General features: G+C 68.2%; 5 protein-coding genes across 15 annotated transcripts in view; 2 read left to right on the top strand and 3 right to left on the bottom strand.

Annotated features, from left to right (window-relative positions):
- Positions 1-20,467: 20,467 nt before the first annotated feature.
- On the bottom strand, positions 20,468-49,240 carry LOC123815939 (mucin-1-like). The gene is made up of 11 exons (XM_045834668.1): positions 49,031-49,240; positions 46,761-47,174; positions 44,953-45,480; positions 42,071-42,123; positions 41,827-41,975; positions 40,919-41,164; positions 36,810-36,924; positions 24,372-24,489; positions 22,845-22,994; positions 22,102-22,305; positions 20,468-20,635 (listed from the first exon to the last, which is right to left on the bottom strand). Exons 1-11 carry the CDS (start codon positions 49,238-49,240, stop codon positions 20,468-20,470), a joined length of 2,355 nt encoding a protein of 784 aa, XP_045690624.1.
- NKX1-1 (NK1 homeobox 1) lies at positions 49,239-52,505 on the top strand. The gene is made up of 2 exons (XM_045833949.1): positions 49,239-49,701; positions 51,643-52,505. The coding sequence occupies exons 1-2, from the start codon at positions 49,239-49,241 to the stop codon at positions 52,503-52,505; spliced, it is 1,326 nt and encodes a 441-aa protein (XP_045689905.1).
- A 7,688-nt stretch (positions 52,506-60,193) lies between these two features.
- UVSSA (UV stimulated scaffold protein A) lies at positions 60,194-81,722 on the bottom strand. 4 transcript variants are annotated; one of them, XM_045834286.1, is made up of 15 exons: positions 81,155-81,604; positions 80,898-80,997; positions 79,755-79,824; positions 79,494-79,670; positions 78,205-78,325; positions 77,193-77,555; positions 76,145-76,257; positions 75,940-76,068; positions 70,292-70,397; positions 66,282-66,426; positions 65,758-65,883; positions 65,087-65,270; positions 64,548-64,659; positions 62,014-62,188; positions 60,194-60,675 (listed from the first exon to the last, which is right to left on the bottom strand). In XM_045834286.1, exons 2-15 carry the CDS (start codon positions 80,993-80,995, stop codon positions 60,582-60,584), a joined length of 2,013 nt encoding a protein of 670 aa, XP_045690242.1. In that variant the 5' UTR covers positions 80,996-80,997; positions 81,155-81,604; the 3' UTR covers positions 60,194-60,581. The 4 variants fall into 4 exon arrangements, with proteins under 4 accessions (XP_045690242.1, XP_045690241.1, XP_045690240.1 ...); XM_045834285.1 differs by lacking the exon at positions 81,155-81,604 and adding an exon at positions 81,698-81,722 and having other exon boundaries at positions 60,195-60,675; positions 79,494-79,824; XM_045834284.1 differs by having other exon boundaries at positions 60,195-60,675; positions 79,494-79,824; positions 81,155-81,603.
- A 4,360-nt stretch (positions 81,723-86,082) lies between these two features.
- MAEA (macrophage erythroblast attacher, E3 ubiquitin ligase) lies at positions 86,083-105,611 on the bottom strand. 5 transcript variants are annotated; one of them, XM_045834123.1, is made up of 10 exons: positions 105,468-105,611; positions 96,197-96,379; positions 94,164-94,367; positions 93,025-93,147; positions 92,337-92,450; positions 90,103-90,179; positions 89,245-89,353; positions 87,658-87,791; positions 86,903-87,098; positions 86,083-86,781 (listed from the first exon to the last, which is right to left on the bottom strand). In XM_045834123.1, the coding sequence occupies exons 1-10, from the start codon at positions 105,534-105,536 to the stop codon at positions 86,686-86,688; spliced, it is 1,305 nt and encodes a 434-aa protein (XP_045690079.1). In that variant the 5' UTR covers positions 105,537-105,611; the 3' UTR covers positions 86,083-86,685. The 5 variants fall into 5 exon arrangements, with proteins under 5 accessions (XP_045690079.1, XP_045690078.1, XP_045690081.1 ...); XM_045834122.1 differs by lacking the exon at positions 105,468-105,611 and adding an exon at positions 104,613-104,986; XM_045834125.1 differs by lacking the exon at positions 92,337-92,450.
- An 11,079-nt stretch (positions 105,612-116,690) lies between these two features.
- The window catches only part of CTBP1 (C-terminal binding protein 1), a 21,140-nt gene continuing 2,771 nt past the window's right edge, over positions 116,691-135,059 (top strand). Inside the window, exons 1-6 of one of the 4 annotated variants that reach the window (XM_045834189.1) lie at positions 116,691-116,708; positions 122,956-123,151; positions 125,030-125,184; positions 131,753-131,897; positions 133,417-133,623; positions 134,323-134,537. In XM_045834189.1, coding sequence (XP_045690145.1) covers positions 123,145-123,151; positions 125,030-125,184; positions 131,753-131,897; positions 133,417-133,623; positions 134,323-134,537 — 729 coding nt within the window. In that variant the 5' untranslated portion in view covers positions 116,691-116,708; positions 122,956-123,144. Of the gene's footprint in view, positions 116,709-116,960; positions 117,179-122,955; positions 123,152-125,029; positions 125,185-131,752; positions 131,898-133,416; positions 133,624-134,322; positions 134,538-135,059 lie in introns of those variants that run through there. The other 3 variants (XM_045834188.1, XM_045834187.1, XM_045834186.1) reach the window with 3 other exon arrangements.

Genomic DNA, 135,059 nt, shown 5'->3' with positions numbered 1-135,059 from the left:
GCTTTAAAACGGCGAGTTTTATGTTACATGAATTATATCTCAATTTTTTTAAAACAGGGAAAACAACATCTCCTACAACTTAATACTAAGAAGACAAACAACCCAATTAAAAATGGGCGAAAGATTTGAGTGGGCATTTTTTTTTTTTTTTACCAAAGAAGATGCAGGGATGGCAAATGAGCCCATGAGAAGATCCCCCCGCCGCCCCATCCGGCTCCCCGCCCCCCGCCGCGGTCCTCGGGGACGCGCACGTCCACCGCACGCCGGAACCGGCGCACCGGGGAGGCGGAGGAAGGTCAGAAGGCGGAGGCGCTCGGTGTGGGCAGTTCTCCCCGCCCGGGGCTCTGGCAGCAGGGGCTCACGGCTGGGCTGATCCTGCAAAAACGTGCCTGCAGACCCGGCCACTCCGCTCGGAGCCGTTTGCCCGGGAGAGGGGAGCGCTCGTCCGCACGGACACTTGTGCACGACCAGGCGTGCGCCGCCGTATCACCCGCGCCGCTGCGCCCATCTGCCTGTTCCCTGCGCACCGTGGGTGGCCCTCGGCAGGAATAAGGCACACGTGATCCTCACAGCCGCCACCGGGGTTGCTCTCAAGGTGGTGGCGCCGAGGGGAAGGGCCAGAGGGGAGATGCGTTTGTGTGAAATGCCAGAAAGGGCACTAACCTGCAGTGGCCCTCGGGCTGGGGCGGCCGGGGGCCGGGCGGGCTGCGTGGCCTCATGAGACCCGATGCGGTCACCCTGTGCAGTTTGCTGTGGGCCAGCCCGGACTCTGCCTGGGGCCATCTCTGCCCGAGTCCCTGGACAGCTGGCCTCCCCCCACCAGAGCCCCCAGACCACTAGCTGCCAGGCGCCCAGGGAAGCGCCGCACACCCTGAAGGTATGAGCGGCAGACCCCGGAGGAGGGTGGGAGGACGCAGGGAGGCGGGAGCCCGCAGGCCGGCCGGCCCCAGTGGCGTCACATCCCCACCGGACTCCTGGCTGTGGGGCTCTGACTGTCCTTCCTCCAGTGCCGGTGACTCAGTGCAGGGCTGGCTCCGAGCCTCAGCTGGAACCTGAGCAAAGCCGCTGCCACCAGAGGGCGGAGTCCTGTGGACCTCACGGTGCTCCTGGGGCCCCAGCGGTGCCCCCACGGGGTCGGAGGAAGAGGGAGACCCTGAGGCCCTGTACAGGTGTGGGGCCCTAAATGAAGCCCCTTCCTCCCCCACCCCATCTGCCCAGCACCCACCCACCAGGAAGGGGCACAGAGGTGGAACCTGGGCGAGGTCCCCGGGGTGGGCCCGCTGGGTGGGCCCGCCTGCGCCCGCCAGGCTGCCCCTCCCCAGCTGCCCACCCAGCGCGCCCCGGACGGAGAACAGAGACACAGAGTGTGGAGAATCGGACTGACAGCGCCGCACGGGGAGCTTGTTGAATGAGCGGGCGGGGAGCTCCGAGGGAAATTTACATTTATATAGAACATTTCACTGGGGCCGCAGCGGGCAGGCCCTGGCCCGCAACCACCCCACCTGGCCCGCCAGCCGCTGGAGACACCGCTCGCTCGGAGCCTGGCAGGGCCCGGGGGCAGAGCAGGGGCCACCAGCCCAGGCTGGGCCTGGGTCGGGGTGAAGTGACCCCAGCAGGCCCCCAGGCCCTCTCCCCACCCCCCCTCAGGGCAGCCTAGCCACAGCCCTGACCCCCGACTACCCGGAGGTGTGCCCTTTGCCTCGAGGCCTGGGTGCATGACACGCTGGCCTGTCCAGCCAGGGCGGGGGTCCGGCAGAGGAGGCCCTGGAGAAGCCAAGCCCACGGGCCCCCGACCTGGGACTTCAGCCTCCTGGACAGAGAGGCCAGGTTCCGGTGTTTCCGCCTCGGGTCCGTGGGGCTGGGCTCCGGGCCGAGCTGAGTGAGAGGGGTCTCCACAGTGAAGAGCAGACAAGCGACCCTCTTTTAAAATAATTTTATTTTTATTTTTTAAAAGATTTTATCTATCTACCTTTAGAGAGGGAAGGGAGGGAGAAAGAGAAACATCCATGTGCGGTTGCTGGGGCCCGTGGCCTGCAATCCAGGCCTGTGCCCTGACTGGGAATCGAACCTGCGACGCTTTGGTTCGCAGCCCGCGCTCAATCCACTGAGCTACGCCAGCCAGGGCGACAAGTGACCCTTTGACAGGTCCTGTGGCTCTGGCCTGGGAAGACTCAGTGGAAACCGGCTCAGTAATGACACGTGGCGAGGGGCTGAGGCGTGAGGGCAGGCGGGCTGGCCGGGGAAGAGCGTGGAAAGACAGCCCCCAGGGACGGGCTCCGTGGGGTGGAGGCATGGGGAGAACGACGAGACGGTGTTTCGGCTTCCCAACGAGGGGGGTGGTTCAAACTGGGCAGACTGAGCTTCAAGCTCACCAGCGCCCGGGCGTCGGGCCCAGGCAGCAGCCCCAGGTGAGGCCGAGGCGGCGGACGGTGGGAACAGCTGCAGGTGACCTGTCAGGGCAGGGTGCTGGAGGTGCCGACCCGGTGCGGGTGTGGTGCTGGTGACGGTTTCCGCCGGCTCCTCACACAGCCTGGCACAGGATCTCGGGGGGATAGAAGGCTACTGTCCACGGAGAAAAGCTCCTAAAAACAAAAAAGACCAGCCACGTCGTGGGAGACAACACAGCCGTGGAGGCTGCTTCTGAGACTCGGGGGGCTGTGTTCTGGGGCAATTCCAGCCCCCCAGCTGAGGGGCGTCTGGGGGGCAAGGCGGCCCCTCCTAGCCAGGCTTCCTGGAGGGCGGTCACGGGGCCTCTGCTTTGCGTGGGAACTCGGGGGGCCTTTGGCCAGGAAGCTGTCCCTCCCTGGGAGCCAGCCCTGCTCCTGAGGATGGCCCCAGGCATGGGGAGGCACCCCGGCCAGCTCCGCAAGCTCTGCAGATGTTTTAAACAAAACCCACTTCACTGGACCAAGAGGAGAGGGAGCCTCCGCACCTCTGGCCCTGGCGCCTGCGGGGTGTCCATCCATTTCTCCAGGACGGGGCCACTAGCGCCCCCCAGAGGGCACAGGGTACACGTGCATCACCTCCCAGAACAACTTGGGGGAGGCGCTAGCTAGCAGGCTCGCGTACTGATCCAGAAGCACCTGGCGTTCACATTCCGTACCTGGAGGGAGAGGGTGGAGGGCGGGTCCTGCCTGGACGTGTCCTCTTGAAGAGGCAGAACCTGGGGTCCTACCAGCCACCCAGGGCCCAAATGGGAGAAGTAGGGAAAAAAAAAGAGGGACTGTCCTAAAACGTGATCCTGGGACCTTCCCTCCCATGAACCCCACCAGGCCCAGCGGGGCCCTCGTCTGACCCCCCTGGATGAACAGGTGGAGCCGCAGGCACCTCGGGAAGCCCCGCCTCCCCCTCGGGCCCTGCTCGATTTTTGTGCCGCCTTCGCGTTATCAATCTCCCTGCTCCTTCCAAGACAAATGCGGCGTCAGGCCGGGCGCCCGGACCCCCATTCATCACCATTTAATGTGTATTAAAGCGCACTCACCTCTGATTGCGAAAACAAACACAAAAGCTGCGCCCATCACGGGCAGCAACAGGCGGGGCAGGCGGCTGTGGTAGGCGCGGGCTCCCCTTTCGCAGCCTCGCCGCCCACGGCCGCTGCCGCGCCAGCACGTGGGGGGTGTGCCCCATCCTCAGGCCGCCGGTCCCCGACTCTGTGCCCTAACCAGGTACAGAGAGGACACGGAGGCACAGAGGGGTGTGTGGCCAGCCAGTGAGCCCCGCAGAGACCGGCGCCCCGTGCACACCCCCGGCAGCGCTCGGCCGGACACCTGCCCCGGCCGACCAGGGCTGTCTGCTGAGGCCGTGCTGATAGGGGGGTCCGGGTTTAGGGACCTTTGTGCAGGGGAGCCACCAGCGCGGCGCAGAGCACCGCCAGCCCCGAGACGGGTGCCTCACGTTAGGGGTGGGGAAACGTAGGCACGTCGTGACGGAGCTGCGTCGGAGCCTGGGCGCTTCCGCCCGGAGAAACGCGCGGGTTCCGGGGAGACCCGGAGGCCCGGGTGTGAGTTTCAGCGGGAGACCGCGCGGCGAGCAGAGCCCTTCGGCTGGCGCAGACTTGCTGCGGCGGCCGGTAAACGGAGGGTGCTGTCAGGGTGGCCGGCGGTGGAGCCAGGAGCCTGGGACGCGGCGGGTACCGCCCCCTCCCCCCCCCCCCCCACACACACACAGGTGGAGAGACCGAGGCCTCAGGACAGCGACAGCCCGGGTCCCTGGTCCCAGGCTACCCCCACCCCCCTGTCTCTGCCACCATCTCTGCCGCCCTGTGCACTCCCCCTCCCATCCCATAATAAGCCCGGGCCCCTGGGGGTGGAGCCCTGTGGCAGCCCCGGCAGTGGGGGCTGCGGGGACGCGGTGGGAGGGGCAGGGTGCGGGCTCGGGCCACTAAATCAGTCCACGCCTGTCACCAGTCGGGGCTGCGGGAGCCGCCCGAGCGGAAATAACAAATGGCTGTCATTGTGGAGCCAAAACCTGTGATTATAATTATCACATCCTCGGTGACCTTGCGTAAACTTTAATCCCTCTCCAATGGAGCATTTAAATAGCCTTCGCCGCGCACCGCAGAGCCCCCGCTGCCCGCGCGCCCCCGGCGGCTCCCAGGGGGCAGGGCCGCCTCCGGAACTCCCGCCTGCCTCGGCTCTCACTGCTCTGGGCGGGAGCTGGGGCTGCTGCGGACCCACCCTGGCTCCCCGCTCTCACAGAGGCCAGTGGGAGGGGGTCCTCTGTGTCCTGGGGCCGTCGCTGGACACGGGAAGTCACAGGACAACCTGCCTGAGACGGGATCCCCAGGAGTGGGGACCAGCTCAGTGCGGCCAGGGGTGGCGGGGGAGGGGACAGGGCACACCCAGGAGGAAGCAGGACCAGGTCAGGAGGAAAGCCGGCGCCCCACCATCCGTGGCCTGCCCCGGAGAGGGGACGAGTGTGGGGGGCAGATGTGCGAGTGGAAGAGCTCCCGTGCACACATGCACACTAACACATGTGCACAGGCATGCGAGCACACACCGATGCACACTTGCACGGGCATGCGCGGGCACGCATGTGCGTGTGAGCGCACGTGTGCACAGATTCACCTGCATTCACACGTGTTTGTGCTCGCGTACCCGCCCGTGCACACCCATGTGCATGCACGGTCATGCTGGTCGCGCTGGCTCTTTGGGACAAACCGGATGTGGTAGCTCGGTTCTGGGTGGACAGGGGGCCGTCCAGGGGGAGCACGCGGAGACAGTGGGGAGCAGGGTTGGGGGCTGCCATCTGTGGGTGGGGAGGCAGTGAGGGGACGTGAGGGCCCGGGACTGGGCCCTGAGAAGCCCCCATGGGAGGAGGCCGGTGGCCAGGAGGGTAGCACACTCCGCATAGGGCGTGCCGGGCTGGAGGGGGTGTGTCCCAGGGGTCAGAAGTCATGAGGCAGGATGTGGGGGTGGCAGAGGAGGTCTTGCAGGACAGGGCTGAGCAGTGACCCCCTAGGGCAGGGGTTGCCACAGGAGCTGGCAGGAGGGGTCGGTGTGGGTGGAGACCACCCTTCCCAAGGGACAGCGGCAGCGGGGGAGGGGTGAGGCCCCTGCAGGAGGGTCTGACTCACCGGCACACGGAAGGACGTGGCTCTGGGAGTGGGGAGGGTGGGGAGGGCGGCTGGAAGGTGGCCTGAGAGCTGGACTCGGTGCAGACCACCAGACACCGGCCCGTCGGGATGCTGAGGGGGCCGTGTGGGCGCTGGAGGGCCTCGGGAGCCTGGGTGAGTGAGAGTGGCCCAGGCGCACAGGGGTGATGCTCCTGGGGGGGGGGCGGTCTCGCCGGCCCCTCCCTCCTCAGCCAGGCCTCAGTTTCCCCACCAGCCCCCGTGGGGTGGGGCCTCGGAGTCCCGGCTGTGACGAGCAGGGACACGCCTCCGGTTCGAGGGCCAGGACCTCAATTACCACCGCAGACGCGGAAATGTCAGCGGTGTCTGCCACGCCAGCCACTGAGCTCGGGCGGCCGCCCGGCCCGGAACGAGTCTCTCGGAAATCCCATAATTGCCGCTGCCACCCGGTCACCCTTGACCGGCGTCTCCACTCCCAGGTGCCGCGCGGCCCTCCCCCTCCACGCCCTCCCCTGCCCCTCCGGACCTCGTGCAGCGGCTCTGGGGCAGCAGGTCCACGGGGCCGACACCCCCTCCCCGCAGGGGTGCGGTGGGGCTGACCTGCACACAGTAGGGTGCCATGCCAGTCAGTTCTCCCCACTGACCCCATATGGTTCTGGAGCCTCTGAAACTTCCCTGGAGAAACCAAGGGGCGAGGTGACAGGAGGGGTCACCACAGGGGCGGTGACCCCAGAGGGCAGAGGTGCCGGCACCCAGGGCTGGAAGGTGAGCATGTAGGGCACCGGGGACCCTGGAGAGCGGCCGTCACGGGCATGTGCATGACAGCCGCACAGCCAGGCTGTGTCCCCTCCCTCTCGGCCTGCCCTCGCCCCCGGGCGCCACATGGATGCCTGCACCCCAGGGCCGGGGGTGGGCAGGGGGCTGTGCAGCAGCGGCTGGGGGTGGAGAGGCCCTGACAGGAGATGGAACACCCACGTCGTAGGCTTGGGGGACAGGGACAGGGGCAACCCAGCAGGCCCAGGCAGGGGTCTCCCACCCTTCCTTCTCCCAACCCACCCGCGGTCGCCCGCCCTCCCCTCATGCACCATGGACTCGCTTTCCATCCACTCATCCCTCCTCCACTCACCCATTCCAGGAGGTGTACCCACCCACCCCTTCAGAGTCCCTCCCTCCCATGCACCCCCACCCCCACACCCCACTCATCTTGGTCCATCTGTGTGGCCATCCCCCAGCCACCATCGACGCGTCAACTGCCCACCCATCTGGTTCGTCTGTCAGTCCGCCAGCCCCTCTGTGTGACAGCCTGGCACCTGAGAGCTGGCGCGGCCCTCCCCGGGCGCCCCTGCCACCCTGGGCCATCTGCATGCTCTTGGGAGCAGGTGTGCAGGTGGTTGCAGAGGTGGGGGTGGTGACACAGGGGAGCTCTCTGTAGGTCACCCCATTTCTCAGTGAGTGAAGAGGTACGGACGGCAGCTGGGATTCAGGCGTGCAGGCGGCTTAGGGAGAGAAGAGGCTGCGGGGAGGGGAGTGATCCTGAAGCAACAGTTTTGACTGAGAGAGAAAGGAAGCAGGTTTGCTAGGCAGCGCAGAGAAGCCCTCGAAGTTGTGGTCCTTGGAGTTGCGATCACAGGTTTATCCATCCAAGTGGTCGGCCCGGCCGTGTGTTTGTGAGTGGCTACGTTCACTGCTGGAGTGCGTCCACACATGGCCTGTTTATCGTCCACCCACCACCCACCCACCATCCACCCATCCATCTGTCCACCCACCACCCACCCACCATCCATCCATCTGTCCATCCATCCACCCACCACCCACCCACCATCCATCCATCCATCTGTCCACCCACCATCCATCCATCCACCCATCATCCATCCATCTGTCCATCTCCCCTAACCCTGTGCATCCTCACATCCACCTCATGTCCATCCATCTGTCCATCCACTTGCCCTCCCTTCTACCCCCCCTCCCTCCCTCCCAGTCACAGCTGCCTCACCCACTGTCCCTCCTTGGGAATGGTCTGAGAAACAGGACGCTGTTCTCAGCCTCGAAGGGGGTGGAAGTCCAGGGTGGAGAGCGGGAGAAGCCAGGGAGCAGGGTGGGCGGCCTCTCTGCCCCCCTGCAGCGGCTGGAGCTCGAAGCCCCCCTCCCCGCCTGCACCACTCCCCGCATGCTCGCTCAGGTGGAGTCCCGGCGGGCCCTGAGCGGGGCAGCGAGTGGGCCCCTCCCCTCTCCCCAACCCCCTCTGGGGTCTCCCCCGTTCCAGACCAGACCCCACGGCACACACGCCTCACGATCGGTGGAAACGAAAGACAAGGTGAGAGCCGCCTGGTCTTGACGGTGCGGTGCCGCGAGGCTCGGGCAGGCCCGGGGCCCCCGGCAGCTCACGCGCGGCTCACGTGCACCCACACGTTCACCCGTTTGTCATCCAGCCAACTGTCCGGCCGTCAGTGGCCCTTGGGAGGCCGGGCCGCCTCTGGCCACCCTCGGAGGAGGAAGCCGGGCTGGGCCTTTCCCCTGGGACCCATCCCTGGAAGGTCGGGTGGGGGGCCAGGACCAGGCGCACACAGTCACGCAGCCCGTGGCTGGTGACGGAACACGCCGGCCAGGTGGGTGCGGCTCCGCGGGTGGGGGTCCTGCTGTGGGGGCTCCCGGGGCCCGGCACCCAGGGCAGGGCCCATGTGACAGCCCCCCTCCCATCACACCTGGGGATGTGGGGTGCTTCTCCCCTCCCCCTGGCACCACGCCGTCGGGGCCCTGGGGTTGCCTGGTCAGGCTGCAGGGGTGGGACGAAAGCAGGTGGTCAGAAGGCAGGGGTGCCGAGCCTCCTTCCCGGGGTCTGCCCCAACCCACTCCCGCCTTCTGGAAAGCCCACCCCACCTCTGGGGGGGAGGGAGGGAGGCAGGCGTGTGCCCGGAAGAGCCCCTGGCCGGCCATCCAGGCCTCAGCACGGTCAACACTGACGTGTGCACACCACATACACACAACATATCACATGTGCACACACATCACATACATGCCCACACCACACACGTGCACACAGACACGCACACACCAGCCAGGAGAAAGCAGCCCAGGGTTCCTGGGAGCCCCCCGCCTCTGCCAGGTGGAGCCTTCTGGGGGCCCCCGGCCCCAGCACGGGCCTGCTCTCCAGCAGGTGCCCCCCAAGGACGCAGTGCCCAGCTCCCAAGGAGCTGGCGGCGGCCCTCAGGCTGCCCTCCGGCTCGTACGGCACACGGTGTGGGTGCCTCCGCAGGGGACAATGTGGACAGTGAGGGGGGCAGAACCCAGCGGCCTGGCCCGTGGGAGCCGTGCTGCCTCCGACCAAGCACGGGGCGTCTGTCTTCACACGCGGGACCAGGGCCGGCACCCCGGGCTCTCCCCTCCCCAGTCTGCTCCGAGCTCTGCGCCCGCTCGACAGCCTCCCGGAGGCCCAGCGACCGTGGCCGTGCGGGTCCGGGCCCTCCCCTCAGTGGCCCCTGCTGCCCCTTCCGGGTGTGAGCACCACACAAGGTGAGCCCAGGTGAGCTGGGGGCTCCGGTGGTCCTCTCGCTGTCCTGGGGGGGTGGCCACCCGCTGACCACCACATCCTGCCCCAGGCCCAGGCTCCGAGGAGAGGGTGGTCAGAGGCTTGTGGACAGGGGGGCTCCATCAGCAGGGCCCCGTCCCCGCCCCATCCCCGGAGACACCCAGCCCCCCTCAGCCAGCCCGGGAGACACCGTGCGCTGTGCTCCAAGGACGGGTCTCCCTGGGACCGAGAGCCCCAGGCGGGCCATCGTCCAAAGCCTCAGGGTGGCCCGGGTGGGATCCCTGCAGCCGGGACGGCAGGTGCCTCGCTCCCGTAGGGGCCTGGCCCTTGGTCGGTGGCGCCATTCCATCTCCCAGGCCTCCGGCTCTGGTGTCCCGACAGTCCCCGTCCAGTTGTTCACTCCCCTCGCCCACACCTAGGGGGGCCTGCCGTCAGCGCAGTCCCCTGGGCTGGCACTCCCCGTGTGGCTGTGCCCCCGTGGGGGGTCCACAGGGCACCCCAGCACCCAGAGAGGCCATTCTGAGCAAACCACTGTGTGGGGGGGGGTGTCATGGGCAGGGTCCCCCTGCTGGACACGGAAGCAGGACAGCCCCTGACCCCCACTGCCCCTCGCTGCGGCTGACCCTGCAGGGCCCCCCACTGGCTCCCATCACAGTCCCTGCGGGAGAAGACCCGCCTCCTGGCAACAGGAACAGAGGTTCTGGTCCTGGCCAAACAGCACCCAGCAGCACCCTCCCTGCGCCCGCCCTGGAAGGAGAGGGAGAAGCCGAGAGGCAGCCTTGTGGCAGCTTGGGGGCGCTGGGGCCCATGGAGTGGAGCTTTCTGAGGCCATGGGTGGGGTCAGGGGAGACTTCCTGGAAGGAGCAACCTCCTGGGGCGCAAGCAGCCCTGGGTCAGGAGAAGGCAGAGTGGCCGTTCAGTGCACCGTGTGCCCCTCCCCCATGTCCCCGCGGGACTCCCTGCTCCTGCAGAGTCCAGACCTTCCTGGGAGTCAGGCGGGGCCTCCCCCTGTCCACCAGGCACCAGCTGGCCTCCACCCCTGGAGCCCTCCGGGTAGGCCGCCACCTTTAGGTGGAGAAAGGACCTGCCCCCCCACCCGTACCCACCCCCCCACCTTGAACAGGGCAGGGTGGAGGGCAGAGTCCAGGAGAACCAGCACCCACAGGGTCCCTGGCGTGATGCCTCAGTGCCCCTGCCCCGAGCAGAAGTCCCGCCTCCAGGGCTCCTTGGGGACCCCCGACAGGCCCCAGCGTGGGGGGGCAGGAGCCCTCGGGGAAGGCAGGCTGGGGCGCACGCCAGCCCAGGCACGGGGCTCGGTGGGCAGAAGCCCGCTGCAGGCCCAGGGTCCTCCTTACAGTCCAGTCGCGCTCGGCTGCCACGGGGAGGGCGACGCAGCCACGCGAGGAGGCAGTGCGGGACACAGAATAAATCTCGTAATAAAATTACTCTCCCAGCCCGACACCCTCTGCATGTGCAATGCAGCTCCCGCTTGCCAGTGAGACAAGGGAGGGCCCGTTGGAGAGCCCGGCCCCGCGGGCGCCCCCTGCAGGGCCCCCTCTGGAAGTGCGGATGAGCAATGGGGACAGTGTGGAGCCTGCCCCAAGGCCGGTTCTGCTGCAGCCTCCCCGCGGCCACAGGTGGGGGGGGTGCGGGGGGGGGGGACCTGTAGGACAAGGACAGGCCAAGGCCCCGTGCCCAGCAGATCAGGCGTCTCGGGGGCTGGGCCCCAGACCCCAGCCGTGAGTGACGGAGCCGGGGCTGCTGTGGCGTGGAGGACCCCGTTGGAGAGGGAGGTAGAGAGAAGAAAGGGAGGAGGTGGGTTCAGTTCTTCACTCCGACGGGACCCTCCCTAGTTGCTCCATTTGACTTCATCCCCCTCTGCCTGAATTCCAGTGCCGCCTCTACAGCCCGCCCCTAACTCCCAAGGGCTGGGCCAATCCCATTCCTGATCCTGGAAGAAGGGGCGGGGCCTTGAGCAGAGGAGCCTGCTTCCAGGGGGGACAGTGAGTGGTCAGCAAGGCCCAGAGACAGAGAATGTGGCCCAGGCTTCTGTCGCTGCAAGTGACGGGGACCCCAACTCACAAAACAGCAAGGGGAATGCTCGCTCCGTAGCCAAAGGGGCCAAGGGTTCCTGCTTCAGGCACGGTTTGATCCAGCAGCTCAAAGGGCATCAGCAAAGAGCAGGTTTCCCCTGCCCTCTGGGCTGCCTCCAGGGGCCTTTCAGAGGGAGAGCTGAAGTGGGGAGGCCCGGCTTCACCCCCATTGCTGGGTTGCTGGGGCCTGCAAGGGGCCCCCCAGGGCACAGAGGGCTGGGCAGAGGGCAAGTCCAGCCTGAGTTGTGCAGCAGCACTGCTGACGGGCCGAACCTCTCTGCTCCCAGCTCCGTGGGGCCAGAAGGAGGGAGAGAGGCTGCCCTTTGAGACCACAAGGTCACGGGAGGCCTGGGTCCTACGGCCAAACCTCTGGGAGGTCAGGGGTCGTGTGGCACCGTGGACGACGGGCCCCGTCCCTGGCAGCGGCTTGCTGCTGGTGCCCGCAGGCCACTCAGCCTCGCTGGGCCTCAGTTTCCCCTCAGCAGAGCACACCCCTGTCAGGGTGTAAGATGAAGGGCATGGGCCAGCTCCCGGGAACCAGCAGGGGTCCCGGGTGAGCCGTGGGGGTGGGTTGTGGTGGCCCAGCACCCGGCCGAACTTGGGCTGGGGGCACTCTGAGCCGGACCCTCCTCAGGCCCTCCGCATCCCCATGCAGCCGGGACACAGCCTCCAGCAGCTGGACGAAGCTCGCTTGGGCCCTGCGTGGCCACGTGGGCCAGAGCCACGGGCTGACCTGTCCATTAAGGGAGACCCCTGGGCTCGCTGGTGGCTTGGGGAGACCCCCAGTCTGCTCCCCCATGCCAGCTCCCAGCTGCCCGCGGCGGAGCCGTGCGCCCAGACCCTCGCTCGGGAACTCCTGCGTAAGTTCATTACCTCCTGCGACACGATAAGCCCGCCTTGCGGCAGGAAGGGACAGGCCTGCGCGATTATGAATCACGGGGTGTGCTCGCGCAGCCGTCTCCCCAGAGCGGGGCGGGAGAAGTTAATTATTCCTGTGGGCCCAGATAGGGCACGGCGCCATCCGCGCGCCCGGCCCGGGGTCCGGGGTCCGGGGTCCGAGCCCCTGGCACGGAGCGGAGCGGGGACCCGAGCCCCGGGCGCCCCCAGGCCCGGCCCCCAGGGACCGCCCCGCCCCGCCCCGCCCCCCGGCACCCCGCTGGGGGAACCGGTTAGTGGGAATCGGCCCAGAGAGAGGGGAGTGGGCGGGGCTCGGCTCTCTGAGTGGCCGGCGGGGCCATCAGTAACCTGAAGGGTGCTCAGCAATCTTTTTCTCCCCCAATTGCCCACCGCAGCCTATATTACAAATACATAAATCATAATGTTTCAACAAAAGCAAAATTTAATTTTCTCCTTTCAGCTGTTATCTGGGCCGGGTGGTATATGGCAGGCTCCGCCGGGCCCATTCATTACCGCCGCCGAATGGATAATGGCAGCCCCGGCGGTTGCAGCCAGCTTTGTTCGGGCCCTGAATGTGCGCGCGGCCCGCGGCGGCCCAATCTCCCCGCATCTGTAATAGATACACAGGACTCTATTATTCCTTGCCAGAGCAAAATTAAATAGTTGCGTGTGTGCGCGCGGGCGGGGGCCCGGGCTGCCGGAGGTGGGAGGGAGTCTCCGAGGAGGCCTGCGGGCTGCCGCCGCGCCTCCCCCGCCCCACAAAGGGCCCTCGCCTGCCGCGCGCGGGCAGCCGGGGTGCAGGCCGGGGGGGCTGCCCTCTCGAACTGCAGGCACGGCCGGCCGGGAGCAGTTTTGGCTCCAAAGTCGGGACCCAGCCCCCATCTCCCGGCCTGGCGCCCGCCCACACCCACCCGGACGGGCCCATTTCGCAGACCCGGGTCCCAGGGCCGGGGAGGCCTGTCAGTGCTGACGTCCGGTCGGGGCCTCTCTTTGGCCTCTGGGAGCGCAGCCTGACGGGGTGGCTCTGGGGCTCAGGGTCCCTGAGACCAGAGCGGGCCTCTCACTCCCCTGCCCACCTACCATCGGCCACACCCCTTCCTGACGTGGAAGCCGCCCCCACCATGCAGCTGGCACACACACACCCAGCTCTCCAGGCTCATGTTCCCCCACCATGTCAGCACCGTGGGGTTCCTAGGGGCCGCTCTGGCCCCCCTGTCCTGGGGAGCCAGCGGGTCACTGGCCTGAAGTCCCTGGTGAGGAGCCCACTCCTTGCCCCAGGAGCCAGAGTGCTGACTACACCCATGCCCAGCAGGGCTCCAGGGCCCCCCTGGGAGTCCCAGCACCCAGCAGCCAGCTCCTTCCTGCAAGTGCCCAGGTGGGTGGGGAGCAGGGGTGGGAAGACCTGCTGAGAGCCCTCAGAAGGGGATTCCTGAGACCCTTTCTGAACAGATTAGATGGCTGTGTCCCTGGGGACTGTGACTTCCCAGTCCCTCCTCCCGCAGGCAGCCACACCCCCAGGGCAGCCGCTGGGGCGGGGGTGGGGTCCTGGGGGAGCCCCCTCTGCCCTGCAGGGCCTCCTGCCCACCCTGCCCAGGGAGGGGGGTGCCGGCCGCCTGAAGCCACCGGAGGAAGGGTGCAGGTGGAGGGGCTCCCACTCGTGCAGCGGGCACTCCCCGCCATGTTTCCCGCGGGGACCTGCAGCGCCCCTGGCAGAGTGGGAATGGGGCAAAGGTCAGGCAGCAGCCGGCTTCCCATTTAACCTCCGTGAGGGGTCTCCCTCCAGCCCACCACGGCGTCCAGAGAAGGGGCCCTGGCCAGTGTCTGAGCTGCAGCCGTGGGTGCCGAGGAGGCGGCACCCACAGACCCTGGAGCTGAGAACCCCCTCCCCCCCCCCGGGCAGGACCACCCTGCCCGACGTCCAGAGCTGAGGCCCTGACCATCAGGGCGGGGCCCGGCCTCCCCTGTCACTGGGTTGCCCTCACTGTAGGGCCCTGGCTGACCATCGGCTCTGGCCACAGGGAGGGGGGAGTGCAGGGCCCTCACCACCCCCCTCGGCCAGCCGCACAGCCCCAGGAGAGGGAGAAGCCCCGGGGGGTGGAGCCTGTTTCCAGTCACGTCCCTCCAACCTTCCCACTTTGCCCCTGAACGACCCCTGAGCCTGTTGATTATCTGGTCACATTTGGCTGTTAGAGCTCAGTCCGGCTCAGGCCTCAGTCACAAACCCGATTTCTGGTTTGTCCCCGCTGCCCAGGGCAGAGCTGACTGGGTTCTCCCCTCCCCCATCTCCCTTGTCAGTCACCCCCACTTCCTCACTGAGCACCTACTGTGCGCCCAGCACTTCACCAGGCACGGAAGGGGCAGCAGGGGGCGGGGGCGAGCAGCCCACCCACACGGGGCTGGCGTCCCAGGCACGGGATGACCGACGCCCGTGGCCACGGGGGAACCTTGAAGTGAGAAGGTGAGGCCGGCGGGGGGAGGCAGCAGGGAGGGGACTGCAAGGAGGAGAGGGAGGGAGCAGCACTCCCAGCAGAGGGAGCAGCCAGTGCAAAGGCCCTGAGGCCGGCGCTGCCTGCTTGGCTTGGGACCTCGAGGAGACGAAGTGTCAGACGGGCGAGGGGGCCGAGGCCGTGGGAGGGCTCTGGCCTGCCTGCCGTGGAAGGAAGCTCCTGGGAGGTCTGGGGCGGGGGGGGGGGGCGAGAGGGCCTGCTGTGTGTGTTGAAGGGGCAACCAGCATGGGGGGCGGGCTTCCAGAGCCCGGGTGCAGAGGACAGCCCCCCTGGTGAGCGGCTGAGAGGTGATGGGCCGTGGGCGGGGGGGGAGGGGGCATGGTCGGCTCCTGAGTGGGCTGTGGGTGGAGCAGGAGAGAGGCATCGGGATGGCTCAAGGTCGAGACCGGAGTGGCTGGGAGGGGCGGGACAGCAGCTGCTGGACTCCTCGATGATGACGTTCTCTCGGGCGCCCAGGCAGAGACGGAGCGGCCGTGGCAGAGACGGAAGGAAGTGAGGGCGTCACCGTGTGCGGGTGGGGTCGAGGCACGTGACCTGAGAGCTCACCGGGGGCCTGAGGGGGTGAGAGTGGAGTAGCCTGGACCCAGCAGGTGGCCACCAAAGGTGAGAGGAAGCTGCTGAGGGGTGAGGAGTGTCCCCCAAGGAAGGAGGGGTGCTGGAGGAACCTCGGTTGTAACACACGGAGGCCCCTGGGGACTTAAGGAGAGTGATTTCAGGGGCACAGGGGGGAAGGAAACCTGAGTGAGTGGATTTAAAAGGAATAGGGGTCCCAGCTGGTGTGGTTCAGTGAATCAAGCACCAGCCTGTGAGTGGAGAGGTCCACGGTTTGATTCCCAGTCAGGGCACATGCCTGGGTCCCCTGTAGGGGGCGCACGAGAGGCAGCTGATCAACGTTTCTCTCCCCCTGTCTCCGTCCCTTCCCCTCTCTCTAAAAGTAAATAAATACACAAATAAATAAAGCGACGTTGGAGCGGAACACAGATGATGGGACCGTCCGGTGGCCTGCCTCTGTCCACGGGCGCGCCTTAGGAAGTCTCCTGGCCGAGGGGCGCGGGGCAGGGGGCACAGAGCTCTCGAGGGGTGGGGAAAGGACCAGGATTTCAAGCAATAAGGACCAAACGTCCCCAGATTTGGAGGAAACTATACACCCACAGGTCCGAAAAGCTCAGCCCCTAGCGCACGTCATCGAAAGTGGCGCTAAGGGGAAAGTCGAGCCTCAGCCCGCGGGAAAACGCACTGGGAGCGAAGGCACGAAGCGGCGGCTCCTCCCGAAAAGAGTGGCCTGAAGATTGGGAGCCACGTCTCCACGGAGGGGAAGAGGAGACGCCGCCCCGGAGCCCCCCCACGGTGCAGAGGGCTCTCGGACCGGAGCGGAGCGGGCGGATCGGGCGGATCGGGCGGATCGGCGCTGCCAAGCGCTGGGGAGGCTGGCCGACTCCCGCCGCCGGGGAGCCGCATGGGACCCGCGAATGGACGGCGCCTCCCGGGCGGAAGGAGGGCGAGGCCGGGTCTGCGAAGGAACCGGGGGCACCGGAAGCGGTGGCCGTGGCCGCGCCCGTGACGGCTCCCAGCGAAGCTCCAGAAATGCCCCCGCCGGCGACTTTTGCGACATGTCTCCGTAGGGCGCGTGGCGCCGACTGCGCACAGCGCAGGAAAGCAGATGCCCGGGCCGGGGCCGGGGGTTGGGGGGGGCGGGCGGGGTCCTTGCTGGCCGGGAAGCTGGCGCTGGCGCTGGAGCAAGACCGCGAGGAACGCTCGCTAATAAACAAGACGCGGGGACGACGGAGTCTTAGCGATATCCCGGGACAGGCGGAAGGCAGCAGAGGAGGGGCGGCGACGGACCCCGCGCAGCCGCCTTGCGTCACAGTCGGCGCGCGGGAAACGCAGAGGCTGCTGGGCCCGCAAAACCACCGAGTCCCGGCGCTCCCGACACGGACCCACCGTGAACAGAACAACGCAGATGGAATGTCGCGGGTGGGAAGGATAAGGAGACCACACGAGAGCCGGAGGGGCTGCGGCAGCGCCTGGCAAAGCGGCTCCCGGAGCCGGGTGTCGCCAGGGCGAAGCGGCCGTTGCCTGCCATGAAAGTCGGTCGGGGAGAGCACGGCCGGCCGCTCCCGCCTGTGCAGCACCTGACTTCACGGCTGCAGGACGCCGGGAGCAGGCCCTGCGGCGCCCCGGGCACGCGCGGGCCGATCCGCCGGCGGCCGGACAGGCAGAGGGGAGGCAGCCCGGCTGCGGGAGGCTGGGCGGCCAGCGGCGAAGTGGCCGGTGGCACAATCCAGCGTCCTCCAGTGCACGGGACTGTGTCCCGAAAGTCCGCGTTCTGGGCTGTAAAAACGTCTCGGTAAATGTGAAAGTATTTGGGTCGTGCAAAGGATGTCACCTGACCACCGTGGAATTAAACTGAGGACAATGCCAGAAAGATGTCCAGAGAATTCCCAAGTATTTGGAAACCAGAAAACGAGCTTCTGAATAGCCTCTGAGCCACAGGACCAGTCAAAATGGGAACAGTCAAGTGTCTTTAATTGCGTGAAGACAAAAAGGTGACGTGTCAGAAAGGCCGGATGGAGCGATAGGGCGCCCAGCACCCCCCGGCCGAGCGAAACAAAACAGAGGCCCTGCCTCAGCGCCCCCAGCTGCCCCGGAGGAGCAGGGGGGGCGAGGAATAGAGCTTAAAGTGGAAAGAAGAAAGAGCAACACTCGCGGGAGCTCAGCGGGCTGGCAGGACGCTGGCTCGGGAGACAAGGTTCAGCTGTGTCTCCGCAAACCAGCAACAGGAAGCGAAATCACGGCGTTTCCGCCGCCTTCGCCCCTGGGCCTCCCAGCGGTGACCGTGCCCAGCTCTGCGGCAGCGACGCCTGCGGCCTCCCTCCCGTCCCGGCCTGGTTCCGCGTGGTGGGTGTGCCCTGGCCGCACGGAGTGACCTTCCCACCGGAACTCGGAGCGTGGGGGTGGGGCCGAGGATGGAGGGGTGCCGGCGTGCCGGCCCAGACCCCTGGACCCGGTGAGGCGAGGCTGCCCGAGGGCTTTGTCCTGGGGGCACTAGGAGTCGCTGGAGGGGCCTCAGAGGGGCAGCAAGGTGGGTTGCCTTTCCGGCAGGAGTCTGTGTCCCGGCCGAGGGAGGACGGGCCCGAGGAGCGGGGGCAGGGGGAGACCCTGACACCCGGGAGGCAGGAAGGACCCCAGTGGCAGGTCTGAACCTGGGCCAGGCTCCCCAGAGGAGGGAGGGGGAGGGGAGGGCCCACGTCAGTGCTGGGCTTGCGTTTGGTGCGTCTGGGAGGCCACAGGTGGAGGCCCCAGGTGGACGGTGGGTCTCGGCCAGGGGTGACGTCACCTTGGCTTGTGGCAGGGCCCAGCCGGCCCAGAGAGCACTGGGAGAGGAGAGGCCAGCCGGGCACCCGTGGGTGGCAGTCCTTGAGCCCCGGGAGGACAGTGAGGGTGTCCCTGGACGTCTCCACCTTCCCCTCCCCCGCAGGGCTGGCCACCGCCCTGATGAAGCTTCGGTCCCATCTCCACGGCGGTTTGAGCCCCTCGGAGCCGGGTCCAGAGCAGGCAGGTCAGGTAGGGCCGAGCTGGAATTTCTGGGGCATGTGACCTGAGCTGGGTGGGGGGCTTCCTCGCTTGGCTCGCCTGCCCGACGCCCAGCCGGGACCCCGGGGCATTTCTGGAGGACACAGCAGGTGCCCCCTCAGCGGTCCCACGGGCCCGGGAGACGGTCCAGGGGGTGGCCGGGTGGGGAGGCCGCCGGAGCAGGAGGGTCGCCGAGTGGTATCGGGAGGCAGCCTGGCGCCGCACTTTTAATTTGTGACTAATTTGTTGCACAATGAGGTTGCAATTTTCTAATTGTGATTGCCATTTTAATTTTACTCATGGTTGTGCAGCCAACAGTGTATAGTCCAGTAATTAAAATTAATTGTACCTTCACCTGCATATTTCTATTAGGCTGCTAAATTTACTCTGAAAGCTCAATGGCTTTGTTCCCTGAAAGGTGCCACGCTCATTTCTGCCACACTTGGCGAGTGCCTGCCGCAGGGGCCCGGCCGGCCGGGCGGCCGAGACCGGAGGGCTTGCCGGGGCTTAGGGACCTAACAGTCACCGAGCCGCTGGTGACTAGCTGGGTCCCCAGTTGCATGTGGGGATTCCATGGGAAGTTTTGGAAAACCACGTGGGCTTTCTGCGCCACGTGAAGCCCACAGGTGACTCTCACGGTGCGTGCCGGACACCCGGTCCCCAGCCTGGGCGTCCTGGTGGCCTCGGGGCCAGGGCAGGGAGACCCCTCTGGACTCCAGGTGCCAGACCTCGGCATCGGGTGTCACCAGGCAGGCCCCCTTCCCAGCAGCCTCTAGGGGTCTCCTGTGCCCGTCGGGGGCGACCCCGCCCTGGCTGCACCCTGACAGCACAGGCTCAGCCCATCAGACGCACCCTCCCGGGGCCCCAGGCCCATGTCCCTCTGGAAAGGGCAGCCGGGGTGGAGCCGAGAGTCTTCAGCCTGACTGAGCGGCAGAGCCTTGCCTCGCTGTCCCCCCCCCGGAGGCCACACTCCGTCCCCGGAGGGTCAGCTGCCCTCCCTCTCCTGTGAGGAGCACATGCACCCTGCCTGGGCAGGGAGGAAAGGGGAATGCTTTGTCGGCACCTGCTCGGTGGTCCCGTGAAGGAGTGCCTCTCTGTCCCCCACCCACTCTCCCGCCCATCCCTCCCTCCCGCTGTCTGTCTGTCCACCCACCACCCACCATCTCCCCACCCCTCCCTCCGGTGCTCCCCCCCGTGGGCAGGAGGCCCCCAGGCTGTTTGCATCCTCGGGGAGCACAGCGGGGGTTGGGTCACAGACCAGTGTTAGTTGGCAGGTCCTGCTGGCTGGTGGCACTGGGGGCAGACAGCACGGGGGAGGGGCTGCGCCGGGGTCTGGGAGAGCCCCTCGGAGCAGAGGCCGGGGGTGGGCCGGGGCGGCTGGCCTCTCTGGCGGGCGGGACAGGCCCCGGCCGCCCCCACTCGCTCCCGACACCGACTGCCAGGGGGTGTCCTAACTGACGACGTGACCAGTCCCCCTGCTCCACACGCGACGTGGCTCCCGTCCCCCGTGGTCCAAGGCCAGCCCTCAGCGAGGGCCTTGGGGCCCCAGCAGCTCTGGCCTCCCCTGTCCTTGCCCCAGTTCTCACCCACAGGTCTTCTCCCCCAGGAAGCCCCCCGGCAGCTCCGCAGGGTAGCAGTGCCCGCGGCCCAGGCCTCCGAGAGGGAGCAGCTGGCAGGACCTCCCCGCCCCCCCCCCACCCGGAAGCCCTGCCCCAGGGACCTGTCCCGGCAGCGTGGACAGGTCCTTCCGTGGCCCCTTCCGTGGCCCGGCGCTGCCCCCCAAGGGCCCACCTCAGCTGCACATGTGCTGCCCCCACGGCCGGCCCCCTCTCCCCACGGCCCAGACCCGCACCCCAGCCGGCCCCTCCGTGCCCCTGGCGCTCAGGCCACAAGGCAGGGGGCCCCTGACCCTGTCCCTCCGCCCTGTGCCTCCAAGGCCGGCGCAGGGGCCTCCGGTCCGCACACCTGGTGGGGCCCCGGCGCTCTCGCTGGGTCGGCGGAGGGCTCCCTCTGCACGGTCTCCTGCCGCCCAGCCCCGCCGCCCCGCCGCGCCATGCTGCAGCCAGAGGGGTCTCAGCAGGAGCCAGCTAGGCCTGTCCCCCACTCCCCGTCCCCATCCCGCCACTCTGAGGTCCCGCCTCCCCCCACCGGCCCACTCTGGGGCAGGACCTCTGGGGCAGCCCCTTCTGTGGGGCCAGTGCCCCGGGGCAGGAGTGGGGGGCCCCGGGGGACACACACAGAGCACCTTACGTGACCCCCACTGCTCTGGGCGCTGGGGGCCTGGAGGGGCAGGGCTGGTCTACTGGGGAGACCCAGTGGCTGCTGGGGACGGAGAGCCGGGGTGGGGGTCTCCGGGCAGGGGGGCCTCCTGCCCATGAAGTGGGGGAGGAGCCAGGATATGGGGGGTGGGGGGGGCTGGAGACCTGGTCTGGGGCGTCTGCAGGGGGTCCATCTGGGCAGCTGGGGCCTGGGCCGGAGGAACAGCATGAGAGGCAGCCGGTGGCGGAGCCCCGGCTCAGGGAGGCCGAGCCCTGGCAGGCGCTGGCCGGGAGAGGGCGTAGGCTGACCAGGCCCCTGGCTTGTGTGTGGGAATGGGGGGGGCGAAGGGCAACTCGGGGTTAAATGGGTTAAACAGGCTGCTGACCAGAGAGCAGCCCCAGAGAGACCCTGGGTGGAGCCAGGAGGTGCTGCTGGCAACAGCTGGGGCCTGGTGGGCAGGGCCCCCGCGCTGGGACTGCGGGGAGGGGGAGGCCGAGCCGGGGAGCCCTGAGGACAGGAGGTGCCACGGGCCTTGGGGGCTGGAGTCCACAGCTCCAGGAGGGGCCGGGCCCAGGTGCGAACACTCCCGCACCCAGGGCTGAGAGGTCACCGTCTGGGCCTGAGGTGGGGAGGGTGGACCAGCAGGGGCCCCGGAACCCGCCCCGGCGCCCCAACACCTGGAGTTCATGCCTTGGACTCTGGCCAGGGGCAGGCTGGCCGCCCGTCACCGTCACCACCGAGGTTCCCAGAGCAGCTCCGGGGCCTCATCCCGCACCCCTCCCTCCCTCCCCCCCCACCCCACCCCCCAGGGCACAGCCAGCCCGGGGGGGCCCAGTGGCACGCGGGGACCGCTGACGCCCGTCAGGCCCGATAAGGGCACGGGCCCCGCCGACCCTGCGAGTGCATTAATCTTCCCCAAATTGAAATCTGCAGCGCGGCGCTTAAGACCGAGGCCACCACGGTTCAGCGCGGTGTGACCGCCGGTTCTGATGGCCGCGCCGTGGGAGGGGCCGACGGAGATGGATGGCCAGGGCCGTGCGGACACAGGTCGCCCTCGCTGCCCCTTCCCACAGCCGGTCTGGCGGCCTCGCACCTGGGGGGACCCTGCCGGGGTCCGGGGTGGCAGAGGGCTTCCCCCACCCGCGTGGCTCAGCGCCCCGGTGCATCCGGACACGCTGGTGACCGAGTCAGGAAGGAGGCTGTGGCTGTCCCCTTCGCCGGGAGGCCTCTCCCAGCAGCGCGGCCTGAGCACTTGTCCTGAGCGCAGGCGGCTCTGGGTTGGGGCCCCTCAGGGGTCTCTCCCCCCAGACCCAGGACCTGGAAAGGGGGGGCTGGCTCAGCATCCCAGGCCCAGGCCCAGGCCCAGGTACACACCCGCCCTGCGGCCCCCAGCACAGCTCAACAGCCTCCCGTCTGGGTGAGGTGGGCCGGGTGCTGGTCCCAGGGGGCTGGGGCCTGGCAGGGCCCCCGGCGGGCAGCCTGCTGGGAAACCCCCAGGCTTTCCCTGCCCCTGGTCCCGGGGACCCACCCGCCTCTCCTCCCAGCTGGCCCCGCCCTTACCTCATGGTCAGGTCAGAGCCCCTCCTCCACGGAGCCCTCCCCCCGGCCCCTGCAGCCCGGCACCCACCGACCCATCATGGCTCTTCCCCACTGCCCCTGCTGTCCTCCACCCACAGCGGCCTTGGCCTCGGCCTTGGCCAGACCCTCCAGGTGCGGCGTCAGCCCCTTCAGCATCAAGGCCGGGCTGGTGGGAGCTCCTTCAAGTGCAGGGCGAGGCCCGGGGGCAGGGGGCAGGTGGCGCACCCCACCTCCAGAGGAGGCGGAAGCCCTGGCCCGGAGTCTGGCCACGGGTCTGAGAGAACCGTCCCTGAGGGCTTCCTGGGGGAGGGGGCTGGGAGGGGCTGGCCTGGGCAAGGTGCAGAGGCACGAGCCCTGAGTAGGGCTGGAGAGGGGAGGCGGTGCCGGTGCCGGGCCGGGATGGGGCCCCGGGGCGGGGACCCAGGACACGGGTGGACCTGGCAAGGCCCCCGGAGGCAGCCGGCGTCCGGCCAGCAGGCGTGTCCTGGGCGGCTCCCCGCTTTCCTGACCGAGTTCAGGCCAGCGAGGTGCACAGCCCGCAGCGGCATCGCCCGCCTGCCGCCGCCTCCCCGAGCAGCCGTGAAATTGATATTTAAAACTAATTGTACGGCGCCCTCCGGCCAGCCGGACAGCGGCCACGTGCATCCCATCTCGCCTTGGGCTCCGGCCGTGACCCCGGCTGGGAGATTAGGGGGCTGAGGCATCGGGGCTTATCTCCAGTGGACAGTGGTGCCCCACCCCCGCTGGCCGGCTGCAGGCCCCTCTCCCGGCCGCCCGCCCGCGGCACCGCGCTGCCCCTTCCTCGGAGAGTGGCCCTCGATCTCATAACATCCAATTACCAGCCGACCGCGGTCCGGCGCTCGGATCAAATCGCTCAGCCGCCGTGAGGAGCCCGAGCAGGTCAATCTCAGCCGGTTAGACACGGTGTCCGCCGCCAGGCCGCCCGCCGCCCGCCCCACAGGGGCGCTGGCTCTGGCTGCAGACGAGGCCTGGGCTCAGGGTGCGGGGCGTGGGCTCAGGGCCGGGGCCTCCAGGAGGGTCCCTGGAGCTGCCCAGCGGCTCCCCGGCCGCTCCGCCATCCAGCCACAGCGGCCTCCCCCCGGGGTCCCCGTCCACCCAGAGCCCGGGGCCGCGGCTCACGTGCCGAGGGTCTGCGGGTGCGGTCAGTCAGGACGGGGCCGCGCGTGAGCCGGCCTGGCCCTCCATCCAGGGACGGCGTCATCGTGAGGAGAGAGGAGGCACCTGCAGGGAGAAGACAGCCGTGCGAAGACCAGATGTCGGCCAGAAGGAGCACCACGGGTGACCGTTGGCCCCCAGGCAGCTGAGGGGGCAGGCGGGGTGTCCCCAGGGCCACCAGAGTGACCGTGACCCGGCCAGCGCCCGAGTCCAGACCCTGCAAGAGCCGTCTGTCGTCACCCCGCCGGGTGCTGGCTCTCGTCACAGCGGCCTCGGGAGTCAGATGGTGCATGGGCCGGGGGAGCTCAGGTCCTGCGCCTCCCCTGGCCCGCCTGTTCCCCACACCCTGCTGTTCTGCGGCCCCCGGCAGCGCCCCACCTCCTGGCACAGCCACCTCCTCTGCCCACCCTTGGTCCCAGCCAGGTCACCGAGCACATGCTGTGCCCCGAGGTCCCCACCCCCATGCCGGGGGTCTCTGCAGAACCAGGCAGTGGGGCTCCCTGACGCCCTTCCCACCTGCCGCTGCACCTCAGGGACCTGGGGCCCCACACCTGCCCCCCAGCAGCTGCCCCTGTCTGGAGAGGACACGGGGCAGAGGGCACAGTGCTAAGGGCCAGACGCAGACCGGCCACACCTCAGCCTCTCGGAGCCTCAGGGTCTGCAGCTGTGCAGTGGGCGGCCTGCAGTTTACCGCCCAAGTGAGAGCGGGGCAGGAGGGTGGACTAACTGCCCCTGGCTGCCAGACACCTGGCCACCCAAAATGCCCACCCCACGGGCTGCTGGGAGTATTAAGTGGGGAGACGGGAGGAAGCCCCCTCAGCACGCCCCCGCTCCCAGCCTCGGCCAGCACTCAGCAGACACCCTCCCCAGACCCTGGGGTGGCTGCCCCCCCGGGCTTCCTGCGGGGCCTTGCAGCCTCAGCCTGTGGTGGACAGCGCCACCGGCACCTGTGTGCTGCTGTCCCCTGCCCCTGGGCCCCACGTGGGAGGTCGTGCACTGCCCTGGCCCAAAGGCCTTGGTGTCCACCCAGACAGCGAGTGACTCACGTCTGATCATGCCACCAGGTTATTAAAGCTCCGCAGCCGTTTAGCTGAGTGGCAACCGTGTGAGGGCAGCAAGGCGGGCATCACCGCCGTCACCACCGTCACCACCATCACCACCACCATCCTCACTATCATCATCGTCATCACCACCATCACCATCTTCACCATCAGCTCCTTAACTATCTCTTCATCGTCCTCACTGTCGCCACCACCGCCGCTGCCTGCATCAGCACTGTCCCCACCATCGTCCAGAATCTGTTTCCAGCTGCAAAGTCCAAGGTTAGCAGCGTCAGACGACTTGCCCAAAGCCACCCCCGCCCCACCCCGTGTGCAGAGGAGCCTCACACCAGCCCGGCTTCCAACGTGCCGGGTGCCCCCGTCCCGGGCGGAGCACCCCCACAGCCCCCTGCTGCCCTCCCGGGGGCCGGCTTGCTGACCCCTGGCCAGCTCCACTTGGGATACCCAGTCCCTGCTCACACCCTCAGCCGTGCCCTGCGAGGCCAGAGGACCCCGTCCCATAATGCCCAATAAATAACCTGGATTTAATTGAATTAATATCGACAGCGTGTAATTGCTCCCTCCTGCTCCAGCCCGCCGCGGAGGGGCGGCGGGGGGGGCGGTGCGGGGAGGTTATTGCTTTAAAAAAATGCCCTCAGCCCCAAGCAGCGACTCGGCCGTATTATTATAGGAGTAATGAGGGCGGCTGATTTGATCTCTCCTTCCACAATAGGGCAGCACGGCCGCTCCATAAACAGCCAAAGTCCTTTGTCCCTGTGGGCTGTTTGCGGGTAATTAAAATCAATAGGGTCTTCCTCCCAGACCTCCTTGGCTGCTGCCGGGCGTCAGGCAGGCGCATGGGTGCTCCAGCGAGAGCCCTCCTGGTCCGGGCCCTTCCCGCGAGCCCCGCCCGGGAGCCCTGCAGCGGGGGCGGCAGGTGGGCCCCAGGAACTGGCGGCGAGGCCAGTGTTGATGGCACGGCCCCGAAACCGAGGGTCCCCCAGCTGGGAGGCTTCCCTGGGCTCAGGAGGGTGCTCAGCGCGCTGGCCCAGACACCTGCCTCCCCCCGTGCCGCCGGCCCTTTACAGGCCCACGAGCGCTCGCGGGGCCTCCGTCCCCCTCCGGGCACCTGCCCGGCGGCCCCCGTGTACCCTGTGCCCGTCCCACACACCCATGCCCAGGGCTCACACGTCTGTGGCTTGAGGCTGAGGGGCAGCCACCCCGTGGCTCGCCCGTGGCCCCGCCCCCGCCCCCATTCTGCAGTCCTGCCCCGGGCAGCGGCCTGGTCGCTGGGCGGAGAGCGGCGCTGCCCCTGGGCGCCTGTGCTGCATGAGAGTGGCCGTGGCTCCCCGGGGCCGAGCTGGCACGTCAGAAGAAGCGACTGCCCAGTCCAGCGTGGGGGCAACTCGGCTGCTCGGACAGGGTGGGAGTGAGGAGCTCACTGGCGGCCGTGGTGGTGGAGGCCAGGCACCCCGGCCCCGCTCCGGACGGAGGCTCTGATAGGTCCTGGAGGTTGAGGAGGGTGTGTGGGCGGGCAAGGGTGGGCCGATGCCCCAGGGTGGGGGTATGCAGAGTAGGGGTCACCCCAGGGTTAGGGGTGCACAGGCTGCCTGCCACTTGGATGGGAGCTGGCTCTGTGCTGTCCATCTCATCTCCCTGACTCAGGGGAGCCTTCAGGTCAGGCTGGCTCCAGGGCACTGCCTTTGTGCTGGCTGCCTGGGAGCTCACTGTGGGGGGCTCCTCAGGCATCTGTCCACCAAGCACAGCTGCTGTTGCAGGGAGGGACTCAGACACAGAGGGAGCCTGCTCTCTGCAGAGAACCCCCTGGGGTTCTAGAAACTTCCTCCCGCAAAGCCCATCCAAACTGAACCCGGGCCCACGCCGGCAGCCCCTCACCCAGGCTGTGCAGCCCAGTCCCTGCCCTGCGGGAGCTGGAAGTCCACTGGGGAGAAGGGCCGCGGGCAGAGACAGCGCCTGTGGAGGCGGACAGCGGCCCGGGACCAGCGGGCAGGGGGAGTGGGGTGCCAGAGGTGACGCTGAGCTGCGGCCGGAAGGCCCAGAGGCCAGAGTGCCGCTGAGGTCCGCGCGGCCAGAGCAGGAGGAGCCGCGGGGGAGGAGGCGGCGGAGAGGAGGGGGCGGGTCCAGCCCGGGAGGGTCCCCTGGGCCCATCTCCGGGCCGATGCCTGAACCCACCGGCCCCGTGGAAGTCGGGGTCCCATAGCATGGGGCTCGGGCAGACACAGTGGCCCCGCAGGGCTGTCCTCGGGGCCCCCCGGGAATCACTGCCCGGCCCCCCGGCCGGCTCCCAGGCCTCTCTGCGGCAAGCCGGCTCGGGCCCCACACAAGTGTTTGGAACAAGGACAGAGACACGTGTGGGACAGCGACGAGAACACGGCTCACGATCGCCAGACACGGCCAAGAAAACCAGCACGAACACGGCCCCTGACACACAACCCCCGGCACCCCCACACACTCGGGCACAACCAGCGCGTCCCGGCCACCGGCGCACGGACGGCCCCCGCCCGGCACCGCAGCTCCCAGTGCACAGACAAACACTCATACACACACAATGAGCACACGCGTGCCCTCACACACACATGCACACACCCGAGTGCACGCACACGAGCACACACTTGCTCACGCTCACGCTCAGCCCGCTGCCACCGCGTCCTGTGCAGGAGCCGCACTCACACCCCCCCACCCCCGACGCCGGCCGGCACACAGATGGTGGGGGCCGCCGGGCTAGCCGGCCACCCTGGGCGGGAGACGTGGGCGGTGCCGAGTCGTGCACGGTGGCTCATCCCCCTGACCACCCAGACGGCCCTCCCTAAAGCTGGGGGCCCACACGCGGGGGGCCAGGGGCGGGGGGCGGGGCCGGGGGTCCTGGGCCCAGCTATGTCCCTCTGTCTGCACAGGCCGCTCTGAGGCACAGTCACCTGCCCCCCCCCGCCCCGTGCAGGCCAAGACCACGCCTCCCCCACGGGGATTAGCCGCACGGCGGACGCACCCTCCTCCCCTCTCCTGGCTCAGGCCTCGCGCCAGGTGTGGGCCGGGTGGCTGCTCGCACACCGCCGCCCCTGGGGGGCCACCCGTCCCTGCCTCTGAGGCCCCTCCCTCCATGCCCAGGGCTGGGACCACCCTGGTCCCCTCGCTCCCAGGACTGGAGCCTCCAGAGCATTCCGTCCTCCTGACACCAGTTAGGGGGCTGCCCCCCCAGGGCGGCTCCCCCGGGCTGCAGGGGTCTTGAGCACCGGGGGGCCCCCAGAGCCAGCAGGTGCCCAGGCCTGTCCAGCAGGTGCCGGCCCGGGTGCCGGGCCGGCCTGGGTGCAGCCTCCCGGGAGCAGATGTCCTTGTTCCCCCATCCTCGAACTCCAGGATGGTTGCGGGCAAAGCCCGGTGGGCCCGGGGGCAGCCACTGAGGTGTCTGCTGGGCGCGCCCCAGATCAGCCGCCCCAGATCAGCCGTCCCATGCGTGTTCTCCGGGGCCCGGGGCACACGGGCCGGACAGGGGCGGCACGCCTGGGGGCAGCTGACCCTGCCGGCCAGCAGCCCCGGAGGTTTCCCGAGCCGGGTCCCCCACCCCGGGGAGCAGAGCCCCGCCCGGCCGGGCCAGCGCGGCGAGGAGGGCGGCCGCCCTCATGCTTTATCCCCTGACAGTATCCATCTTCCCAAATTGATTTTTGATATCCATAGTGACCTGGAAGGGAGACGCGGCGATCACTCTCGGAAAGTGGAAAACAATATTATCGCCACAAATATGAATTACTGGCCGCCAGGTTAAATCTGCTGTGCGGTGAATTATGTGACCCCGGCGCTCCTATAATTCCTGGGAGTTTTATGGAGTCGGGAGAGGCCTGCGGACGCTGACAAGCACTTAACCGCCAGAGCCGGCCCCCAACAACTCGCGGGGCACTTGATTTAGCCGCGGGGGGCGGCTCCGTTCTGCCTGGGGAGCCGGGATGACGGGCGGGCGCCGCTGGGGTCACAGACCTCATTTGTCGGCGCTCTTGTCGCTCTCGGGGCTGCGGACGCGCGGGCCCTGCCGGGAGCCGGCTCTGTGCTCCGGGCCTCGGCGGGCACCTGCCCCGTGGAGCGGCCGGTGGGGAGCGCGTGGGGCCGCCGAGTGGCTGCAGGCCCCGGAGGGGGGGGGGCGGGGGGAGGGCCCAGGGAGGGTCACAGCGCGAGGCCAGCGGCGTGTCCCCCGGACCCGGAGTGTGAGGGCGGGGGGTGGGGCGGAGGCTCGGGGTTGCACCCCTGTTCTCAGGCACCTCTGGGGGCGGGGTGGGGGCACAGAGGGTCAGCCCGGGAACTGGTTTGGGGGAAGTCCTTGGCGGCACCCTGCTCCTCCACCCGGGCGCCTCGGGCCGGCCCGGCCCTGCCCTGGACCGGGGTCTGGGCACAGGGCACCGAGGAACCCCCGGGCCGAGCTGCCAGGGCCCTGGCCTGTGGGAGGTGCCCCTCCACGGGAAGGCCTCGGCCACTCCCCAGGGACCTGCTGGCCCGGGTCCCTGCACGGAAGGGCCTGGAAGGCGGCTTCCAGTGGGATGTCAGCCTTTGCCCCTGGGGCCCCGGGCAGTCCCCAGCCTTCGACGGCCCTGGGGGACACGCTGGAAGCAGCCGGCTGCGGTCTCTGCAGTCCCCAGAACTCGGTGCCTCGGTCCCAGGACACCGGGGGGGGGGGGGCACCCTCGGTCCTGGGCCCCCTCCAGCCGCCCACAGGGCGTGGGGAACTCAGCGGCCGTTGCAGCTGCAGGTGTCAGCCCCAGGAGGCCACGGCAGGGTCAGGGGTCTGGCTGGGAGCTGCCGCTGCCCTCCCCCTGCATCGGAGGGAGGGCCCCCTCCCAGCCGGCCTCACAGTGGGGGGGCCTGAGGCTGCAGAGCAGGACAGGACGGGGTGCCTATCTCCCACTGAGCGGGACCAACAACACAAATGTCATTTAATTTACATGACAAAGTGGCACCATTATTGCGAGCTGACAGAATGCCGCTGGGGCAATTTCCGAAAATTATTTAAACAATGTAATGAGTTAAATGTCAGTGCTGGCTAATTATGTTTATGCTAATTGTTAATTAGCGCTATAATGGAGACAGTCTTAATTAACAATAGTTACGAGTGCGGGGGGTGGGCTCCCGGAGCGTCGCCCGCCCACTCCAGACCCCGGCCTGTCAGCTGCCTCTGGCGGGAGACCAGGCGGCCCTGGCCCTGGCCCTGGGCCGGCCTGCCTGCCGCCCGCCTCCCCGCCTCCGCCCCTTCCCGCCACCTCTGCAGGTCGCACCCACCGCCTGCTGGGAGGAATCCAGTCCCCCCACCCCCATCAGGCTCTGTCCACTGCCCTCGGGACAGCCAGGAAGGCCCCTGCTCACCCCCCTCAGGGAGCCTCCCCTCCAGAGTGTGCATGTCGGAGGGTCTCTTGGCTGGAGGGCCAGGCGGCAGGGGGTCCTGCGGGACCCCCTTCTGGGGAGCGAGGAGAAGCCCCAGCCCTGCCCAGGCTTCTGCTGGGACGTCTGGGCAACCAGGCGGGAAGGGGGCTCAGCCACTCCCATGGCCGTGGGGGCAGGGCCGCTGGGCTGCCCCCCCCACCGGGATCAGCGGGGCCCCTGGGGCTGGCACTGGGCCAGGGCATGTGGTGGGCCGCCGGGGGTTGCTGTTCTGACTGTGGGACCAACCCTGAGGCTGGCATTGTCACCTGTGCCTTGTGACCTCCGCCAGGTCACCCTGTCCCTGAGCCCGAGAAGGCCGACGTCCTGCATGCGGACGCGCCCCGGCCCTGGACTAGGGACCGGGGCTGAAGACAGCAGCCAGAAGGCGAGGGAACCCCCAGACGGAGCCGTGTCCCCACCCGTCTGGCTGCAGGGCGGACACCGGGGTTGGGGGGTCAGCAGCCTCTGGTTTGACTGGATGGGGCCAGGTCCGCGGTGGCCGGGGCCTCGGTGGGGGCAGCAGAGCGGCAGGAGGCAGCGTCTCCTCTGGCCACCCCCCCCGCTTCCCTCCCCAGACCTCGCCCCGCACGTCCCACACACACACGGGCGCTCACTCTGCCCGAGCGAGCGGGGCTGCACTCCGGTCGCCAGGCCTGGCGCCCCGGCTCGGCAGGGGGCTCGGTGCTCCGCAGACGACACCCCGACCAGGGCTCACTGGCCCCTGGAGGGTGCGGGGCTCCCCCTCAAAGATGAGGCGAGCAACACGAGGGGCAGCCAGACCAGGACACAGCCAGCCCTGACAACGTGAGGCCGAGACGGAGGCTCTGAGAGACGGACGGACGGAGACTGAGGGACGGAACAAACAGAGGCAGAGGGACCCTGGCCAGGAAGACGTTGCCACAGAAGAGAGAAACATGTGAGCACACGGTTCTCTATAAAAAGCCACGGATTGCCCTGGCTGGTGTGGCACAGTGGATTGAGCACCGGTCTGCGAACCAGAATCACCAGTTCGATTCCCAGTCAGGGCACAGGCCTGGGCTGTAGGTCAGGTCCCCAGTAGGGGGCGCATGAGAGGCAACCACACACTGATGTTTCTCTCCCTTTCTCCCTCCTTTCTTCTCTCTAAAAATAAATAAATACCTCTCTAGGGACTTCTGGAGGTGTAGGTAGACACACTGTGCCTCCTCACATGACCAAAAGAAGGACAACGACAAATTTAGAAACAAAAAACAACCAGAACTGACAGAAAATCCAACTATGGGAGTCCGACAACCAAGGAGTTAGAGAAGGAGCATTCATTCAGACCGGCAGGAGGGGCGGAGACGGGCAGCCGGGTGGAGAGGACGTGCGGCGAGGCAGAGGCTGGAGGACCGGGGGAGGACCTGGTGAGGCAGCAGCTGGAGGACCCGGCGGTCCCACGTTCACACGCAGATAAACCGGGAGGAACGACTGGGGAGCAAGACAGACCCACAGCCCAGGACTCCAGCACCGGGAAATAAAGCCTCAAACCTCCGACTGAAAACACCTGTGGGGGTTGCAGCAGGAGAAACTCCCAGCCTCACAGGAGAGGTCGTTGGAGAGACCCACAGGGTCCTAGAATGCACGCAAGCCCACCCACCCGGGAACCGGCACCAGGAGGGCCAGATTTGCTTGTGGGGGAAGTCACTGAAAACTGGCCGAGAGCAGAGCAAGCACCACTGTTCCCTCTTGGACCCTTGTCCCACATACGGCGTCACAACACAGAAACGTGGGTTGCCCCACCTGGCGAACACCTAAGGCTCTGCCCCTTACTACATAACAGGTGGGCTGAGACAAAAAAAAAAAAGTCCCAAATGACAGAACAGATCAAAGCTCCAGAAAAAACACAACTAAGCAATGTAGAGATAGCCAACCTACCAGATGCAGAGTTCAAAACACGAGTAATCAGGATGCTCACAGAATTGGCTGAGTGTGGTCCCACAAAACAGAGGAAAAGTGAAGGCTATGAAAAGTGAAATAAAGGAAAATGTACAGGGAACCAACAGTGACGGGAAGGAAACTGGGACTCAAATCAACGGTGTGGACCAGAAGGAAGAAATAAACATTCAATCAGAGCAGAATGAAGAAACAAGAATTTAAAAATATGAGGAGAGGCTCAGGAACCTCCAGAACAACTTTAAACATTCCAACATCCAAATCGCAGGGGTGCCAGAGGAAGAAGAGGAAGAGCAAGAAATTGAAAACTTATTTGAACAAATAATGAAGGAGAACTTCCCCAATCTGGCAAAGGAGATAGACTTCCAGGAAGTCCAGGAAGCTCAGAGAGTCCCAAAGAAGTTGGACCCAAGGAGGAACACACCAAGGCACATCATCATTACATTACCCAGGATGAAAGCCAGGGAGAGAATCCTAGAAGCAGCAAGAGATAAGGGGACAGTTACCTACAAAGGAGTTCCCATCAGACTGTCAGCTGATTTCTCAAAAGAAACCTTGCAGGCAAGGAGGGGCTGGAAAGAAGTATTCCAAGTCATGAAAGGCAAGGGCCTACATCCAAGAGCACTCTCTCCAGCAAAGCTGTCATTTAGAATGGAAGGGCAGATCAAGTGCTTCCCAGATAAGGTCAAGTTAAAGGAGTTCATTATCACCCAGCCTTTATTACATGAAATGCTAAAAAGACTTATCTGAGAAAAAGAAGATAAAAAATATGAATAGTAAAGTGACAACACACACAACTACCAACAATTGCACAAAAAAAAACAAAACAAAAACGAACTAAGCAAACAACTAGAACAGGAACAGAATCACAGAAATGGAGATCACCTGGAGGGTTGTTGGGGGGGAGGCACAGGGAAGAAGGAGCACAAATAATAGGTAGAAAATAGACGGGGGGAGGGTAAGAACAGGGTGGGAAATGGAGAAGCCAAAGAAGTTACATGTACGACCCGTGGACATGAACTAAAGGGGGGGAATGTGGGTGGGAGGGGGTATACAGGGTGGAGGGGAGTGAAGGGGGGAAATGGGACAAATTTAATAGCACAACCAATAAAATGTATTTAAAAAATAAATGTAACACAATAGGAAAACTGAAAATAAAATGATGGGAAAAAAAAACAAAAAATAAATAAATAAAATTTTAGAATAAGCAATGGATTTGCAGATAAAATGGCCTTCGGGAGGGTGACTGGAGAATTCAAAATGGAAATACAGAAGTCAAGAAATAAGCCCTGGCTGCTGTGGCTCAGTGGACTGAGCACCGGCCTGTGAACCAAAGGGTTGCCGGTTCGATTCCCAGTCAGGGCACATACCTGGGTTGTGGGCCAGGTCCCCAGCAGGGGGTGTGCGAGAGGCAACCACACACTGATGTTTCTCTCCCTCTCTTTGTCCCTCCCTTCCCCTCTCTCTGACAGTAAAATAAATAAACTCTTTTTAAAAAAGTCAAGAAGTAAACGAGACCCTGAAAGGGATGACAGGAGCTGTCGGGTCTCAGGAAAGACGGGAGGGACAAGGCTGCGAGCGTCCCGGGTGCTGCCTGGCAGGTCCGGGCAGCGAGGGGTGTGTCGGGGGCGGCGAGGGGGCCGGCCACGCGCAGATGCGGCCGGGGCATGGGGGCTGCTTCTGCGAAAACCCACGGAGTGAATGGGGGGAGCGCGAGAGCCGAGGGCGGGAAAGAGGAGCGGAGGGCACCCACCACACGCCCAGCGGGCGCCGCCGAGGCCCAGCTAAACCCACGCGACAAGACAAAAATTCCAAGAAGTTTTCACGCTTCAAGAAACTGCTGCTGGAGAAACCGGCCTTTGAAAGCCCACCCTGATTCCTAGAAAAAGCTGACACCGGTCAGTCAGCACCGAGAAACTGGACTTGAAAAGTAAGGCCCGTGGCTTCTAAGGCAAAAAAGAAAAACAAACAACCAGGTCGCCTCCCGGGGAGAAAAAGCCGCCAAGGCCAGAGCCACCATCCGTCGTCGCCGTGGCCGTGCAGGCATCGCCCCAGACGCCCCGGGAAGACAGCGCGGCCAGAAACGGCCGCTCTGAAGTGCCGATGCCCTTTCGGGGGCAGCAAGCGCCCCCAGGCGAGGTCCCCTGAGCCCGGGAGGGGCCGACCGAATCCCACCCCAAACCTCGGAGAGAGGCTCCGAGCACGTGGGGAAGGACCGGAGGACCTTCCACAGCCTCTGCCCCTCCCCAAGGAAGGTGGGGAGGGTGTCTACCCACGGGGACGGGGACGGCACCTCAGTCCGGCTGGGCGGGGTCACGGTGGGGAACAAACACGAGGACCATCCCAGGGACGGGTGTGACAAAGGGGATGATGGTGGTGAAGGTGGTGGTGCTGGTGACGATGATGATGGTGGTGATGGTGGTGGTGGTGAGGAAGGTGGTGGTGAAGGTGATGATGGTGGTGATGATGGTGACAGTGATGATGATGATGATGATGGTGGTGGTGACGATGATGAAGGGGGTACAGTCACCAGGCAAGAAGCAGACGAAGAACCAAGCCCGCAGCTGCGGGGGCTGTGACGAGTGTGAGTCTCACACGCAGCGTGAGGACGTCATCGGTGCTCAAACGCTGTTCATTCGGTGATTCTTCCTCCGACAGAGGTGGCGCGCATCGCCCCTTCCTGCGCCCCTGGGGGTGCAATGATGGGGGTGCACCCCGCCCCCACCTCCCTGGGCTCGGGCTCCCCCCACACGGTGGGCCGGGCTGTGTTGAGGGTGAGGGTGGTCGGGTTTCCTGGGGACACGCAGGAGGGCTGGGTGGTGGGTGTGGAGAGCGGAGGGCCAGGTGGGGCGGTCCCCTCCACAGGGCTCTCAGCCTGGGTCCCTCCCCACCGGCGCGGGCCCGGCTCCGAGGGCGGGCGGCTGCGTCGGACAAACGCACTCACACCGTCTGGGGTGGGCAGGGCCGTCCACCCTGGTGCCTGGAGAGGAACCGGGGATGCGGTCGCCCTGGTGAGAACACCCAGGGCTCCAGTGGCCCCTCTGCCCCCACCCGAGGCCCCCGGGAGCTGTGGGGTGCCTCTGCGGAGGCCGGTGACCCGGCCCACCTGCACCAGTCGGGTGGGGCCGGGGGGACCCCGGGCCAGGCAGGGCCATCAGGTCCTCAGTCCAGCTGTGGGAGGCCTGCGACCCCACCTCAGCCAGCCAGAGCGGAACGTGAGCAGCGTCCGGGAGGACACGGCTTGTGAGCCGCACCGTGAGAGCAGGCCCATGTGTGCCAGGGCCAGGCCTGCCCTCAGTGCCGCTGCGGCAGGTTCCGGCGGGGACCAGATCCTGGCCACCGCGCCCGGGGTCCCCCTCGGGCCAAGCCCCCACTTCGGTTCGCTCGTTCTTCTTCAGGGCGGTGCCCAGCCCACACCGAGGGGTTGGGGGGCTGTCCCCGCCTCGCAGGAGCCCCTGGAGCTCTCATCCGCCCCTCGGGCCCCCCGGACACACTGGAGCCCCTGCAGGCGGCTGGGACTGGCTCCCGGGTGCGAGGTCCCCGCCCCTCCCACACGGTGCTCTGGCCTCCCCGCCCCCTCCAAGCCCCAGCCCAGGAGGCAGGTTTGGGACAAGTGTGCCTCAGCTCTGAGACCCCACTGGGCCCAGGAAGCTTCTAGAGCTGAGCGTCCCTGGGTCCCCCTCCCTCCTGCCAGGGTGGGCTGGGTCTTGGACTCAGCCCTGCCCCCAGACTGCGGGCTGCGTGTCCACAGGCGGCTCCGTGACCCTCGCAGTGACGGGTTCTGAGCTCGTGCGGCAGGTCGGGTGCGCCCAGCCCACGGCGGCGGGACTCGGAGCAGGAGACCAGCAGCCCACGGGGCCTGCCCCGGACCTCGGGGGGTACGACACCCCCAGCCGGGCTTCCCGCCGCCCCTGCCCTCTGAGCAGAGCCCCTCCCCACCACGTGCCCCCCCTGCGTCTGCGGCAGCACAGCCACCCTGAGCCCCCACCCCTGCCTCCCGCATCCAGGCTGCGGTGTGGGCGGTGGGCTCGCCCACAGGGAGCCGGCTCCCGGTGGGGCCCCGGGTCTTTGGTGAGCCCCACCCCCACCCCATCCCCGCAAAGCCCTAAGTCCCACTCGCGGCTCTGACCCAGCTCCCTGCAGCCAGCGGGCCCCCGGCCCCTCCAGGGGACACCCCCCCGCCCGTGCGTGCACACACACACACACACACACACACACAGCCCTCCCAGGCTTCCAGAAGGCACCGGGACCCAGGCCGCCGCCCGCCCCCACCTGGTGATCTGTGCACAAGGTGCTCCCCTCGCCGGGCAGCCCTCCTGGGGGGCCCTCCCCAGCCCCAGCACAGCCGTCGGGAGGGGCATCACGGCCACCCCCCTGGCCACCATCTGTGGAGGACCCAGCTCTCTGGGCCCCTGCTTGGGCGCCCGGACTGACCCCGGGCTGGCCCGACAGGAGGGCGGGAGGCCGGACGCAGGCCCAGAGGCCTGGGGAGCTGCTGGCCGGCTCAGCGGGCAGGAGGTGGTGGGAGGGCCGTGTGTCCCCCTCGCCCTGGCAGTCACTTGCAGCTGCGAAGGGGACTCAGGGCCCCCGTAGAGCCGCGGCCCTGTCCCCCGGGCCTTGTCTGACCCTGGGGCCTGTGACGAAAATGCCACATGGGGGGGGCCTCCCACTTCCGCCTCCCGGCTGGACAGAGACACCCCACACAGGCAGCCAGGCAGCTCACCCGTGGGCGCTGGTTCCCGGGGGTGCGTGCCCTGCCCTCTGCCCCCGGTGGGCGGAGCCGATCCCAGGGCCGCAGACACGCAGAGGCGGTGGTCGGAGGCCGCAGCAGTGGCCCTGCGGCCCAGGGAGTCCCTGGTGCCGGCAGCCGGAGCGGCCGGGCTCTCTGGGGCCGCAGGGAGCCGCCGTCTGCCCAGACCGCGCAGGGGCACGCCCGGCGGGCGGCAGGGAGGCCCCTGGGTGCCGTCCCACCGACTGAAGGACAGGAGGGCCGAGTTGTCCCTCCCCCTCAGCGGGCCGTTTGTTCTGCACGGCAACCGTGATGGGGCGCCCGAGCCGGCCCGACGCACCCCGCGGGCAGGTGGTGGTGCAAGGGGCCCCATCTTTCACGGGTGGCGGGTGCCCAGGCCTCCGGGAAGGGCAGAGTCTAGCAGGAGGTCAGGCTGTCCCCCAGAGGGAGGAGCCGAGTGGCCACTGGGGATGTGGGGGGACAGTGAGGCCACAGAGGGGCAGGGTGGGAGGGGCCTGACTCACCTGCATTCCAGCAGGAGAGGAGGCCGGCTGGGCTGGGACTCGGGGGGCAGGGGCAGGGGCACCCAGGGACACTCGGGCACCATCTGCAGCTCGGAGCAGGACCAGGGCGTCAGGCCTGGAGGTGACGTGGTGGGGGGGCGGACGGCTGTCAGGGGACCCAGGAGTCTGTCTGGGTGGGCAGCTGGGAGGAGGCTCTGGGCTGCAGGGCGCCCAGGGGGCCTGATCCGTGGGGGGGGGGGGGGCTGCGTAGACCCGGAGCCCCGGGAAGTGGTCGGCCCCGGGAAGTCGGCAGGTGGAGGGCGGAGACGGGCAGGAGTGGGGGCCCCGGACGCTGGGGCTGGAGGAGGAACGGCCCACCCACAGCCCGAGTCGCCACAAAGGGGCCGGCAGCGCCCGGGGGCAGGAAGACCAGGGGCAGGAAGACAGCCCCAGGCCCCAGGCTCAGACCCTCCTGGAGCGCAGTCCCTGAGCGGGGCCCACCCCAACCCCGGGTCACCCCTGAGCACCGGGGCTGCCACCCCAGGCCTCCCTGAACCGCCCCGAGGGTCCCGGCCACCCCGGCTGGAGGCTGCCCAGGCCCGGCCGAGACCCGGAGAGAGCAGACCCAGAGCCACAGGGGCTGCTCGGGGCCCCAGGCCTTGGCCGGGAGCCCAGCGGAAGCCCAGCCACGGCAGGGGGTGACCACGCCGCCCACAGACCGCTGGCCGCACGGGACTGACCTGTCCCCATCGACTCCACGTGGCCTCCCCATCAGTCAGGCCTTCGTCCTGACCTCCATCCACTTACTGTCCCTCCTGTAGCTGTGAAACCAGAGCCGCGCGCCCCCACCTCGCTGTGGGCTCAGGACCCCGTGGGCCCCTTCTCTGTCCCGCAGCCCCCAAGGCCCCGAGGCACAGACCCCGTGTGCGGCGGGAGCACGGGCGAGAGTCTGGCTGGGAGCCGGCGGCAGGCTCTGGGAGACCCCCCCAAACGAAGACCCTGGGGGAGCCGGCGCGGGGTCCTTGGGGGGCCGCAGGGAACGACACCTTTGCCCTGAACAGAGGGCCCGGGAGGACCCCGAGTCCCTTGGCCCCGCCCTGCACACCCGCGGGTTCCCTCCGTCCCCACCCGGAACGGGGTCCGTCAGCAGAACAGACCCGCGGCCCGGACAGCGCAGGGCCGGCTGTGCGGGGCCTGGCCCAGGGCTGTGTCCAGGTGCCTGCGGTCCCGGCGCCCCGGCAGGTCACGCCTGGTGGTTCAGGGGCAGCTCTGCCTGGGGACGCGGGCGGCCGGCGGCTGCAGCTACACTGGGCTCCCTGCTGCGCCAGGCCGGCGCCCTCGCCGCCACGTCCCCCTGGGGTCGCCTGTGCACGGAGAGACTCGTTCCCAGGGTTTCCCTCCCGCCTGCGGGGTGCCCTGCTCCCCGTCGGGGCCCCTCAGGGGACGGGACTCACCCCCGCCCAGCCCCCGCAGGGCCGCACCTGGGCGCCGGATCCCAATCACAGGTGTCTGGGTGGAGTCCCTCTTTTCCTGCTCGTTTCTTCACACCGCCTGCCCTGCGAGGGCGGGGAGGGAACGCTCCAGCGCATGCCCAGGGGCTCGGGGACGGACGAGGGTGCGATCGGGACACCGGCGCCGTCCAGGCAGCGGGAGGAGCCCCGAGGGCACAGGGCTGCCGCGCTGCCCGAGGAGCCGCCATGAAGCGCCGTCTGGGTCGGGGGGAGACCGCACAACCCCAGAGGGAAGCAGGGAGGGGGGCAGAGGGACAGGCCGGAGTGAGACCGCGGGAGATGGGAGCCCAGACACACAGATGATGTGTCAAGTGCCAAGGTCCCAACCGCCAGTTAAAAAGCAGAAACTCGCCCTGGCTGGCGTAGCTCAGTGGATTGAGCGAGGGCTGCGAACCACAGTGTCGCAGGTTTGATTCCCAGTCAGGGCACATGCCTGGGTTGCAGGCCATGGCCCCCAGCAACCGCACATTGATGTTTCTCTCTCTCTCTCCCCCATCCCTTCCCTCTCTGAAAATGAATAAATTAATTAATTTTAAAAACAGAAAACCCAACAGCGTGCGGCCCACACAAACCCACTGCACCCATAACCACACAGGTGCATGCCAAGGTGAGGGGGCGAGGGGACGCCATGGGAACAGCCCTCGCGGGGCAGCTGGGGGGGGAGACGGCGCTGGACGGAGGGGCTCCCGGGCAAGGAAACCGCCGGGGGAAGCGGAGACGCTCCGCAGGCAGGAGAGGGGCCGGAGAACTGGCTGTGGGGCGCGTTCACCCCACAACAGATCCCCCGACGCACAGGGAGCAAAAGCACAAGCACACGGAAGCCCACGGAGCGAGGACTGGAAGCTGGGACATCCAACCACAGCCCGGCCGGGGCCTCAAGGCCTGTCTCAGCTTCCGAAGGATGGACGGACAGAGGGACAGAGGGGCGGCCAGGAGGCAGGGCTGAGGTGCCCGGGGCCTTCCGGGCGCCGCAGGAGCAGAGCTCGGGGCGCCTCCCGGAGAGCCCAGACCCCGGACCCTTGGGCTGACCGGACGGACGTAAAAGAATTCAGCGATGTCAAGTGCGTCCTTGGCCGTGGCGGACCCGGGCTGGAAACCAGCACCGCGGGGGCTCTTGCACACCCGGGGCCCGGGGGTCGGCACGCTGCCAGCAGAGCCGCGGATCCCAGGGGGGTCGCGGGGACCTGGGAAATGCTCTGGACCCCGAGTCCAGACAGAACCTCGGCGACTGAAAGCACGTGTGTGGGGGGCCTGGTCACGCAGTGCGATGGAGGGCCGCAGAGCACTGCCTGGCCGGCTGGGAGAGAAGAAAGGTCGCAGCAACACCTGAGCTTCCCTCTCAGGGGGCAGGGGCGACCGGGCCCGAGGGCGGGGGGTGACAGAGCCGCGGCCCAGTCGGCGAGATCAAAATCCAACCCCCAGAGGAAGTCGGCGACGCCTGGAGCTGGCTCTTCAGAAAAGGCCCGGTGACTCTCCGGTCAGACGGACAAAGAAGAAAGGCGAGGTTTCCCGAGAAGACAGGAACCCCATCAACGGGGTTTGGGGTGGGGGGGTCTGTCGGCGCAGCCCACGGGCCGGGGAGGGCGGCTCCGGGCCCAGGCCGGCCACCGCGCGGGGCGGGCCAGCTCCCGGGCTGCGAGGAGCACCCGAACCCACCCGTGGCGGGGGAGCTGGAGGCCGGCTGCCCCTCTGGCTCCTGAGGCGGCGGCGTCCACACTCGTCACCTTCCAAAGGGAAGCTCCGACCCAGGAGTTCCGCAGGCAAACTCCACGAGACAGTCACAGATGAAACCACGCCAGCTCCACGCCAGCTCCGAGAAGGTGGGAGAGCTCACCCCTTCCAGCTCCTTTCCCGAGGCCGCCCTGCCCTCCCCGGGCCGCAGACGGGCAGAACGGGGTGCGCGGTGCTGGCCGGGCCCTGGTGGAGCCCGTCACACGCAGAACGGAGATGCCGTGACCGAGCGGGGTCCGCTCAGGCTGGGAGCGCTCAGCGTGGCCACGCCGCGGCCGCCCCACCCGCAGGGGCACTCGGACAGCACGCTGCCCTCAGGGGAGGACCAGACGCAACGTCCGTCCGTGTGTGACAAAAACTCCCCCCAAAAAACCAACCAGAAACAGGAGGTGACATCCTGAGCCCCGAGCCCCGGGCCGAGCTGTGGGGGACAGTCCCTTGGTCTGCACACGGAGTCAGCCCACCTGTTTCCGTCCCGGACTGTGCCCCCATCCCCGCCCCCCCCCCGCCTGTTCTTTAACCCCAAACACTTGCAGGAGGGCCCGGGAGGACGGGCGGGTCCCCGGACACGTCGCCGAGGGCGACGGCAGACTCGGAGCGCCTGGGCCTGGAGCCGACCTCGCCCTGCCCGCGTCCGGGTGCGTTCGAAACCGCTCGTAAGAGAGGGGGTTTCCGCTCCCTCACAGCTGAGCAGCCCGGAGCCGGGCAAGGGACAAGGGCCACGGGCGGGCCCTAAAAAATAAAAACCACATGGCCGGGGTTCATGTGGGAGCATTTTTGTCGGCAGACGCCCGCAGGACCCCAGCGACCCCCCACCCGGGACCCCGCGCCTCCTTCAGCCCACGGAGGTGGGGGGGGCGGGAGCATGGGGCGTGGACGAGGCCCCACGCGGCCGTGACCGCTGGGGGCCGTCTGCCTCGTCGCGGGACAGCCTCCGACGGGACGGGACGGGGCGGGGCGGCGGCGCGGCAGAAAACCGGGTGAGGGGCCGGGCGGCCGGGCAGCCCGCGCCGTGCTGTGGGATGCAGGCGTGTTCTGGCTTCTTCACACTTTGCTCGGGCACGGGCTGCCTCACCGTCAGGAAGACGCAGCCCAGGGCACCGATGGGGGTCCGTCCCGTGAGCCGCTGCGGGGCTGGGCCGGGGGGGGGGTGCGGGAGCCCAGGGTCCCCCCGCCGACGCCAGGCCCCCCCCAGGCTTCCCCACGCGCGGTGCCCTGAGCTGTGCCCAGACCCGAGTCACGGCCGCCAGGTGGGCGGTGACCCCACGCCCACCTGGGAAGGGCCCGGGGGCCTCGGGGGCGGCTGGTCGGTGAGGCGGCACCGAGTGCCCCCCCGAGCGTCACGCCCACGAGCGCATCAGCACCGCGGCGTCCAGCAGTCCCCCGGAAACGGCCGTCACCGCCGGCCTGTGCCAGCGGCGACACTTCCCTTCACGGACATTTTCTGTCCTCGGTGGAGGAAACCGCCAGCACCCGCAGGGCAGGCGGGAGGCAACGGCTGGTGTCGTCCGACCGCACCAGCGCGTTTTACCCGCTCTCCGCCCCGGGGCGACTTCAGACCGGGGGCCCCCGCCTGCACCCACGCCCCACCAGCGCGGCACACGCACCCCCAGCACCCGTGCGACCGGCAAGTGCACGAACCACCAGGAACACTCCGCGTGGTCTCGCCAGTGGTCCTGGGGCCCCGTCCTGGCCGCGGTCTGGGGTCCACACGCCCCGTCGGGGTCCCCGTTAATGCATTTTTAACGGGGGTCCTCTCCGGGAGGAGAGGCAGAGGGGAGGGCCCGCGTCCCCACGCGGGGTCGGCGACAGCGGAGGGGGCCCCGCCCAGAGCCCCGGTCCGGCGCGGCGTCGGGGGCAGCGCGTGCTCGCCGAGGAGAAGCGGCCGGTGAGCAGTCGGAAGTTTCCGTCCGGCTCCGTGACCCGGCTGGAGCGCAGCCGCTGCCTGGGACACAGACCCAGCGCACGGGTCTCCCCCTCACCCCCCTGGGAACACTGTCGCTGACGCCCACAGCGCCGTGGCCGCAGGGAGGGGCCCACCACGAGCTGGTTCGATGCGTGTTCATCTCCCTCCGGGGCAGGGGGGCCACGCCCTGGGGACACGGGGACCAGAGGGGGCCACCTGGGCGAAGGCCTGGGAGCTGGCTTGCAGGGAAGGGGGGGCACCCGGGCTGGAGAGGCCTCAGGACATCTGGAGAGGCCGAGGTCCCCCAGTGTCGAGGGCCCCAAGGCCACTAGGCAGGCAGACTTAGCCCGCAGCCACCGCCGGCCAGCTCCAGGCCACCCTGAGCACCGAGCCCCGCCTGCCGGCCCTCTGTCCCCGGTGGTGGGGGAGGGGCTGCCTCCCGCAGCAGGACCTGGGGGCGGCGTGCCCACCCACGCCCAGGCGGCCCTCACCCCAGGCCACGCTGGCGTCGAGTGCTGGCTGACAGCCGCCCCGGCAGCCACCAGCAGGTGAGCCAGCCGTGCGCCTGGGGACAGTCCCAGGGGGGCCGCTGGAGCAGAGCAAGGGGCGTCTGTGGGGGGGGGTGCCCAGGACATGGGGGCGGCCGGGGCGGGGGCCGCGGGCAGGAGCCGGCCGGACTGACGTCACAGCAGCGGGCAGGCCGCCTGGCTGGGGTGCGGCTGGCCCAGGGGGTGGGGGGACTCTCAGACCCGAGCCATGGGCTTGGGTTTCGTCCTCTGGGTGGGGGGATGCTGGAGGGGTGTGAGGGGGGTCCTGGGACGCCCGGGGAGCGGGGACCCCCACTTCAGACAGAGGAGGGGAAGCAGGTCGGGTGGGCCGGGAACGGGTGCCTGGTGCCCAGAGGGACGGGCACACTCCCCGCCGCCCCCAGCTGCACAGCAGGCCCCGCCCGGACCCACGGGCCCCGCTCCCTCCCAGGCGGCCGCCGAGCGGGGCCGGGCCGGGGCCCAGGAGGTCGGCGGGCGGGTCCCGGGCCTGCTCGCCAGGCCTCTCGGCACCTGTCCCCAGATTAGATTTCTCCTTTCTCATTACCGCCGTAATAGGTCCTTCAGACCTCATTCCAGCCCGAGATACTATCTGACCCGTATAATTAATTAATTATAGCCCAAATATTATAGATTATTAAAAATAGCATAACTAATAGTGTAATATCTCAAGCTGTCGACTTTAATAGTCAACATTGTCTTCGCCGTGCTTATCAGCCCGGGACACCCGGTGAGAATATTGATTCCGGGTAATTTTAGCCGTCATCTGCCATCCTGACGGGGCCTGTCAGGTCCTCACCCGAGCCGGGGCTCATTTGAAATCGTTAAACCGCCGCGTGGCTCTCAGTGGGTCTTAATGTTTCCTTTTCTCTCCCTCCAATATGTTCCGCCAACAGAAAGGGGGGTAAATACAGACGGGGAAGGGGAGGGGGGGGCGCTCGCTCTCGGGGCCTGGGGACGGCTGACTGATGTGTCTCTTGCCCTGGGGACCCCAGGCTGGGCGCCCCCCTCCCCAAGCCGCCTTTCCCGGGAAGGTGCCCCGCACAGCAGTGCCGGGGGAGGGGCTGAGGGACCGGCGGGGGGCTCAGCATCACACGCAGAGAGGACGCAGGCAGGCTGCACCCCGATGTCCCCCGAAACCCTCCCGGAGGCCTGAGGGGCACAGGCTGCCCAGATGGAGGGTTGGACCCCTGCTCGGTGCCCGGCCCCACACCCTAGTACACCCAGACACGCTCCCACACGCAGGGACACGCGTCACACACACGCATGGACGGAAACAGCGGACGCTGGGACACGCGAGAAAACACACGTGGACACAGACACACACAGGAGCCCACACCGGCCGCGTGTCAGCGCGCTGTCACACCCACGGGCGCCAACACGCCCCGGCCTGCGCGCGGAGGGGCAGCGCGCACCCCCTGAGTGTCTGGGCTCCTGCCGGGGCCTTAGGAGCCGGGCGGGGGGGGGGGGGGTGCGGTCACAACCACTCCCCCCACAGGGGGAGCTTCGGGCAGGTGCGGGGGGGGGGGGGTAGGGGTGTTGCCCTTCTGACCCGAGAGGAGGGGGTGTGAAACCACGGGTCCCCCCACATCGCAGCTCACGTGAGCGCGCAGCGGCCCTAAGCTTTCGCCCCGCCCCGCCCCCCCAGCAAGGCCCCGCGGACACGCCCCCCGCCCCTCGCCCCCCGCACGCGCTCCGCCGCGGGCGCGCGCTGTCCGCCGCCCCAGGGACATGCCCTGCACCCACCGCCCTCCCCGCTCGGTCCCCACCCCGCGCAGGACACCCCTCGGGGGCACACGTTTCCCCGATCCCCCCGGGGGCGGTCAGGGCGGCGAGGCAGCCGCGCGCGCCAGAATCGCCCCTGCGAGGCGCCCCCGGGGCTCCGCTCAGCCTTCTAATTATGATTCATGCGGGCGATAGTAATAATTTAATAATCAGGGAGCTGCGGAAGAGGCATTAACCTCAATTAAGCTCATTACGCGGCACGACCCAGCCCCCCACCAGGCGCCCTCCCGACCCCCAGCGGGCCCTGCGGGCGCGCTTGGGACTGCGGCCTGCGCGGCGCGGGGAGGACCGCTTCCTCGACCGAGCACCATCGTGTGCCCGCTCTGGGCCGCCTGCACCCTCGGGGGCTCCACTCTCAGCCCCCCTACTCCCCACCTCCCACCCCACCTCCTCCCGGCCGCCGGGGCCCCCTCTCGCCTCCCCACACGCCCACACCCCTCGCCTCCTCTCCCTCCCCGCCTGGCTCAGGTCTCCTGTCCCCCCTCTCTCTGGGGGCGAGTAGCTGCCCTTCCCCTGCGGGCACACCCGCCCCGCACGGGGCCCCCTGCCAGGGAGGCACCCCGAGGCGGACGCGCTGGCTCCTGAGTCTGCGCGACAGTCTGTGTGGACACCCAGAACGGGGCGTGGGGCGCGGGGTGGGCGGGCCGGCACCCGGCTGGACGGCCTCCCCGCCTCAGTTTACCCACCCGGGAGGCGCTGATTCCGCTGCGCCCTGGCCTCCGGTCAGGGACCCCTCTGGAACCAGCGCGCCCCGGGCAGCCCCGAGGCGGGGGTCGGGGCCCTGTGCGCGCGGCGCCCTCGGCCTCGCTCCGGCGGTGCGGGCTGTTGGGTTTTGTTTTCAGTTTAAAGGGTTTAAACGCCTCGCCCTGAGCCGGGCGCCGCGCTCCGTGCTTGTGGTCTCTGAACCGCGACGCTTTCAAACAGGAGAATTTTAAAACCCGGGCGGCGAAACCTCGTACAAATCCGCGTGCGGGCGCGGGCGCGGTCCCGGGCGGCCGCGGGGAGCCAGGGCTGCGCCTGGCGCGCTGGGCCTCGTCCTCCTCCGCGGCGACCCGGGGTTCGGGGAAGGGAGCGGGGACGCGCGCAGGGGTCGGGGGCGGCGGGTAGAGCTGGGTCGCTGTCCGCGGTGCTGGCGGGGCGCCGTCCCGGGCGCTGTCCGCGGTCCTGCAGGCGCCCGCCGCGGCCGGGCATCGCTTTCCCGCGGCCGCGGGGCTCTGTGGCAGTCCGCAGCCCGCGTTCCCTCTCTTATCTGGGATTCTGAGTGCGGGGCGCCCTTTCTCAGGGGGTCAGGTGCCCCCGGGGGGGGCGCGCCTTTCAGAAGGTGAACGAAGAAACCACTGAGCAGAGAAGTCACTTTCCAAACGGTGCGCAGCGGGGCGGAGGGGAGGGGGGAGGGGGCACAGGGGCCTTCGGTCCCCTTCTCCACCTGCGTCCTGCCCACGGGGGCGCCTGCCCGCTCACGGACGCCCGGTGTCAGCAGCGCCGCCCAGGCCGGGCCGGGGTGGGGCCCTGACTTTCGGGTGCGGATGAGGCCTCTTCCCTGCGCCTGTCACAGCGCTGTTGGGGGGCTCCGGGGGGTCTGGGTGGGGTGCAGCTTGCGTGGAGCAAAAGTATACAGATACTCCGGGGGTATTTATCCACGTGCCCCCGGAGACCCCTGAACTCTGCTGCCCCTGCAGCTTGTGCGGGGACGCCCTCCGGCATCAAGAGAAAAGGGAGACGCCCGCCCACAGGGCCTCAGAAGTCCCGCGGAACCCCGCCCCCAGCTGACAGACGCCAGGCGGGGGGGGGGCCCTACACACGCGGCGAGTCAGGGGCGGGGCAGGGCGGTGCCCCCCCATCTCCTCTCCTCGAACTTCCCGCAGCCCCGACCCTGGGGAGGGGACGCGGCCCAGCGCGCAGGCCGCCCAGCCTCCCCAGCCGCTCTCCTCCCCGGCTCCGCTTGGAGGCCAGTTACCGCCAGTCCCCGCCCCAGATTCCTGGGCTCGTCCCAGGCCGGTTCCTGCCCCCCCAGCCCTCCAGCGACCTCGGCTCGCCCTGGCGCACGTGCAGTGGGCGGGGCTTAGCCGTGAAGGGGCCTTGCTGTCCCCGGCGGGCAGGGGCCTCGCACCCCTGCCCGCACTGATCTCACCTGGCAGGCCCACCTGGGGCCTGCGGGGACGCCGGCGGCCGGGCCACAACCCGGTGTGGCAGACGGACAACGTTCGCACAGACGAGGGCTAAGGGGCAATCAATCAGCCGTGATTGGGGGCGAAGGACGCCTTCTCGGCCCGAGACACTCCGGCGGAAGTTTGCGGGAGGGAGGGGCGGTCTCCGGGCGGCTGGGAGGAGGGAGGCTGCGCCCTGTCTGACTCGGGCTGCTCCTTAGAGGGGGCCTGGGGGGGTCGTTGGGATCTCCCTGAGCCCCCTCCCCACCGGAAACCGACCCGAGGTCCCCTCTGCAGCTCTGGGGTCCCGCCCCACGCCTCCCTGCGCCCACAGCAGACTTGGGTACCGCGCCGCAGGGCGGGGAGGAGAGGCGGGAGGCCAAGCAGGGGCCTCTGGGCACCTCCAGACGCCGGGCGGACGCGGCGCTCTCCGCGCCGCACTGGGCCCTGAGGCCGCAGCCGCCCTCCCCCGGGTGCGCGGTCTGCCTGCAGCGCGCGTGTGTCCGGGGTGGGGGGGGTCGAGTGGCCAGGGCCTGTCCCTTCATCCTACACATCGGGCTCAGTGTTCCGGGCGCCGTCCGCTGCGTTTCAGCGACGCGCGCCACACAGGGCACCGCCTCGGCGTGATGCCGAGCGTGCGATCCGTTCCGGGTCAGTGAGAGTCGTGCCCGGCAGGCCGGTTTCTCTTCCTCCCGCGCAGGCAGGCACCCAGCGCGCACGTGGGCGCGAGGGGCGGCTGGCGTGGGGGCCGTGGCGGCAGCCTGCAGTTTGAGGGCACGTCTGAGAGACGGGGTGCTGGGCCACACGGAGGCCACCCAGGGCCAGGCCCAGGCCCGGGGTCCGCACTGGGGCCTGCCCCCAGGGCGCCGGGCAGCTCCGCCTTCGTGGGGCAGCGGAGCGGCACCTCCGGACCCGGCGGCACAGAGCGGGCGGCGGCTGCAGGGTGCGAGTGCGGCTGGGCCGCCCGCCCGCCCGGCGCGCCGGGGCGATCCTGAATGAACGCGTGCTTGCGTGAGGCGGTGCCGGTGAATGAGGGTGCGCGAGTGTGTGTGAACGGCGAGCACGACATCTCTATTCGAACTTGGCTGGGGGAGGGGCGGAGAGAGCGCGGGAGCCCTCCGGGAAGGTGGGGGCGGGAAGGAGATAATTACCTCCCCGAGATGAGAGATTACCCACCCTCCTTCCCCCAGAGGTGATTTATAATTTAAAGATAAAGAATAATCAAGTCCTGGTGAGGAAGGACACAGTGTTGTGGGTCTGATTAGAATCTCGGACGGACCGGCACGCGGGGGAGGGGCCGGGCTGGGGGAGGGGCGCCCGGCCTCCCCCCCCCCCCAGTCCCAGCCTCCCTGAGGCTCAGCATGTCCGAGCGTGGCCCAAATTACAGCCCGTCGGCCCCCCATTATTCCTCCCAACTTTTAATTTCTGCTTCCAAAGGATCATTGCCCGCGGTAATTGCAAAGGACCCGTCCTTGTGCGCCGAGCAGGCTCCGGGGACCGCAGTGCGAGGCGGCGCGCACATCGCTCGTGCGCGCGCCCGCGCACATCGCCGCCGTCACACACAGCCGCACACGCTCTGGACACTGGTGCGCGGCTCCCACCTGGGTCCCCGCGGCGGCCGGGGCGCTCCTGGGGCTGCAGGAGGGGGGTCGGGTGCCCGCCGTCCCCCGAGGGCGCAGGGCCTGCGGCGCGGCCCTGGCGGCTGTGGATAAACGTGCACTAATAAAGGCCCGGGCCGCGGGCGTCCTGCCTCCACCGCCCGGGGAAGGGAGTTCGCCGCCACGCTCCCCCTTACTTGAAGGGCACGGACGTCTGTGCGGGGCGTCCGCTGCGCGTCCGACGCTTCGGTCCCCCTTTTGGGGGCGGGGCGGGGCGGGGGCGGGAGGCCCGTCCTACCTTCCCGATTGTCGACGTCGCTTCCAAAGGGGGACCCCGGGGGCCGTCGGCCCCGCCCCCTCGGAGACGCCAGGCCGGGCCCTAATCTGACGCCGCGAAGGGGGAGGCAGAGGGAGGAGGTGGAGGGGCAAGACCCTGGTCAAGGGAGACCCCGAGACGGGAGAAGAGCGACCGAGAGAGGCGGGACCGACCTCTGATGGCACAACTGGGCCGGGGCTGAGGACGCGGCGAGGACCCCACTCCTCGCCCCAGCCGCCGAGGGGCGCCGGAGCCTCGGGCGCCCACCGAGCGCAGGGGCCCCGCGCGCCGGCATGTCCCAGGCAACTCCGCGCGCTCGCCCGACCGCGCGCCCCGGGGCCTCCGCAGCCCCTTCGCCGCCGATTGATCCCGCAATTATTTGAAAGCCCCGCTGTCTCCTCCCCCTGAGCCCGGGGGGCGGGAGTGCCGTTTCCGGACGAGCGGAGGCGCAGAAACACGCCGCTGACCGCGACTGCCGCTCGCGGACCGCACTCCTGCTCCAGGCTGCGCGTCTGTCTGTCCGGCAGGGACTCCGTCCGTGTGTCCCGCGAGAGGCCCGCCTCCTCTGCCCGGGACCGTTCGCAGCCAATTAGGCGCGCGCGCTAACGAGGGCGGCGGAGCCCCGCGGCCGCCTGCGAGCGCACGTGTGTGCGGCGTGTGGGCGCGTAGGCGCCGCCGGCGGGGCCGCCATAAATGCGCGGACCGGGCACGGCAGGCGCCTGAGGCGGCGGCGGCAGCGCCGGGCAGCACTGGCCAGGCTCCGGCCGAGCGCGGAGCGCAGGGCGCGTCGCGGACATCTAGCTGAGCGGCGGCGGCGGCCTGCGCGAGACCGTGCGGCCGCGCACGGGCCGCCAGGGATGGGAGCCCAGTAGCCAGCGGGTCCCGAGCGGCCGGATTGGCGGGAGGCCGGCATGAGCGCGAGCGGCGCGGCGGCTCCCGGGGACGGCCCCGCTCTGCCGCCGGCACCGCCGCCCGCACCCGGCCCGGGGCCCGCACCGCCTGCACCCGCCGCCGCCGCCCGGGACGCCATGGACGGGCGCGCCGAGCTGCCTGCCTTCCCCCGGGCCGGAGCCCCGCCGCTGGCTGCCGGTGACACGGCGCCCGCGGCGCCCGAGGGAGCTGGGGTGGCCCGCCCTGCCCCACCGCCGCGCCCCACCTCTTTCTCGGTGCTGGACATCCTGGACCCCAACAAGTTCAACAGCAGAAGACGCCGCTGTGTGCTGCTGGGCCCTGTGGCGCCCACCGCGTGCGCCCCGGCCCCGTGCGCCCCGGTCCCCGCCGCCACGGGGCGTCCGCCGCGCGCAGAGGAGCTGGAGCGCCGCGCCCTCGCCGCCGCGGGAGGAGCTGGAACCGCCACCGGAGCCGAGCCAGCGCGTGAGTAGGACACGGCCGACGCCGGGTGGCGGGGGCAGGGGACACGGCGGTGCTCTGCGTTTACGTCCCGGGACCCCCTCCTCAAGCCTGGCGGGCCGGGGCCAAAGCGCAGCGTAAAGTTCGCAGCGCGCGGGGCCGCCCCAGCCGGCCCTCGGCCTCCGTCCGACCCGGACTCTGGGGCCCGCACGCGACAGAGCCTCCCGGTTGGCTCTGCGGGGCTGGCCCGGGGCCGTGGGGCTGCAAGGCTGGCCGGGGTTTGGCCACCGCGCGTGCCCACAGTGGAGGGTCGGTGGTGCTGGAGGAATCGAGGGCGCGCTGGGGCTGGCTGGTGACCTCCCTGCCCCCACCGCAGCCGCCTGAGGCCTCCTTCCCTCCTTTTTTTTTTTTTTAAACAAATCAGACTAATTGTGACAAAACGCTGGTTATCTCTGGAAAAACAATTAAATCCCTTCGATTACAGTTAAGGGGAAATGTGCTTAGCGGCGGAAAGCGGCTGGTAATGGGGCGGCCCGCGCCCCGGCCGGGTCGATATCCCATTACGGCAGCGTGCATATCTCTTTCAAGCACCTTGCGGAGCCTCCCCCCGAACATCTAAATTATAGGGTCAAAATTCGGATAATTACTCGATTAAAACCTATTACACTTATTAGGGGCCGCTATTGATCGGGAATTGCATTCGACCAGCTCCTGATTGCTTTTGTGCCCCCTCCCCAGGCCCTCCCTCCTCCCGACTTCCTGGCCCCTCGGCTGCCCGGGACCAGGGCTCGGGGAGGGTCTCGGGGCAGGGGGGCCTCCGGCACCGGCACTCGGCCCCTCCAGGTGCTGGCCTTCCTGGAGAGGCTCCGTCTTGCCGTCCACCTGGCCGGGGCTCTGAGTGTCTCCGCTCGGACGCAGTGCCTGTCCCAGGCGGAAGGCCAGGCTCTGGCTGGTTCGGAGAGGGAGCCGGTGGGGACCCCTCCTCCTCGTCCCACTTGGGGACAGGGCAGGGGCTGGACGCACAGGGGCTCTTGGGGTGCCCTGCTTCTGCCAGCGGGGTGGGGGGTGCCGGGCACCTGCTCTGCTGCCTCCACAGCTTCTCCGGTTACCCTGCAGGAACCCGCCAGGGCTGAATTAATTTGTGGTTTATTCCCTGGCCTCCGGGTGCCCACCCGACCCCACAGCAGACTGGGTGCCCGGCAGAAGGGCACCACGAAGGGCCCCTGCCCTGGTTTCTCTCCTGGTTGCAGAACCACTTGTGGGGGTGGGGGCTGCACAGACCACTCCCAGGCGCTGCCCAGGACTGACGCCCTCTCCCAAATGCCCGGGGCTCCAAAGGCAGCCGCCGAGGGTCCTCTGCTCAGAGCACCCCGCTGCGGCTCCGCCTGGGCCTCTGAGGACCCCCACCCCGGCCCCGGCCAGGGTGTCAGTGGACGGCAGCCGCGTTCCGGGGCTGGAGGCTGACCTGGGGCCTGGGCAGGCGGCTCTGGTCCACGGCCCTGCCCTCCCTGCGGCCTGCTCCGACTCGCGCCCGCGGTGGGCCCCGCGGCTCTTAAATGCCAGGTAATTGCCTGGCCCCGCGCCCTGCGTAATTAGAGGGTGATATAGGCTGGAATAAATTAAATGGCCCTTAACTAGTTTGTACATTACACAAAACGAGTTTAATTAAGTTTGTATCTGCCCGACGGTTCGATCTGAGCTTCGGCTCCGCCGAAAAGTCCGCGGGTCCCGCTCGGGCAAAGGCGCGGGGCTGCGGGGCGCGGCGGGAGCGCGGGCGGACGGGAGGAGCGAGGGGAAGGCGGGCGAAGGCTCAGGGGGCGGGGGGGGGGAGGCGAACAGACGAAAGAGGCAACGAAACGGGGAAGGGGGAGCACCGGGGGGCCCGCGGGGACGGCCCGGGCGGCGGGGGAGCGAGCAGGGAAGGAGGGCGCGAGTCTAACTGTCCTGTGCGGTCCCCGCCCGCAGACGCCGGCGACCCCTACCAGGCGGACGAGGCCGAGGCCAACGGCTACAGCAGCGGCGGCCGCAGCCCGAGCGCGGACAGCGGGGAGGAGGCTCCGGACGACGAGGACCAGGCGCCCGAGGCGGGGGCGGCGCGCAGCGCGGAGGAGGCGCGAGGAGGCGGGGGCGGCCTCGCGGCCCGCGGGTCGGGCTGCCCAGGTGCGGTGGAGGCCGAGGAGGCGCCCGGCACCGTGGACGAGGCCGCGGCGCCCGGCCCCCGGGGAAACTCACCCGGAGCCCAGGCCCCGCCGGGGGCCTCAGCGGGGGCAGCGGCGCCAGGGGGCGCGGGGACGGCCCCGCAGGGCACGGCCGGGTCCACCAAGCCCAAGCGCAAGCGCACGGGCTCCGACTCCAAGTCCGGGAAGCCGCGGCGCGCGCGCACCGCCTTCACCTACGAGCAGCTCGTGGCGCTGGAGAACAAGTTCAAGGCGACGCGCTACCTGTCCGTGTGCGAGCGCCTCAACCTGGCGCTGTCGCTCAGCCTCACCGAGACGCAGGTGAAGATCTGGTTCCAGAACCGCCGCACCAAGTGGAAGAAGCAGAACCCGGGCGCCGACACCAGCGCCCCGACCGGCGGCGGCGGGGGCCCGGGTCCCGGCGCAGGGCCGGGGGCAGGGCTGCCCGGCGGCCTCAGCCCCCTCAGCCCGTCGCCGCCCATGGGCGCGCCGCTCGCCATGCACGGCCCCGCGGGGTACCCAGCGCACGGCCCCGGCGGCCTGGTGTGCGCGGCGCAGCTGCCCTTCCTGTCGAGCCCGGCGGTGCTGTCGCCCTTCGTGCTGGGCTCGCAGACCTACGGCGCACCCGCCTTCTACGCCCCGCACCTCTGAGCGCGGCCGGGCGGCCGCTCGGTGAGGCGCGGCCGCTGACTGTGCAGCCGGTTGCCACGGAAGAGTTTTAAATTTATAAACGACTGTCCGCGTCGGGCCGCCCCGCTTGGAAGCACTTTGCCGAACTTGTTCAATCAATAAACCGCCGGAGGCCGCGCCCGCGTCCCTCCGGCTCCGGCGCCGCCCGCGCCCGGTCCTCCTGGCTGCCCTTCCTTGGGGACTTCGGTGCGACCCAGACGCCCGCGGGGTGTTCGCTCGGGCGTGGGGCTCGTGCCCCAGGTTCCCCGCGGGTCGGCGTCCCGCAGCCAAACTCGCCCGCCGACCGCGTGCGCTCGGGGCGGGCGTGGAGGTTCACCGGCTGCGCGAGCTCAGGCTCCCGGCCGGGACCCTCCCCCACGGCCCCGGAGCCCCGGGAAGGCCCCTGCCCCGCTCTGCGCAGCCTCAGGGCACTCTCGGGGGCGAGTCGGGTCGCCCAGGGAGACGGAGCCGCGCAGGGTCCGGCGCTGAGCCCCTCACCCCCGCGGCGCCTGAGCACCGGCCGCGTCAGGGTGGCTCCGCCGGGCGCCTCCGCCTGCCGGCCCTGAAGCGGGAGCTCCAGACGCCCCCAGTGGAGGAAAACTGGGGCCGGCAGGGGTGCGGACCCCCAGCCGGACTCCCAGTCCGCGGGTAGCAGTCCGGGGCTCCAGTGGGGTCGCTCTCCTGAAAGCTCCGAGTGGCTTCTGGGGCACGGGCGCCCGGGCTGAGGGGAGCCAAGTGCGCGGGCTGGAGAGGGCACTGCGCGCGGGGTGTGCGCCTGCCCTGGCCTCAGGCCGTGGAGGGACCGTGGAGGGACCCCGCCGCGCTGGTCTGCTCGTCCTCCCCAGCAGGGGGGGCCTGGCCCAGGAGAGGATGACCCTGGGGCGGGGGTGGGGTCCCCGGGGCGGGGGAGTGGCAGAGAGCACCTCCACCCTTCCTTCTCCTGGGGGTGGCCAGTGAGGGGCAGCCCTGGTCACGGGGCGACGCCCTGCCTTGGTGCCACCACCAGCACAGCCAGGGCCACTGGCCCCTCAGTCCCGGCCCCTCCCAGAGCCGCCGGCACCCCTGACCTCCAGGTCCACGGCGCTGGGTGCTGCAGGGTCGAAGGCCCAGAGGCCTGACTTGCCCAGCTTCCCAGAGCCTGGCACCACCCCACTGGTGGGGGGCAGGAGGGGGTGCAGACAGGTCAGGACGCCCCCAGACCCACACTGAGACCGGGCTCCCAGGGTGTAGGCCGTTGACGGAGGAGCCCCAGGGAACTCCAGAACTCTCCAGAAGGCCCGCGGCCGCGTGGAACATCGTCAGTGTGCTGAGCACTCTGCCTGGGTGGGGCGCGAGGGGCGCAGAGCGGCAAGCCGGCACCCACCTCCAGGGGCTGAGGGCAAGGCCAGGGTGGGGTGCCCGTCAGCGCCCAGAAGGGGCCAGTCTGCTCCCAAGGGGCCCTGGCCCCCCGGAGCCGCCCCTGGCGGAGCCCAGCTGGGGGTGCACAGGGTGCCAGCCCAGCCCCTGCGTGGTCTCGGGTCTCAGTGGAGCGGCAGCGCCCCAGCCTCTCCGCTGCCCCACCTGCACCCACCACACCTGCACCCACCACACCTGCACCCACCACACCTGCACCCACCACACCTGCCCGGTCCCTCAACACTCCCCAGCAGAGAGGCCAGCAAGGGGGGGTCTCAGACACAGGTACTCGCTCTGGCCTTCTCCCTGTCCCCTGCACCCGCCAACCCCGGGGAGCTGCCAAGGCCACCCAGAACACAGCAGCCACACCTGTGGACCCTCCGGCGTCAGCCCTGGCTGTGGAACAGGTGCAGGGCGGCCTGGAGGCCACGAAGCCAGGGCTGCAACGCTCCTCCCCAGCCCCCCCGCCAGCCGTGCGCCCTGCCCCACCTCCAGGCTCTCCCCACGCCCCGAGCAGGCCCCTGTCCAGGCCCCGAAGGCCCTGCCGCAGGAGGCTCTGGGGCCAGCTGGCTCCTGCCGGCCCTCGCAGGGACAGGCCCGCATCAGCCCACCAGAGTCCCCCGGTGACCCCCGGGTTCCGAGCTGTGGTTATGGGCACGATGCTCGGGGAGAACCGGTCTGGGAGGCCGTGGGGCTCCGTGCAAGCCGCCCCCACCCTGTGCTGTCCGGGCTCCGCCCTGGCTCTCCAGCTCACCATCCTGCTGGGCACCCACCGTCCACAGGGCAGCCGTGGGGGGCGGCTCTGGCTGCTTCCCCAGCCTCAGGCTGGGCCCACCTCTCATGCACCCACTGGGCTTCGTGCCACCCCCACCCCCACCAGCCTGGGGCCCAGGGGTTCCTGCGTCTGACTCGGGGTCATGGCCCCCCAGGGCCTGAGCTGGGCGCCGAGACAGAGGTGGCCTCGGTTACTCCTGAGCCCTCCACATGGTCCCACTTTGGTGTCGGCATCTGGAGGGGCCTCCCAAAGCTCCTAGGGCTCGTCCTGACCCAGCGACCACCCCACCGTCCCAGTCTTACTCGTGCAGGTCCCCCAGCAGAGACCCAGCGCGGAGGGCGCCTCCTGCTGACCAGCGAGGCCGGCGCCTGAACAAGGCCTCCTGGGGCGCCCACCCCGCGGGGACCCACCGCCAGCCCACAGCCCCCTGCCCCATGTTGGTTAGCACTGGCTGGGGCTGCAGGGAGAGAGACTCCAAATGAAGTGTTGGACGGAGTTTATTTTCTCTCGTGTGAGCTCAATCTGGTCGCTGGCGGCTCTGCACAACGGCGACACCTTCACAGAGTCCTTGGGGACCCAGCTGGGTCCTGCTGTGTCCCCCCCGCCCCCACGGGCTGGGCCTCATCCTCAGAGACCCAGCGGAAGGGCCCGGCTCCAGCCATCACGTCCCCCTTCCAGGCAGCACCCCAGAAGGGGGAGAGGAACCTGCCCTTTTCCTGACACAGCCAGCTGTTCACACGTCATTGGCCACTTTGGTCACATGGCCACTGCCAGCCTGAGGAGGCTGGGAAACGTAGTCTTTCAGCTGCTGAAGTGTCGTTCCCAGTCAAAAGGGGAGAAGGGGCGTGGGACCTGCCACCCCTGCAAGGAGCCCTTGCCGCTTGCCCCAGTCCCCTGCCCACCCTCCTGGCATCGGTTTCACCAGCCTTGTCCTGCCCCTGCCCCTGCCCCACTGGCACGCAGGGACCCTGGGGCCAATCCAGCCACGGCCGCACCCTCAGGTGGGCCCCCACCCAGCACCCCACGCCCTTGTGGGGCTCCTCTGTGCCCCCCCACTTCTCCTCCTCCAAACCACGGGGACCCCGGGGTCACAGCCCCTCCTGCCCTACCGTGGCCAGGGTGAGCCGAGGGCCAGCCTGCTGTCGCCCAGTGGGGGCCACGGCCACCACCACCGGGTCCTGGGCCCGGCCCCGCCCCAGCAGGAGGCCCTCCGGGCTGCCCTCCCCACACGCAGCAGTGCCCTGCTGTCCCTCTGCCATCACCTGCCCTGGCCACTTGTCACGTGTCCCCTGCTGCCGGGCAGCTGGCCTGAACTGTCACACCCGGCACCCCAGGGTGGCACCCAGGACCGGTGCGGAGTCCCCAGGTCCCCGTCTTGGGAGCCCTGAGAGTCACGTGCCGCCAGGAAAGGCCCCGCAGTGCAGAGAAGCCCCCCAGCCCTGGAGGGAGAGGAGACCCCAGAGTAGGGGGCGCCCGCTCCCAGTGGGGCACCCGCCGTGGGGCGGGCAGAGGGCAGCGAGGGGCTGGGCGCTGGCCGGGCAGGCCCGTCTCCGGGGTGCAGGGAGCGGCACGAGGGGAGGACGGGGTCCTAGGGGTCTCCCTCCAGGACCCCCCGCCACAGGCGGGCAGCACTCCAGGTGCGTGTGCTACCCCCCTGCGGTCCTGTGTGGCAGCCCCTCTGCAGCAGCCGTGTCCCCGCACCCCAGCCCACCCTCCGGGGCTGAGGACAGGCTGGGTCCCGGGGGTGGGGCTGCACCAAACTCGTCCGCTGGCCAGGACCCCCAGGCCGCCTCGCCCCTCCCTGGCTCACGGGGACCCAGACCACAGCTGGACAAGTACGGGTGGGGAAGGGAAGGGAAGGGGTGCTGAGGACACCCCCGGTGTGGGTGCAGCCTCCCGCACGTCACCTGGGCCTGAGGGAAGGGGTCCCCCAGCGCCCGTCACCTGACACCCTGCACCCACATGCCGGCCACGCAGGCCAGCCCCACACCTGCCCTCCACAAGGGCCCCCCCCACCCCCCGCCGGCCAGAAACCCCCAGACCCACAAGCTGGTCTCGAACAGACGCCCACGGAGACTCACTGGAAGACGCAGCACGAAGAGCACCGGCAACAAACCCTCCCCGATCCCCGAATCAGGCTTCGCAGACACCCCCCCCCGGCTCGCCGGTGCCCCGGCTGCGCCTCCCGGCGCACAGAAAGGAAGAGGTCGCTGGCACGGACACAGGGCCCACGGCCACCGCGGCTCAGACGGCGCGGTGACACACAGCAGGCAGAGCGGGGGGCCGCTCGGACGCAGAAGCGTGTCCAGGGGACCCGGGCGGGAGGTCGAGGGGAGCTCAAACCTGCAGAAGCATGCAGTCCCGAACAAACGGTGGGGACAGACCATCGGAAGTGAAAAACTAGATTCCCCAGGTAACATTTTATGTCAAAACAAAGGAGACGTAGATCAGTGATTTAAACGTAGGGATGAAAACTGTGCAAGTACAGAAAAAATATGGGAGAATTTTTAATAGAATCTTAGGGGAGAAACACAGGCCTCAGAAGGCGTGGGAGACCGACTAGAGTAACTGCACGGAAGGTCTGCAGAGCCAACAGCAACACGAGGGAAACCGGAACACAAAGCGAGGAAATACTTGCAATGCACCTTGGGGAGCCAGTTTTCTTTCTTTTTTTTTTTTTTAATATTTTATTTATTTTTAGAGAGGGGAAGAGAGGGAGAAAGAGAGGGAGAGAAACATCAGCATGTGGTTGCCTCTCGCACGCCCCCTGCTGGGGACCTGGCCCACAACCCAGGCATGTGCCTTGACTGGGAATCAAACCTGCGACACTTTGGTTTGCAGGCCGGCACTCAGTCCACTGAGCCACACCAGCCAGGGTTAGTTTTCTTAATAATAAAGAGCTGCTACAATTTAATAAGAAATAAACAAGACAACAGAAAATAAACACAGGAAAAGAAAAACAACAAATTTCACTTTGAGAGATATTTTAGTTACCCACTAAACTATGAGACTGCGCTTTTTGTCACACCGCTTAGCGAATGTGCAACGCGGTGAATCCGCGGGGTGAGGGGGGGCGGCGAGCACACTGGCGGGCGGCGGGTGGGAGAGCGGGCCGCCACCACCCCGGAGAGCGCCTCTGGAGCCCCCCCCCCCCGATGCACACGCACAGCCCCCCGGGCTCCACGGTCCCAGGGAGAGGTCTCTGCGGGAGAGGACACATGGCCACAGACGCCCCGCGGCGGAACCGCTGGGCACGGCGGTGGGCGGGGCGAGTCCCCGCGGGGCCCCACCCACACAGCGGACGGGCGTTGCGCAGCCACAGGAGCGGCTCCTCCAGCGGGGAGGGCCGGGCCTCAGGGACCCGTCTCCGGACGCACAGCAAACCCGACCCCGGCCACTGCACCCCGGGAGGGGTGTGTGTGTCCGGGAAGGTCGCCGCGCCCAGCCAGCGCGGGCTCTCCGTCCGCCCGCAGGGCCAGCAGCTCCCGGCCGCTGGGGGGTGCCAGGGCGGGGCGCCCCCAGAAGCCTCGTCGTCAGAGAGCTGCCGCTACATGGCCTGTCTGGCTGCCGCCAGGAAAACCCCACTCGCGAGGCTCGTGTTCGTTTGGCTCCACGTGGCCGGCTCCGTTGAAGACGGACGATGCGGCCGCCAGCGGAGGTCCCAGCCAGGGCGAAGGAGAGGCTGGCCAGGGTCCTCCCAGCACCGCGGAGAGGCCGAGTGCTCCGCCCCGGCTGCCCTGCGGGCTGCACGCAGGCCCGGGGGCCGGGCTGAGGCTGAAGGTGCCCCCCCTCCCCGAACGCGCGCACACACACGACTCGTTGGCACAGCACTGGGAGGCTCCGGGGGCCAGGGCCTGCGAGGACCGCTCCGGCCAGCGTCAGCCGGCCACCAGGCCCACCAAGCGGACCTCGGGGTGCGAGTGACAGAGGACACAGGCCTCACACAACGCACCCGGACCCTGCACAGGCGGACAGCAGCCGCAGCAAGTTCTGGGCAGCAGTGGGTCCGACCTCCAGAGTCGCTGCCTCCGGTATTTAAAACGTCCCATGGACTAGAGACACTGTGAGACACACGAGGGGAGAGGGGAGCAGGGCCCGTCCACAGGGAACCAGGGGCCCACAGCAGCTGCGGGGCCCGGTCAGCAGGGCCTCGTGCCCGGTCCCTGGTAAGACGTGCGGAGAAGTGCAAGACACCGCGTCTGGGGAGTTCGAGTGTGAGAACGGCGTTCCGTCACATGGGGAGAACCAGCAGAGGGACGAGCTGGGGGAGAGAACCCAGCGGAAGGTCTGCGCTGAGAAGCACGAGACCCGAGGTGACGACTGCCCGGAGGGCCGAGGGGCCTGCAGCGGGCAGGAGGAAGAACCTGGGCCTTGGAGACGGGCTGCCAGGCCCAGTCTGGGGCACCAGGGAAAGACCACAGAAAGCGGAGAGGGTCTCGGAGACCAGGGGATGCCGCCGACCATACCGATGCCCACCACGGCAGCACCCAGCGGGGGCGGGGGGGGGCGGGCGGACCCCTTCGGGAAGTAACGGCCAGGGACCCTCCACACTCTGCCCTCGAGAGGCTGACACACCCTCAGGGCACGCGGGAGAGGACCAGCCCTGGACGCTTCCCAGCGGCCCGTCCAGGGGCAGCCGGCACCCCCACCCCCACCCCCACCGAGAAGAGCCCGCATGGCTCTGGCCTGGGGCGGCCCGAGGCCGAGGCAGATGCTTCTCCGAAGACTCGCCCTGGCCCGGGGCTCAGAGGGCCAGAGCACCGTCCTGTGCACCCGAAGCCTGTGGGTTCGAGTCCCGGTCCGGGCGCGTACGAGAGGCGACCGACTGATGTTTCTTGCTCACGTCGACGCTCTCTCGCTCGCTCTCTCTCGGCCCCGTCCTCTCCCCCTAAATCGACAAACGTGTCCTTGGGGGAGGAGTTAAGACACAGGAAGACGCTCAGCACCCGTAGTCCTCAGGACATGCAAATCGAAGCCCCGAGGAGACAGCACCTCGCGCCGCCGGGGCGGCGGCAGTGGGAGGACGGGCGCTCACAGGCACCCAGAGGGGCCGAGCCGGGCGTGGCCGGGAGGGGGACGGGGCGCGGCCACTGCGGGGAGCAGGGCAGCGGCTCCCGAGGTGAGACAGAGCTGCCACGTGACCCAGCCACTCCGCTCCTCGTTACACGCCCACACGAAGTGCAAACACGTCCACGCAGAAACGGGCACACGGATGTTCCGGCCACGTCGCCCCCGACAGCCAGGACGTGCCGACCACTGCGAGCAGCTGGGGGGGGGGCGGAGCGGGCCCCCGCGTGGTGGGGCGCACAGGGCGACGAGGGGGATGGCGTCCCGGCCCACGCTGCCCCTCGGAAGGGCCCCAGGGCCGGGGCGCCGTCAAGGAGCCAGACTCGAAGGCCGGCACGGCTCCACACAGCGCCGCGACCCGCACGGGGAGCTCAGACGCAGACGGGCTCAGGGGGCCTGGGCGGGGCCGGGCAGCGTGCGGGCCGGGGGGGGGGGGGCCCGCACCAGACACGTGCCTGCCCCCCCCCACAGCTGCCCGCCGCGTGCCCCACGGCTCCCCTGGGCTGCTTCCTGAGCGGAGTGGGGGAGTCGGCGCCGGGGCGGTCTGAGCAGGAAGCAGGACGGGGCACAGCGGGCGGTCCGCGTCCCTTGGCGTTGGCGTTGAGAGAGCATTCACACAACGGTGTGGGTTTCCCTCGGTTTCCTGAGCCGTCAGCCCGCAAGGCTGGGGGATGAGGGTCGGGGCCACACGCACACCCTGCATCTCGACCACGCACAGGGCATAGAGGCCACCCAGGCCCACATGCGTGGCGCCCCCTGGTGCACTGGCGGGGCACAGGGGGGCTGGCGGGCCTGGGGACCGCGACGCAGCGGCCCCGCCTCTAGCTCAGAGCATAGTTGAACTGGTTTGCGAACTTCCTGTGCTTCCTCTGGTCCATCTGGTCCAGGGCTGCGCTCACCCGCCGCACGGCCGCCCTGCAGGGAGAGCAGAGCAGGGCGTGACCGGGGGCCGGGGCTCGGGCTCCGGGACCACGGCCCGGCGCCAGTCCTGGGCAGCCACGGCCCCCGGCCCTTCGCAGGCTCCCAGTGAGGGGCGACGGTGCTCAGGCCCCGCCAGAGCCGGGACCCACAGGGGGCAGCGCGAGCCCGAGGTGGCCCAGCCGGGGCCGGCCCCACCGTCCACGGGCACCCCCGCCCAGCTGGGGGTGGGGGTGGGCGCAGGCGGTGACGTGAGGGCACGGCACTCGGACTCTGCCCGACTCTGCGGGCCACACACGGTGCCCCGGGTCCGGGCCGCGGGGAGACACGTGGGGACGCACAGCACAAACGGGGGCGCAGAGCCCGCGGGCGCCCGGCCACGTTGACGGTGGCGTCTGGACTTGGCGGGGCCTGTGCCCAGTAGGCAGCCCCCGCTCCCCCCCCGCCGCCCTGGGAGAGCTCCAGGCCACACAGCGGCTTTAGGGCAACACAGGGAAGCCACTCCCCAGGCGCGGCGCCCAGGGTGTCCTGCGGCGGGGGTCCAGCGTCCTCCGGACCCCAAAGGCCAGGCCGGGCGGCAGAGACCAGTGGGGGGCTCCGCATGGGCACCAAGAGCTGCCCACCCGCCCAGCTGCACTCAGGCCGCCGGCACAGAGCAGCGCCGGCCGGGAGGCAGGGAGGGCCCCCCTGCCCGGCATGCCGAGCCGAGCACCTCCCAGGGGCCCAGGGGACGGCCTGCCGCTCAGGCCTGCGAGGTCCTGGGGCGATCCGGCCTCCTGCGGCTTCCAGGCACGAACGCCCTTGGCGCTCCCTGGCAGCACCTGGAATGTGGCGGGAGCCGCGGGCCGACCACAGCCGCAGGGCGGGCGCAGGGCTGCTGGCCCGTCTACTCGGACCCTGCCCAGGCCCCGCCCGCCGGGCCGGCCCAGCTGGGCCGGGAGATGCCCACCGGCCCCGGGAGCAGCACGCAGAGGGCCCGCCGTCCCGGTGGCACTGGCAGAGCGCTCTGGGCTGAGACCCGTGCAGTGACCCTTGTCCTGCCGGCCTGCAGGGCAGCTGGCCTCCCTGAAGTCTCCATGTGGACACCCCTGGGCCTGACCACGAGGGCCCTGCCCCTGGAGCCCCAGCTGGAGCCCCGGGGCCCCTCCTGCCCGGACGCCGTGCGCCAGGCCCTGCTCCTGAGGGCCCGCTGTCCCTCCACTGACCGGGACACCTGTCCGTGCGGTGGGGGCGGGGGGTCACGGGGCAGGGTGCAGCAGGGGGCGCTCCGGAGGCCTTGGGACGCTGGAGGTCTGGCCGGCACCCCCAGACCCGGGGCTCGGCGAGGGCTCTCACTTGGCGAAGACCTTCTTGGCGATGCGCGTGCGGGCGGTGTCAGCCTGCTGCTTCAGGTCGGTGAGGCCGGGGCGCCCCCTCCTCCTGCCTCGGCCCCTCCCGCGGGGCCCGGATGAGCCGAGGTCCACGCCCAGGGCCGCCTCCACGTCCCTCGTCAGCTCGGGGTCGCGCCAGTCTGCAGAGAGACCCCGAGACTCCAGGAAACGCCTGGTGCCCGCAACGGCGCCCCCCCCGCCCCCCGCCCCCGTCCTGACGAGGGCCACCCGGCCCACCCACCACGGCAGCGGGGGCGGGGAGGCCTGCTGGCCAGCTCTCCCCGCCGCCGCCCCAGCGCTGCCCACGCAGGCCGGACTGGGCCCCACCAGACCCCCGGCTGTGACCTCTCGACCCCCCTGCTGCCCAGGGGTGCGGCCCCAGCCGGGGGTCAGGGTGGGCGGGGCTCGGTTCCTCTGGGTCCCGCGGTGACCTGGCCCAGGTCTCAGCAACGAGCGCCCATTCGCCCGGAGGCCCCGCTGCCCCTGCGTGCGTCCCGCCCGGCCAGGCCACGAGGGGCAGTGAGGCGGCTCGGGGGAGAGAACATCCCCAGCCGCAGGCCGGGCCATGTGCTCACGCGCAGGACCGACGAGAACTCCGTCGGAGGGGTCTCCGGCCCAGGGCAGGGGTGGCGAGGGGGGGGGGTGGGGGCCAGAGGCCGAGGCCCCAGCCCGCCAGGCCCTGCTCTGCGTCCCCAGGGGAGGCTGGTGCGCTCCAGAAGGCCCCGGGGTCCCCGAGACACAGCCTCGGGCCACCAGGCCCCCAGAGACCCAGGCTCCGGGGGGGTGCCGGACACCCGCAGAGCACACGGAGCCCCACGGGCCGTGCACACGGAGCCCCACGGGCCGCGCGCAGGGCACGCCGGGCGGGCAGGAGCCGCGCGCCTCCTGCAGACAGATGGCGCGGCCTCCCCGAGCCGATTTTTTGGAGTGAGGGAGAGCCGGGCGGCCCTGCACAGATACAGAGACGATTAATCCAAGATTAAGGAAAACTGTCTGCACAGTTTATCTCCCGGTAATAAGAAGGCGTCACAGTTTAGGGGCCCAGTGAATGGAGCGATTGTTTAAACACAACGGGAAGACGCGGCGGCCGCGCGGGACGGGATGAGCATCTCAGGAAAATGAAGGAGCAATTTAAAAGCCTCTGAGGAAAATCAATAGGTGCCAGGGCCCGCGGCCTGCCTGCTGCCGGCCGGGCTCCGCAGCATTGTCGCCGAGGGGGGCGCCGGGAGGGAAGATCGCCCCGCGGGCGAGGGGGGCGCGATCGATACGCAGTTAGTGGGGAGATCCCATTTCACATCTGACTGGCCAGCGCGGCTGCGGCCGCACCTGTTGTTAACAAGTCACCGCGGGCTGGGACCAGACGCTCCTCGGGGCTGACAGGAAGAGCAGGCACTTAATTTGCTCCTGCGCTCGCGGCAGCAGGGGGGCCGCGGCCCCCGGATCAGCCCGCGCATCAGCCCGCGGATCAGCCGGTCAGCCTCCGGCCCCAGGCAGGGCCGCCCGGTGCCCACCCCGGGGGGTCAGGCTGAAGGCTCACCTTCGCCTCCGAAGACGGAGAGAAAGGCCCCACCGCTGACGGCCGCACGCTGCCGCCGGCCTCGGGGCTCTGCGGGGAGGACCCCGGCCCCCAGGGCTCCCACGTGCTGCCCAGCCGGTGCCGCCGCTCCTGCAGGGCACCCCTCGGCCCCACCATCCGAGCACCCCAGGGCGGGGAGGGGGCGCTGCTAGTCCCCCGGGCACAGGCGCTGTGAGGAGGCCAAGCCCCCAGCTGCCCGCAGGACGACACGGAGGGGCTGCAGCCCACCGGCCATCGGACGCGGCACTGGCCAGGAAACGGGGACCCTGGCTGGCAGGAGCCCCAGGGAGCCCCTGGAGACCCAGCGGCCCCTGCCTGCCTCCCAGGCACACACGCACCACACGCGTCACACACACTCGCTGCCCGTGCACAGAACACGCCCGCGCACACCATGCACGCACGGCACAGCTCTGGGAGGGGGCAGGGCTTGGCGAGGGCCCGAACCCGGGCAGAAATAAGTGGGTTTCCTCTAAGACTCAGCCAATTAGCTTTTCTTGCCTCAATTTCTTTTTTTAACTTATTTACTTATTGAGAGAAGAGGAGACAGAAAGAAACATCAATGTGTGGTTGTCTCTTGCACGCCCCCTACTGGGACCTGGCCCCCAACCCAGGCATGTGCCCTGACCAGGAACCGAACCGGCGACCCTTTGGTTCTCAGGCTGGCGCTCAATCCACTGAGCCACACCAGCCAGGGGTCTTGCCTCGATTTCTTCATCTGCTTAAGAACACGGCTCAGCACCCAGAATCCCACCAAACCAACCGTGACAGGGGTTCCGGTGGTGGCCGTGCCCACACCTCCCACCGGGAGCACCCAAGAGACCCCACAGGCAATGTGACCCCTGGGCGACCCTGCGGGAGCGGCAGGAACTCAGACAGACACACGGAGCCCCCTGGGGGCTGCCCTCGCTGGCCCCGGTGCCTACCTGGGCGCTGGGCCTGCCTCTGCAGCTGCTGCCTCTGCTCCCGCGCCCTGTCCTCCGGGCAGAGGGGCCGTCCCGCATCATCTCTGGGGACGATCTTGCCGTGGAACGGGCACTACGGCAAAGCCAAGTGGCTGTCATTGTCCGCGTCTCTGCCACCTCGTGCTGCCCCCCGCCCCCCCCCCCCGCCGCAGAAGAAGGGCCCTGGGCGTCGCCCTCACAGAGTTGGCGGGGAGGGGCCCCTGGTGCCTGAGTCCGTTTGGCCAAAGTGACCGCCCTCCCCGGCCCAGTGCCCAGCGCAGAGCAGGCAGGGTGTGTGTGGGGGAGGGTCCTGCCTGGAGAGCTCCTGGCTGGGGCGGGGCCCCTCCAGCCCAGCAGCCAAAGGGCTGCTGCAGCCAGGACAGGCACACCCAGGGTGGCGCCACCCCGCCCCCGTGGCCTGGAGCCCAGCCCACCCTCAGGCGACCGGGCCCTGCCCAGCGGCCAAGGCAGCTGCCCCCTCCAGCCCTGCCAGGCCTGCAGCCCCGCCCGGGGCCCCGCACCTTCAGCCGGTCCTGGCGCTCGCAGAGCTGGCCGTTGGGCTTAGGGGCACGGCACCGGTGCTGCACGGGCTCGAACCGCCCCGCGAAGGTGATGCGGCGGCTGCGCAGCCCCTCGGAGACCTCGGCGCTGGTCACCTCCTCGTCCACCTCGCTGGGCTTCCAGAAGCGGTGCTGGGACTCGGCTCTGCAGCACAGCCCGGCCGTCAGGGGCTGGCACCGGGGTGCGCCGGGCGCTGCCGGGGGGCCAGGCCCGGACCGGACCGGCAGCCAGAGGCCAGGTGCCACCCGTCCTGCGCCTGGTCACAGCTCTGTGCGACGGGGTGAGGGGGCCCCATCGGCCGGGCCCGCGAGGACACCCGCCCCCTGGGCTGCGGTGCCTCGGAGAGCGCAGGCCAGCACGCCGGGGGCCGTGCTCCAGAAACCCCTGACAGAGCCCGGGCCCAGCCCCGGGGACCGGGGACAGCCGGGGCACGGACAGGGGCGGCGAGGGCTGAATGGGCCCCAAGGGGGGGCACCCTGGGCCCTGGCCGCCTGGGAGGAGGCCCAGGACGTCTCCCCAGGGAGCGGCAGAGCTGGGCCCGCGCCCGGCCGCGCGTCCGCCGGGCGGAGGCGAGCAGCAGGGTGGCCCCGCGCCCACTGAGCACACGCCCACCGGGCACGCCCACACTCACTTGACGACCTTCCCGGCTGCCGGCGGCTCCTGGCCCCAGTTGCACAGGTCCACCCCGAAGGGCAGGATGGGCGCCCGGGCCCGCTCTGCGGCCAGCTTTCCGGCCTCCTCGGGCCCCAGCGGTGCCCTGCAGGGGCCAGGGGGACAGAGCAGGACACGCTGACCGTGCACGCCCAGGCCGGCCACAACCACCCACCTCTCCCTCTCCCAAACCCCGGGCCAGCGTGTCAGCATGTGGGACCGACGACCTCCCTGTCCCCAGTCGGGCTCTGGGGCAGCCCTGAGGCCCCGTGGGGAGTCGGACGCCACTGCCCCCAGGGAGTGGCACGGGGAGCTGGCCCGGGTGCTCCGCCATCCACCCCTCCCACCCCAGAGCCTCCGGCCCTCCCCTGCCTGGGCACGGGAGCCGGCAGGGTTAGCCCGGCCCGGGGGCACCTCCAGGGCTGCCTTTAAGGAGCCACGCGGCCTTGGGAGACCGGGGAGGCAGGCCGTGCCCTGGGCAGAGGTGAGGGGGCCGGGAGTCACCTGGGGCTCGGGCACGGGGCTGGGCTCGCGGGGCCCCGGAGCCAGTGAGGCTGGGCGGCCGCAGACGTGGGGTCGCTTGCCTCCTCGTCCAGCCTCGCCCTCTTCCTCGCCTGCAAGTCCTGCGCGGCCGGGTCCGTCTCCAGCCCTGAAACACAGCCGTCTCCTCCTGGGCACTGCCCCCCAGACAGACCCTGGGGGCTCTGTGCTCTGAGCCCCGGAGGGAGGGAGGGAAGGGGGCGACCAAAGGGTGGGGTGCGGCCCTGACGTCTGTGAGCCCCTCCCCTCAGCCACTCCCCACGGCTGCAGTCGGCCGAGAGCCTGCCCCCACCCGCCAGCCCGCCGGCAGCAGCGCGCCCACCCCCACAGACGCGGCTGGAGCCCCCCGCGGGCCAGGGTCCGCCCTCCTGTCCCGGGAAGACAAGGGCGGCGCCTCCTGGCCCACTGGCCGGTGGTGCCGCACCAGCACCCGCGTGGGCGCCCAGCCTGTGCCCAGGAGCCAGGCCCCCGTCTGGTGCGGGGAGCCTGCACGCGCTGACACGCCACGGGGGTCAAGGGCGGGCGGCAAACACGTGGAGCCGCCTGGAGAAAGCCCAGCCCCTGGGAACGTGACGAGAGCCGTTTGTGTGACGTCGATGTCACCCGGCGGCCGAGGACAGTGGGCTGGAGGGCGCGCGAGTGAACAGTGACGACCTCACTGTTCTGGTCGGTGGGGGCGGCCAGCACCACCGAGTGCACAGTGTGGCCGTCGCACTCGAAACGGCTGAGTGAGCAGAGCAACGAATCTGCATCGGATTTTGCACGAAGCTTGAACGTTCCTCCGCGGAAACCATTCGGATGACCCAGAGGCTGCAGCTCTGGGCAGCTGGTGACCGGCAGCTTCACCACGACCACACGTCCGCTCACGCCTCACGTCCCGTGTGGAGTTCTCTGGTGGAACGTCACATCGCCCAGGGGACTCGGCCCCCTACAGCCCTGACCGGGCGCCCTGGGACTTGTGGCTTTTCCCAAAACCGAAATCACCTTCGGAAGGGCAGAGACTTCAGACCGCCGATGAGATTCAGGGGATTACATACGACGGGGCGGCTGACGGCGGCGGGGAGGACCGTGTGAGGTCCCCCTCCGACGGGGACGGGGGCGTCGCCGCCCCGTGCGCAGCGTTCCTGGCGTCTGAGCGTCTTCCTCAGTCAGCGCCGCCTTGTCCCAGCACGCGGCGTGGCCGGGTGCTTTCGGGACAGGCCTCGTGAGTGTGACTCTTTAATCAGCAAGGACACCATCAGAACAAAAGCCTCTATTTTCTTATTCTACTGAATGACCCTTTTTAAAACCAGCAGAAGAGAAGTTAATCTAGCAAATAAGGGATGGACACCGTAAAAAACAAGACAGCAAATCAACAAGTATGGAGAACCACCGACCCCCTGCGGGCCAACCTGAAACCTGGGGACCGGTGACCAGGGGGACGAACACGGGGGACAAGACGGGCTCCCGCGCTCAAAGCCCCTGCACCCGGTGGCCTGCGCGAGGCCCTCCACTCCGTGGACCGTGGGCCGGCGGGGTGGGGACGCAGGCTGAGGAGAGGTTCCCCTCTGCAGACGGGACCGGAGGAGCGGAGGTCGGCGCCGCCGCCAGCACGAGCGCCTGCCCGGTCACAGGGAGGGACGAGGGGACAGCGGGGGGGTGCCCGGCCCTCGGGTGCGATCCCGGCCTCAGAGCCCACCGGGGCCCCACCCCAGCAGCTGCGCCGAGAAACCCCCGACGGGCACCCACAGGGGTCACCTCTGCCTCGGGCCCGTGCCGCCCCCAGGACGAGCCCCCGGGGGCGGAGGGGCGGCAGGGAGGACACTGTGCCAGCCCAGGCTGCTGAAGGGTCACCTCTGCCCCGGGCCGCAGCTCCCGGCAGGGCCAGCCGGGCAGGCTCACGGACCAGGCGGGGACGGCAGACCGCAGCGGCGCTCCGCCTGCAGGACACCCACGGGCTCGGGCCGCCGGGCCTGCCGCAGAGGCGAGCACAGGGCGCACGTGGCCCAGGAGCCTCTCACGGCAGCCGGCAGCCCCCCGCCCGGTCCCCAGAGCCCTCCCGGCCCTGTCCTCTGCTGTGGGAGCGTGGGGTCCACCCCCACTGCTTGGGGTCTCACGCTGAAAGCAGGGGACACAGGGCAGAGCCACGTGGAGGTGACCAGGCCCACCTCTAGCCGCCGGAGGGCCTGGCTGCGAGCCCCAGGGTGCTGTGAGCCCCGGGGTGCCCTGGGCAGGAGGCTGGGGTCCCCACCCGGCTCTGTCGTCAACACAGCATCCCAGGCCCCCCGGCAAGAGCGGGCACACGCCCGCCCGGGACGCTCAGGAGGGAGCGGCTGGCCAGCACACGCCGTGTCCGGTGTTTGGACGGACACGCGAGAGCCCGAGATCAACGTGAGGGTTCCCGAGCTACGAGGACGAAACGCACTCTCCATCGTCTGTCGTTTCCGACCACTGGAGAGGCGGGCGGGCGGGCGCGTTAGGGCGGGGTGAACGCTCGGGCACTGAGCACGCACCACGGCTCCCGCGTCGTGGTGGGAGCCCATCCCGCCGGCACCCGGGCCGAGGGGGGGCCAGGGAGCAGACGCGGCCCTCAGGGAGGACTCGGCTCTGAGAGTGGGGGCCGCGGGCCCACCGGGCGTCTGCTCAGGCCCAGGTCTCGGTGCGAACTGACTCCCACGGCCGGACCACAGGGTCACAGGAGCCCCCGTTCCTGCTCCCACGGACCGGGGGGCCATGGCCGCGGGGAGCACGGGCCGGTGGGGCAGGGCGGGGCGATCGATGGCGGGAAATGGAGCGGCTGGGGCTGGCGCGGAGTTAGCCTCCCGCCTGACACCATCGATCGCCGAGCGAGCCGCCTTGTAATTAAAATGTAAATTTGAGAAAGAGCCGCGCCTGACAGACGCCAGGGTTCGGGGGGATAGAAGCCCCTCTGAAAACTCAGAGGTGAGAGCGCTCAGCCCTGGCCGCTGGCACGGCGGGGCAGGCCCCTCGGTGAGAACGGCCTGGGGCCGCGGCCCCCGGAGGCCCCAAGAGAGGAGACGGACCCCAGAGCCCCTCGGTGACCGGGCCTCAGAGCGCCCCAGGGCGGGGGGACGGGGGGATGGGGCACGGTGCCTCTGGACCAGGACCCCCACCAGGCCCTCCGCACGGGGCCCGGGAACCCCGCTCTGGACCCCGGCTGCCGGTGCTCTCCAGCCCGCCTGCCCGCAGCTGGTCAGAGGACACTGGTGACCGGCACAGGGCCCGGACCATCCCCACCTCCCGCCCCCCCAGGCACAGATGGACCGCAGTGAGCTGCCCAGAGCAGAGGGCCGACTCCTGCCCAAGGGCCGCGGGGTCTCTGCTGCCCGAGTGAGGCGTCGCCCACTGCAGGAGAGTGGACAGCAGGTGACGGCCACAGGCCGTGGCCCAGCCAGAGCCCAGCACCGGGGAAGCACGGAGGGAGGCCCGCCCTCCGCAGGGGCCCAGCTGGGAGGAGGGGCCGCTGGGCCCGGTGCTGCAGAGACTCAGCGGCGTGGCCAGGGGCCCAGTGGGCTGTCCCTCGCCGTCCCGCCCTCGGCCTGTGGGTGCCCCCCATCCCGGGAGGCAGTGCCCACGGCAGGCCCCCGTGCTGCCCCAGGGCCCACGGCCCAGCCCTGCACTCACCCCCCAGGGCCGGGACCCCAGGCTCCCCAGCAGGGCGGCCCCGCGCCACAGCGGGCGGTCAGCGCAGGGGCCCTCTGCGGTCCCCCGTGGCCATCCGGTGGCCCTCGCACTAACTGGCGGCAGGAAACCGCTGGGGCGGCCTCAGCAGGCCCCGGGCATGACCGCAGAGTGCCAGGTGCCAGGGAGAGCAGCGCCCGCACCACCAGCGGGCACCGCGACCTGCAGGGCCTCCTGGGCCGAGCACGGCCACCCCCCCACCCCTGATCGGGGGCTGTAGGTCCCACCCCTGAGGACACAGCCCAGGGACCCTGGCTGGGGACCTCCCCCCCAGTGCCCCTCCCCGCACTCACCGCCCTTGGGCCACAGGTGCTCGGGGACACAGGCCTCGTAGCCCTCCTTCTCGGGGACTTCCACAAAGTCGTCGTCATCCTCATCCTCGTCCTCCGGGGCAGCCACCTGCGGGGACACCCCAGAACCTGCGTGGGCACAGCCGCCAGAGGCTGGAGGTTCCTGCACCCCAGTGGGGCTGGTCCTCCAGGCCGGGGTGTCGGCGTCGCCGGCTGAGCGCGCTGGCCTGTCCCCCAGCCGACCCCCGCGTCCCCGAATCCAGCAGCTCCGTGTGTCCCCCCTCGGCACCCAGAGCCCGGCCCCGACCTGCGCCCTCCCGGCTGCCCAGAGTCTCGCCCTGCGTGGGGCCCGCGCCGCCTCAAAGCCTCACAGAGCACGGTTCACGCCAAAAAGTCCGGGCCCCTGACGTGCCCCCTTCCAGGCCCCGCCTCAGCTCAGCCCGCTGGGCCACACCCCACTCTGGCCTCGGGGGTGCTGACCTGACCACAGCTCTTGTGGAGCGTCCTGTCCCTTGGACAAGGTCACCCCCCAGCCCAGGTCGGTGTGGGGGGTCGCCGCCGCTGCCCTGGAGGTGGTGCCCTCTGCCCTCCGCACGGGGGAGACCCGGGCCCCCCACCCTCTCTCTGGGCAGCACTGGCTCAGTGGGAGCAACAGCGCCCCTCGGGGGGGTCCACGGCCCTCCCAGAGGAGGTCACCAACTGGGTGGCTGATGGCCACTCACACACGCCAGTGTGCCACAGACACCAGGACCGGGCGTCCACGGCCAGCCCCGCTCGGAAAACCCTTCAGGGCCGGCTCAGCCTCCGCCTGGTCCTGCCCCTCCCCACACAGGAGCAACCCCCCCGGGGACTGGTCCTTCCCGAGAGGGTGGCAGCAGGGGGCACCCAGAAGGCCCTGCCCGGCCAGCCGGTGCTGTTTCCCGCTTCCAGCTTTCGTGGGCCAGGCGAGTGGCACACCCACCTCGCAGACGCCGCCGCCGACTGCAGCCCACCTGACGGAAGGGCCTGGAGCGGAGGCCCTGTCTGAGGAGGGCCAGCAACGGGGCGTCGGGGTGTCAGAGGCAAACTCGGAGACCCACCCTCCGACACGGGCCCCGAAACCCCCGACAGCCGCGGGGACCGCAGTGGGGCGCCCGCACGGCTGCCCCCGGCCAGGGCGTCTCACCAACCAGCCGTCTGGGGCGTGGGGGCACCTGCGGGGTCAGTGCCGCACCCCCCCCTGCCAGGCCTAATCAGATGCAAATGCACTTTGTTTGGGTTCAGCCCGCAGCCCCGCGTCTGGAGGCGCGGGGACATTAATCACGGGAAACTGTAATTTTTGTTATCAGTCTAACACTGATCAAAAGGGAAGCCTGTCTCCGCCGCTGACCTGTGAAACGTCCCAATTATACTCTTTGGAAATGACAGGGGCACTTAACTCCCGGGCCGAGCAAATGACGACAATCAATCACGTTTGAATAACAATGAGCCGCGGACCTGAAAATTATTTTTGTGCAGAGTCTCCCCAGGAATTTATGGAAGGTGGAGAGCGGCCCAAGGCTTCCGGCCGTGCGGCCCGGCCTGCGCGGCGTGCACGCATCCGGGGCCGGGCAGAATTTATGCGTTTTCATTTTCTGAGAGGGGGCGAGGGCCGGCCGGTGCTGCAGTGCAGAACAGGGACGCAGGCTTTAAACACGGGGTCGTCTCCACGAAACACCACGCGCGCCGCGCCCACCGCTGAACCTCACTGGGGACTCCCATCCAATTTTCATTTCCTAAAACACACCGGCTGCTGAGGCAACTGCGGGGACCACGCCCTCCTCCGACTCTCCAACTGGGAGTGGGCGTCCCCGTCGACCCCCCTGGAGTCCCAGCCCTCCGTCCACGAGTCCCCGCGGGAACCGGCGGGCAGCACCCGAGGGCGGGAGGAGCCTCGTCCTCCGCAGACGCAGGGCCGGCGCTGGGCCCGCAGGAACCGCCCTCCCTCCCCCGTGACCCACGGCCAGCCCCCGGGCAGACCCTGCCTGCGGTCAGGGACCTGGCTCCGCGACCACGAGCCACCCCGGTGCCGGCTGGGCCACCCCTGCCCGAGGCACCGCGGGCCAGGCTCCCGAAGACACGGCTCTCGGCCCACAGGCTCCTGCCGCCCACCCAGGGTCAGGGGAAGGGGCTGGGCTCCAGAGGGGCTGCGTGTCAGGGAGTCCCCGGCAGTCACTGCTGCCCAGACGAGTCTGCAGCCCCCGCACGGCCTGGACATGGGCCGCCCACCAGGTGCCCGCCAGGCGGGACTATTCCCAGGACCTCAGAAACGGCACAGCCGGGGACACTGAGGCGCAGCCCTGAGCTCCTGCGGGCCAGCCCAGTGGTTCAAGGCAGCATGGCGGCCACCTCCCGCAAGGTCAGAGGGCAGGGGTGGGGTCAGAAGCCGGCACTGAGCCAGCGGCGGGGAGGTGCTGGGGACACGGTGGGGACGAGGGCACCCCAGGTCCCCAGGAAGGAGGCCACAGCCCACGGAGGCCCCGGCTGAAGGCAGGCCAGGCCCCCTCCCGGCGGCATTGGAAGCGGGCCTGGCCGCCTCGTCCGGGGGCCTGGAGGCCACGCCAGGCCCTGCGCCCATCGCCCCCACCCACGGGTGCAGCTGTGGGAGCCGGCCAGCCCTGCACGGAAGCCGGCCCGACACGCAGCCGCTGTAGGCAGCTGGGTGGGGTGGGGGGCCGACGAGTGGATTCTCACCCGAGCTAAGAGGATTTAGAAAAATGAGTCTCCGCAATCGTAATTAAACAGGCAGTAAAACAGCTAAAATACACAACACCGTCCGTGTACAGGCGTCGGGCAGCGGGGTCACTAATTATCTGAGCCGGGCCGGGGAGAGCGGCCGCCCGCCAGCGCACGCCCGCGATGCAGCTGGGGCCGTTAAATAAATTCTGTGCGATCTAATTAACTCGGCGCGCAATCTCAATTACTTTCCACCAGAGAGGCCGCCGCCGCCCCGTCTGCGAGCGCCCCCTCAAGCGGGCGGCGGAGCCCCGCCAGAGCAGCGCCCACCCGCGCTCGTCTCCGGCCGACAGCGGCGCCTCCCACGCCCCTTCCCTCTCGGACTAAAAATTAAACGTGCGCAGCTGTGGCGGCCGGCGGCCGGCGGCTATTTATATGCTAATGCCCTCCCTGAGGGCTGGGCAAACCGCCGGCCGGAGCGCCCTCTCGGGGCACCTCCCTGCGCCTTCCCCCCGAGGGTCGGGGACGACCTCGGCCAGTGGGACCCGGAGCGGCCGGGGCTGCGCGGGAGGCGAGTCTGAGCCGCGGGGCCGCCCCTGAAGGGCTGCCCCCCACTTCCGGCCCGAGGGCGCCGCAGCAGGCGGGAGCTTCGACTAGCCTCCCCCTGGGTCTGGGCGGCAGGCGGGTAAGGGTGCGCCCCTGACCCAGGAGACAACACGGGGTGGGGGGCGTGCAGAGGAAGCCCCGGCCGGGGTCACGCGCCCTCCGCTCGGCCCAGGCTGCTCCAGGGGCCCGGGAGGCAGGGCTCAGCCCCAGGACGCTGTGGGGGGGCAGCCTGCGGGGTGGCCCCTTCTTGGGAGGAAGACAAGGTTTGCACGACAGCCCTGACTCGGCGCCCCCACCTGTCACACAGCCCCCCCCTCCCCCCCCGCCCCAGGGAGCAGCTGGGGAACTCGAGGGAGGACGCAGGGTGGGGTCTGGAGCGCCGGTGCCCTGGGAAAGCGAGGGGACTTGGGTGCTGCCGGGTGGGCGGGCGGGCGGGCGGGCGGGCGGGCAGGGGAGGCCCGGCTGAGGCGCCCCAGGCCTCACGGGAGTGCCTGCAGACCCCGCTCTGCTCTGGGCGCCCCCCTGGACCCGGCTCGGCCTTCAGCGTGATGGAGGGGCCGCGTCGCCAGGCAGGTTGTTTACTGGGCCTGCCGCGTCCAAGGTCCCCACGTCGCTGATTTAGTTTCCCTGCCTCCCGGGAGCCTGACGCACCCAACATTTCATCCCTGTGTCTCCCGCTTTGTCCTTTCCGCCTGCAGCGCGCCGGGCCCCCGGGGCCGGCACAGAGCGCGTGGCCTGGCCCCACGGCCGCCAGCAGGTGCGGGAAAGCCGGCATGGGGTCGGCGGGTGGGCGGGGCGAGGTCGCCGGGAAGGCCGGGCAGCTTCCACGCCGACGGGTGCGGGGCAGGGACAAGGGCAACCCCCCCAGTGGGTGTCTCTGCCGCTCAGACGGGTGAGCCACACTCGAAAAGAACCTGCTGCTGACAGCGCAAACGGACTGATGCTTGAAGTTGTCTTCCTCTGACTTACTGGGTGGTGAGGAACGACTGTTTTGTTAATCGCACAACACACAACACTTGGTGAGCTCAGCCACACAGCCAAGCAGCAGGCAGTCCAGAAGTGCCCACAGGACGTGCCCCAGCAGGGCAGACGCGGGGGCCGCGGGTCGCCGCCCTGCCACCGACCGCCAGGCTGGCGGCGGGATCTCCCGACCAGCTTCCTACCGCCCCGGGCAGACTGACCCCCCCCGGCCCCAGGCGGATGTGCGAGCCCCTGCAGAGAGCCGCAGTGAAACCTGCTAAACCCGCTTAGACTTCTGACGGGCAGAGCACCTACGCCCAACGGCAAACGGTCCGCAAACCCCCGCAGCAGCGGGCAGAGGCAGAAAGTCAAAAGAAAGAGATGGCCGCTGTCCCATGGGGGCTGCCGGCCGCACAGTCCCAGGCAGCCGGGCGCCGACCTCCTGGGGACAGGCCACTGCCCACCGCCCGGGGCCGGGGTCCCTGGAGCCCGAGCACACGCCCGTCTCGGTCCCAGGTGTGTGTGCCACTTGCCGAGGAGGCAGCACGGGCTCAGCCGGTTCTCTGCGCAGCCGGGGCCCAAGCTGGGCGGGGAGGGCCCAGGCCGGGGACGGAACCCCAGGCCTTTCTCGGGAAAACCTGGAGCGAGCGCCGTCTCCGAGGGCCCCCCGAGCAGCAGCAGCAGCGCCTCCTCAACCAGCTCCCGGAGCAGCGTCGCAGTGCACCCCCCCCCCCCCCGCCCCGCGAGGCTGAGCCGGGCCGTTCCGCCGGCTCCCCGCCCCAGCAGCCCCGCGCGGCCCCCACACTGCATGCCCGGGGCCCGCCTCAGTCCACCCGCCCTCCCCAGGTCAGTCCCCACCCAGCCGGGCCCCCCGCCCTCCTCACAGGCGGTGGCATCCCGCCAACCTGCCAGCCCAGAGAGGCCCCGCGGGGTGGCCAGGCCTGGACGCCGCCCACCCCGCCCGTCGCCCCCCAGACGCCCCGGGGGCAGCAGCAAGGCAGCCACGGGCAGGAGGTCGCGTCACACAGGAGCTCGGAGGTGACAAGGTGCGGAGCTAGGGAGCCCAGGGCCACACCGGCAGACCCACCAGGCTCACCGCACAGGCCCCGCGCCCGGCCTGCTGTGAGTGTCCCCCACCGGCCTGGGTGTCGAAGGAGACAGACAAGGTCGCCCCCTGCTGGTCCCCAGGGGCTGCGCACCAGCAGAGTCGAGGAGGGACCCAACGCTCAGAAGCCGCACTGGGGACCGGGGCCTCCCTGTCCCAGCCCCTCACCTCTGGGGAGGCCCCGGGCTGGGCCTCGGCCCCTGTGCCAGGCCCGCGTGAGGGAGGAACAGGGCGCTTCGGGCCCCCGGCTCCCGCCTAGAGGCCGAGCTCGGCCCACGGCACGCACCTCCCTGCCGGGCAGCCCCGCAGGCTCGATGTCCAGCTCCCGGGACCTCCGCAGGGCCGCCTCCAGCTCCGCCTTCAGGCCGATGGCGGCCTCCAAGTGGCCACGGTGCGTCCCTGCACGGGTGAAGAGCTGCCAGCAAGAGGGTCTGTCACCTGGCAGGCCGGGCCCCCGCACCGGGCCCCCCAGCCCTCCCCACGCGCCTCACCTGGACCCAGGAGCACACGGCGGGCAGGAACTTGTTCCGGATGAGCTTCAGCGCGTCCTGGGCCGACTGGATGACAGCACAGTTGTCCTCGTCCGCCCGCACCCTCAGGCCGTCTGCACAGGGCGCGCAGGGTCACCAGAGGGCCCAGGGCCCAGGCAGGTCACCTGCAGTCCCGCTGGCCTCCGCCCCGCACCAGACACCCAGGGCCCCGACCCTCAGGCCCCAGGACGAGACTCGCTGCCCCACGACTCTGGCGAAGACGGCTCCAGCCTGACCCTGACACCCCGCCGCTCCGGGCCGAGGCCTCTGTGCCTCCTCAGAGACAGACAGGCCGGCCCGCCCCTGGAGCCCCAGGATCCCTGTGCTCGCTGCCCTCAGGGGGCCCTAACCCCGGCCCCCACCCGGGCCAGCAGCCCCACGGCCTGCGCTGGGCCAGCCCTGCTCCCAGCTCCCAGCCACAGGCCAGCAGTCCCTGAGCCTCGCGGGGCCCTGGGCGCCGAGGGATGCGGGACAGGCAAGATGCCCTGCAGCGATGAGCTGGCTGCCCAGCCCCCACCCCTGCCCAGGACACACGGGGGGGGGGCCCACATGCACCCACACCCAACAGGGACGGCAGACGCCCGTGAGGAAGCTGCGCCCGGGGGGCGGGGTGCATGGAGCTCAGCCTCTGGGCCGGGATGCCGGGGCCGCCTGGGGCTCGGAGCGCCACGCCCCGAGTCTCTACAGACGTGGCAGGAACCCACGTCGCTCCAGGGCAGAGTGGGTGCTGCCCGAGCCCTGGGGCCACTCCCCGACCCTGGGGACTGGGCAGCGCCCGCAGCCACTCCAGGAGCCTCTAGGACGCTCTGGGCACCAGGCTCACCCACCCGGCCTCCTCGCCTGCAGGTCACCACGAGGGCTGCAGGGCGGGCCTGGGGACCTCACCCCACCCTGAGGAGTCCCCGCCCCACCCACGGCCCCGGGGAGTCCGTGGCCCAGGAGGCCGGGTGCAGCAGCAGCCCGGAGCGGCGGTGGGCAGGGACCCCGGGCAGCGGCGGGGCCGCGCCACCTGAGCGGAGCTCCACGTCCAGCGTGTACTTGTGGGAGCCCAGCCCGTGGTGCCGCAGGAACTCGTCTGGGTCGCCGTCGTCACTGTCGTCCTCCTCCTCCTCGTCCTCCGAGGGGGCCCCGGTGCAGGCCTGGCGCGGCCCCGCCCCGCTGGGGGCCCCGGTGGGGCGGGCGCAGTCGGGCAGGGTCTTGCTGCAGCACGGCTGCTCCCCGTCCCCAGGGTCGTCCCCAGGGTCGGCGGTGCCGGTGGGGCGGGCCGTGGCGGGCGGGGCGGCCCCCGGGCAAGGCCCCAAGTCGAAGGGCAGCAGCAGCCGGAAGCAGCTGTCTGCCTCCACCAGGCAGCCCCGGATCTCTTCGGACATTTCTGCAAAGACCGAGAAGCGGCCTGCTGGGCGCTTCCTGGGGCAGCTCCACCTCCCAAGGCAGCACCCCCGGGCTCGGCCTCCCCCAGCAGGGCCGACGTCCTGGCCCCGAAGGTCAGCGGAGGCTCGGTGGCTGCTGGAGGGACAGCCTGGCCGCCCCCATGCCGGTGCCCCCAGGGCCTCCTCGGAGCCCCCGTGAGCGCCACTCGGGACGAGCTGCCACGGACAGGACGCGTGGGAGGGCAGGGCCAGCGAGGGCCAGGAGGACACACGTCCCGTCCTCCAGCCCCAGCGCACCTGCACCCCCCCACCGGGGCTCTCCCACCCGGGCCCCGCGCCCCGCTCTGCGCCTCCTGCACGGCCTGGCCACTCCCTGGTCCTCACACCCCGGCCGCCGGAGAGCAAACGCTGGAGTCCGGGGGAGGGGCTGCCAGAGCGAGAAAGGCCGGGAAACGCAGGGGTGAAGGCGCTCAGACCAGAGCGGCCCCAGGCCCACGTCTCTCCTCCCCAGCCTGGCCAGCCGAGCCCCCGAGGGTGCGGGCGAGGCGAGGGCGCCCACCAGGAGCGGCTCCTGGGGCAGGGAGGGGCCCTCTCCCCAGCCGGCGCGTCCCGCTGCGGCCCCGCGCCTCCAGCCAGGCCCCAGCACCTCACCCTGCATCTCTCGCACGGCCTGCTCGGACCTTTGCCGGTAGATGTGGTCCAGGCGCCTCTGCCTCTCCTCCTCCCTCTTCCTCTCCGCCGGGGTCCGGGCGTCCACGTCCTGAAAGTCCACCTGAGCAGGGGAGGCAAAGGCGGGACTCAGCCGAACGGAACCGGAAGACAGTCAGCTAAAACGAGCCAAGGAAGCCCCGAGCCTGTGGCTCAGTGGGTCGGGCGTCGTCCGGTCTGACTCCCGGTCAGGGCGCAGGCCCGGGTTCCAGGTTTGGTCCCCAGTTGGCAGCACAGGAGAGGCAGCTGATTGGTGTTTCCCTCTCACGTCGATGTATGTGTGTGTGTGTGTGTGTGTGTGTGTGTGTGTGTGTCTCTCTCCCCCCACCTTCCCTTCTCTCTAAAAATAAATAAACTTAAGGGTTTTTTAAAATTAACTTCAAAAAATGGCCTGGCTGGTATGGCTCCACGGACTGAGCCTGACCTGCCAACCGAAGTCACCAGCTCGATGCCTGGGCTGCGGGCCAGGTCCCGAGATGGGGGTGTGCGCGAGGCAACCAGCCGATGTTTCTCTTCCTCTCTCTCTCCCTTCCCCCTCTCTAAGATCAAACAAAGTCTCAACAAACAAACAAAAGGAAAAAACGGGCCAAAGAGGAGACCCGGTGGCCCCAGCACCCAGCCAGACCCCGGAGGGCGCCTTCAGTTCGGTGCCAGATACACTGCCTTCCAGGGGGGCCGCTGGCCTGCGGGTTGGGTCCCTGGGGAGACCACGGCCAGCAGCACCCCACCGCCTGACAAGGGTGATGGGGAGCCCCGGCTCCAGCTGCTGCAGCAGAAGGGTGCTGGCTCCGACCAGCAGGCAGGGCGGGGCTGGCCGCACCCAGGGGCCTGAGTACACCTCCTGAGCAGGGCCCTGGGAGCGCAGCGGGGGTGGCAGCACCCCCGGGCTGGGCACAGAGACAGGTGGGGGGCCCGGATGACCACAAAGTCTGAGGGTGGTCCCCAGAGAGCAGGAGTTCACCGCTGAGAAGGGCGGTGTCTGAGAAGCTGAGTCCACTGCCCTGTGCCTCGCCGACCCACCCAGGAGCCAGGGCAGCCCCCCATGCTCAGCTCCACCCACCCCTGGGCTCAGCTCCGCCCACCCCCAGGACAAGCTTCCCGCTTCCCCCTTCTCCGGAGCCTGGCCCCACCTGCTGGTGACTCGCAGGCCTGCTTGGTCGGCAGCCCTGGCCCAGCAGCCAAGTGTCCAGGCACGCCCATCCACAGAGACACCGCTGCCAAGGCCCACCCACCTGCTGGCCGTGTTTCAAGAAGTGGTAGCCCAAGGCAAGCTTCTTATAGGCAGCGCCAAACTTCTCGTTCCAGCTCTGGACAGCCAGGGTGACAGCCTGCTTCAGCCTCCGGGCCACCTCCCGGGGCGGCGGCAGGGGCTTCCTGTGGTCGGTGCCCAGGGTAAGCTCCAGGAACTCCTGGAAGTTGGACACGACCAGCACCCTGAACAGGTGCGACCGGCCGAAGAGCTCGCCCACGACCTGGAAGGCGGAGAGGCGGACCTCGGCGTGTTCCTGGCTCAGCCGGGCCATCAGCAGGTGGTAGGCGCGGCTCAGCTGCTCCTCCGACGACCTGCAGAGGCCAGCGGTCCTCACCAAGTGCCGACACTGGGGGACACGGCGGTTCAACGCCGTGTGGGGACAGTATTCATGGGGGCGGGGACATGCACCCTTTGCCAGGTCCCACTCGCCCCTTCGAGGGCCACACCCAGTCCCTGCCTGCTTCTGTGAAACCCCCAAGCCAAGGAGGTGTGGCAGGCCCTGGCCAGGTGGGTCGGTGGGTGGGAGCATCGTCTCGTGCACCCAAAGGTCCCGGGTTCGACCCCTGGTCGGGCACCTATGAGAGGCAACCAACGTTTCTCTCTCTCTCTCTTCCCCTTCCTCTCTTTCTAAAGTGAACAGATATATTCTCAGGTGAGAATTTAAAAAGTGGTTTTTATGTTTTAAAATAGTAGAAATAAGTCAAAGGTGATACTTCATGCCACGTGAAGACTAGATGAGGCTTCAGGGTCGGCACCTGAGACGCCTCCTGAGGCGGCCCTGCCACCCGCTCACACCCCCAGGGCCTGCTCCACGGCGCCCCCCGCAGACTGTGAGCCGCCTCTGCCCCGAGAGCCGCTGCAGCCGGGGGGTTTCTGGGCCCACAGGGAGACGTGGTGTCCGGCTTTGTAAACGCAGGCTAAGACCGATGTTCCCGGGGTCGGAGGGGCTCTCGGGAGACCCCAGCCCCCCTGTGTGCAGTGGGAGAAGGGCGGGGTGGGCACACAGGTCCTGCTGCGCCGAGGGGCCACCCACCCACCAGGGATGTCCCATCTCCCACCATCACACGTTCCAACAGGAGAGAGAGAAACGGGGGCTCATCTCTGAGTCACGTGTGTGTGCTGACACACTCAAGGGGGGTGCTGTCCCCAACACGGGGGAGCAAAGACACAACCAGCCACAGCCCTCATGTGTGGCCCCAACACCACCCCCCACCCTGGGGCCACAGCGCCGGGACACCCCAGCGCCAGGGGCGCCGTGCTGGGCGTGTGCTTTGGGGGCTCTCGCCCAGCAGGCCCGGCCTGGGGGAAGCCTCACACACTCCCCAGGCAGCACGGCCTCGCTGGGCCAGCCAGTCACCGTGGACTGCTGAACCCCGAGACGTACTTGCATATTTTCTTCAGCTCCTTCATCTTCTCCGCGTTCAGCTGGGGCTCTCCCGAGGTCGTGAGGTCCTCGACCAGCTCTGACAGTCTTTGGTCCATGTCTAAAAACACACAAGGCGGAGCTGCTCAGGGATCACCCCGCGCTTCCCAGTTCCCAGTCCTACTGCCCACGGTGCCCCGAGCTGGAGGTGGGGCGCCGAGGACGGGGCCCTGGGCCCCGGCCCACGTGGGGTGGCCTGCTGGAAGCTGAGATCTAACCATTCACGGCGACGGTCCGGGCGGGGCGGACTCGCCGCTCCGGGTGGTCACCGGGAAAAGGGCACCGGGGGAACGCTAACGGCGGCGCTCCCCGATCGCGGAGTGGGCGCGGCGGCGGCGACAGCTGCGTTTCCAAACGCGCGCGGTAGAGGAGAGACCAGGGCGTCTTCGTGTACGCGAGCTTTCCCCGCGTGGGACTGTGTCCCCTTCTCCCTCGCCGGCACCACTGAGCCCAAACGCACGGGGCTCAGCCTCCGCGGAGGGAGCTGCCAGCCGCGGACTTCCTAAGGGGACGGGACTTGCGCTAGGGAGCCCCCTGGGGGCCAGGTGCGGGGCTGGCAGGGCGCCGCCGGCCGCCGGAGCCGAGGCGGGGCGGGCTGCGGACTCGGCCCCACTAGCTGGAAGGAGGGGCCGGCCGGGCAGGTGAGCGCGGGGAGGGGAGGGGGAGGGGGCGTCCCGAGGACGGGCGTGCCGCCCCGCCCCTGCGGCCCCCAAGGCGGAACTCGCACCCCCCGCCCAACAGTGCGGCCACCCACAACCTACCGCGCCAACAGGTCGCTCGCCTAGCCCCGCCCCTTCCGGCCTACGCCCCGCCCCCTGTCATATGCCCCAGGTCGCCGCAGTCATTGGCTCGCCCTGGCTCCGGCGGCGCGCAGGGGTCAGTGAGGCTCTAACCGCTTCTATCGCCCGACGAAGCCGCTCTCACGTTATCCCCGCCTTTTCCGGCGGAGGGCCCGCCCCCTGCTAGTTCCCTCTAGCTCGCAGCCAATGGTTGGCCCGGACGCTGGAGGCGGGGGCGAGGCAGAGGTCGGCGCGGAAACGCAGGCGCGCTCCCGACGGGGGCGGGGCGGGGTGCCGCGTCCCGGGAGGAGGACGTGCGAGAAAAAGGAAGCCGGAGGGCGCAACGTGTTCTTAAAGGGGCCGCGGGCGCGGCCGTCGGCAGGTTCTGGCCCGAGGAGTGCAGCTGGGTGTGCGCGACACAGCCACCTGGAGGCTCGAGGTCCCCGGGGCCCTGTTCTGCGATCACCCACTGGGTCGGTTGGGAGCGGGCGCGTGTTTCTGCCGGCGAGCACAGAGCCACTGCCCCCCGCTGCCTGGAAGGGCTGAGACGGGACGGGCGCTGCCTCCGGGGAACAGACGGGCCCTATGGGACCTGACGTGGAGGTGGAAAGGGGCGGGCAGGCGGAAGGTCTGCAGCCCGCAGGGAGGGGCGGGATGGCCGGTCCCTGACCCCCAAAGATGTGAGCCAGCGTGGCCATTACAGGCGCCGCTTCCGGGCCATGCATCCTGGGGCATCCAGGGCCACGTCCCCTCGGGGATCCACCTCTGCATGTGGGCCGCTCTCCCCGGCCCTCGACCCTCCCTGGGCTCACCTTTCCCCAGGAAACCCCTCGCCCATGCACATGCCCAGGTGTGCTCACTCCAGTCTCCCACCCGTGTCCTGGGAGGCTGGGTGGGTCTGTGTCTGAGAATGCATCCCTGATTTTGTGTTGCTCCCAGTGTAGCCTGGGAACCAGGACACCCAGATAATAGAGCCCCAGCCCCAGACCCGTGGTCCAGCTGCACTGGGCCTGTGCACCCAGGTGTTCCCCAGGCAGCCCAACCTGGCCATCACCTACCTGCTCTCTAGGGCTGCACCCTCCGAGGCTCTCTGGGGTCACCCTCACACCAGGCACAGCCAGGCCCCTGCGCCCATCCCTGTAGGGCCCAAGGGGTCCTCAGGACAAGACCTGGAGTCCCCCCTCTGCCCTTCCCGTGAGCTCTGTCCTGGGCCACCTTGTCGCCTGCCTCAGTGGCACCCCTCCAGGTTCTGCCTCTGCCTTTCCACGGGAAGCCCTGCCTGCGCCCAGGGCCTCGGGTCTCTCCTCGTTTTCTGCCTGGTACTGGAGCAGCAGACTGGGAGTTTCCTGAGGCGGCGGCGGAATGGGACGAGAGCACCGAGGTTGGAGGCCACACGGAGGCGTGGACATGTGTGTCCACAGTATCACTGTCCTGAGTGGCCAACGGTGGGAACACCCCAATGTCCGTCGACAGGTGGACAACACACTGTGTCTCCTTCAGCCTAAAAACATCACCAAATGAGAGAAGCCAGACAAAAGACCAGGTATCCTGGCTGCACTTGTACGAAATGTCCAGAAAGACAATTCCCCAGACACAGATGTGGACAAGGGTGTGTGAGGGCAGGAGGGCGGGCCAAGCCCCCGCCACTGGGCAGGGGGCCCTTTGTGGGCTGACCCACAGCGAGAGGTGGTGGCCGCACCACCCTGTCACGGCACTGAAACCCAGAGTGTGTGTTTGGAAAGGGTGGCTTCTGTGGCGTGTGAGTCACACCTCGAAAAGGCTGTCATTAAACAGGAGAAGCGGTCACTGCCCCCAGCGCCAGCCGCCCCGCGCCTGTCCCAGGCCTGCAGTTGCTCCAGCAGCAGCTTTGTTCTCCCGTCCCGATAAAACCCTCCTGTCCGTTGCCACTCGCCAACCTGTTGCCTCTGGCTCCTCTTCTGCATCAGGATCCCTGGAGAGAGCTGTGCGGCTGCCCATTCCCCATGGTCTCTCCCCACTGCGCTGGCGTCCGCCCCATTGCCCCTGCCTTCGCGTGGCTCAGCGTCTCCTGTGCACACGCCTGCACAGCCTCCTCTCGGCCTCTCCCGCCCGCCCCACGTCCAGTCCACTCTGAAACCTGACAGCCCCACTCCCAGCATGCTCACGATGGGAGCCCCTCCCACCACCCCGCTGCCACCACCAGGTCCCAGCCCCCGCCCCCCAGTGGGCCCCATTTCGGCCCTTGAACCTACAGTCCATTCTCCAGCCTCCAGAGTGACCCCTAAAGCCTAAGGTCAGGTCCCAGGACCCTTTCGCCCCTGCCCTGGCCCTCATCCCAGAGAACACGAAAACTTTCACGCTATGCCCAGGGCCTTCCTGACCCCCAAAAGTGGTTCTTTGAAGTGACCTGTAAAATTGATGAGCCCTTGGCTGGACTGAGCAGTAGGAAGAGAAGCAGCAGAGGCCCCGGGTCAGGGGACGTCAGGGTGTGCCGCAGACGGCTCACCTGCCGAGCTCTGCCCATCTGGACAAGGCCACATGCAATGGGCCACCCAGGGCCACCTCCGAACACGAGGGCTGGCGAGCCAGGCCGCCATCATGAGGACTTCCGCAGGTGCAGGGAAGCACATCTGACAGTTCTGGCGTCCGTCCTCGGGAAGAGGGAACGAGGAGTGGGTGTTCTCACCCTGATGGAGAACGGGTCCCCCAACCTGCCAGAGTGTGGTCTGCCAGACACCGGCGACCGGGCGACCTCGGCGGTCCCCCTCCACACACTGGGCCTGTGGGCAGCGGCGGGCGGCAGGAATCAGAAAGGGTGTAGACAGGAGCAGGGGCCCCGCAGAGTTTGTATGTCCGGGATACTCTAAATTCTACCAAGACGCCCCTAGCTGGACACGTGAGTTTAGTGAAGCCACGGGACACGGTCAACATACAAAATCAGTTACACGTTACCTACCACATGGGAACACGTCCAGTTCAACATGAAAATCACGTTTGCAACAGCCTTAACAATCACAACGTGCCTAGGGGTAACAGTGTGTGCCCCAAAACTGGAGTGTGGGTGGCGGCGTGGGGCGGCCCCGTGTCCACGGATTGGGGCACTGGGGGCTGTCAGTGTTCTGTTCTCTGTTGTTTTGCTGGGTTTTTTTTTAGGGAGGGGAAAACACAGGGAGAGAGACATCCATCCATCAGATGCCTCTCGTGCACACCCCAGCTGTGAACTGAACCCCACAGCCCCAGCACGTGCCCTGACGGGGAGTCAGCTGGCTACCTTCCGCCTTGCAGGACGACGCCCAGCCCCCGAGCCATGCCGGTCAGGGCGGCTCGAGACTCAGTCCGTGTTACGGGCTCAGTTGTGAGCCCCCACCCCCCACCCTGTGACTGCATATGGAGGTGGTCGTGGTTAAGTGAGGTCACAAGGGCAGAGCTCCGCTGCCACAGGGCTGTCCTGAGAAGGGTGGGCGTCCTCCCTCGCCCCAGGGAGAGGGGCCTTGCCAGGAACCAGCCGCTGGCACCTCGGTCTTGGGCTTCTGGCCCCAGAACCAAGGAGCAGCCTTTCCGTCGTGAAGGCTGAACAGACTGACCATCCCGCCCGGATGTGCAGCTTCAGGAAGAGCCCCGTTGAAATCCCAACACTTTTTAAAAACACTTTTACAAGCCAATTCCAACCTTTATGTGGAAAAGCCGAGACAACTTTGAAAAAGTAGAGAGTGTCACAAAAAAGACACATTCCCCCCGATTCAAGACTGGCCTCAGAGCTGCAACAGCCAGCATCCTGGGGGGCTGGGGGGACGCGTGGTGCCATTCGGCGCTTGGCGCTGGCACAGAACGGGGCACCCAGCGACAGACCCAGGAGGTCCGGCCGGGCTCTGGCTAACGAGGACTCTTCGGCGAATGGCGACTTTCCGCTCCACACCGGAGGGCGCTGCGGTGGGTTCCAGGCCTAAACGTGAGAGCGAAGCCTAGCCCTCCCGGGAGCTTCACCAAGGGAGCCCCCCCTGAACCTCCGTGCAGCCGCACCCTGCAGCCCCCCAGGTCCCTGGTGTGTGCTGACTGGGGTGGGCTGGGGGATGCGTGGCCAGGCACACAGTCCCCGCCCAGCACCCTCTCGGGAGGACCACGGGCCCAAGGAGGCCTTGCCTACCACGGGGAGGGGGCAGGGCCACGCTCTGCTCCTGACCAGCAGGTCCTCTTGGAGGGCGGGAAGGGCCCTGCTGGTGGCCCAGCACCTGGACGGGTGCACGGCTCAGCAGGGCACAAGGTCTCCTGACACCCCTGAGGACCCAGCAGCCACAGAAGGGGCCCCGCCCTCTGCACTGGGCACAAACGGTGTGACAGCAGACACCGAGGTGTCAGAATGCACAGCAGCTTCCGCCTCACACGACAAGGAGAAATAGAAAACCCTTTTATTAACATGTTTTACATGTACAGTTTATTCGCTAAGCAACATCCACATGCAGAACTGAGCACTAAGTACAAACCTCTACGGACGGCGGTGTCGGCTGCGGCGGCTCCCTCGATCCCGGGTCCTGGCGGCCACTTGGCCGCGCTGCCCGTCTGGGGCCGGCAGGGGTGTGTGGAGCCGAGGGACAGGACCCCCAGGCCTGGCAGACTTGGTCCAGCGGGTCCCCCGGGGCACACAGGCCCGTGCAGGGGGGACGCAGAGCCCACCCCCCCAGGGGCCCTGGGCGGGGGACGGCGGCTGACCGGGCCCGGCCGCCACCACTCCCAGCCCCCAGGCAGGACACGCCCGTCCCCCAGGGCCGCCACCAGTCACAGGGAGGAGCCGCCTCCGGAACGTCCCCGAGTCCCCCTCAGTGTCCAGTCCCTCCTGGAGCGTCAGCTAGCCGGCTCACATCACGAAACCCCGCGGTCGGAACACAGTTTCCCGGCAGAAGCCTGTTCACACGCCATCCTCTCCCCCGAGTGTCTGCGCCGCCCACGGATCTTTGGTCGCAAGAAACAGGAACACCGCCGCGGCGGGCGCGGGCCTACATGATGTACACCTTCTCGGCTTGCGAGAAGTGGAAGACCTCTTTGGTTCTCGGGCAGACCACCTTGTCGTCTTGGCGGATGGAGAGCAGAGACTGGGAAGCAAAAGCGGGAGGCGTCAGCCCCGACCCCCGGAAACGGACCGCCCCCGCTGCGCCAGGCACGTCGCCCCGCCCCCTGACGCCCCCCCAGGCCTGGCCCCGCCCCCGGGCTCACGTTGTAGCCGTAGACGTAGCCGTTGGGCAGCATCATGGGCGGGTTGTTCTCGTTCATCACGTCGCCCGAGATCTTGCAGACCAGGCGGGAGTTGGCGCAGTGGGCCATGGGCAGCGGCTGCGCCAGCCTGTTCAGGGAGCGGCTGCACACGGGGCAGTCGGGGCTCTTGGAGCTGCCGTCCTCCTTGTAGCACTGCCTGTGTCTCGGGTCAAGGAAGGGTCACGGGGTCACAGGCTCCAGGGCGAGACCAGGGGACGGAGACCCCTCCCTGCCACGCAAGCCCCAAGCGGAAAACAAGCAGAGTTTCTCTCCCAAGGCAAAGGAGGCCCTGTGTCCGGCAGGAAACCAGCGGCCAGGGCCCCCCAGCCAGCCCCCCCCGCACCCCCAGCCCGAGCGCGCAGAGGGCAAGCACACTCAGCCAACCCCGCCCGCCCGCCGCCCGCCGCAGCACAGGCGAGAGCCCTGTGTGCCTGCGCTCCTCGGGGCACCGGGAGGCCGCGGGCTACGAGCCGGCTCTTCCTCTCCAGAGCGCTCCCCACGGGCTGGGGGCAGCCCCCGTCCCATCACGGGCCACGCCTGCCGGCCGTCAGTGACAGGAGGCACACAGCCCTGACGGGGCCCCAGGGGGAACCCACAGGACACTCGGGGGGCACCCAGAGGTGCCGGAGCCCCACGGGAGGGCCACTCGGGGCGGTCCCCGCTCTGGCTGCGGTCCGCGGGCGTGCGGCAGGCGGCAGGGTGAGCCCGAAGGATACGGAGTCTTTATGGCCGAGAGGCCGGCCTGCAGGGTGAGGGTGAACACGGAGTTGTTCCCCAGCTGGTGCAGCCGGTAGTTGTCGTACCGGAACTGCTGGATCAGCATCCGCCACCGGGCCGGGTCCAGCAGGTCCTGCAAGGGGAGGCCGAGGCTGGGATGGCACACGGGCCCGCTCCCTCCGAGCCGAGACTCCCGGAGGGCACCCGTGGGCTGCGCCCGTCACCTGGCCGGCTGGGGCTCCAGGAAAAGGGCAGACTGGCTCCCGGGCCCTGCTGCCCTCGAGCGGGGGAAGCAGCGCCTGCCTGTGAAGGGCCACTGCAAGGCTCCCGGGCAACACCCCCTCCCTGAGCCGGAGGTTCAGCCGTTCTCACGCTGGTCACAAACCTCCCCTAGAGCAGCTCAGGCTCACCCCCTGGAGCCACACACCATCCGAGGCCCTCGAGGGGCTCAGTGGGCACCGGGCAGTGGGGGGGGGGGGGGTCGCCATCTGAGGCGGGTGGCTACAGGGAACACCCTGGGTGGAGCTGCTTCCGCCCAGACAGCAAGGCTGGTCCCATCCTCTACTCCTGGGGTCCCAGGGATGAACCCTCGGCCCACAGGGGCTGCGGGAGGCGGGCCTTTGGGAGGCAGTCCAGCCAGGGGGTGGAGCCCCATGCCAGATCAGAGCTCCCGGGACCTCCCTGATCTCCCTGACGTGCAGCGACCACAGGCCCCAGCCCCACCCCGGCCTCCAGGAGGGTGGTACACGTGTCCTGCCGCTCACAAGCCCGGTCTGAGTGAGAACAGCTGCAGTGACCAGAGGATGTGCATGCAGAGGGCACTGCTGGGCACAGGCACACACCTGGTGGCGGCCAGGTGGGGGGCAGCAGGGGCGGGGAGGGCTCAAGGGAAGGGGAACTCGGTCTCCAGGGGACTGTGCAAATGCGGATGGGAAAGGCCAGCGGTGGCTGGGTCAGGACGAGGGACCAGTCCCTGGACACTGGAGGGACAGCGAGTCACGACAGGACGGCGCCCACGGGCACTGGAGGGAGGGTCTGGGAGCTGAAGGTGCAGCCACTTCCCCAGCCTTCACAGTCAAGTGCGGCAGCAGAGCAAGGACTGGGGGAGGGACCCGCGCACGGACAGGAAGCAGAGTGTCAGGGCGCCGGAGGGCACTCGGAGGGCGCAGCCCAGCAACCCCGCCCAGGGGACGAGCACGTGGGAACAGAGGGAGGAGGAGAGGCTGCCGCTCGGTCGTCAGGCAGAATGTCTTCCTGGACGCGAGGAGCGGGGCCCTGGGGCGATTCAGGCACCAGCGGTTGGGGGGCCGCCCTCAGGTTTCACAGGAGACAACCCCACCCAGCCGGCTGCAGCCACGAGGGAAGGGCCTGAGCGCACCCACCTGCACCAAGATCCCTGCGCCCAGGGCAGGCCCCAGCGACAGCCGGGCTCTGGGAGGCCCGGGGGAGGGGCCGTGCTCGCCAGGCCCACACAGGGAGCTCTCCTGACCCACGCTCTCAGCACAAAGGGGGACCACGCCGGGAGAAGGCCCGCCGGGCACGGCGGTCCCGGGCTGAGCGCGAGGGGCCCCGTGGCCAGCGGTCACCTTGTAGGGGGAGATGTGCGTGTCGGGCGGGAAGGCCAGCATGCCCATGACCTGGCGGACCTCGTCCAGCTGGCTGCCTTCGGCCTGACTGAAGTGCTTCCGGGCGTGTCTAGAAAACAGCGTTGTGGTTCTTCTGAGTCGGCATTTTCACCTCTAAGGACCTGAGTTCATTCTACCCTCAGTGACCTGCACGGGGCCTGCCGGGGGCTTGGCTCTCCGGGGCCAGACCCCCGCCCACACGCTTGGAAGGGGAGCTCAATCCGACACTCCCTGAGGACGGGGTCCAGGACGCTGGGCTGCGGCAGGCCCGGCACCCCGGGACTGGACAGCGCAGCCCTCCCGGTCTGTGGTGGCCGCCCACCCCGACCCCCGGAGACCCCAGGCACACAGCAGAGCCGCTGAGCTACAGGGCACCGGGCTCCTGGGCCTGCATGCCCACCCCCTTCCCAAAGGCGCCCCTGTCACCAGGGAACCCTGCCCTGGCGGGCGCCCAGGCAACCCTCTGCAGGAGAGCCAGCCCCCGTCCCCATCCTTCTGCCTGGACCGCCAGGCCTGCCCCGGGGACGGTCCCAGGAGGCCCTGGACGCTCTGCGTGCTGTCACCGCTTCCTCCCGTGCCCGCAGCGGAGGGCCGGCCACCGGCCTACGGGCACTGGGGCCCGGCAGAGGGCCTGGTGTGTGGGGGCGCTCCTGAGATGAGGAGCCGCGGCACTTCCCACGAGGAGAGAGCGAGCTCATGGCCCCCTGGCTCCCCCCTCACGCCCTCCCGCCGGGGCCAACGGTCAGTGTGGCCGGGGACTCTGGACTGAGGGGCCCGGCCCCCGCCCCCCCCCCAGCAGGCCCACCCGCCACCGCGCACCTCACGGCGTCCAGCCTCTTGTTCTGCCGGACGAGCTCGATGAACTCCTGGATCCTCAGGCTGAACTCCAGGCAGCTCTGGGGGCAGAGACGGGACGCAGGCTCGGACGGCGGCCCCCGCAGCCGCGACCCCACGGACAACCCCGACGGATGCCGTGCACGCAGGGCCTGCGAAGGAGGCTCAGGGCCACTGGGGCGGCCTGACCCCGGCCCGAACCGCGGGCCGCGGCCTGCCGGCTCCCGGGTCTGCAGGCCCAGCCCCTCCTGGTGGAGCGCGGCCGGAGCAGCGCTGCCACCCACGGGGCCAGCTGGGCGGCCCCGACAGGGGTGGCCTCGGGGGAGAGACAGCCAGGAGTCACCGGCAATCCCGAGTGTGTGGCACAACAGCTCGAGGGAAGCAGGTGGCCGAGGGCCCCCCGTCCCGAGCCCTTCTCCCGGCCGCACCTCGCCGGGCCCTCGCTGCCGCCGGCCTCCGAGTCACGGAGTCTACGTCCCACCGCCCTGACCTCCCGTCGGCCCACCAGGACAGGGGCTGCACAGAGAGGCAAGCCCATCCCCGAGCTGAGGCCTGGCCCCTGGGGGGAGGAAGGGCCAGCAGGTGGGGCACCCGAACACTGGGAGGACAGTGCAGAGAGAGAGGACGGCCGGTCCCAAGGCCCCGGGGGACGGCTGCCCGGCCCAGGCGGTGAGCGCCGAGGCCCGTGTGTCCGGCAGGTGCCAGCACGGTGGCCGCACGGGAGGTTGAGGCGTTCTGCGCGCCACCCGCAGGTGCTCTGCACAGGCACCCGAACACTCACTTGGGGGTCGCAGTGACCTGGAGCCTGTTTGGGCTAAACCGCCGTGGCAGGGGCAGGGGAGGAGGCAGGCACTGTGCCCGCAGACGGGAACCGTGCTGCCCACACAAGCAGCCGCCGGCTGCAACCCCTCTCAGTGGCTTCAGGCGGCACTCGGCCCGCCGGCCACACGCAGCGCCTGTGGCTTCAGCACCACAGCGCCCAGCCCCACGGGGCGCGGACGGAGACCACCCCAGCGGGCTGGGCCAGTCCACCCACACGCCCCACACTCGACACCCACCAACCACGCGTGCGTCTGCTTCTCCCGCCCGGGCCCCCCCACCACAAGCGGCCCCACAGCCAGCAGTGCCCGCCCCCAAGCCACAGACAAGGGGGGGGGGGCGGTGTCTGCCACTACATGCTCCCCGCCACAGGCAAAGGTGCAGGCGCTTACCTGGCGCCCGCACGTCCACACCACAGGCGCTCACCACAGGCGGGCCCCTGCCTGCGCGTCCCCCCGCCTCCACGCGGGGTGGACCTTCCCCAGGCCCGACCCGCCTGCCTCCCAGGCGTCCAGGCTCAAAGCGGCAGAGCCCCTGGGAGGGTGCTGCGGGGACGCCCAGGTCACAGCCCCGATGCTGGCGTGTCTGTGCGCTGTGGTGGCCTCTGCCCCACCCGCTGCACGTCCAGACACAGCGGACCCGAGCCCCGACCCAGCGGCACCCTGCCGACCGGGCGCCACCGTCCTCGGTGGTCAGAGCCCACTGGCGCAGAGGTCGAGGACCAGCTGCAGGCCGTGCACAGGTGACCGCGCGTGCGCGGAAGCACCGCGGTTAGGTGATTGAGAAGCACGCGACGCCTACCACGCCCTGCACTGCCTGTGACTTCCACGGACACACAGCACGCCACGGGTCCCTGCGCACACGCCCTCACCTGCCCGGAGACCCCCGGCAATGCCCCTGGACGGTGCCTCGGCACAACCACCTCCTTCAGACGCCCCTTCTGACCTCCTGAAACCACGCCTCCGAGCTTCTTCCCTCCTCTCCAGTCCTGGTGGGCGTGCGAGACCCCGCCCACCTGGGCGTGGCCCTCCCAGGCGCCTTTCCCCTCCCAGCCTGCGTGCGGGGCTGTGTGCCAGCTCACGCGCACACACTGTCGTCTGGCACGCACACTGCCGTGTCACTAGGACATCTTGCAAGCCCACTGTCGGGTGGCTACGTTCTCTGGAGGTCAGCGGCCATCGGCGGGTCCAGCCTCGCCCGCCTGCCCGCACGTGGCTGCCGGGCCCCGGCCGAGCGCACCCGAGTGGGCGCCCTCGCCAAGCAGCCGTGGGTCCGGGAGGAACGGGCTCGCAGAGACGCCTGCCGAGACAGGAAGCCCATTTCCTTCCGACCCGCTCCCGCTCTGCGAGCAGCACGGCCGGCCGGGGGCGGGGGCGGGGGGCGGGGCGGGAGTTACGTACCAATTCTGGCTTTCCTTTTAGGGTTTCCATACCAAGATCCTCACTTTCCTTAGGGGAGCCACTGGCCACTCTACTTTTCCGTCCCGGCTTCGCGTCATGCTCGCTTTGGCGGCCCTGAGTGGCAGAGAGTGTCACCCTTGGCTGGTCACCATGTGCACACGACAAACGCAACCAGGGAGGGTTAGAGGCGCTCGGTTCAGAAAACAGACAACGGAGTTTTCTAACGGAGGCGGGAGGGTTAGCACACGCTGCACGTTCCTGCAAGCCCCCGGTGCGGACACCGCTCCCTGGGCAGGTTCAGACTCCGGTTGCGCGGAGGTGTCCCCTTCCAAAGCCGCTTGCGGGTCTCAGAGAGCCGTGCCCGAGACCACCCCGGCCGGACACTCGGCGCCAGGCAGGCCAGCGCCAGGCTCCGCCCAGGGCTCCCCGCACCCCGTGATGATGCGGAGGCGGGACAGCCCAGCGCCCAGCCCCTCAAGCGCTTACATGAGGTCACCGCCTCGCTGCCTCGGAACGTGATGCTTAGAACATCCGCCCAAGACCTAGCGCGGAAGGGGGCGCGCCACCCAAAACACCCCAAACCCAGCAACCCGGCCGAGGCCCCGCATGGAAGGCCTCCGCTGCAGCAGGCGGCAGAGCCCCGCCCCCAGCACAGCCCCGCCCCGCCCCGCCCCCCGGGGCGGCGCACCTTCATCTTGCGCAGCCGGGACTTGTTGTCGTGGCACCAGGCCAGGCAGGTGGCCGTCTCGCGCCTCTCCAGGGACTCCTCCACCTCCTTGGCCGTCAGGAACATCTCGATGTTCACCAAGTCCTGGGGAAGGAAGCAGTGCGCGCTCAGCGCACAGGACCCCGGCTCCCCCGGGCCTCTGGCCCCCTGGCCCCCTCCCCAGCGCCCGCAGGGACCACTCTGACCTCGTCCGTGCACCCCTGCCAGTCAGCTCCCGCGGGCGCAGAGAGCTCTGTATGTGGCCAGGCCGGGCTGCAGGGGCCAGCCCAGCAGAACCTGGGTTGGCGCGCACCGGACCCTGACCCACCCACCCCACACACGGACACCTTGACACGCCAGCACCCCCTCCCCCGCTCTCCGCAGTGTGTCCCTCTGAGGACTCATTTACACTTGAAATGTCTGACGTGGGGTGACCAGGGTGCATGGGTGAGGCCGCGGCTGCTGAGCCTACGGGTCCCAGCAGAGCCAGGCACCCAGAATGCCCAGCCGGCATGGAGGCGCCCTCCCACGGGGTCGAGACCACCAGTGCGCCAACGCCAGGGAAGGCGGGAGCCTCGGGAAGTGGAGCTTTGGGGGCACCTCTCTCCTCCCTCTGGGCACGGACAACATCCAACAGAAAAGGCCCTTCGCTCTCAAGGGAACCCCAGGGACTCTGGGCGCGGCCGGTGTCCCGCACAGGGGCCGGCCCGGCCCAGGTGGGAGTCACACGTGGGTGCAGCCCCAGAAGGGGCGGGGTCAGGGTGGGGTTCCCTGCGGGCTGGGTCTCCACGGGCAGCACAGGGCAGGACCCTCTCACAGAAGAAGTTCCTTCTGTGGATGTGGGTCACAGACACCACCTCGGATCTGGACAGGGACAGCGTGGGGGCAGGGACGCTCGCCGCCTGGGGCAGCTGTGACCGAAGGCGAGAGCAAGCTGCTCCTGTGCCGGCTCCACCGGAGCCGCAGAAAACAGATCAGCGCAGCCTTCCCTGCCACAGGCCCGCCCCAGCGGCCCCAGCCCGCAGGTGGGGGCGGGGCAGGCAGCACTCCTCCCCAGCGGAACTCGCAGGAGCTCCAGGGCGGGGCTGCGGCCGCGAGCACGCCCCGCCCGCCTGGCGCACCTCGATGCCGCTCTGCCGCGCCAGCTTCACGGCCGTGTTGTAGTAGCCGCAGCGCAGCAGGTGCTCCACCATCATGCGGTCCATGCGCTTCCGCTTCCACAGGCTGGCGGCCGCCGGCTGGTCGCTGCTGTGCTCCTTGAGGTGCTCGATGCGGCGCTTGCACAGCTTGGCGCTCTCGTCCTCGGCCTGGATGGACTCCACCGCCTGGGAAGAGGGGCCCAGAGCGCGCTCAGGCCGCGCCTTCCCCACGGCCACGCCCGCCGCCCCGAGGCCCTGCTCGCCCTCCGCGGTGGCTGCTGGCTCGGGTGTTCTGCTGCCCTGCGGCCACCTGGGTCTGATTTCCACGTTACAGCTTCTTACTCAAATCTCTCTCAATCCTCACCTGAGGACGCGTTGACTGATTTTAGGAGGAGCAGAAGAGGGGTGTGGAGAGGGAGGGAGAGACAGAGACACACGGATGAGCTGCCTCCCTTACGCACCTGCACCCGGGACCCACGCGGGACGGCCCCTCAGCCAAGGTGGGCACCCTGCCCGGACAGACCCCGACCCCGGTGCACGGACGGCGCTCCGACCACGGGGCCAGCTGGCCAGGCATCACTAAACCTTTCGTCGTTAAAAGCTGATCGGTTGTAATACTTTTTTCATTAAAGTCAGTTTTCTTCGAAAACGGCACAGCCAGACAGCGACGCCCCACACCGGCGCTGCAGGCTCAGCCCCCCTGCACCCGCCGACCGAGGCAGGGCCCGTGGGCCCGCTCTCCGCCACAGCACCCCACCTCTGGCTCCCAGCTGCCGGCACAAGGGCAGCTGCCGGGGCGCCTGCTGCCCCCCAGGGTGGCTTTTCCTCACGCCGACTTTACAGTTTCCGTGTGCAGAGCCTGTGTGGGCTTGCTCTAGTTCCCCGTGCTGGCCGTGGACGGGCCCTGCTCCCTGCTCCCTGCACCGCCCCTGCGCCCGCCTGTCCGCCCGCCCCCGGGCAGACACGGGCAGACACGCGTGGCTCCGACCCTCCCGGGTCTCCGGCTTCTCGTCCAGCACTTGGCCCCGGCACACCCCCTCGGGCCTGCTGGACAGCTCACCGACTCTCACCGCGGCCGTCTCTGGCAGAAGTGCCAGAACGTCCGCTGTAAGCAAGCACCTGAGGTTTCCACTTCCTGAGTTTTACCTGGTTCTTTCTACACGGAGTCCCTGCCGTGCTTCCTGTCTCTGCGTGTGCTTGCCAGCTTGGGTTTACCCCGTAAGCACAGCGTGGACGGCGGTCTCTGACAACCTATCTCTGAAGTCTGCGCGCCTGGGCCCTGAGCAAGGGTCATCGGGTGCACCTAACAGACCTGCGTCCACTGCCTGGCACTGGGAGGTCCCCCGGCCGGGCCCACTCCCACAGCCTGAAGGGCTGCGATGCTGTGTCGGGGCGTCCGCAGAGCGCCCTCACCTGAGGGGCGGTGCTGCGGGGTCCCTACAGCGGACCGGGTCCCTGGCACACCGGGCCCTGGAGGGGCCCCACGAGCCCAGCGTGGCCGGCGCACCCTCTCCGGCTGCTCTGTGACCCCTGCCTTCCCGGTGACTCCTGTCTCCTCTGCGGCTCTTTGAAACGCTCAGGGAGGCATGTCCGACTCTCGTGCCTCTGCCCCGGCCGGTGACTCCGGCGACCGCCTGACCTTCTCTCACTCTCCTGTCCCCTTTCTAAGACCAGCACACATCCCCAGCTAAGGGTTCTTAAAAACAAATAAAAGGTCACGTGTTGGGTTGTTTCCAGCGGGCACACTGGTGCAGACACCCCATCTACCATTCCCAGAAACAGGTGACCACCCTGCAACCACCCTGCAGCCTGTGTGGGCCTGGCCCACCGGCAGAGGCACGAGGTGGGGCTGCCTGAGGCCACGGGGTGCGGGCAGCCAGACGGGGGACAGTTGTCGGGCACGGCCCCCCCGCCAGCCCTGCCCACGGCCCCCGGGACGGCCGGACCCCAGCCGGTCCCAGGCCCCATAGGCGATGATCGCCCACCCTCGGGACCACCAGACGGCCGGCACCAACCTTCCTCTTGAGGACACTGAGCTTCTCCACCACGCCGTCCAGCAGGCTGACCACGGAGTCCACGGCCGGGCAGCTGCTCAAGGTCTTCTCCAGCTCAGCCACCACCATCGTGACGTGGCTCGTCTCCCGGTCGATGTTCTTCTGCGCAGCCCGGAAGCGTTTGTTCAGCGTCTCGTAGGGCACCTGGGGGGGAGAGGCGGAGGGGGTGGCGGGCCCCTGCACGGCACGCCCCAGGGTCCTGGTTCTCTAACACACACGTCCCCTCCAGAACCTGACTGGGACCCGCGGAGCCCGGCGCGGGTGCTGGGCCACTCGTGTTCCCGGATGACGGGACCAACGCGGAAACGCACGCTGTCCCCGACCCACAGGGCGGATGCCAGGCGAGCACCTCAGCTGGGTGCAGCGTCCAGTCCCGCTTTTCTCCAAACGGCAGCAGGGCATCGTCAGTATCCAACCCCCAAAACTCGTATTCTAGGATAAAGTTTAACTTCCCAACGTTTTTTAAATCCTCACCCGAGGACATCTTTGTTGATCTTAGAGAGAGAAGGAAGCCGGGGGGGGGGGGTGGGTGCCGAGAACGAGAGAGACACACACACGTCAATCCGAGAGAGAAGCATCCGTCAGTCGCCGCGGGTACGCTTCCCAGCGCGGGGGCAACCCTGCAACCCTGCTGCCTGGGTTGTGCCCTGACCGGGGACTGAGCCCGCGACCTTCTGGTCTACGCGGCGTCTCTCCAGCCGACTGGTAAGAAAGAAAGAAAGCCACCCAGCCAGGGCTTTTCCACCTTCCGGTGGAAGAAACCGGTTGGGACCCAGTGCACATGTGGGGTGCAGGTAACGGGAACGGCGGTGTGCGCGGTGGCCCGGACCCGCACTGCCTGCCTCCACCCCTCCCAGGCAAGACCTCACCCGCCCCCCACCCCCAACCCCCGCGCCCTCTGCCTGCTCCCCAGGGCTGAGGTCCAGTCCCCACCCGTCTGGCTGCAGCCCTGGTGCCCTCGGCTCCAGGACACGGTCCACGGCCAGGGTGCGACCAACACACACCCCCGGAGGGGCTCCTGGAGGTCACGCGCCGCGCTCCCGTGAACAGTGCGCGCGGAGCGCAGCCGTGGGGCAGCCTCCCGCCCCCACGGCTCCTGCCCGGGCTCCTCCTCCCCGGAAGCTGCCGCCAGAGGCAGGAGCGGAACTCCAGAAACGCCGAGGACCCTGAACCACACTGAGCCGCCGCTGGAGACCGAGGGAGAGCTCAGGACCCCTCGACCCCCCGGATGCTGGGGGGCGGACCCCCAGGAGGAAGACCGGCCCCGGAGACTGGCCTCGGTGGAGCCCTGCGTTCCCGCCCGCGCGGAGCGGGAGACGCGATCACCGACGGCGAGGAACGGAGGGAGGCGGGGAGGCGTCCGAAGACGCGGAGTAAGACTGACGTCAGCCCACGTCAGCCCGAACCGAACGGGGACACAGGGCTCGGCCTGAACAGACAAGGACGACGCGACTGGAAAGGCGACCGACCGCAGGGATTTTTCTGGGAAGTAAACAGAAACCTGCCCCGAGGAGCGCAGGCCGCACAGCCGGCAGCGGACGGGGAGGACCACGCGGAGCTCCGAGGCCCCGAGACGCGCGGGAGCCGCCCAGAGGGGTGAGGCGGCCGGGAGCAGAGGGGCGCCCGGGAGACGGCCCAGCCCGAGCGCCGGAGGGAGCAGCAGGCACGGGACTCGGACCGGCGTCGCCGCACCCTGGTGACGTGCACCGCGGTGCCGGGAGTCTCCGACCTCCGGGGATGGACGGGGGGTCCACACCAGGAGCGAGCACAGGAGGGACGCGGGGGTGGGGCCGCCACGGCGGTAACAGGAGGGGCCTCACCGGTGGGCGGGTACAACCCCTCCCAGGGGCACCGCAGGTGCACCCTCGGCGAGAGGCCACGGGGCGAGGGCACGACCCCAGCACAGCTGGAAACCTGCGTGCACGTGGGTCTGCCCTCCACCTGGCGGATTCCCAGCCTCAGAGCGGAAGCCTGTTTCCGAGCAGTGGCTGGTCAGACCGTGGGCGTGACACCCAAGGGCACGAAGGGCCAGGCGTGTGTGTGCGCTGGAAACAGCCACGAGGAAGTTCTGACCCGCCTCGCTAGGGGGCCGCCGCACCCCAGAGCACAGACGACGGTCTCAGAGAGCCGTCTGCGCCCTGCACCCCCCGCAGCACCCTGCGCAGGGGCTGGCACACCGGGCAGCCCCAGTGTCCAGCTGCGGGCAGAAGGGTAAGGACGGGCGGTCGTACACGGAGGCGTGGCTCGGCCGCCAACACAGGCCACCCTGCCGCAGGCTGCAGCGGGACGCACCGGCGAGCACGGGGGAGGTTGGCCAGACACAAGAGGCGCCCCCCCAGCTCCCGCCGACACCCCATCCCGATGTGACTGGGCCTCTGGGCGGCGACCGAGTCACAAGGGAGCAGCCTCTCGCACGCACGGGACCAGGGCCCTTCACAGGGGCCTGGGGGCTCTCACCACCCACCGGGTCGGCCCTGCACTCGGGAGGGGCCTCGCCGCGTCCCGACCCCCGGGTGGCCGGCCGCCAGGACCGAGGCCAGTCCCTGGTCCTTCACAGCAGCCTGAGTTGACGACGTGCGTCGCCGCTGGATTCTGGGCGCCGTGCTTCCCGCGGGAACTCCAGGAGCGGCCGGCCAGTCTCTGCGCGGAAGAGCCAGCTACAGGCTCCGCCCGGACTGTGCCGGACCCGGAGGTCAGGGTGGGAAGCACTGTTGTCTGGACACGAGCCTCAGCCCCCACGCACGTTTGCGTTCTTGGGCTGCTGCACACAACGTCGTTTTCTTGACTTCCTTCTTGACTTCCACTCCTAAGACGCACAAGCACCACCCATCGGGCACGCGGAGCGGACCTCCCGCTTGTCAGTTCTCACGGGGCCGCGTGTCCTCCTTGGGATTCTCCACGTGCAAGAGCGTTTCGTCCGCAGACACGCTGCCCCCCCCCCCCTTTCTCAAAGGTCTCACTCACTCGCCGTGGGGGACGGGGGGAGGGAGGGCGGCCGAGAAGCACCGACGCAAGAGAGACGCAGACCGACCGCCTCTCGCACGCCCCCCCGCACCGGAGACTTAGCCCGCAACCCGGGCCTGCACCCTGACCGGGGAGCGAACCGGCTCCGGTGTGCTGGCTGGCACCTGACCCCTTGAGCCGCGGGCAGGCAGGGCTGCCTCTTCCCTCCGTCTCTCTCCTGCCCCACCGCCCTGGTCAGACCCCTCGGGACAGCGCTGGACGGCAGTGAGGGACGAGACCCTCGCCGTGCGCCTCCGCAGACGCCCCCACCGGGGCAGGGCAGGACTCTCCCGCTCCGTGTGCACATGCGTGCATGGGGGGGAGTTTCCACCACGCGGTGGCGCCGAGTTCGGCCGAGTGCTGTTGGGCCTGCTCCACGGGCCGCGTGGGTCCCGGCACCCGCACTCGCTGGTGCGGAGCGCGGTCGGTGGCCCCAGATGCCCGCGTCTGGCTCTGGTGTCGGGGACACGGACTGGCAGACGAGTGGGGAAATGCCCGCCCCTGCTTTGCTGTTCTGTTTCTTTTCTCTGGAGAGCGCGTCAAGGGTCCCTATCAGCTCTTCTCCAAGCACGGGACAGAACCCACGCATGAAGCCACGGGGCTCGGGCTTTTCTCCATGCGGTCCTGGGGCTCCCGTTGACGGCCACGGGCCGCTCACTCACTCCTCCACCCGCACACCACCCAGCGGTCCCACGGGACGGACCCACCATCTCCCTTCCTCCCGCCTCGCGGGCGCCTGCGACCGACGCGCCACACGGGGGCGGCCTTGGGTCTCCCTCGTCAGCTCGCGAACTCGGCTCCTTCCGGCTCCTGGGAGTCTTCAAGTCTGTCGCTGGCTTCTCAACTCCGGCTCCGCCTTACCTGCTCCACCAGAGGCTCGCGTCTGCCCGGCTCGGGCCGTCCCGGTTTCCCCGGTAGCCGGGGCGCTGCAGCTGCAGGAAGACGCCCGCTTCCTCCAGCAGGGAGCCGACGCCGTCTCCGCGGCGCTGCCCCGCCCTTCGGCAGCTCACGAGGACGCCCTCCCCGTCGCTGGCGTCGCAGCTGAGCGGGAGCCGGCACCCCCAGCAGCCCCCCACGGCCCCCCACGCCGCCGTCTGCCTCGGCGAGCGCGTCTCCGCCGCGTCGCCAGGGCTGGCCGTGGGTTTTCTGACAGTGTTTGCTGACGGAGAGACGGGTTTTCACTTGTCACCGTTGTTCTCGGCCACTTCCGCCGGCACCGGAAGGAAGGGTTTTCCCAACAGCCCGCGGACTCGGATCTTTCACAACTCAGAAACGCCCGAACGGGTTTCTCAACGTCTATCACAAAGCCGCCGTATCAGCCACGGGCGTCCAACCCTGTGGGGTCTCTGGGCCCCACTGGAGGAAGAGAGTGTCTTGGGCCACACGTTAAACACGCAAACACTAACAAAAACAAAAAAATCTCCAAACGTTCTAAGTACATTTACAGCCTGGTGCTGGGCCGCAGCCACAGCGGTTCCGGGCTGCGGGGGGCCCTGGGCCACTCGCGCCCTCAAGTGCAGGCGCCCGCCCCTCCGAGACCTGGGGCGCTGCCGTGGGCCTGGGGTCGGCTCCCAGCAGCGGGGCTCCGTGCTGCCCCGCGCCGGCCTTTCCGGGCGGAGCGCGCACCCCGTGGGAGGCTCACCTTGGGCAGGAGTGGGTCGGACCCCCCCCCGTTTTAAGTAGGCCCCTTGAGAAACTACACGCTTCTGGTCGCCTTCACGGGGGGCGCCAGGACCAGCCCCTCCACACTGTCCTCCCCGGCCCCGTGGAGAGGGCGGCGGGGGCAGAGCAGGGGAGCAGCACCTCCCGGGGCAGCCGGCGCGCACGCAGCACGGAGCCGGCCGCCACCAGCGCGAAGGAGGCCCGGCCGCCCTCCCCTGGGCCCACTGCCCAGTGCCTGGCACGGCTCACGGAGCAGACACGGGGTGGGGGGCAGGGAGAGGACTGGCTGCGGCCCAGGAGGGGCCACCGGAGCCCCTCGAGGGGGAAACCGAGGCAGCAGAGCACCGAGGGCTGGAGCTGCAGCGCGGACGGGGGAGGCCCAAGCACAAGTGACCGTGGGGGCGAGCAGGCTCAGCCGAGTGAGGGGCCGGGCGAGGCGGCGGTGGGTGGGAGCAGGAGGGGCGGCAAGACCGCTGGCCCGGCCAGTCGGCGCTCTGCAGGGCCCCGCTCGGCTGCAGCACCGAGGCCCTGCCGCTCGGGAAGGCTCGCCCCCGGCCCCGTGTGCAGCTGCTCCGATGGCAGGCCTGAGACTCCACACCGCACACCACACCTGAAAGGCCCGAGGGGCACCGCCCGCCCGCCGCGCCCTCGCTGCCCCCAGCACCCACGGCCCAGCTGCTCCGCCCAGAGCCCGAGGGCAGCACTGGTCACGTGGTCCTGCTCGCACGCCGTCACGGGTGCTGGCCACCCTGGGCTCCGAGGCCACCGTCTCCCTCACTAGCTGCCCGCCCCAGCTGCCCTGCCGCCGTGGTGCCGTCACAAGCCCAGAGCCCTGCAGGCCCAGCCTCGGGAACGCCCCAGGTCACGCCGACGGGGCTGGGGCCTGCGACACTTCAGCACGGCCCGCACGGTTCCCCCAGGCACAACTCCAGCGCTGCCCACGGACGCCAGCCCAGGTGTCCCACACACTCGCCTCGACCTCACCTCGACCTCACCCCGGTCACCGGGGCTTCCCCGACTCGGCATCTGTTTGAGAGCCGTGCGCTGACCACAACCAGGAGCAGCGAGCGGGACTCCTCCCTCCACCCCACCTGCACACTACCAGGGAAGGCCCAGGCACACGCCACTGAGGCCCCGTCCGTGCGGCCACACATCGACACAGGGGCCGTGCAGGCCCCGCTCTCCGGAGGAGGTGGCGGCGGCACTGGCCGGCACGAACAGCTGGTGCTCTGGGAGGTGTGCGGGCAGGGGCGCCGCGCAGCGAGGGCCCGACGGGCGGGAGCCCGGGGGAGGGAGGACGCTGTGACTGCAGCGCTGGGGCCGGAGCAGGCAGTGGTGTCGGTGCCGGCCCCTCTGGAGGCGCCCCTGACTCCGCAAGTCACCCCCCGCCGGAGGAGGAGGGCGTTGAGCCACGCCCCTCCCCCCCCGCCCCGTGCCCACTGCCTGGGACGTGGCACGCCCGGGGCCGGGGCCCCCACGTCCGTCCGTCTCTGGCGTCCCCGCCTCACGCTCCCCCAGCTCCAGGTCACGCGTCCCCAGGCCGGCCAGGGCCGAGTTGGGAGACCGCCCTGACAGGTGCGGTTCCGGGCGTGTGCCCGTCCCCACACGCTCTACGACAGGTACAACCCAGGCTTTGAAACCGCAGGGCACTACTCGGTTGAAAGACTGTCACCAACTCAGAAGCACAAAATTTAAAACTCCCGCAGAGAACGGCCCAGTCGGGAGCAACACCCCGCCCTCCCCAGCCTGTCTCCTGTGAGGAGAGGACCGCCAGGAGGGGGGACCCCTCGGCAGGGGCGCTGAGACGAGGCCCCCGGCAAGGACGGAGGTGGGCCCAGGTGAGCCTGGAGGAGCCGGGGCCCAGAGCCAGGTGGCCAGACGACTAGGCCAGGTCCCACCTCGTCGGCCGCACACACTGCCTGGTGTGGGGGTGGTGAAGGGGGTACCTAAAGCACGACTGGACTGCAGCCATCTGAAGGAGAAAATAGGAACGTACCAACGTATCAATGGGGATCATCGGCAGAACTTGGAGAACGAACGTAACTTACTTCTACAATCAGAATACTATCAAAAACAAAGTCAACACAAGACGGTGGGCACGGCACCCACGTTTCCCCTCTTCACCCATGGAGGCCTGAGGGGCACGCCCTGCCCCCGACACCCAAGCACACCCACGGGGACGGCCACAGCCAGGCTGCCTTCCCACGGCCGCTGGCGGCGACGTGAACATGGCTCCCACGAGGCCAGATCCAGCCGAGATTCTCGCTGCGGTGACGCCACCCCCAGGGACACCTGCCAGGTCGGGAGAGGTTCTGAGGCCACGCTGCCGGCATCCAGTGGGCAGAGGCCGGGGGGCTGCGGAACGCCCCACAGCGCACACCCCCACGGCCACAGCGGCGGACAGGCCTGTGCCACCCACCGCCGCAGGATCGGCGCCGGCGAGGACGCGGTGCCTGTGCCAGAGCAGGGGCGGCGGCACCTCACCGCAGCTCCTCTCTCTCCCCGCTTCTCCAGGCCCCAGGCGCACCCTGTCCCCGCCGAGAGCGGACCCCTGTCACGTCTGTGCGCTGGTCCAGTGCACGCCTGTCCCGTCACCCTGCGGGGCAGGGGCCCAGGGGCCGGAGAAGCACAAGGACACTGTTGGGGGCCCAGCCCACATCCCCACCCCCTTCTTTCCCGACCTCGGCAGTGGCAGGTGCCGACAGCACAGGGGGTCCGGGGGGGGGGGGACTCGGTGGGACCCGACCAGCCCAGGGCAACGCCTGGTGGAAGTGGCTTCTCTGGCTGCAAACGTTCGGCTTATAAAATTGTTCTAAAAAAGGGGCAGAAGTTTTTTAAAAATCTGGCAAGCCCACTTTAAATAACTTGACATTCACTTCTTTTTAACTTCTCCTCGCTGACTTCAGAGAGCAGGAAAGCCGGAGAAAGAGAGGACACGGACTGGCTGCTCCACTTCTTCGCACGGCCCCTGGTGGCTTCCCGCACGTGCCCTGACCGGGGCTTGAACCCGCAACCTTGGCGTATGCGGACAACCCTACAACCCGCCCGCCAGCCGGGACCAAAGACGCGGAGCCCCCAGCTCTGGCCTTCAGACCGTGTCTGTCAGCGCCAGTGGCCACCTGACGGAGGACTGAGTGAGACTCGGCCCAGAAGCTAACAGCCCCCCACCTGACGAGGGGCCTCAGGCAGCCTGGTGGCCTGGCCTGTGAGCCCCACGGTGACCAGCACCGCCCCAAAGGGGTCCTGTGACGGGCGCCTGCTCCAGGGCCCGTCCTGTGTCAGCGAGCAGGACGCCCGCCCCTGGGCCAACGCCGCCGCAGGGCCGCCTGGCTCCAGCCGTGTCTTCTGATGTGGGCTCCATCCCCCTCCCACACTCAGGTGGCACCGAGCTCCCAGCGCCCACGCCTGGCAGGAGGAAACACCTGGGAGCTGGGGGTCCGCCAGCAAGTGGTGACCGGGGGCAGGACTCGCAGCAACCCGGCCACACTGCACCCACCACCACGGGTCACCGCGAGCGTGGGCGGGGCGTGGGGCCCCCAGGGAAGGAATCCAGACCACTACTGCCCAGCCAGGACTCTCCCTGGAATATTATGACCTTGACCTTTGAAGGCATTTACTCCCAAGTGCTTCATGCTAGTCAATCACCGTCAAACCCTTCACCAATCCAGTGAGCAGCAAGCACAGGCCCTCCCACCGGGAGCGCCAGTCTCACCCTAATGGAATGCGGCGTGGCCAAGTGACCGTCCAAGGTCGCCCAACCGGTAACCAAGTGGCAAGGGCTGCGTTTCAGGTCTGGTGACACACCGCAGAACGGGCTCCCATTAGACCATCGGGGCTCTCCTTTGCTCACAACGTCCCTAGTTAGTGACTGGGAGGGACACATCTGGCACGGAGCTTCCGGAGGGCAGCCGGCCACCCACCGTCGGGCCCTCAGGCTGGGCGCCCGCGACCCCAACTCGCCCCGTCACCAGCCTGCCCCACGCCAGGCCTGCCAGAGGGGCAACGCCGGCTGCTGGAGTCGCAGGGGCCACACTGCGGCCCCGGAGGGCGAGGGCGGCGCCGGGCAGACGGGCTCCCCGCCCTGCCACGAAGCCCTCGCAGGCCGGGCAGGGCAGCCACGGCCACTCCCCACACCTCGCCACACCCGCCGGGCCGGCCCCGCAGGCCCGCAGACCCGCAGGCCCGCAGACCCGCAGGCCGCAGTCCCCGCCGCCCCGGGAAGCCCGGTCCCCCGGACCTCACAGTCATGGACCTCGCGACCCAGCACCCGCAGACCCCGCCCCGCAGACCCCCACACCCGCAGGCCCCACCGTCCCCGGCAGCCGGACCCCGCACACTCGGCAGACTCGCAGGCCCCAGACTCCGGCCCCGTCCCCGGGAGCCCGCCCCCCGCCCCCCGCCCCGGACCTCACAGACCCGCACTCCCCGACCCCCACCCGCAGACCCCGCAGACCCCACAGACCCGGGGAGCCCGGCCCCCAGACCCCGCCCGGCGCCCCGGGCTGCAGCCCGCCCCCCGCAGCCCGCCGGCCCCAGCCAGGCGCGGTCGCCCCGCCCGCAGACCCACCTTAAGGGTGGGGTACTCCTGCACCTTCAGGGTCATGGACAGCTGAGCAGCCGACTCCTGGACCGCCATCTTGAGTCGGCCAAAACATTAGCGGGCGGAGGAGAAGCGCCGCGCGGCACGCCGGGTAGTGGCGTCACGGGCCGGGCGGCCGGGCGGGTAGGTGGGGCGACACGTCTGCACCAATCGTGTCCGCCCACTGGCCTGGCGGCGGAAGGAGGCGCGGCCGCGGCGTGCGTGCCGAGAGGCATTGGACGCGACCAATCACCGCCGGCCTTCCTCTGGCCCAGCCAATCAGTGGCAAGACCAGATGGGCGGTTCCCTCCTTGAACTCAGGGCGGGGCAGGGTGGCCTCGTGGCCCGGGATTGCCCCCGGTTGTCCCGCCGCCCTGGTCAGTGCGCTGGCCTCCCTGAGCCCGTAGGGGTAGGATGGGTGGGGGACCCAATCGGCCAGTTGCGGCCGGTGAGCCTGCGACCTGGGAGGGGCGCGGGTGTGGGGACGACCGGATTACTGCGGAGCCGCACTTGTAGGCTGTAACCCTTCGTGGCAGGGGCCCCCGGTGGCAGGGGTCCCCGGTGACAGGGACCCCTCGTGGCACTAGTGGGTCCTTAGCCCGAGTGCCTCCTCTGGCAACGTGGCCAAACGCCTGCAGGCCAGCGGCCGTTGGGCCCCATTTCCAGATTGAAAGCTGCTTAGGCCCACATGCGGACCCCCGGCTTCCTATCGGAAGAGGTCAGGGGGGTCTTGAAAACTAAGTTCCGGGAAAAGCGGCTCCAGAAGCAGAACGGGAGGCGGGGGCAAGGCTCTGGCAACCCCCGGTGCTGGAGTCCGGTTTCAACCATTTTACAATCTTTTTTATGAAAAGACTTTATTTTTAGAGAGAGGGGAAGGGAGGGAGAAAGAGGAAGAGCACACGTCTATCCATTGCCTCTCTCCTGCACCCACGGGCGGGGGGTTGGGGCGGGGGGGTTTAGCAAGCCGGGAATCCAGGTGTGTGCCCGAGAGGGATGCCCGGGATCAACCGGGACCTTCGCTTTACGGGAGGACGCCCGAACAACCGAGCGCCGTGGTCAGGGCAACGATCTCTGACCACGATTATACCTCGAAGTATAACGACTCTTATACTTTCAGATATAACTGGCCCTTTTTTTGAAATAGCAAAGAAATTAGATTTCATTAGTTAGATTTTCACATTAGACCATCTCTTACGTTTCACATTTCATGCTCACTTCTGAAACAACAACAACAAATTTAGTGTTGGAACAAAACCCTTAAGGCGACACAAGTGAAGTTGCCTCCCCAGCGTGGGAACCACTGGGACTCTGCGCAGCCCGCATGCCACGCGGCCGCCTGGCACACCAGCTTCCTCGCTGGAACCTGATGGTGGCCACAGGCGCGGATTCTCCAGGATCACCAGAAGCACTTACAGCCTTCTTCCTGCTGGTGAACAGACCACGTGGCGTGTACCCACCGATATTGGAAGTGTGCAAAAGTGAGAAGGGTGCAGATGGAGCCTCGTGTCGGGACATTCGGAACACAGTGTTGGTGTGACTAGAAAAAGGCAGCTAGGCTCCAGTTTTTAAAACCTTCACCAAGGAAAACAGGGATGTCACTAGCTGAGACTGATCAGCTCATCAAACCACAGACCATCAGAACTGTAGCATTCCTGCCCAGGAGTTCTGCAAAGCTGTCTTTTATTTCAAGCACAAAAACTAAACCTGAAACGAGCACGTGCAGCTTTGGGAAACTACATTATTTAACCTTGTTTTCAAATTTCAGATGTTTATAAATAAAATGCTTAGCCTTTTAAGTGGCCAATAAAATAGATCCTGAAGTTACGTGAACGCACTTGTGCCAACAGGATTCTGCAATTCCATCATTCAGGCCTCAGGTCTTCTCTCCAGGTTCACAGAACTGGATGTTTTTTTAACTGAAAAATATCTGACATGTACTGTGTGCGTTTCAGGTGTATGGAGTATTGTTCTGACACACTATGTCACAACACGCCTGCCACTGTAGTCATGTACCTGGACATTGACTGGCTGTTTGGCTGGAGCCCAGGAGGCTGGGCTGGGCTGCAAGAACTCGGTGTGGAGTGCTTGCAGAGGTCCCACCCTGGTGGAGGAGCAGGTGGGTCCCAGGGCCCATGGCTGCTGTTTGGCACAGTTTTAAAAATGAGTAAGTATCATATGCTTGGTGCACAAATACTGACATTCTACATTAAAAATATTCCCAATTCTGTAGATAAAACAAAAGTGTTTTTAAGCCCATAATACTGTACTCCAAGAAGTCAAGATAAGGGCTAACTTGTGTGACAGTTCCACACGAGAAGTAACAAGTCACAGGCTTAGGTGTGAGCGGAAGGCACGTGAGTGAAGGCCACCTTGCACACACGATGCTGTGAAGCAGGCAGCACTGTGGGTGCAGCCAGCGGGCCGCCTGTCCGCACCGTCAGTCCTTCCTGGCTGCCGCAGAAAGCCCAGCTCGGTTTGGGCCAGGTTTGCTCTGCGTGCAATGCCATCTTCGTGCGGAGACTTCTGCGTGACTTGGTTACCACCATATTATTCTTTAATAAAAATGTATGCTTTGAAGTCTCTATTTTATTAGTTTAGTGTGTCATTTCCTCCATCGCCTCGTGGGCCAGGAGTGTCATTTGTCACAGTTGTTGGCTGACTGGTGGCCTTCGCTCACCCTGCAGCAGAGTGGCTCGTGGGCATCGTGGCGACACGTGTCTCACTGTACCAAGGAGAACCCTGGAACTGCCTGTCCTTTGGACACACAAATAAACGTGGTGGGACATCTTTGGGAGCACGTGCGTCTAGTCCTGGGGAGAGGCTGGGGAGTGGACGTGCGAATCAGTGGCAGTTTGTGGGGCGCCTGCCAACTCCAGCAGAGCCAGCAGAGGCTCCAGGAAACCCAGGGAGACCGGGGTGCGTGGGTGCTGGAGCTCCTGCAGGGGCCCGAGGCACTGCTAGGGATTGGAGGGCCAACGAGGGCTGACGTGGCTCCCAGCGCTGCCCGCCGGGGCTGCCGTGTGGGGGCCGCCTGCTACCGAGGCTCCTCGGGCAGCTGGCTCAGGGACCTGACCGAAGCCAGCAGAGAGCTGGGCTGGAAGTCACACGTCATGCGAGAGGTCCCCAGCATGATCCTGTGTTTGCAAGAACGTGCAAAAGTGGTGACAGAGTGGGGAGCGGTGGCTTACCTGAGCAGAGGACGCTAGAGTGGTTACACAGCTGCCTGACCGCCCCAAATGGGGACACGTTGCTTCGCACGCTTTGTCCCAGGTGTTTGTCCCGCGCTCTGGCTGCACTCACCCCGGAAGGAGCACGGACAGCCGGCGGGGGGGGGTGGTGCGGTGGGTGCAGCACCTGAACAGGGAGCTGCGTCCTCAGCCTGCGCTCCGGCCTGGGTACCCTCCAACACCTGTTCCTGCCCCCCCCCACCCCCGCATCCCGGATCCTTTCCAGAGGCCTGGTCCTGCTTGAAAGAGGGGCATGTTTTGCTCCCTATGAGCAAGAGAACTCCCCAGAAGAAGAACGCTCCCCCCGGGACATGCCACCAGGACGTCAGGCTGAGGTTGGTCCTCAGGCAAGGGCCCACCAGCAGCTCGGCACTGGCCAGGCCTTAGCAGTCGGCCACCAACCACTGGCCGCCAGGCCCATCGCTGGCAGAGGCAGCAACCCCCCTCCCGGCTCTGCTCAGCACCCCTCTGACCTGGAGGGCAGCTCTCCCCTGGCCTGGCGGCCTTGGGCTTCAAGCGGTTCTTCCTGCCTCGTTTCACCTGTTTGCCAGAGAAACTGAGTCGTGGCGGGGCCGGAGGGGCCACTGGACCTGGCTCTTCCCTCCCTGGCGGTGGGACGCCACCTGGAAGCCAGGGACGTGGCTGGGACCCAGGTGGCCAGGAGACTGGCTCGCCTCCCTACCTGCTCCTTCTGGGCTGATTCTAAGGGGACACCTCGGTAATGAGGCGACAGAGGACTGGTATGAGGTACCCCTCCTCTACAACACAGCAGCCTCTTCCAGCCACCTCACCGGACGGCCACCGGCAGGTGGTGACTCAGAGAACACGGAGGACGCCTTGGGGCTGGACACCCGGTGAGCTCCTGGGTGGGGTCCTGGAAGCCAGGAGCAGGGACGGGCGGCTGCCTGGCGTGAAGCGGGAGGTCCAAGCGGCAGAACTTGGTTTTCGGGCTCCTGTCAGCCAGGGCCCACGACGCTGTGAGCGGTGTCCCGCGTGGCCTCCTCTCGGTAGCCAGGGGGCAGGGGTCCAGGGCACTCGGTTGTTGTCAGCGGCTGCCCTGTGTGGGGCAGGAGATCCAGGGGTAGACCTCGGGCTTGGGGTCCGGGGACCCTGCCCACATGTGCAGAGCCCGGTGCGATGCCAGAGGCCTGACCTCCCGGGCTGGCTGGGGGTCCGGTGGGCCCGCATTGCCGCGCCCCGTGGGGGCGCCGCGGCGAGCAGCGGGGTGGCAGGGCGCGGCTTCAGCCCGCGGCGGCAGCGCGTGCGCGGACCCAGGGTCCGCAGAGGACGAGAAAGCGGGGACAACACGGAGGCGGGGCGCAGGGCACAGGCGAAGGGCTGGGCGGGAGCCAGCAGGCCCCCCGCGCCCGCAGGAGGGGTACGCGGAGCAACTCCTGCCTGATTGGCGCCCGCGGGCTGCGCCGGCCTTTATACCCGCCCGTCCCCGCGCCTCCCCGTGACGTCACCCGAGCCCTGCCAATCGCCCGGCGGCTCTCAGGGCCCCGCCCTCACCGCCGCCGGCGCGGGGTGCCCTCCCGCGGCGCGCAGAGGTCTGGGGCCTCGGTACCCGGCGGGGTAGGGACCTGAGCGCTGGCGGGCGGCCCTCCCCTGGGGTATCCGTGGAGATCACGAGCCCCGCGGGGCACGGCAGCTTGCCGGACGTCTGGACCTCGGGAGAGGGACGGAGGGCCGCCTGCGCGGGCTGCAGCGGCCTGGGACGGAGCGGGGGGCGGGGGGGATGCAGCGGGAAGGGAGGCGTGGTTCTCCGGAGACCCCGGGCGGCCCCGGGCGGCTGCCGCCCCAGCTCAGAAAGTCTTCGCCCTGACGGCGCCCGCCACCCGCTCCCCGAGGAGCTAGCCGGGACGACGTCAGACCGGCTCGCTGCCGGGCCGCCACTCCCGCCGCCGTTTCTGACGACCTCTCCATCCGCAGAGAAGTTCCATTCTGGACTCGGACTCGGGCCCGGACCGCCTGTTGTGCCCTCGCTGTGCTTCCCCGCGCCGGTGTCTTTCCGCCGGGGCGACTGACGCTGGGGCTGGCCCGTGCGCCTCGTCCTTCCTGAGTGGGTCGGGCGGAGGCGCTCCCGGGAACAAGCCCCGGCGGGGCCGGCGGCGGGCTCGGCCCGCCCGGCTCCAGCCCCCGGGGCCCGAGAAGTGCCTGCCGAGGAGGCGGGCGGGCCCCGGGGCGGTTCGCCGTTCCCTAAAGAAGGGTGGGTGGCAGGAACCGGCCACCGCTCTTTGCCCTTGACCCGGTGGGGTGGGTATGTGACGTTGGGAGTTGGAGCAGAAGTGAGACCCTGAGGAAAGAGGTCACCAGGCCGCCAGGGGCGCTGATGCCCAGGCAGCCCCTGCGGACAGGATGGGTCCATCCGCCCCGAGCCCCCTGGCCCCGGACAGCCCCTTGGGGAGATGATAACCACCCGCACTGAAGCCACTGGAGCCAGACATTCCGGTGCATGAACCTGAAGGCACCCTCGCTGACCCGTTCACTGCCAGAATCATTTAACTACTCCTTGTGCCGATTCCTCCTTCCAGCCGTGAGAGTGTGTTTCCCCCGAGGAGACAGACACACGCGACCGTGGGTCAGGCACATCTCCGTCCCTCTGTGTCCTCGTGGGCTGCACCTCGCCCCTGAGTCCGTGCCAAACACACGTCATGAGTAAACGTGGGGGACGAGTGCAGCAGCTCTGTGTTTTCAGCAGGGTCTGGGGGTTCTCGGGGTGCACTGGCGGGGGGACCCGGGGTGGGTGTGTGCTGCGGCTGGATGAGCCCCTCCCTGCACCGTAGCGCCTCAGAGCTGCCAGGCTCAGGGGTCCTCCCAGCTCAGGCCGCCAGGGCCCGATTTCCTGCCAACATGACTTACAGGCTGAGACGCCATTTCTCCTTTCATAGCGGCCTGGAGTGCCTCTGGGGGCGGTTTGGGTGTTTCCTGCGGAGGGAGGCGGTCACCGTTGCCTGGGTGACGGTGCGTGCGAGTCCCAGCGGTGGGGCTTCTGGGAGGCCACCCCACCACGCCTCTTCGGAAGAGCCGGCTTAGGGCTTTTCTTTCTAGTTTTCAATCCACAATCGCTTAGGGTTTACTCTACCTTTTCTAACTTCTTCAGTTGCAGGGGAGCTGACGGAGCAGCCTGGCTGTGCCCCAGACGTTCACACGAAGGGTTTCTTCAGTGCTGGGCTCTACCTGGTTGTGTTTTGGGGGGAGAAAAAGAGGGAGGGAGCATTCACATGCCAGAGAAGCATTGATCAGTTGCCTCTCGAACACCCCCAACCAGGGACCTGGCCCCACAGCTCAGGCTTGTGCCCTGAAGGGGAATCGAACCGGCAAACTTTCAGTTCGCAGGCGGGCACTCAACCCGCAGAGGCGCACCAGCTGGGGCTGGGCTCCGAGGGTTTTACACTCCCCTTCTGACTCCTCCTTTGAAGCACCAGCCCAACGGCACTTCAGGGCTCCACGTGTCCAGATGCTGGGTGGCCGCCTCTTAGTTCACTAAGGTCATTGAATTTGGTCAGAGCGCCCCCTCCACAGAGAACTTTGTCACTTTGTTGGGATTCGGTCTTATAATCTTGTAACGTGTCCACTGTTGGCAAATATTCCATGTGCTCTTGACATAAGGCATTCTTTAGCTCGGGGTCCAGGGCTTTACACGTCTACTGCGTCATGCTTGCTCATTGTGCCCCCTGGTTTCTTGGGAACTCACTCATTTCCAGCGTGCCTTGTGCTGTAAGAGCCGTATGTGATGGCTGCGTTCCGTGGTTGTGGATTTGATCATTTGTTCTTGTAGTTCTGCCAGTGTTGGCTTCCTAGACCCCCCAGCTGTGTGTTTGGTACCTGCACATGCAGCATCTACAAGCCTTCCTGGGGAGTGGTCCTGTGGTCAGCTGGTGGCCACTCTGTTCCTAGCCATGCTGTTCGTCTTAAAGCCTCTGTCACCTGCAATGTGACACAGGCTCAATGAAAGTGCAACAGTTTTCTTCTGATTGGCAGCCGCCCCTGCATCTGTGCTCACTGCTCCAACTGGGTCCTTCCCAGAAGGACACCCGCCACACTTGACTCGCCCACACCCGGCACTCCTGACATGGCACAGTCTGGCGTACCCAGCCCGCCTGCACACACAGCGCGCCTGCACACCTACACACAGAATGCACCTGCACACAGCACGCCTGTAACCTGGCATGCAGCAGGGTCTGCACGTGACCCGCTGCTGGTCCATTCAGTGACTCACGTTTCCCACACGTCCCACTGGGCTCTGCCTCGGGCCGGCCTGTCCTTCCCCCGGAACCTTGCCCGTATTCGCGCTGCTCCTCTTACTCCCTCAGTTCTTCCCCTCGAGAACCACGCGGGTCACAGTCCCCGCCGTGATGGACTCACCCACGTTCTCCAGGGAGCACAGGCGCCTGCCGGTGGCCTGCCAGCCATCCCCACCCCGTGCTGGCTCTCGTGTGCTGTGCGCTTCCTGGTGGCGAGCCTACCTTGGCCAGTGGGTCCGACGGGGCTGCATCCAGCTCTGCCCCGCGGTGCTGTGTCTGCTTCTGCTCTGGGCCCAGGTCTGCGGTGAGCTCACCTGCCACGGGGGCAACGGGCCTGGACCAGGGAATCTGAAAACCCTGAGCCGTCGTCATGAACTCTCAGCAGACATGTGTCCGAGCAGGCTGGGCCTGTGGCCTCCTTGCCATCCTGCTGTGGACACATGTTGCTGCCTGGCTCCTCCTGAGGGTGTCACCCTGTGAGTGGCCTGTCCTCACCCTCGTGGTGTTGGAGTGCACAGCCCTGGGCCACCCTTCACTCTCGGTCTGTCCTGGCCCCTGCGACAGCCCGCCCTCCTGGGATCCCTGGTCTGCACCACAAGGCAGCGGCTCACAGCCTTTACTTGCGGGCTCCACAGTGGGCAGTCCGGGCCTGAGTTCACAGTCTGACTAAAAGTCTGCTGGACACCCGGCCATGTGCCATCCCTGTCCCACTCGGCAAGCCCCAGCCCGAGCTGTGGACTGCCTCCCCGGTCAAGCCCCTGCCCCCGTCTCCCACCCGGGCAGCCTGCAGCCCCGTGCCAGCCGCAGCGGGCACAGTGGCCGGGCCCCTCCACCCCAGTCCTTTCAGCCTGGAGGCTGGCCCTCCGGACCCTGCCGCCTGCCTCTGTGCTGGCCCCTCCTACTGCGGCCCACCTTCCCCTGGGTTTCCAAGCGGGGTCCCTGCCCTGAGCACCCCGCCACCCACGCCACCCATCCCAGCAGCCGGGAACACAACCCGAGCCCCCAGCCTGCAAGCCCGTTGTCCCTCCCCCTCCCCCACTGCAGCCTTCTGCCCCCTGCACTCACACGGGCCTCTGAGTTTCCTGCTTCCTTTTCTGGAATGTTCTTTTCCCGGACCTCTGCAAGCTGCCCCTTCCCCATCAGGACTCCATGCCTGTCCCCTCCTCCACAACCCCTCTGGGCCCCACTGTTCGCCTGTCAGTTCCCAGGCCCCTTCGAGGCCTCCAGGGTCTCCTGTCTGTGTGCCCCACAGGCCCACAGAGTGTCCGGCGCACCCTCAGGACGCCATGGGCCTTGTGGTGGTGACAGTGGGAAGTGCACGAGCAGGCCTGGCGTCTGCGAGTCGCCAGTGCTGCTTTCGCGGAACCAGAGGCTGCATCCTGAGCTGCCTCTCCATGCCCGCCAGCAGCGGGGGTGGTTCTGGGGTGGCCGGGAAGCCCCCTCAGGAGCCCCTGAGCGAACCCAGACAAGTATCCGACAGCTACCACCAGGGGCGGAGCGCCGTCTGGTGTCCCCTCTGAGCCCTGGCTTATAAACTGCACAGGTACCTGAGCTACAGAGCACTCAGAACAACTACAGGTCAAAAGCTCGTTAGTTATCCACAGAGAGAGCAGGAAAATGTTTAACCTGTGGCAGTTGAAAAATTCTAGTGCTCCTTAAGGAAGTGGGGCTGCAGGGGTGCCGCCTCCGCCTCTGGGGACCTGGCAGGGAGGGCCTGGTCTCCTCCCGAGAGGAGAGACACGCACAGTCCGTGGCCTTGGGTCCAAGGTAGGCTTCTGTGGTCGGCAGAGTTTGGTGTGCTCCCACTGAAAGGCAGGGCTCAGGGGCCAGGACGTTCTTGGGGCACAAACCCGGGTCCAGCTGAAGACTAAAAGGTGGGGGCTCTTCCCAGACAATGAGTCCTCCTGGGAGGGGACAGCTTACCAGGAGGAGGTGACCGCTCAGCGGGCCAGGCACGGTCCTAGGGGTCAGGTCCACCTGTGGGCTGTGGGGGGGACGGCGAGACGGGGACAAGCCCCTCCTGGCCCTCTCACCTGCCCGTCCTGAGGACAGAGGGGCATGCAGGGACAGGCACATCTCCACGGAACAGGTTCCCACCTGAGAGACATGGGGCAGGGGCAGCAGAGACCCCTGCACTGCACTGCACTGTGGCAGGAAGAAAGCCCAGACACAGCAGAAATGCCTGTTCTGGGCATAAGGTAGAGAGGAGGAGGTGACCATGGGAAGAGCAGGGGGAGGCAGCCAAAGCCTCTGTGCAGAGGTGTGTGACAGGTGGGGAGAACAGCCACGTGGCTGAAGAGTCACCGGGAGGCTGGGGGTCCGGGGTACCCAGCCCAGGGCTCTCTGACTGGGATGGAAACCCTGGAGGGTTTTGAGTAGGAGGTGACGGAATCTGACTTACATGCTCGGGCCAGTCACAGGGACAAGATGATGTGGCTGACCCTGCTGGGGGCAGCTGTGAGGTGGCAGAAGGAGGTACTGAGGGGCAGCCTGGATCTCAGCATGGGAGGTGCTGAGGCAGAACAGGAAGAGAGGAGGAGCAGGTCCAGGTCTCTCCAGCAGTTCTGGCCTAGGACAATGTCAGCGAGCAACCCACTGCCTGAGAAAATGCAGGTGGGTGAGACATGCCCCCTGGTCTGGGGTTTTAATCGTCTCCTTCTGGCTCCTTTTGCCTCTACGATGTTTAAGAAAGTTCTCCAAGATGTTTGCCACATATTCACGCATATCCTGTTTTCTCACCCCACACCCCTGTGTGTCCTAAGTAATTGAGTTTGGGAGGCACCAAGTGAGGCTTTGAAAGCACTTGGTTGGCCCTGGCTGGTGTGGCTCAGCGGATTGAGCCCTGGCCTATGAAATGAAATGTCGTTGGTTGGATCCCCAGTCAGGGCACATGCCTGAGTTACTGGCCAGATCCCCAGTAGGGGGCGTGCGAGAGGCAACCACATACCGGTGTTTCTCTCTCTTTCTCCCTCCCTTCCCCTCTGTCTAAAAATAAGTAAAATCTAAGGAAAAAAAGCCAGCATTTGGCAAACAGATACCCAGTTCCTGGTCATCATTTATGAATCCTTCTGCATTTTCTGACTTCTTAATTCTAAAAGCGGATAGAAAAACGGACAGACAACAGGAATGATTCCAGGATGGTCCACCTGTTCTATAGAACTGCCCCGGTAGTTCAGTGCTTGCCCCTTCTGGACGTAAGGCTCTACCAGGGCTGGCCTGCAGTCCTTCCGATCACCAGATAACCTCGCCTTGGGCCCAGACTAGCTCCCTCAAGGGCTGAGGTCCCTTCTAGACATTTTTTAGAGGGGGGCGGGGCGAGAGCGAAAGAAACAGACATGGATTTGTTGTTCCACTCACCTGTGTATCTATTGGTGGACCCTTGCATGTACCCTGACCAGGATGGGGACTACGGATTGGCCAACTGTGCTACACCGCGAGGATCCCTTTTGTACTTCTTAAACTAAGTAAGCACCGGCCACTCTCTCGGGCCGTGGGTGGTGGCCAGACAGACTGGGGCGTGGACTCCGGTTCAGCCACACCTGGCCACCTCCCAGGGACCCTCCCAGCCTCAAGTCCAGGAAGCCCCTGCTCTGCTTTCTCTGTCTTGGAGCTAGTTTCTAGCGCTGTGCGAGCAGCAGACTAGGGAAGCTCATCAGGCTCCTCCTGTCCAGGCTGCCCTGCTTGGGAAAGCGCAGCCCAGCACGTGCGTGTGCGGGGGAGGAAGGTGTGCAGGTGCCTGTGCGGATGCAAGGCAGGTGGGGCCCAGTGGTTGCATGTGCGGGCAGGAGTAGTACGGTGGTTGCGTGTTTGGTGCAACCGGAGGAGGGAGGCATGGAGGCACAGGCCTGGCATATGCCGGTGCGGGACCGGGACCGGCGCGGGTAGCATGGCCCGGACCGTGCGGGCGGGCGGGCGCCGTCTGCAGCCGCCCGCATGGTGCTGCGCGGCGTCCGCGCCGGGAAACAGGAGGCCGCCGGGCCGGAAGCCCCGCCTGCCCGCGCGCGCGCGCGCGCCTGTCCCCGCCCGCCCGGTGGAGCGGCTGCTGGCGCGGCGCGGCTCGGCACGGCGGCGCCCGGGCGCAGGCAAGCCGGCGGAGCAGAGGACGGCGCCCAGGCCGCTCCAGGCGCCGGGCTCGCGGCGGAGATCGCCGGACTCGTCGGAGCCCGCGGCCGCCCGCGCCTTTCAATGGGCAGCTCGCACTTGCTCAACAAGGGCCTGCCACTGGGTAAGGCCGCGCGCGCGCATTTCCGGCCGCGGGGGCGGGGCGGCGGGCGGGGCCGATGCTTTGTGTGCGAGTGCGCGTGCGCGCCGGTGTCCGCGCGCCGCCGTGCCTGGGGCGGGGCTGGGACAGGGAGCGCCGAGCGCGTGCGCGGGCTGCTGCGTGCTAGTGCGCTTGCGCCGGTGCCGCCCTCACGCCCGCCGCCCGCGCAGGTGACACAAAGGGGCGTCGGGCCCCGACCTTTCAGACCCCTGCCCATCCGCCTCTTGCATTCCGATCCCGTGACTCCCAGTCCCAGGCCTGTCCGATTCCCTGATCCAGGCTTCCCCAGACGCACGGTGCCCAGGCCGCGGGTCCCGGTGCCCGGCCCTCCCCCCGACCTCGGCCCCCAGACCGCCGGTGCCCGGCCCTCCCCACCCGACGCTGGTGCCTGGCCACAGGGCCTCAGCCCTTAGCTCCCAGCCAGGTCTGTGCTGGAGCCGCGGGCCTCGTCTCCCCGAGGGGGAGCCTCTGCCTCGCGTGTCACTTCCTGTTGTAAATACCCCCCCCCAGGGCTCGAGCAGGCTAGGGACTGGCGCACGCCCGAGCGGCACAGGACAAGGGCCACCGCAGACGGCCTCGTGCGTCCCGAGGACGCGACTGCGTTCCGGCCCCGCGGCCGGTGGCGGCCCGGAGGCGCGCGGGCCTGTCCTGCTCCGGACGCTGGGCTGTGTGGCGGGTTGCAGCCCTCGCTCTGGGGGTCTCCTCTGGGAAACAGGCGCACGGGGCCGGGCGGGCAGCCCCCTGCCCTCCAGCCCCGTCGTTTATTTGGGGGGTTTCAGCGGCGCTTAGTTTTGCAGCCGGCTCTGTGCCGTCGTTGGGATGTTTCGTCCATTTCTAAAAATGTATGAAATTGCAGCGTCCAGCTGGTGGGGTAGGCGGCCCTCCCTCTGTAGCCTTCAGTTGGCACAGCCCTGCAGCCCCCGCGCGGGTGCACAGGTGGGGGCGTCAGGGGGCCTCCAAGCCCCGCAGGCCGTCTGCGCCGCCGGAACTTAGCGAACTGCACACCGCGGCCCCTTCCTGAGCCGGTCTCTTTCCACCTTAATAATTCACGAGCTTTGGCCCCAACGGCGTTTGTCACGAGGCACCCTTTCCCCCTCCTGTTTGGAGGGCGTCAGGAACAAGGGCCCTCGCGGGCACTCTAAGCCACACTGAGGGTCCCTGAGCCTGGGGCTGTGGGGAGGGCCCTTCAGTGGCAGTCGGCCTGACGATGGCCTGCTTTCGTGTCTTGCCTGACTGCCGGTGGCCATCTTGTCCAGTTCGCAGTCCTTGTCAACTTCCAGCCTCCCGGGCTGGGGCCTCCTCGTGGGAGGGGCCGCTGAGGGTGGGGCAGGGAGGGGCCGGTAGGTCTCCTGGCTGCGGGGAGGGTCTGCGGCTTCCTATTCCCCGCCCCGGCCGGGTGCCCTTGGAGCCTGCAGATCCGCCCCAGGCTCCGGCCTGCGGGAGGGCGGGGCTGCCACCACACCTGAGCCGGGGGGTTGGAGGCTGGAGCTTTCTCTGGCTGGGCGCCTGGCCCAGTCTCTGCCTGCCGGCCAAGAAACCAGGGTGCCTCCTCGGAGGTGCCTATGAACCAGCCTTTAAGCTGGCAGTTCCTGGAGCAACCGGAACCTGGCCGGGAGCCAGACCCTTTCACAGCAGTGACCTCTGGTGACCTCTTCGATTGGTTAGGGATAGGACAGTCGCGCCTTCCTGTTGGGGGAAGGGAGCCACAACCTTGGAGAGGTGGACGGATGGCTTTCCATGGCTTTCTCACGAGCGCACTGAGCCCCTCCTTACCCAGCTCCTACCTCTCCCTGGAGGGTCAGGCTGAGTGCACGTGGGGGCTGGGGGCCTGGACAGCTCCCCCTCTCTGGGACCTGCCTTCTTTGGAAAGTAGTGACTTCATTTGTATAGAAATACACTCAGCAGAGAGCTGGGCATCTGGGCCCATGTGGGGCACTGCAGCCTGTCCACCCTGTGTGGTGGCACCCCAGGATCCTGCCACGTAGTAGGTACCCTCACATGTTCCCCCCAGCAACCGCAGGCACAGACAAGCACTTCTCTGCAGGGGAAGGCACTCGGGATTCAGAGTAGGTCCAGCCTCGGCTTCCCACCAGCCCAAGGGTGGGTGATGCTTGGTGGCCAGCTGGCTGCGAGCAGAGCATTGGGCCAGTGATGGGGCTTTTCTCTTGATGGTTTGTCACCTGCCCTTGGAGTTTCCTGTGTGAGCAGCACAGGCTCAGCTTGTGGTCGGGAGGTGTCCTGATGCCTCCCCACAGCAGCCTGTGCTATAGCCGAGACCCCGTTCAGGTAGGCCCTGGTACCACCCATGGTCAAAGGTGTGGCCTTGTGAGGCTCTTATCCTGTGACAGCTCTCCTAAAAGACCCAAAATTTCCCTTTGCCAGTGGCATGAGGGAGGACCCGGGCCGTGCCCTGGCCCTCACTCTTTGGGGTGCGGGGCTCAAAGTCCTGGGTGGCCCTGCCACTGCCGTCCACACAGCTGGGAGTGACACACCACCCTTCCCTCTGCCCCCCACCCAGCACAGGGCCTCACACCACAGGTCGGGGCTTGTCTCCTCCAGAAGGTCAGCCTCGGACCTGCCCATGGGCTGTGTGCTGGCCTGGGACCCTGGGGTCCTGGAGTGGCAGCCCACGGAGCCCCTTGGTCTCCCAAGAGGAAGCACTCATCCTTCTATGGAACTCGGGAAGGCCTGCGGTCACACCGACGACCAGGGGAGGCTCTTAGTGCCGTAGTTCCTGCCTGTGTCATCTTTGGTGAGGCGGTTCTTTACGTCACCCTCAGTCGACACCCCTCAGCCCTGGAGCCCGGCTGCAGATGGTGCCACGGTGGGGCTGGAAGCTGGGGTGGTTCCAGAGAAGTGTCAGCAGGTCTGGCTGGTGGGGGGGACGTGGGAAGCACTGCAGCCTGAAGGGGGCCCTTTGTGGACCCCCCAGCTGTGGCCTGTGGCCTGTGGCCTGTGGCAGATGGGCTCAGTGTCCACAGTAACTCGCCGGGTGCCATCTGTGGCGGGGGCTGTGACTCCACTTGGCTGGCCGGTAACTGCAAGGTGTTCTTCAGTTAGACTTGAGTCCTGTGGTCCTCACCAGGGGTCTCCCTGCACGGTTATGACGTGTCATGCACAGGGGGCAGTCACCACCCCAGCGTTCCTTCTGTGAGCCTGAAGCTCTGGCTTCCAGGATCTGAGCGTGGGGCCTGCGCAGACAGGCGCGTCACTGAGGCTGGAGAGGCTGGGATTCCCGGGGCCGAGTTCTGGGTGAGCGGAACGTGAGCTGCTCGTCAGAGCTGCAAGGGGCGACGGGCCTGCTGCAACTGGTCGGGGGCTCAGCAACTCCTGACCCCAGAGTGTGCCAGCTGCCGGCTCTGGTCCCTGCTGAGAGTGGCTGCATGATGGAGAGCCGTGGCCGGCAGGCAGGACAGCCGGGCAGACAGTCGTGTGGCGCCTGACACGGGCGGGGGCCACCCTGGCTCTTCCTTTGGGACCTTTCACAGGAAGGTGAGCCGTGGGCACGGGGAGGCACGTGACGCAGTGCCCCGAGCACCTGCGGGGAGGGCTCACCTCCTGGGGCTGCAAGGACACCCCGGACCCGTGCGCGGTGCCAGCGCGTCACGTGTGGGGCTGCGCCCCGCGCCCCTTGGAGGGCGGGGCCCTGTGCTCGCCGTCAGGCCTGTAGCTGGTGTGCAGACCGGGGCTCACTGTGGCAGCCACGGCGCCCGGGCAGCTCGGCTGCCGGGAGGGGCGCCGCGTGCCTGGAGTCAGCCTGCGACAGTCGGGAAAGCGTGGGAGCGTGAAGAGGTGAGGGTGCTCGCCGGACTCGGGCCGCCGTTTCGGGGGTTCGTGCCCATCCCTCCGGCCTGTGCCAGTCCGTCGCTGCTGGGACAAGCAGGCCTGGGGGCCGGAGGAAGCCCTGGTGAGCCAGCTGAGACCGGGGGCTGCTGTCCCCAGAGGGGCCGGCCCATCACCATCCGGGCCTCGCCCACCGCCACCTGCTGCCAGTGGTCAGGGGCCCGAGGATGGCTGGCCCGGGAGGGTCTTTGGGCTGCTGCCCTGTCCGGAGCAGCCCCCAGGAGTCGGCGTCTCAGTCCGCGGTGACAGCGGGGTACTCTGGCGTGCCGAGTGCTTCCCGTAGCATGGAGACGTCCAGCGTCCCGCGCCGTGTTCTCCGGACGGGCACGTCCCCGTGCTGAGAGCCGAGTGTGGCTGTGAGTCCATGTGCAGGAGCTCAGGGGGCGGCCCCCCGCATCGCGTCCCTCACGCTGGAGGGGCGGCCCTGCAGCCCGGCCTCTGCACACACCCCGCAGAGCGGGCGTGGGGGGGACTGGCACCTGTGGCCTGGGTGGGGCCCTGTCCTGGACCCACTTCCTGCCCAACTGTGAGGTTCTGGTGGCTGTGGCTGGAGAGGGGCAGGGAGGGAGAGGCTGTGCTGCCTGCAGCGGAAGGAGGTTCAGCCTGGGGGCGCTGGTGAGCAGCTGGCCACAGCTGGGAGCAGGATCCAGGTGGGGGTCTGGCCTGTCAGGGGCCTCAGTGCACGTGGCCACGTGGGACTGAGGAGGAGCTGAGGCTTGCGTGGAGCCCAGGCTCCCCCATGGGGTGTGGTGTCATGGACCCCTTCCTCCCACCAAGGGCCTGGTGCAGAGCCCACTGTGGAGAGAAAGGACCATCAGCCCCATGGTCACTGGTGCAGAGCCATGCACGGTGTCCCATGGGAGCAGGCCATGAGGGGTCAGTGTGGGTGCTTGACCCCACAAGAGGGACTGGAAGGGAGACAGGTCCGGCCTTGGAGGCGGCCTTGGGAAGACGACGGCCCTCACAGCTCACCTCAGCCTCCTGGGACAGGTGTGTGGTGGCCCCTGCTGTGGCTGCAGTGGGCTGGCGGTCTGACAGCCCCCAGGCTCGTGAGGAGGGTGCTGTGCACGTCTGCAGGGCCACCCAGTCTGTCTGTGGCAGGGTCAGGCCGCCCAGTCTGTCTGTGGCCAGCAGTGGACAGGGGTGCCTGTCCTGAGCTGGCCACCCCAGGGCTGCCTGACGTTCCCCGGTGCACACCTGTGGCCTCCAGCCGCCCACAGGTCAGCCCCTGTGCTCGGCCCCAGCTCCAGAAGCTTCCTCCATCTGGTCCCTGACAGGTGTGTGGCCATGCGCACGCTCGCCCTGCGTGCGAGTCCTCCGTGCCCTTGTCCTGCCTCTGGGAAGAGCAGTGTGGCACTTTGGGGAGACCCGTGCCTCCGTCGAGTGCTGGTCCCCAGGGTGATGTCCAGGCGGGACGGTGGTGCACGTGCCGACCTGGGGGAGCCCCCACACAGGCTCGTGTGGGGGGTGCAGGAAACTGCTGTCCCTGTCACGTCTGCACCCGTGGCCCCTCCACGGTGGCCTCGCTGGAAGTCGCAGAGGCCCAGGGAGCCATAGGAACCTGAGACAGAAGCTTCTAGGCTGCAGACCTGCTCCCAGTGCCCAGTGCACTGCTGCCTTACGGACACGGGTGGCATCTGGCGGGGGGGGGGGGCAGAGCGCCGAGGTGGTTCCCAAGTACGTGGAGGGGACGTGGGGGCTGGACCTTCAGGGCAGGCCTCTTACTGAGTCTTCATCCCGGCCGCGTCCCGGTGGCAGGGCCCCTGGTGCCAGGTAGGTGCCGGCTCGGCAGCCGCAGGCATGGGGCCGAGAGTGCCTGAGCAGCCCCGCCGCCTGGAGTGTGAGTGCCAGCGGGCCCTCGATGGGGTTTTAACGTGTCTCTTGTGTTTGATTTTTAGTCAGACTTTGACCCCGGCGCAGGCGTCAGTGGTCGCCGTGGATCAGGAGTCTGAGAGCTTTGGTCCGAGACACTAAAAGACGTGGGATGAGGATCCAGTGACAGGACGCGGTTCTGCCTGGGGATTCAGAAGATAAAGCGCGTTGGAAAGTGGAATTCATGGTCGTGGAAGCCAAGCCCATATTAGGCAATGTCAGGTTGGTAGGGGCGCCGAGTGTGCGCAGTGCGAACCCGCTCCTCCGCCCCACCAGGGGGCGCTGCACCCGGGACAGCGCCCGTGGCCTTGGGGACTGGGTGCCGGCGGAGGGACCAGCGTGTCGGGTCCGGGCGGTGTTGCCGTCCGAGGGAGCAGGGAGCGCGCTCTGCGTTTTGGGACAGGCGCCCGGTTGCCCGCGTTTGCTGCTGCGCCTGTCGAGAGGCGGGAGGGAGGCGGGCGCTGAGGCCCCACTTGCGGCCCGGAGGGGGGTCCTTGGAGGCGCAGACGGAGACCCGCAGGCCTCGCCGGTCCCCCGGCCCGAGAGCAGGCCGACATGGCAGTGGTCCTGGTCGTGCTGCAACCTCCGTGCTGGGTGTCCCCCCAGGAAGTGCGTGGTCGCGCCCCCCCTGGCCAGGGCCGTGCACCCCGGTGCCGCGCTCGGCCGGCCCGCCCCCCCCCGTAGCAGTTCAGCAGTTCCGTCCGGTTCACCCAGCCACGCTGCCCCGGGCTTCAGCAGAGGGTCCCCCGGGCAGCAGCTCCAGACCCTGCTCTGCCGCCTGCTTCGTGCCGAGGCCCTGCCCTCGGCTCACGCGGGTCGTGCCGGTCGCTGTCTGCTAGAGAGTAAAGCCGGAAAATGCCGGAAGTGGGTGCTTGTCACGTCACTCAAAACCAGCGGTGCGACGAGCCCCTCCCACGCCACCGTGAGGGACGCCTTAACGTGAGAAGTGACGGCGACAGCGCGGGCGGACCCGCGGAGCCTTGTGCCGGGTGAAAGGGCCGGTCAGGGAAAGAGAAACACTGTGTGACGGCGCTCACACGCGGGGCCTAGCGGGGAAACGGACAGACTCACGGACCGAGCGCAGGCTGGCCGCTCCCCTGGGGGGGTGGGGGAAGGAGTGGAGGGACGGAGCCAAAAAGCGCAAGGGCTCATGGACGTGGGCCACAGTGTGTGTTGGGGCAGGGGCAGAGGGGGCCAAACCGTGGCGGGAAAAAATACGTTGGAGAAAAGGGGCTGCTCTGCCGGCGGAGCTGGAGAGACGGTGGCACGGCCCTGCTTGCCCCGCCCTGCTGTCTGGGGGGCGGGCCGGGCCCCGCGCGGAGGGCTGGAGGGCCGCTGGCCTGCAGGTCTCGGCATCTCTGCATCTCTGCTGTTCAGGAAGGCGGTGGGCGGGAGGAGTGCCTGAGAAGGGCAGTGGGGGGCTGGCACGGCCACCCCGCTTCTGGTTTCCGCCCTGCACAGCCGGTCTCCCGGCAAGGGTCTGCGAGGCCGTGGGGCAAGGGTAGGGCCGGCGCGGCCCCGCACACACGGGCATCCTGCACGCAGCCCTCGTGTCCGCCTCAGCGTGGAGCAAGGCGCAGCTGCCTCCTGCTCAGAGGCAGCTGGCTGCAGCCACACTCGGCCCCTCACATGCGAAGACAGGGTTCCAACTGCACCCCAGGTGTCCGCCCTTTCCGCCTTGGCACTGTGTCCTGCCCTTCCAGGCCCAGCAGGGAGGTGGTGCCCTGGGAGACGTCCCTGTCAGGTTTGGGGGCAGCCAGGCTGGAGCCTGAGGCCCGTTCCGTGACATCAGGCCACGTGTGTTCTGGCCAAACCTCGACGATGCGTAAGGCCGTGGGGATCCTGCCCCCCCCACCCCAGAGGCTGTCTCTGTGCCCTGCACCCATGGGGGCAGTGACCGTCACCACGGGTCTGTCTATTCAGGAGTCGGTGAGCTGTCTCCAACACCAGCTTGTTTCTAATTTTCCCGCCTGGTTGTTCATGATCCCGGTGACGGGTCCGTGAGGATGCTCATTCTTGGGGGTCGTGATGTTGGGGGGCGGGCAGTGGCGTCCTGGGGCTGCTGGGCGGGAGGCTAAGCAGCTGTGCCTGTCGTTGCAGGCGTCCGACCTCCGATCATGAACGGGCCCCTGCACCCCCGGCCCCTGGTGGCGCTGCTGGACGGCCGGGACTGCACCGTGGAGATGCCCATCCTGAAGGACGTGGCCACCGTGGCCTTCTGTGACGCGCAGTCCACGCAGGAGATCCACGAGAAGGTGAACGTGTGGAGGGGCGTGGGCGGTGACGGGTGGCAGGCGCGGTCAGGTCGTGCCCACCAGCAGGACCTGGAGGAGTTCGGCAGGGCTGTCGTCGTCCCTGGCACCGTCCGGACGAGCAGATGGGGTCTGCTCGGTGGCTTCTTGAGTCGTCTCCTTCCTAACCAGCTTGTCCCCAGGAAGTGGGGCCTGGGGACATGGATGCAGTGTCCTCCTGGTCCCCGCCAGGGGGGCAGGCCTTGCCTCTGGTGACCGCCCAGGAGGTCACGGGGTCCCCAAGATGTGAAGGGTGTTAATCTGGTTTTCTGTTTGTAGTCACGGCCGACTAAACTGCGCTGGACGCAGTTTAAACCCCAACAGCAGTCGAGGGCCAGCGGGGTCTGGTGAGGCCAGAGTCTGCAGGGACAGGCAGGCCTGCGGTGTGGACCCGACGGCTTGCCCTTCTGGGAGAGGCAGCCGAGGGGCCAGGGCAGCTTTGGCAGCCTTACCTTGGAGAAAGGACAAGGTGGAACCCAACATGCCCCCACACGGTCTGCACGGAGCCTTGAACTTGGGTCATAGGTGACCCCACACCACCTGCCCCAGCAAATGGCACCGGCCCAGCAAATGGCACCAGCCTCTCAGGAGCAGGTGCCGTTGGCCTCGGTCTGAGTACTCACTTGCGTAGTCACTTCCAGTGCCGGGTGTGCCCCGCAGTCGAGGGTGAGCGGGCAGCGGAGGCCTGAGGGCTGAGCGAAAACCCCCCGGGCCGCAGGGCCAGCCGCAGACAGAGGGAGAACCGAGCTGGAAGGCGACACGGCGGTGTGGGTCACGTTTCAGGAGATCGGGTGGTGGAGAGGCGGACTGGGAGTGAGACTCCGGCAGGCAGGGAGGGGACGGGACTCAGGGAGTGAGGGCAGAGGCGAGAGGCCGCGGTGTGGAGCGCGCACACTGCTGACGGCACCTCGGACCGACGGAGGGCGGGCCGGACACAGCAGCTGCTGGGCAGCTGGCTGACCACTCCCAGAGGTGAGACTGTGACCCCGTGAGAGCACGTGTGGTTTCCTTCAATGCTGGGCACACACCTGTTGCACACCCACGTGGTCACGCTTGGGTGTTTATCCTAGAGAAGGGCAGCTCCCACTCTCAGGAAAGCCCGCACGGGGAGGGCACGGCGGCTTTACTCCCTGCGCCTGGACCCAGAGACGCAGACAGCCGCCCCCGGTGCCCCCAACGCAGTCAAGGGAGTGAGCTGCTGACCGATCGGCCAACCTGCTGGACAGCGCTGGGCCCAGTGCTGGGCGCAAGGCTGACCTCCGAGGGCTGATCACTCTTCAGGGACAAGATGACGGTGATGGGTGTGGTGTTGCCAGGGGTGTGGGTGGGGAGCGCACTCGACAGAGGAGCAGACATTCGGTGACTGGCGCTGGCAGCCCCGGCCTGTCTGGTGGTGGCCACAGAAGCAGCAGGTGATGCAGCCACAGAGAGCTGGGTGCGTGTGCCGGCAGGGGAGCTGGCAGAGTGGGCGAGGCTGTCCCTGGGGGAGCCACCTGGAGGACACAGGAACCTCTACGGTTTTGGTGACTTCTTGTGAATCTTAAAACTATTTCAAACTGACAAGATATTCCCAAAATAACAGTATAAGGAGTGAAAGAGATGTGCAGATAGGAATTTTTAAAAATCATAAGCAGTGTTAAATCAAATTTAGCCAATAAATTTGAATACTAAGACAAAACAGATGGTTTCTTCTAAAATTGTAACTTACCCAAACCAGAGCAAGCTGATGCAAAGCCCACCTCGGTAAGGGAACGGCCACCCCGAGGAGGGGCAGGGGCAGGGCCCTCAGGATGGACAGACGGATGGACGGACGGGCAGGCAGCGGCTCCATCGGGCCCCCTGCCTCCCTGGAAGCAGCCCCGGGCCTAGTGTCAGGGTCGCTGGGCCCTGTCCTCCCACCCAAAGTGGCCCCTGACTGCAGGAAGCAAGCACTGGTCAGTGAGACATAAACCACGGCTGCCCCCTTAGGAGCCTGGAAGTTTAAAGTGGGCAAAAATGTAATTCTTGTGGGAAGGTTGGAAGACACGGTCAAGACAAGCTCAGAAGAAAGATGGACATGAGGAGGGGAGAGCCGCCCCACCCACGGGCCCCAGGAGCTGTCCCCCACGGGCCCTCGACCAGGGGATGTCGACATTACCTGCTGCAGAAGGAAAGCTTGGCGTCACTGCCACTGTGTGGCGAACCACATTTCCGAAACTAAGTGGGACTCCAGTTCCCCCGCCACCAACACAGAACACACACTGAGGGGCCCACAGGGCACCCCACCACTGAAGTTCCAGATTTTACCAGCACAGATGCAAGAACCAGCCCACAGTGGGTGCTTGAAAGCTCCCAGGGGAGATGACCCCCAGCCCAGGACTGCGTGTCAGCCCGGCCTGCTCATCACAGCAGAGGCAGGCCTCCTGGCGCTTTGGGGGAGTTCCTCAGGCACGGCCCCTGTGACATGAGAGGCAGCCCGGGGAAAGGAAGACTGAGAACCAGGCACGGACTGAGGTGCCCTCCGGGGGCTGGTGGGGGTGCTGCCCCTTTGCCCACGGAAAGCCAGCCAGCCTGGGCAGGCCCAGCTGGACCCCAAGGGGCCTTTCAGAAGTGAAGCACCCTGTCCCTGGAGGAAGGTGCTGAGGCTGTGTAGGAAATAAGATAAAAATCTGGGAAAAATGCACAAACAGGCTTTGCAGTGAGTGAAGGGTGGGGTGGCAGAGGGTGGAGTGGCTGCTGGGCAGGCAGGGTCGGTGCTAAACAAGCGGATGGGACAGGGGCTCCGAAACAGCCCCCTCTTGGGGGATCCTGGCACACAGGAAGGGGCTTTCAGTCTGGGCAAAGGCCTGGTGAGCTTGGGGTCCTGTCTGAGATGTGCAGTGTTCCGGGGGAGGGGGTGTGCTAGTTACGGTGGGTGGAGGAGGAGGACGCCGTGTGGTGACACACAGCCAGGAGACGGAGCGGTGCCTGCAGGGCCTGCCAGAGGGCCGGCCCCGAACCAGCCAATCAGTGCTGTGGCCCGCAGCAAACACAGACCAGCAGAAACTAGCAGGGGGCGTCTGGGCAGTGACAGCCCCCATGCCCCGGAGGTCAGGGCACCCTGTGCTGTGGGCACATCCGGGCTGCGGCCCACGGCAGCTGGGCGCTTCCTTGGTGGACACACACTGTGTTCCAATGGCCCTTCGGCAGCTCTGGAAGCCCGAGGCGTGCACTCTGGGCCTGTATGTGGTTGCTTGTCACAGGAACTACCCGGAACCACCTGGAAGGTGTGGGTGCCTCTGAGCAGCAGTGGAGTTGCCCCCTCTGTATTTGTGGACCCGGGAAGATCAGAGAGACAGCAAGGAGCCCGAGAGCTCAGAGCTGGCACCATGTGACTTGGCGAGGAGGAGACGCCTGCCTCTGTGAGGAGGGGTGGGCAGACCTGGCCGGTGCCCACCACACCCTGGCCTCCTTTGCCATGGTGCCCACGAGTGCCAGGGGCCATGCTCCGAGCATTCTTCAAGCAGGACCCGTGCCACTCCCACCCTGGAGTTGAGGACAGAGCTGAGTCACTGGCCTGGTCACACAGCTGCAAGAGGAAGGGGAATGGACATCTGCCAGGGTGTCTCAGAGAGGCCGCTGGTCCCCAACCTGAGGAGACAGTGTAGTCCTAGCACTTCCTGGGAGGTTGATATGATACCCGGGGGTGTCGCAGCTGCTTTGCAACCATGAAAGGAAACGGGAACCTGCAGGGAGCGTGGACCTGGGCACCAGACGCAGCACCCTCGGTGGCCCTGGCCCGTGTGTGGGTCTTCAGACAGAGCTGCCACCGGAGTGGGCTTTCCTCCGGCGTCTGCGTGTGGCCTTCCCGGTGGGGGTTGTGGACGTAGGGGAGTGGCTTTGAGTCACGTCCAAATCTGTATTCCGAGTGCTGTGCCTGGCACCAGGCTATTGAAAACACGCTCATGGAAAATGGACGGGGACCTGGAAAAAGTAACTTACCAAAACCACATGTGGGCAAGTCACACTCAGAAATGCAGGTTCAAGTTGAAGTCACAGGCACCGGTTTGCACCCATCGCGCTCGCCGTTTCAGCCTCAGTGTGACCCTCGCTGTACGGTCGGAGCTGGGCCAGTCCCTGGGTGTGGCTGGCAGCTGTTGGCCGCCACTAGTTGCATTTCTAAGAACGGACCTCCAGGAAATGAACGAACACCCTGGACGTGGCTGAGCCCGGAGACCTCACTGCCACCCATGGCTGGACGCCCAGGAGTAAAGCCACGTGCCACCTGCATGCGGACGAGCCTGCGTGCCCAGGGCCTGTCTGCGGCCGGGCGTCCTCCACACCATCCTCTCCACGAGGGGTCCACGTGGGCCTGCCCAGGCTGGCCCCAGGGCTCACCTCTGGTGCCGTCCCCTCTGCGGCGCGTGTCTCTGAGGCTGGGGTCACCCCTCCTCCGTCTCCCTGGATGCGCCTGCCTCTCCATTTTTGGGGCACAGCGGTGTCTGCCCACACATGTGCTTGCACTCAACTCGCCACCACAGCTCTGCCTCACCTGCCGCAGGGGTCCCTCTTCACCGGCTCTTGTGGCCACCCGCCAGTCCACACAGCAAAAGGAGTCCAGAGGGGTCTTCCTGAGGTCCCACCAGCCCAGCTCTCTCCCCTCTGCCCATCATGCTGCCGGCTGCCACTCTGGCACACGATGGTCCTCACCCTTCCACACCAGCACACCAGAGTCTGTGCCTGCTCAGCCCAATACCCTCCCTGGGGCCCGGGGCCCGGCCCAGGCCTTGAGAGCTCCTGCTCTTGGAGTCAGGGCCACCCCTTCACCTCGGAAGTCCAAGCCTGCCCAGCCGTCAGGGGTCCCGAAGGCCGCGTCCTCCAGGCCACCTCCCAGGGAACCGCCTGTATTCTGGATGGCCACGTGCCGCTGAAATGGAGCCTGCCACCGAGGAAGGAGGAAGCAGGCAGCTGGCGCTGCACCCCACCGTGGAAACCCGCTGCGCGCTCTCACGGAACAGCTGAAGTCCAGCCTTCCCTGGACGCGCCAGGCCTTGTGCAGCGGGTCTTGGCCTCCCTCCTCATCCGGGAGACCTGGGGCCTGTACAGGAAGCTCAGTCTGGAGGAGGAGGCAGCAGCCATGGATCTCGGGGTGGGGGTCACTGTGATCTCAAGACAGATGTCCCCGATGACGAGGCCCACTGCTCTGTCCCTCGGGGAGGAATAAGGCCCGCCCCCCAACAGGGACAGTCCTGGATCATGCTATGCCTGCATCCGGTCCCACGGGTGGTGCTAGGTCCACGGCCTCTGCCCCTGGCCCAGGGGGGTAGATTGCCAGTCCTCTGCCTGCGTCTAGCTGTTACCAGAGTGTGTGCCCCCCCTAGAACCAGACCCTGGGATGCAGGTCTAACACTGTCCTTGACCCGCGTGGAGCCAACACAGAGGTGCCCCACGTGGAGCCACAGGCGCCCCCTGGCTTGCACAGGCAGAGGCGCTGAGCGTCACCCCCCACAGCACGGCTCTGGGGGGGTAGCCGTACACAGGCCCAGCCAGTGCGGAGATTAGTGCCACGGTTGGCAGTTTTGAAAAAGTGTGTCCCTTTGTGTCATCCGAACTCTCAGGCACCAACCTGTCTACGGGGGCTTCACATGGCCACCACCCAGGCAGGTCCAGGGCTGTGCTGGAGACCACTGGTCATCGCCCCGGGCCGTGCTGACCACGCTGCCCTTTATGCCAGATCCCCGTGGCCACGCTCCTGAGCGGCGCACAGATCGGCGCAGAGAGCGCCGCGACACCCAGCGGACCCCTCGCGGCCTGCGCACACTTCGAGCATGTGCTTGAGCCCACCAAGCCTGGGGCCCGGACCTTGCGGACCCTTCAGAGGCCCAGCGCGCCCTGCCCTGACGTCCCCTCCCCGCGTCCCAGGGCGCGGCCCGCAGTGGGCTGGCCTGGCGCGCTCCCCGCCCCCAGAAGCAGTGAGTTCCGGCCGGGCGTGGCTTCACCGACTGACCTGGCGCCAGGTTCTCCGTACAGTGCGGCACAGCAATGGCTCCTGTGTCCCTCCGCGCGCTAGAAGCCACGAGGTCCTTTATGGGAGTCGGTTCACTGTCTGAGACTCGCTGTGCGTTTCTGCCGCCATCGAGTCACGGCTCTGCGTGTCAGTGAGGGTCGCGTGGTGGCCGCGTTCCCGTGGCAGTTTGTCAGGGGCCTCTGTGGCTCTCCTCGCCGCCAGTGGCCTGCGGCGCTAGACACAGCGCCCGCTCCACGCTCAGCCTGCGTCGCATTTCTCCATGCCCTTCCGGTGCGGGGCGGGCGGGCGGGCGGGCCCCCTGGTTTCCTTGAGGAGCTGAGTCCCCGGTGGGGTCAGGGGGGCTCTGAGCCCAGAGAGTCTGCGGCGCACCCCGGAAGCTGCGGGCCCCTTGGCCGCCCCCACCAGGGCTGCACTTGGGGGAAATGTCCACGTGGCCTCTCTGCGCAACGGGCCGCTGGGATCCCGGGGGAGCAGCGCCTCCCGCCCCCGGGCCAGGCCGGCGGGGACTGGGGCGCGGCGGGCACTCACCGCCGCTGTGCTCTGCAGGTGCTGAACGAGGCGGTGGGCGCCCTCATGTATCACACCATCACGCTGACCCGGGAGGACCTGGAGAAATTCAAAGCCCTTCGGATAATCGTCCGGATTGGCAGCGGCTTTGACAACATCGACATCAAGTCCGCCGGCGACTTAGGTAGGATGGCCTCGTTTCTCCCTCCGGCGTCCGGTTGTCCGTCCTGGGCGTGGCCGCGCCGCCTTATGTCGTACTTCCGGTGAGACTCCTGCTGGTGTGGCGGAAGGTGACCCGGGAGCCGGCGTCCCGTGCCCCGTGTGGTTTTCCCCCGGGCCGGTGCAAGGTCTCACGGCAGCTTTGCCCAGCCCTGTGCTTGTGCCCGGGCTCGCGGGCAGCTGGCACTCCAGTCTCGGCGTTCGTGTTGTGAGTTAGGGCGCGCACGGGTGACACAGAGAAGCGTGCCCCACACCCAGCGCTGACCGCACCACTCGGGCCGCCTGGTGTGTCCCTGACGCCCCGTTCCGCCCTCTCTGTGCTGCTCGCGGCCCTGCGAGGCAAGGCCGTGGCCCAGCTGGCCCACAGTTGCAGCCGGCACCTCTGGTGTCTGGTCTTGTTCCCCGCCCTCAGGTGCAACTTGGGGAGCTAGGACAAAAGCGGCTGAGTGTGTGACCTCACACGTCCTGTGTGAGCCCCTCGGCTGCTGCCGACACCTGTCCCTGGGCAGCATCTCCCAGTGTCCAGCCGTGGCCTGGACCCTTCCTCCCAGGGCCTTGGCCTGTGCCTGTGCAGAGCCGGCCCTCCGTCTCATGGCCAGCGCTGTCCTTTAGCTGGGCAGTCTGGGGCCGGGCCATGCCTCGCCATCACCCCCTCAAGGCCGGCGGGTGAGGAGGCGGAAGTCCCTGGGACCTCTTGTGCTCTCTCGGGTGAGCGGCAGCTTGGTTCCCGTCTGGTCTCCGTGAGCTCTGTCCTGCGCTTCACAGGGAGCTGGGGTGCAACCCTGCTTGTCTGCCAGGCACCCACCCGGCCAGCAGGAGCCCCCTCCTCGGGGAGGCAGAAGGGGCGCCCGGAGTGCGGTCAAGGAGGCTGTCCGGGGCGAGGGCGAAAGGGGCCGGGGCGACCGGGGGCATGAGCCCAGGAGCAGCGTCAGCTCCCGGTGGAACCAGCCAGGGTGTGCAGGGGACACGCGGAGAGAAGCGGGGACCAAGGCTCAACGTGGAGAGCTTGAGCCAGCTCCCTCTCCAGGGTCACTCCACCGCTCCTGTGACCTCGGCTGGGGGGGCGGGTAGGGGCTAGAGCACAGGGTAATGGGGGCCTGGGATGCCTGCAGTGGACAGGAGGAAAGAGGGTCACGGGGGCTGTGGGGGATGGGAGGGCGCGGGCCAACTCATCTAAAGCAAGGCCCCCATTGGCTGGGAGCCCAGGAAGATAGAAGGGGCAGTCCCTGTAGGGTCAGCTCTGGAGTCTGTCCTGACCATGACCCCTTCCTGGAAGGTTGGGGAGCAGGCAGTCCAGCTGGGGCAGAACCAGGTGTGACCCTTGCATCCTGTCCCCTCCCTGTCTGCCCGCCCAGTGGGAGCACGTGCCTGCCTGTGTCTCTCTCGTGTCCCCCTGGGGTGGCCTGGGGACATGTCCTCCAGCCTTTCCCAGGGGAAGACCAGGATGGGCTTGGTGACCATCCAGGCATGTCTTGTGTCCCCAGGCATTGCTGTCTGCAATGTGCCGGCGGCGTCTGTGGAGGAGACCGCCGACTCCACCATGTGCCACATCCTCAACCTGTACCGCAGGACCACCTGGCTGCACCAGGCGCTGCGGGAAGGCACGCGGGTCCAGAGCGTCGAGCAGATCCGGGAGGTGGCTTCCGGAGCTGCCAGGATCCGCGGGGAGACCTTGGGCATCATTGGACTAGGTGCGTTAGCCTCTGTTCTCACCCTCTCTCTGCGGGGCTCAGCGGGTGAGGAGGTCCCCCGGCCCAGGGACAGCATGGGGTGGAGGAAGCTCTGCCACAGAGGCTGTGCTGGCCCCTGTCTGCCCAGGGGCAGCTTGTGTGCTATTTGTCAGGCCTGGAGCACCAGGCCTGGGCCACGTGCACAGATACCAAACAGGCGCCCACGGGGTCACACATACTCACACTGTGGCTTCCCCCAGCCTGTGGCGATGGCTGAGGCGACGTGGCTTTCTGGTGAGGGCCAGACGACCCTGGGGTCTCTCCCCAGCTTGGCCTTTCAGGGCTGTCACCAGTAGCTGCCGTGGGTAGAGGGCGGTGTCCACGCCCCTCCGTGCGGCCCTTCATTCCTTCTCCTGCCTGCTCACGCAGCAGGTGGCCGTCCTGGGCTGGGTAGTGTTCTGGGTCCAGCACACGCACGGAGCAGCCTGACCCCCTGCCCCACCCCACGCACCGACCCATCCTGTGTGCTCCCTGGGGGCTGCCTCCAGTCCTCACCCCTTCTCTGAAGCCCCTGTCGCCCACTTGGCCAGGTGGGGGTCCCGTGGCTCAGTGTCCGGAGGCAGAAGCCTTGGGCCTCAAAGGGCTGTGCTGCCATGCTGAGCAGTGTGGACGCCGAGGCGGGGAGGGTCCCCGGCCAAGGTGACGCCCGTCTCCCACCAGGTCGAGTGGGGCAGGCAGTGGCGCTGCGGGCCAAGGCCTTCGGCTTCAACGTGCTCTTCTACGACCCGTACCTGTCGGACGGCACGGAGCGGGCGCTGGGGCTGCAGCGGGTCAGCACCCTGCAGGACCTGCTGTTCCACAGCGACTGCGTGACCCTGCACTGCGGCCTCAACGAGCACAACCACCACCTCATCAACGACTTCACCGTCAAGCAGGTGGGGCCTGGGCCACGGAGGGCCGGCCTGGGTGGCAGGGGTGCCGGCTGCAGCCAGCACATGGCGCTCCTGCCAGTGCCCCCCACCTTGGCCGAGGTTCCCTCCCCCAGGCCAGCCCCCTCCCCCAGTCCTGCAGCCGAGCTGCCTGGTCCTGCTCGGACGCTGGCAGCACAGACGGCCTTGGCCCAGCCCTGCCGAGGCTCCAAAAGGGCCGTGGGCCTGTGACAGAGGTGGAGCCCCGCAGCCCCTGAGGCCAAGTTCCCAGCAAACAGGGTGAACACGGGGACCGAGGGTCTTGGGGCTCCCCGAGGGTTGAGGTTTCCGTCACAGCTGAGTGGTGGCCCTGGTGCAGCTTCCAGCACTCATGAGCCGCCCTGCGTCTGGCAGGAGCTGGGAGCGGGGCCTCCTCCCACGGCGGTGGGGTAAGCCTAGGGGCTGGGGCCGTGAGGTGCACCCTGGGGACCCTCACCAGCAGAACCTGCAGGCTGGGGTGGCCCATCCGGGAAAGGCCCCGGTGGGACG

This window comes from Phyllostomus hastatus, unplaced genomic scaffold, assembly GCF_019186645.2.
Source record: "Phyllostomus hastatus isolate PE091 unplaced genomic scaffold, TTU_PhHast_1.1 phas_contig_196, whole genome shotgun sequence".
Lineage (NCBI taxonomy): Eukaryota > Metazoa > Chordata > Mammalia > Chiroptera > Phyllostomidae > Phyllostomus > Phyllostomus hastatus.
This window is presented reverse-complemented; position numbering and strand designations above follow the sequence as displayed.

Bases quoted from the DNA above. Each gene is read 5' to 3' on its own strand.
- NKX1-1 (XM_045833949.1), top strand. From the start codon at position 49,239: ATGAGCGCGAGCGGCGCGGCGGCTCCCGGGGACGGCCCCGCTCTGCCG. The intron at 49,702-51,642 runs GTGAGTAGGACA...CCCCGCCCGCAG, and splicing joins CACCGGAGCCGAGCCAGCGC to ACGCCGGCGACCCCTACCAG.
- UVSSA (XM_045834285.1), bottom strand. From the start codon at position 80,995: ATGGACCAAAGACTGTCAGAGCTGGTCGAGGACCTCACGACCTCGGGA. The intron at 66,427-70,291 runs GTGAGTGCGGGG...GCTGTGTTTCAG, and splicing joins GCACCTGTGGCCCAAGGGCG to GGCTGGAGACGGACCCGGCC. The intron at 65,884-66,281 runs GTGACTCCCGGC...TGGCCCCTGCAG, and splicing joins GCCCCGTGCCCGAGCCCCAG to GGCACCGCTGGGGCCCGAGG.
- LOC123815939 (XM_045834668.1), bottom strand. From the start codon at position 49,240: ATGCCGGCCTCCCGCCAATCCGGCCGCTCGGGACCCGCTGGCTACTGG. The intron at 41,976-42,070 runs GTGGGCCCCTCC...TCTGTGTCCCAG, and splicing joins ACGCATCGAACCAGCTCGTG to GCAGCGGCTGCGCTCCAGCC. The intron at 41,165-41,826 runs GTGGGGACGCGG...CCCCCGGCCCAG, and splicing joins TCCGCTGTCGCCGACCCCGC to CCCCGCAGCGGCTCACGGGA.
- MAEA (XM_045834122.1), bottom strand. From the start codon at position 104,783: ATGTGTCCCTCCCAGTCACTAACTAGGGACGTTGTGAGCAAAGGAGAG. The intron at 96,380-104,612 runs GTGAGACTGGCG...TCTCCCCCCCAG, and splicing joins CCACGCCGCATTCCATTAGG to GTGCCCTACGAGACGCTGAA. The intron at 94,368-96,196 runs GTTGGTGCCGGC...CCCTCTTCCCAG, and splicing joins TCAGTGTCCTCAAGAGGAAG to GCGGTGGAGTCCATCCAGGC.